The 125,930-nt window shown below is 32.1% G+C and overlaps 19 protein-coding genes across 25 annotated transcripts; 11 read left to right on the plus strand and 8 right to left on the minus strand.

Annotated features, from left to right (window-relative positions):
* Positions 1-1,131: 1,131 nt before the first annotated feature.
* Positions 1,132-5,890, plus strand: LOC122603061 (RNA polymerase sigma factor sigA-like). Its single transcript, XM_043775674.1, has 10 exons — positions 1,132-1,354; positions 2,312-3,104; positions 3,228-3,426; positions 3,542-3,634; positions 3,751-3,879; positions 3,995-4,048; positions 4,134-4,211; positions 4,289-4,351; positions 4,559-4,671; positions 5,550-5,890. The coding sequence occupies exons 2-10, from the start codon at positions 2,434-2,436 to the stop codon at positions 5,656-5,658; spliced, it is 1,509 nt and encodes a 502-aa protein (XP_043631609.1). The 5' UTR covers positions 1,132-1,354; positions 2,312-2,433; the 3' UTR covers positions 5,659-5,890.
* Positions 5,891-7,841: 1,951 nt separating this feature from the next.
* Positions 7,842-8,431, plus strand: LOC122602573. Its single transcript, XM_043775177.1, has 2 exons — positions 7,842-8,120; positions 8,189-8,431. Exons 1-2 carry the CDS (start codon positions 7,847-7,849, stop codon positions 8,365-8,367), a joined length of 453 nt encoding a protein of 150 aa, XP_043631112.1. The 5' UTR covers positions 7,842-7,846; the 3' UTR covers positions 8,368-8,431.
* A 7,077-nt stretch (positions 8,432-15,508) lies between these two features.
* LOC122604953 (polycomb group protein VERNALIZATION 2-like) lies at positions 15,509-23,637 on the plus strand. The gene is made up of 20 exons (XM_043777809.1): positions 15,509-15,676; positions 16,003-16,058; positions 17,385-17,496; positions 17,609-17,774; positions 17,867-17,923; positions 18,029-18,165; positions 20,242-20,310; positions 20,408-20,526; positions 20,902-20,966; positions 21,170-21,222; positions 21,301-21,354; positions 21,445-21,504; positions 21,605-21,648; positions 21,748-21,818; positions 21,941-22,097; positions 22,190-22,238; positions 22,388-22,471; positions 22,561-22,640; positions 22,735-22,824; positions 23,260-23,637. The coding sequence occupies exons 1-20, from the start codon at positions 15,509-15,511 to the stop codon at positions 23,414-23,416; spliced, it is 1,848 nt and encodes a 615-aa protein (XP_043633744.1). The 3' UTR covers positions 23,417-23,637.
* A 190-nt stretch (positions 23,638-23,827) lies between these two features.
* LOC122605159 (oleosin 1-like) lies at positions 23,828-24,599 on the minus strand. The gene has a single exon (XM_043778050.1). It carries the CDS (start codon positions 24,556-24,558, stop codon positions 23,986-23,988), a length of 573 nt encoding a protein of 190 aa, XP_043633985.1. The 5' UTR covers positions 24,559-24,599; the 3' UTR covers positions 23,828-23,985.
* Positions 24,600-35,661: 11,062 nt separating this feature from the next.
* Positions 35,662-36,766, minus strand: LOC122603721 (ethylene-responsive transcription factor 2-like). Its single transcript, XM_043776505.1, has one exon. The coding sequence runs from the start codon at positions 36,701-36,703 to the stop codon at positions 35,978-35,980; it is 726 nt and encodes a 241-aa protein (XP_043632440.1). The 5' UTR covers positions 36,704-36,766; the 3' UTR covers positions 35,662-35,977.
* Positions 36,767-47,679: 10,913 nt separating this feature from the next.
* On the plus strand, positions 47,680-48,848 carry LOC122603417 (ethylene-responsive transcription factor 5-like). Its single transcript, XM_043776110.1, has one exon. The coding sequence runs from the start codon at positions 47,797-47,799 to the stop codon at positions 48,565-48,567; it is 771 nt and encodes a 256-aa protein (XP_043632045.1). The 5' UTR covers positions 47,680-47,796; the 3' UTR covers positions 48,568-48,848.
* A 6,579-nt stretch (positions 48,849-55,427) lies between these two features.
* On the minus strand, positions 55,428-60,363 carry LOC122602569 (putative lipase ROG1). 3 transcript variants are annotated; one of them, XM_043775172.1, is made up of 9 exons: positions 60,017-60,363; positions 58,923-58,990; positions 58,694-58,764; positions 58,219-58,610; positions 57,767-57,822; positions 57,617-57,669; positions 57,427-57,538; positions 57,219-57,316; positions 55,428-55,698 (listed from the first exon to the last, which is right to left on the minus strand). In XM_043775172.1, the coding sequence occupies exons 1-9, from the start codon at positions 60,193-60,195 to the stop codon at positions 55,651-55,653; spliced, it is 1,077 nt and encodes a 358-aa protein (XP_043631107.1). In that variant the 5' UTR covers positions 60,196-60,363; the 3' UTR covers positions 55,428-55,650. The 3 variants fall into 3 exon arrangements, with proteins under 3 accessions (XP_043631107.1, XP_043631106.1, XP_043631105.1); XM_043775171.1 differs by lacking the exon at positions 55,428-55,698 and having other exon boundaries at positions 57,099-57,316; positions 57,451-57,538; XM_043775170.1 differs by lacking the exon at positions 55,428-55,698 and having other exon boundaries at positions 57,099-57,316.
* A 4,018-nt stretch (positions 60,364-64,381) lies between these two features.
* Positions 64,382-67,608, plus strand: LOC122605773 (ubiquinol-cytochrome-c reductase complex assembly factor 1-like). Of its 3 annotated transcripts, XM_043778729.1 has the most exons (10): positions 64,382-64,538; positions 64,645-64,837; positions 65,200-65,220; positions 65,295-65,314; positions 65,446-65,528; positions 65,612-65,778; positions 66,571-66,695; positions 66,800-66,860; positions 67,107-67,155; positions 67,425-67,608. In XM_043778729.1, exons 2-10 carry the CDS (start codon positions 64,646-64,648, stop codon positions 67,490-67,492), a joined length of 786 nt encoding a protein of 261 aa, XP_043634664.1. In that variant the 5' UTR covers positions 64,382-64,538; position 64,645; the 3' UTR covers positions 67,493-67,608. The 3 variants fall into 3 exon arrangements, with proteins under 3 accessions (XP_043634664.1, XP_043634661.1, XP_043634662.1); XM_043778726.1 differs by lacking the exon at positions 65,295-65,314 and having other exon boundaries at positions 65,315-65,528; XM_043778727.1 differs by lacking the exons at positions 65,295-65,314; positions 67,425-67,608 and adding an exon at positions 67,342-67,424 and having other exon boundaries at positions 65,315-65,528.
* An 81-nt stretch (positions 67,609-67,689) lies between these two features.
* On the plus strand, positions 67,690-69,389 carry LOC122605774 (acid phosphatase 1-like). The gene is made up of 3 exons (XM_043778730.1): positions 67,690-68,450; positions 68,697-68,906; positions 69,077-69,389. Exons 1-3 carry the CDS (start codon positions 68,029-68,031, stop codon positions 69,252-69,254), a joined length of 810 nt encoding a protein of 269 aa, XP_043634665.1. The 5' UTR covers positions 67,690-68,028; the 3' UTR covers positions 69,255-69,389.
* Positions 69,390-71,244: 1,855 nt separating this feature from the next.
* On the plus strand, positions 71,245-74,664 carry LOC122605381 (F-box protein At5g07610-like). Of its 2 annotated transcripts, none has more exons than XM_043778320.1 (3): positions 71,245-71,329; positions 72,298-73,652; positions 74,379-74,664. In XM_043778320.1, the coding sequence occupies exon 2, from the start codon at positions 72,307-72,309 to the stop codon at positions 73,633-73,635; it is 1,329 nt and encodes a 442-aa protein (XP_043634255.1). In that variant the 5' UTR covers positions 71,245-71,329; positions 72,298-72,306; the 3' UTR covers positions 73,636-73,652; positions 74,379-74,664. The 2 variants fall into 2 exon arrangements, with proteins under 2 accessions (XP_043634255.1, XP_043634256.1); XM_043778321.1 differs by lacking the exon at positions 71,245-71,329 and adding an exon at positions 71,364-71,449.
* Positions 74,665-76,467: 1,803 nt separating this feature from the next.
* LOC122604511 (F-box protein At5g07610-like) lies at positions 76,468-78,709 on the plus strand. The gene is made up of 2 exons (XM_043777397.1): positions 76,468-77,778; positions 78,073-78,709. Exons 1-2 carry the CDS (start codon positions 76,645-76,647, stop codon positions 78,079-78,081), a joined length of 1,143 nt encoding a protein of 380 aa, XP_043633332.1. The 5' UTR covers positions 76,468-76,644; the 3' UTR covers positions 78,082-78,709.
* A 942-nt stretch (positions 78,710-79,651) lies between these two features.
* LOC122604954 (F-box protein At5g07610-like) lies at positions 79,652-80,860 on the plus strand. The gene has a single exon (XM_043777810.1). It carries the CDS (start codon positions 79,652-79,654, stop codon positions 80,858-80,860), a length of 1,209 nt encoding a protein of 402 aa, XP_043633745.1.
* Positions 80,861-81,408: 548 nt separating this feature from the next.
* Positions 81,409-82,465, minus strand: LOC122606226 (pectinesterase-like). The gene is made up of 2 exons (XM_043779188.1): positions 82,400-82,465; positions 81,409-82,289 (listed from the first exon to the last, which is right to left on the minus strand). The coding sequence occupies exon 2, from the start codon at positions 82,255-82,257 to the stop codon at positions 81,592-81,594; it is 666 nt and encodes a 221-aa protein (XP_043635123.1). The 5' UTR covers positions 82,258-82,289; positions 82,400-82,465; the 3' UTR covers positions 81,409-81,591.
* Positions 82,466-82,772: 307 nt separating this feature from the next.
* Positions 82,773-83,516, minus strand: LOC122604955 (pectinesterase/pectinesterase inhibitor-like). The gene has a single exon (XM_043777811.1). The coding sequence runs from the start codon at positions 83,514-83,516 to the stop codon at positions 82,773-82,775; it is 744 nt and encodes a 247-aa protein (XP_043633746.1).
* Positions 83,517-88,110: 4,594 nt separating this feature from the next.
* Positions 88,111-91,575, plus strand: LOC122604045 (putative kinase-like protein TMKL1). The gene is made up of 2 exons (XM_043776939.1): positions 88,111-88,890; positions 90,687-91,575. The coding sequence occupies exons 1-2, from the start codon at positions 88,371-88,373 to the stop codon at positions 91,280-91,282; spliced, it is 1,116 nt and encodes a 371-aa protein (XP_043632874.1). The 5' UTR covers positions 88,111-88,370; the 3' UTR covers positions 91,283-91,575.
* A 4,066-nt stretch (positions 91,576-95,641) lies between these two features.
* LOC122605648 (F-box protein At5g07610-like) lies at positions 95,642-97,230 on the minus strand. Its single transcript, XM_043778604.1, has one exon. The coding sequence runs from the start codon at positions 97,016-97,018 to the stop codon at positions 95,723-95,725; it is 1,296 nt and encodes a 431-aa protein (XP_043634539.1). The 5' UTR covers positions 97,019-97,230; the 3' UTR covers positions 95,642-95,722.
* A 5,804-nt stretch (positions 97,231-103,034) lies between these two features.
* On the plus strand, positions 103,035-110,878 carry LOC122605148 (U-box domain-containing protein 35-like). 2 transcript variants are annotated; one of them, XM_043778031.1, is made up of 10 exons: positions 103,035-103,179; positions 107,353-107,558; positions 107,649-107,767; positions 107,853-107,974; positions 108,058-108,251; positions 108,490-108,812; positions 108,894-108,998; positions 109,089-109,517; positions 109,597-110,349; positions 110,519-110,878. In XM_043778031.1, exons 2-10 carry the CDS (start codon positions 107,360-107,362, stop codon positions 110,699-110,701), a joined length of 2,427 nt encoding a protein of 808 aa, XP_043633966.1. In that variant the 5' UTR covers positions 103,035-103,179; positions 107,353-107,359; the 3' UTR covers positions 110,702-110,878. The 2 variants fall into 2 exon arrangements, with proteins under 2 accessions (XP_043633966.1, XP_043633967.1); XM_043778032.1 differs by lacking the exon at positions 103,035-103,179 and adding an exon at positions 107,116-107,135.
* A 569-nt stretch (positions 110,879-111,447) lies between these two features.
* LOC122606101 (derlin-1-like) lies at positions 111,448-114,026 on the minus strand. Its single transcript, XM_043779065.1, has 7 exons — positions 113,897-114,026; positions 113,316-113,451; positions 112,872-112,945; positions 112,700-112,793; positions 112,471-112,599; positions 111,911-112,071; positions 111,448-111,772 (listed from the first exon to the last, which is right to left on the minus strand). Exons 1-7 carry the CDS (start codon positions 113,911-113,913, stop codon positions 111,547-111,549), a joined length of 837 nt encoding a protein of 278 aa, XP_043635000.1. The 5' UTR covers positions 113,914-114,026; the 3' UTR covers positions 111,448-111,546.
* Positions 114,027-114,211: 185 nt separating this feature from the next.
* Positions 114,212-119,322, minus strand: LOC122604957 (ceramide kinase-like). Its single transcript, XM_043777812.1, has 13 exons — positions 119,280-119,322; positions 119,021-119,106; positions 118,145-118,306; positions 117,870-118,037; positions 117,350-117,442; positions 117,164-117,256; positions 116,677-116,863; positions 116,514-116,598; positions 116,276-116,425; positions 115,657-115,758; positions 115,226-115,570; positions 114,648-114,714; positions 114,212-114,568 (listed from the first exon to the last, which is right to left on the minus strand). The coding sequence occupies exons 1-13, from the start codon at positions 119,320-119,322 to the stop codon at positions 114,431-114,433; spliced, it is 1,719 nt and encodes a 572-aa protein (XP_043633747.1). The 3' UTR covers positions 114,212-114,430.
* Between the last annotated feature and the right edge of the window lie 6,608 nt (positions 119,323-125,930).

The following is a 125,930-nucleotide window of genomic DNA, read 5'->3' on the forward strand; positions in this document are numbered from 1 at the left end:
TACATCAGATTTCTTAGTCAAAGTGTAGAAAGAGAAAGAGATTTGATTTATATTTTAAATTTGATCTGAAAATGGGAGAAAGAAAGAATATTAGGAGAAGAAAAAACATATCCCCATGCATCTCTGTCGCTTCTCTCTCTGCTTTTATTCAAAATTTAAATCCCCGCTCTCTCTTTCCTCCATGATATCTAACTTTATACACATAGTATAAACACCATGAAATACATAGCAATTTCATCATGCAGTGACATCAAAATCCTACGTGGACAAAGCCTCTAGTTGACACCACTTTTTTGTAACATCAGCCGAACTCCTCCTCTAGAGGAGGAGATAAGCAGATGTCATGGATTCGATCCTCCCATATAAAGATTGAAGGGTCTCTTTTAACATTTAGGTAAAAAATATAAACAACCTCTCTAATTCTATTTAGATAGAGGTGAGATCTGTCTACATCTTAATCTCCCTCATACACCATCGATATATTGAGGCTCAAAACAAAAAAAAAACGTCACTAAGCAGTTTCTTTTTTTCTTTAAATAGTCCAACTCATTTACATCTAATAAATTAATGATGTTGACACTCTAAAATTTGAAAGATGCATTTTTATCATCTTAAAATAAATATTTTAGTTTGTTTGGTGTTACAACCCAAAGATGAACAGGCCCGACCCGATGCGTTGATCAATATCGAATGATTTGTATGTGTATGCGGGTAGAAAAGAATTTATATACAAAATGAAGGTACAAAAAATTACCACACCCCTCCAACTCATCGAGTAAACGAATGAAATGTTTACTATTATTTTAAGTGAATAAATGTAGAAAAAAAGTAACATGGCCACCACACGTCCTTCCAAGTAGACGATCCCAACATATGGCTGAGACGAAGCACGGCAGGGAACATGTGACGTGTCACTTGTCGATAAGTCCACGTAAGCATTAGCAGATTGAATATATGATCCAAGAATCCACTTAAAAATCAACATCTCATTATCTTGCATATATTTTGTATATATGTGGGGCCCACCCCATCCCCAAGACCCCAACTACTTGTATCTTACATAACATCATATTTTATTTGGACATAAATTTATAAAACCATGTATGTCGTTTATAAATGTTGGTTTGTTTGTAATGTAACATAAGAAGCTTGTATGTAAAGTGAATATAATTATCTGTGTTTTTTTAAGAGCCTTTAACTTATATTTCTAATAAAGGGAGGTTGATGCATACAGATATACATACATACATACATATAAAGTCATCATCATCATAATAATAGTCCGTGACTGTGTTCAAGTTACCATTACCACACATTCATTTTTCACTCATGATACAGTAACCAGCAGCTAAAGGTAATGCAGATGAATTCCCTTTATAATTATATATATTTGCAAACTTTTGTAGTGCAAAAAGTGTCCAAATATGTTTGTTTCTGTCAATATTAGTCATGTTCTGTTTAGTTACATTACGGATTGAATCTGTATTCTATAATATACCAAGTGCACTGTTCATGGCATTGTGTTCATAGTTGAAATTTATTGTTTCTGGTTCATTTTGGCACATTATTTATGCTTTAGCAATAGTGACAGAATATATAGGTAACTTAAGGTTAATGTTGTTTCGGTCGTAATAACCTAGTGAATTACCAAGGTAAGGATAGTGAAGCTGCAGTTAGGTTAGGGTGGAAGAATAGATGCATGCTTACAAACTGTATTGTGATGATCAAATTTATGTCTAATTAGTACTGACGTTATTCTTGGATCATCAACTTTTATGGCGTTGTGCACGTGAGACGTTGATGCTAATGTCTTCCTTCTTTAGAGCTGCGGAGAAGTCCTAAAACCTGCAGAATTAGCGATCTATCCCTTCCATCCACCTTGAGTGAGAGGAGAGCTCAGAATTAACGATTCACCTTTTGGTTCTCTTATATATATATAGATATCTGAAGTGAGTTAGAGTAGATGTTAAGAACCCTCATTAGCTTTTGGCATATAGGTAATCGGTTGCTCGGGCTGTTACACTCAGTCCTTCACAGTTCAATTTAAGAGTTTGAACTGGTTAGATAACTGTTTTGTGGTTTCTTGTTAGACTGTTTGTATAATTGTATCGTAGCATTGCAAGTTATACCTCTTATGCAGCTTTTTAAGACTACTGTTTTGCTCTGCTGTTTATTTATGGTCTCTAATTTCTGAACTTTCTTCAAAACATTTATCATTGCAATACCTATCATTCATAAAGAATTGGTGAAAGGGCTTTTTTTTAGCTAGCACTTGTACTCATGTTTCTCTTATTTTCTGTGTAATTCCCAGAAATTTGAACTGATCTCCAAAATACTTGAAGACCTGTCCAGCAATTCTGTTTATGATTGCTGTAGAAAGATTTTCTCAAAGTATGTGGTACTATTTACTTTAAGTTGGCTAGATCGACATATATGATGGCTACAAATGCAGTTGTTGGATTAAGAACAGGGGAACGCTTATTGGGTTCAACAACCTATTACTCTGAAGTTAGTGAAAAGCTGTGCTGCAGTAGCAATCTAGGGTTCATTTTTGTCCCAAGTACAAATCTGGTTACTTCAAAGAAGTCAACCAACTATAGTCGTAGTCTTATAAACAGTCGAGATATTCATCCCACCAGAGCTCTAAAGGAACATGTAGATACTACTCTTGAACCTCCAAGTACAGACCAATGGGCTCAGAGGTTTGACTATCTGGATGAGGAAGTCTCAGAGCATGAGCTTCCAGTTGATGCTTTACTCTTATTACACAAGTCTTTGCTGGAAAAGCAGTGGACTCTTTCAACAGAAGAGACAATAACTATAGCTACTCCCGCAAAAAGAATCAGCAGAAAGGTACATGTCACTGGTTCTGGGATATCTGCTCGAAGGCGTAGAATAGATGCTCAGAATAAAATGTCGAATTCTATAAATCAAGATGGTCGAAATAAGCAGCTGAGACCCATAATCAGTCCAGAACTTCTTCAAAAATGTCAAAAAGGGTATCTTAAAGGTGTAAAAACTGAAGCTTTACTCACGCACTCAGAGGTGGTTGCTCTTTCGGAAAAGATCAAAACTGGTCTGCAAATTGAAGAAGAGAAGTCAAGGTAATGGACTTTCTTAGAGAAGTTATATGTTTGTTTATAATCCATCCACACTCCAAATATATGACTTGTTATCTCGTGAGCTGTATATTTAGTTAAAACATACAATGTTTGAATGATTATCAGACTGAAAGAAAGATTGGGAGTTGAACCTTCAGAGAAGCAACTTGCAGCTTCCCTAAAAATTTCACGAGTTGACTTGCAAACTAAACAGATGGAGTGCAGTTTGGCAAGAGAGAAGCTGGCAATGAGCAATGTTCGTCTGGTGATGTCTGTAGCACAAAAATATAAACACATGGGAGCCGATATGTCTGACCTAATTCAGGTAGCTAAATTCTTTGCTGATCTCAACTAAAGGATGCAATATTTACTCTATTAGCATCTATAGCAGATAGTTTCTTACTGTATTTCAATTGTAATGTAACCCTGTTCTCATGTAGGGAGGTCTAATTGGACTACTCAGAGGAATAGAGAAATATGATTCATCTAGGGGACACAAAATTTCTACTTATGTATATTGGTGGATTCGACAGGTGAGGATCTCAATACATCTCTTATATGATCAGATTTACTAGATGAACTTTCTTTGTAAGGCATATCCGAAAGATGAAACTGTATTTGTTTACTTTATATATTTTTTGTCATGCAGGGTGTAACAAGAACGTTCTTTGAAAATTCTAAAACGCTTAGATTGCCTACTCACTTACATGAAAGACTAGGTGCAATCAGAAATGCCAAGGCCAAACTGGAGCGCAAGGGAATAACCCCATCAATTGATGTAAGTTTAAACATCTCAATGACTTAAAATCATGCTCAATACTCATCCTGTATATTTGGGTGGATTCTCTTTTTGTTTTCTTACAAGTTGCCTTTTTTTCAATCTACTCCTATAGAAAATTGCCGAAAGCCTGAATATGTCTAAAAAGAAAGTAACAAATGCCACTGAGGTACTAAAAGTATTTGAGAAATTTGTATATGTATTAATACCTTTTTATATGCCATGTTCTTATACTTAAATTCCATTCCATGTAGGCAGTCTGTAAAGTCTTCTCACTTGACAAGGATGCTTTCCCTTCTTTAAATGGCCTTCCCGGAGAAACACTTCATAGTGTAAGTAATAGTTCAACGTAATGATGAGCCACTGCCACTTTATATGTTTCTAATACTCTCTTTATCAATTACTGCAGTACATTGCAGACGATTGCCCGGGAAACAACCCATGGTATGGTGTAGATGAAGCCGCTCTCAAGGTACTTTTCGATTTTCATGTTCATAGAACTCGTCATGTTGATTCTTATATTCTGGTTGAACAAAAAATGTTCTTCATTGAATACTTGTCGTTTAAATTTACAAGAAAGTCCCAATTAGTCAATTACAAGTGGATACATTCCTACCACAACCGATTGAAGAGATCAGGAGAGAATGCTACAATTCTTGACTTTCTTCTTGTTTTGCAGGATGAAGTGAGAAATCTTATTAAAATGACTCTGGGTGAACGGGAGAGAGAAATCATTTATCTTTACTACGGTCTTGACAATGAATATCTTACTTGGGAGGATATCAGTAGAAGGTACTCCTATAACATATCCACTACTACATATGGTGCTATTCAGTAATCTCCAGCTCCAGGCTTACTAAGCTTAGCAATGAATTTTTGTCATAGTAATTACCTATAGTTGATGCCTGAATCTGAAATTTTAGACTGGTAATGGACAACACTTGAGTCTGAAATTGCTAGCGATAGAAAATGGATTTCAGACTGGTAATGGACAACACTATAGTTGATGCCTGAAATTGAAATTGACAGTCATTACAAATTGGAAACTGCTTTTGTTCCATGGATCGTTGATTCACCGTGGTTGCTAAAGGTGACAAAATAAGCGGGTCATGTCGGGTTGGATAACAGGTCAAAACTTAAAGCTGGTTGAAATGGGTAAATTTTTAATGCAGGTTGGTATTGAGGGAATTTTTGCTGTTTTTTGGAAACTAATGGATGAATAATTCGTTAGAAAGGATTATAATCCTTTCTAGATTAAACGCAAAAATAATCTAGATTTTTGGGTTTATGAAATAAGATGCATTAAAAATATACCATGGATGACTCTCAAGTCTCAACCGCTTTGACCCATATACTATTAGCTTAGTTTTTTTAGTTGACTCGTTTCACCCGTTCACTTTTTGGCTAACTTTTTTTTAGTTGACCCGTTTGAGTAATTGAGTGGTAAAAACACGAAGCAAGAGAACCCATCTAAGTAGACAATAAATTCTGCCACCTCTAAGGGTCCGTGGTCACCCACTTTTTGCACTACGGAATTGTACCTACTGAAATGAAACTTGATAGTACTTTTTTTTTTTTTGCTAACTTCCAGTTCCAGCTCCAAATGCATTACTTGTGCACTGTATGTCTGTATCTCATATAATATAATATAATACCGGATACTATTTCAGGAAAGGGTTGTCAAGGGAACGAGTTAGGCAGGTTGGCCTTGTTGCACTGGAGAAACTAAAACATGCTGCAAGAAATACAAAACTAGCGGCAATGCTTGTGGACCACTGATTTTTGCTACACATTTATGACAGAAAAACAAAAAATACCATGTACATACAAATGACAGTTTTTTATTTTTCCATTGCTAATATTTCTGAGCCAATATGCATTCCTGACTTAAGAGTCCTGTTTTTTGCAACGAAAGAGTGGTGTATAGAAAGGTTTTGTACTGCAGGAACACCTATTATGTTGTTCACAGAAAGATAAACATGTGAATCTGTAAATTGTTTTTTTTTTTTAACATCGAGTTAGTAGTTAGTACCAAGGTTCAAATCTGTACCAAGTATGATTCACATGCTATGATATAATGATATAGCCTTGAATCCTTGATAACTGTCCCTCTAATAGATCCCACGCACAGATATGAAAGAAATCACATAACACCAGAGTTAAATAGATATGATGATGAAATTTAAGCACACATCCTTCAATATTTTATGTCCATACGGCTGGTCTATGATTAACATGGACTAATTCAAGTTTATTAGCACATAAAATATTCATTAAAAAAAAAATTCATATAACTTAACATTATTTAATACAAAATATAAAAGTTTATGTGATTTAATTAAAAAACATAAACAAAAAAAAAAAACTGAAATGAACCTCATAGTATAAACAAAACTAGTTAATGAAACCTGGGTTCAACCCGGGTTTTTAAAGTTAAATTTGTTCTAACCCGAACATTTTCCGTAAATATCGGGAAAAAAATTCGGATCAATATTAGAAAAAAAATTTGAAAAATTCAAAATTTTAATAAAAAAAAGGTTTAATGTTAATGTTGATGACTATTCACTTATTATTATATATATATATACACTAGGCATTTTCACCCGCGCGATGCGCGACTTTTGTATTGATTTTTTAAAACTTTCAACGTTGGCATCGATAACAAACAAAATTCGGTTTTGCTAGTGTGGTGTTGTTGCATTGTTTGGTTTTACGGAGACGTGAATAGATAATATTTATAAGAATTAGACCTAATTCTTGCTATGTACCACTGAAAAAATAGAACAATCGACTAAATAAGAAAATATAAATTATCTAACTTTTGACATGATCAAGAACTGAAAAACAAATTGATGGGCTTAAAATCGCTATGAACAACAAAAGAAGAAATCTTAAGAAAAAATAAAATTAAAATAGGTTAAATAAATCAAACTAAAAACAATAATGATCTTAGTTGGTGAGAGACTTGCAATTGTAAATGAAAATATAATGTCTTCTTTAACTCACCCGTAAGACCATGTGTTAATTATACTTGAACCAAAAGTTAAAGAAAATAAATGGAGTACGTAAAAATATAATTGCTATATAATCAAAATAAAAATAACAACGAACCTCTTTAACAAATTTAAAAAAGAATAAATAAAGTTGTAGGTTTTAAAAATGTGAATATTGCGTAATGATTTTGTGATAAGCATAAAATATTTAAAGATTTTATAAAGATTTATTAGAGATATATTTTTTAATAATATAAAATATTATATTGTAAAAATAATATGAAGATGACATATAGGATAAATCCTACGTGGCAATTTATTAGCTTAACTTTGGATTTGAAGAGTCCTTTAGAAGACTCGATTAACTACTGTTTTAATAGATATATATATATATTAAAAATTATTTATATGAGGATGAAAAAAAGGATGAAAGTTTGAGATATTTAAAGAAAGTAAACATTGAGTTTAGGATAAAAAAAAGAAATAAGAAAATAAAAATACAAATAATTATGATGTCATATTTTTTTTAGAAATTGTGCTAGCAAGGGATGAGAGCTTGTTATTTCATTTCTTTTCTAAAAATAGCTTTTAAAAACAATTTTGTTTTATTAATATAAGAGAAGATATGTATCATTATATATTTAGATTTATATTTATATCAACGGTTGATTATTCTTCACATAATCATCAACCTTTGTGCTATAAGAACGAAATAAAACATTAAAAAAAAAAAACACACGTTAGTTGTCTTAGACCCTCCTATATTAAAGATCTCCATGCAAAAGTCAAACCACTAAAAACATGTCTTGTTCTTGTTCTTACTAGTAACTAATTCCCCCCAAATCAAAGCCGAACTTTTTGATATTCCTCAATTATTCCGGTTCTTTCCCATTTTCCATCATCACTACAAATAAACAATTGAAATCAATAAACAAACGGCACAGCAAAAAAATACTACAAGCTAGGAAAATAAAATGTTTAGATCGGTAAGCACAAGCAGAGTTTCTGATGATACATACTACAGTATTTATAATCATTCTCCCACCTCTAAAGCGGTTTCCCCTGCATTAAGAGCATTGGCTTTAGAAGCTAATGAATTGCCTCAACATGAAACCTCGTCGTTTTCTTCGTCGACGACTCCCAAGAAAGATAAATTAGGACGTGCGAGATTCTCGGAGAAAGCTGTTCATCTTATTCCTATTGTTCTCCTTTTTTGTGTTCTTGTTCTCTGGGCTTTTTCGAATCCTGGTGAGCTTTTCTTTTTCTTTTTTTTTTTTTTGGTCATGCTTAAATTTGCTAATGTTTTTGATATGCAGAAATTAATATGACAATTAAGAAGGATTTCATGGCGACAAAAATAAAACGGAAAACGGTGGAACGAGATATTGATAGATATACTACAATTCAAATACAAAGGTCACAAGCAGATCACGATTTTGTTGAGACATCCTTACGCAAAGAAGGAAAAAGGCTCGGAACATCTATAGGAACCTAGCTAGCTAGTCTCAAAAGATTCTTTCTTCGCTTGTATATTATGATTTTGCTTTATCTATATCTTAAGGTGATTATCATTATCATTATTTTTTAATTATATGTGTAGCCAACGCTATATGTACGTATGATAAGCCTCTGGTGGCATTTTTCGATTTATTATCGTAATTTCCCAGTTGTTTTATTTTTATCACACCATAACTAGTGCCCTAGAAAATCTCGTTTATTACTTTCGAATAGACATAAAAAAGGTTGATAGATGATGGATAATATAAATAATGTAATTATGTATATGTAGTATACTCTTACAAAACGGTGGAACAAATTGTACGTACTATGAAAGTTTGGTTAACTTAAAGAGACGTATCAATTTTTTGATGGCTTCTAAAGTCATCTCCAACCACAATATCCTTGTCAAAATGCCAACACAAGCAAATTATGGTATCGATATATCATGGTTGTGACTTCAGTAGTAGGTTGAAATTTTGTCCTCAAACAAACTGAAAGTATATTGTGTAAGTAGGATCATAAGTTTTTTATTTTTATTTTTAAGCATATGTGTGCATGTATATTTTAATGAAGTGTTTTCTAATTTAATACTCGTATAAATGATGATATGGTATTGACAAATTGAGTTTCAACATGTTAGATTAAAGACATAATGAGTTCAGTATGTTAGTGACTTAGTTCAATATGCTGAAACAAATTACTGACGTGTGAGTGAGGTGGCCAATATGCTTGGACATTTTTGTAAATACCATTGGAGATGGCCTAAACTTTTGTTAAATTTGTAAACAGCTTGATCCTATACTTCTATAATACACTAAATGGATGTCCGCATGTTGTGGCGGCTAAACGGTGATGGTATTGGGGATTCATGGCTGCAATAGTAATGGACTGAGGTGATTGACGACGGTGGGTGGTTATGGTGAGATATGTGTGTGTTTAGTGTGGGTAGAGGAGAAGAAAATGGGAAATAAGGAGCATGTAGGGTTATAACTTATAAGGGTATTTTGGATTGAAAAAAAGTGTTAAATTAAGAACTCTCAGTTTATATTATATAGAAGTATAGATATAGAATTATAGATAAAACATTCTAAAAGGTTTTAGGGTATTTTTTAATGTTTTAAATTAAAATTTTAAAATTTTTAAAATATTTTTTATGAACTACATAATTTATCTCTGATTTCTTCAAATATTTATATTTTTTTCTTTTATAATATCAACTACCATACTTACAATAGCCTCATTCTTAATATGGACAAGATTCATGTAAAAACTTTTTTTTGCAAGAATAAAAGAACTTCTAAATGATTTATTAACAAAATTTTATTTGAAAATATTTTTTATAAGATATATAATAAAAGCATATATAAATATGTTCTTTAAAAAAAAAAAATTACATACTTTACAACCCAATCTTTCATCGGTCTCTTATTCTAACCCTTATACTTCATTTTTAATTTAAGTCTTCTAAATTTTATCTAATTTTATTATGGGTAGCTTAAACCCTAGTGGTCAGGGGTATCTTCTAAATCCATTATGTGGGCCTGGGGTGATTTTACCCAAGGTCTCAAGGTCGAGTCTTGGGGTTTTCATCTCAAAAGAATTTTCCATGAGGTCCATGAGGGGGTTGGAGGTCCAGAAAATCTCTGATTAAAATTGCCTCCAACACGTCTGAATCGAAACTCATTTAAAAAAAAAGTAAAACATGCAGTACTTATCTTAGGTAAAGCAGGGAGAGATTATGTAAAATTCAAGAAAAAGTTATGTAAAATTCAAAGAAAGATTATGTAAAATTTAGGGATTTCAGTATATTTATTAAATTCAAAAATTTAATTTGTAATTTTTTTCAAGTGGCAGGTAAAGTATGTACGGTTTTATTATTTGTAACCATCAACATCAACCTATTTCCGTTTGCAAACTATACTGCTATGATTGTAACTAGATTCGAGCTGAAGGTGAGATTGACATGATAACGATAACCTAAAATAATATTAAGAAAAATCTTACCGTGAATTTTTAGGCGTATTTAGCCTGACTAGTTAGTGCCCATGTGCTAGCTGCTCGGTAACGCTAAACCCAAAACCCGGAGTTATATTGGTGACACACACTTTTTAGGTCTATTATATTTTAAATTATTAGGTAATCATAATAATCTTGCTCTGCTTTAGATTTTACTTACAGTTTATATTTCTTTGTATAATTTATAGATTTTCTCATTTTATGGTTAGGTATATTATTTAAAGTGGCAAAGTTGAAGAGGATTTGAAGGCATTTGTTTTCGATTTCCAGTAAGTGGTTTTTCGGTTGATTATCAAGCCGTTATCTATGAATTCATGTTGAATCTGTTACATCATATGTAGTTAGTTAGTTTTAAGACTAGGTAAATACTCCCTTGGTTCCAAAATACATGTTGAAAAACACAAAGTTTTAGGAATCGCATAATCGTTGTAAAATGATAATGTCGTCCCACAGACTTCTAGAAATCAGGTCTGTTGTATGAAGGTAGAATGGTAAAGCTAGCATATTACTTTTGGAAGAGAAACATTGTTTCCGGGCCAACTAAAATAGAAGGTTGAACAACCTAACCAATATTATACTATCCAAGCTAATTCGAACACTAAATTGAAGCGCAGGTCTGCCAACTGCAAAATGAAGCTAATATGACCCATGATAGTTTAATTAATGCAAGACGTTGAACCATGTTTCTTTCTAGCATCTACTTTAATAGATCCCCTTGGCTTTTAGGCTTTTCTTGTTAATGCACCCACACGGTTCATCAACTCCCTAAACTTTAGCATCTTGATTATTTGACTTTTTGGAATATAACTATTCATCTCCATGTTAAAATTAAAACTTGATGTTCTTTCCTAAATGGACTCCACCCGACTTGGCATTTGCAGTTGTGCCTTTTACCACCGATTCGAATACACTGTTTTTTGGTTGCCTTGCATATGACTTGGTTTTATAAGGCGATAGGCATTCTGAAGTGAGAAGGGTCAAAACGCTAAGGCGCTAGGTGCACGCCTCACGTATCAAGATTCTTTTTTCACCAATAATTGTATCAATTCTTCATACCATGTGCATAAAAATAACTTCTACATAACAAAAATAAATAAGATGATTCACTTATATACTATACTACCAAAAGTTTTCACAAAAATGTAGTGACTATGGGTAGTAGTATCATTGGGCAAAAAGAGCTGCTCCACTATTCTCAAAACGGGTAAAAAAGAGTTCAGTTAACATGTTCTACTTTTAAAATTCATTAGCCTGACCTTTCTATCAATTAAGACATAAGGCGCTTCCCGAGTAACAAATGACGAGGCATCCAATGGCCAAACGGTAAACGCTAGGCACACCTAGGAACTGCCTTTTTTAACTAAGGCGTATGACTTAAATGGGGTTTTTCAGTCGTGACAACATATTGTACATCAGGTACGTTGATTGGTGATTTGGCAACAAGAATTGGATAATATTAGATTACAAGTTGTAAATTTATGTTATAGGATTTGGTATTAGTATTTGTACGTTTATGTTGTAAGAATTCACTAAATTTTGCAACACATTGTTAATGACTAGATTCGAATGGTGGCCAAATTTAGGATTTCCGGCTTTAAGATTATGTTGCTGCATGGGGAAAGGAGTGGGTTGCGGGTGGTCTTGCGTGTCAGAGAGCTGTGTCAGTTTGTGTACCCTGCTGATTTGAATTTTTAGGTCTAGATGAATTCATTCATATTTGAGACATATGGTGTAATGCCCACTACTATAATATTAATTATTTTGTAGGGGATTAAAATGTCTTTATTTAGTTTTGAGGTTTTCTTTGTAATTAAGTAGACTTAGGAGGTTAAGTTGAAACTTGTACGATTATAAATATAATGTGAAAGGTCTGAAACCCTTAAACCTAAAATCATACATTTGGGGATAAGTTTAGGGTTACGAGAATCAATTATCGATATGCCGAAGGCAGGGATTGTAAAGAACTACTTAAGGTAGATTTTGATTTTTTATTTTCTTATTGTTATACGATTTGATCTACCCCCTTCTATGTGTATATGAATTATTTCTCATTTGATTAGTTATTTGCTTGATTTAGTTTAGCATTGTGTAAATTTTCTTTCCCTCTTATGGCATTGATTTCTGATATGGTAGGTTTTATAAATCCTGGCACAAAATCTATTGTACGAAATATGTCTGTAAAATTAATCGCACGTCTGGTTCCACGATACATGAGCTTTATTATCAAACGGTTTTGTAATAAGTAAACGCGATCACTTTAGCTATCTTGTTTAAATCGTTGAGGTGCTTATTACGAATCTCTATGAAATGAGTTCTTCTAATTGGCCGGTATGTAATTGATCTTCCATATAAAACGATTTTAATCTGATCGAGTTCACTCTTGATATGTTGAAAACTTGAAATCATAATATTGTTTTTTATGTAACTGCTGTTTAGAATCAGTGTCCATATAATTCTTTAGGGATGGTGAAGACCTGGATTCTTAGAAGTATCTAGTGCGGGAATTTTTATCTTTGATCAGAAAGCTTGTGATTTATAATTTTCTAATAGACTTTAGCTGTTATAATAACATGTAATGTAACCTTTAGACATCCTTAAAACCTTTACCAAAAAAGGTAATGTGACCCAAATTTTATTACAAGGATGTCAAAGGCAGTGTTTTCACAATCATATCTAATGTTAGATGTGAAATGAAAACCGTCTTAAGAAAATCTATTCAGAATTTAGTATAAATCTGATGACTTACTTGATCTCTTGGAACTGTGAGAAGTTCAAACCTTCTATATTAATGCTCTGAGTATGATTTTAAGTATGTGGTGCTCCATATAATAATTGTATTAACTGTCTTTAGAATCCAACCTCTATGATTCTTTTGTTCTTCTTCCTACCCAATTATCACAAAGTTGTGATGTGGTTGCATGTGTTGTGAACATATGTATCTATTATTTACCGGGTGTAACAACCTTTTACCCCAAAAAAACCCATATGAATATATGTTATGATTTGGAAAACATAGACTCTCTATTGGAGGTGTCATTATGTGACACCATTTGTGATGGCATGATCAGTATATGGCGTCTTCTTTTGTACTCTAAAGCCTATTTTGATATGTAAGCTTTTTGGTCGACCTATGGCGATTTTGAAAGTTGTGTGGTGCCTACAACATCACACATTTGTTTGAATGTGATTTATGCTGGAATACGGATTAGTTTAGGGAAAAATTGTGTTACGTCTTATCACATATGTTTCTGTATAGTCTTATAGATTGATAGATAATATTGATAAGAAAAAGAGTTTGAGAATAACTTTGAAGTAGGACTACCGAGTCACCATTGTAGCAGGTACTCAGGTAGGGAGGTAGGGATGCGAACAGGTTGGGGACCTCCTTCCAAGCCCTCCATCCCCTTTTTGCCACTAGGGAACAGGTTACCATCCTCATCCCCATCGAAAAAATTCTCTGTATAACATCTTGAAATTGATACACTAAAAGATTGTAAATGAAACATTGATCTAAGTCAAACAAAAATAAAACAACTATCTCCGAAAAAATAGTAAGTTTAAGATAAATGTTTCCGGTAAATCTCAAACAATCACACACTTAGCTTTTTGCTACACAGCTTGTCGTGATGAGTCGAAGAATAGGTTTTTGGTATTAGGATATAGGATTTAGGTTGTAGATGAATAATTTTTTTATTTTATTAAAGATCTATGTTTAGTAGAAATCCAGATCGGGCCCTGGTCAGAGACTCGTGATATATTCATGCCCCATCCCTTGTGGTTTACAGTTGAGGGTTCTCTGTCCTTGCTTAACTTGGGCTTCAACGGCCACACTGGGTTTGGAAAAATTACAATGTTAGAGTAAGTACCTGATTGCAGGCAGCGAGGATCAATGTCAATGATCTACAACATATGGTGATGAATGGATGCTATCCTCATTTTACTCTTCATCTACATCTTTAAAATTGGACCAGGTCCATCTTAATTAAATGCTGGTCTGCAGGGGCCCAAATGACCCTGGAGAGGTGCAGGTAACACTGAGTTTGCAATTTAGCGTTGCCTAACAGAATGCCAGGCATACCTTTAGTTTCTCAGGAAGCCAAGTATGTTTTCTTACATCTAAGGCTATCTATGCGAACAAGTACTGTAGGTAGTCTATGGTGTCTAAAACGTGGAATCATTATTAGCTTGTGCTATTATTATATGGAGTAATTATTTATTGTTGTCCGTTTATTTTTGTGTCTGATACTCTGATGGCCACATTTTTGTATTCAAGATTGATTATTAGGCCTAAAAGATGTGCCTAAGGATGGGTCTGAAAATATGATTAAGACATGTGCCAGTATCAGAGGTTCATATGAAGAGAGAGAGAGAGAGAACTTTGTGTTAAACTTTGCGTGGATTAGGTCTATTTGTTGGATTATATATCAGGCTCTATGTATTACCACTCATTCTGATACCATGTGTATTTTTAATGTAGTTACCCAGAAAATTACATCAACATAGTTTCTTTCTCTTATTTCTTATTTTGATTTGAATTACTCTCACTTATATGACACGCATATATCAAATGGTGTAATGTCATTGGAAAATATATGGTATAACTCAAGTTTGGGGAACTCGTGACCCGGGATCGGGTCGGCAAGGGGAGTGGAAGGAATTTTTGAAACCTCAGACTCGGATCAGGGAAAAACGTCAAACTTAAACATAATTGTTTAGAAACGTGAACATAATACTTCAAAGTTCAAACTTAATTGCTTAGAAACATAAACATAAACCAATTTCGGATTTATTACATATTTTTAAAAAAAAAAAAAGTTTGACCAGAGTCGACCCGAGTCGGCAGAGTTTGACCAAAGCTGACATGATTTTTAGCTGTTGAACAAAGTTGACTCGATTTGTAGTCTGATCCAGGTGACTGGGACCCTCCAGCCCCCGATCCCAATTTATTGGCCGATCCCGCCGATTAATACAACACTGGACTATAACTTATTGTAAGAAAACGGCACGAGGTGTATGTTTTTACTAGCCATTGAAGTCCTTGTTCTGTATACATACATCATTAATTCATTATATTGCTTGTGGTGGTTCAGAGTTCTTTTTAGATATCGGTTGGTATATGGATGGACTCATGGAACAAGAATTCTGTTATTGCTTGCAGTTACTCCAGAGATTCAGAAGTTCATGTTCCTTTGTCCGAGGAAGAACAAGTGGAAGCCGATGAAAGCTTCTCTGTTTATGTCAGGCCCATTGAACTTTACGACATTCTTGTACACCGTGCTCGTCAAAATGTAAGCTATTTATGTTGTGTGTTCTTTATTATATCTATCTATCTATCTAATGATAATTAGTTATGCACTATGTTAGTTTTATGGACTTTTAATGCATCAAAATGATGTTTTTAAGTGTTCTCACCGTTCTTATTTTAATAGTGTTCTCACCGGAGTGTTACCCTATATATATATATATATATAGCTTAACTTTGATTGGTTCTTAGTTTATAGCCATATGCCCATATCGGCATTTATGAATAACAAACGTGAACATGCTGATCTTCATGATTGTAATATGGTATCTCTGTACTCAGTTCCTAAATAATGGTGTTATTTTCATGCAGACATCATTTCTACAAAGATGTTTGCACTACAAGTTTCTTGAGAAGCACAAAAGAAGGTAAGTGCATAATCTCACAGCCTTCTGCACTCATTAACTGATTATGTTAATTGTCGATATGTATTATGTCGTTTATTTCAATATACTTTTTGACACCTCAATGCATTTGAAACTTCAAATTGGCGTTTGCTTCAGGATGAAGTTTAGTATTCAAGCCTTCCTTAAGTAGCTTAAGTATACTCGGGGTTAAGAAGTAATTAGGTCTACTATTGCGTTTCCAGTTTGTACCTGAATGGAACGGTGGAGCCAATGTGAAAATTAGTCTGTATATTACCTTTTATGGTTGTGAAGTCGAATGAATACTGTTCTCCAAGGATTTGCCCCTTTTATACAGCTTATATTGACATCTGATCGTAAGTAGACTCGCATTAGTGCCTAGGCAAGGTGACAAGGGCTCATAGTTAGCATTGTCCTACGGTTTATTGATGGTGGTTGTCAGGACGGTTTCATAACCCATAATAGAGAAGATATAATTATGTGTTGTATGGAGGTGTTTGGAAAAAAAAAAGGGGTTTTAATGCAGTAACCCATAGTAAATCAGACTTTTATTAAAGCTTAAGTCATAGCTAACTAATAGTTATTTTATTTTATTTTATTTTAAGCTTATGAAAAATGTTTAATAACAATTATAAAAAAATAAAAATAAATAAGTGACAAATAGTTAATTTTGTTATTGAATAAGGTAATTAATAGATAAAGGTTAAAAGTAGTTAATTTATAGTTATTAACTCGGAATTGGCCCGTGCGATGCATGTATACTAGGTACTTATATGAAACATAGATATTCAAGTTAAAAATAAGTTAAATACATTTGTAATACACTAATTTACCTGATTACTACATGAAACTTAACTTTTAAAAATGTATAGATTGATATCATTCTCGTGCAATGCAGTTGTAAGAGAACAACATTTGACATGTTGGGTGTTTAACTTTTGCCTTACACAACTAAAATGATGGAGATTGACTACGAATCACATTGTTAAAATCAACTACCTTAGTGGTGTATGAAAAACCTTTGGTTGTGTACGGATTTCCACCCTTAACTTTATTTTGAACTGTAAATATTTAATGATTGTATATTCATTACATGTAATTTAACATTATATTATTACTTACTCTAATGAATACATGGACGACAACTTTTAAAGATATGTAGATGTAGATTGTTTTTACCTGTAAAACTAATTGTATTTGAGATTAATTATGTTGGATAGTAAGCAGGGGTAGATAGGTCCCACAGTTCTTAATTTTTAGGTGATTTTATATATCAGCATAGAAGCATAGATATGGCTGTAATTAGCCTGACACCTGTTTTGCTTCCAGGGTACGACTATCTATATCTGTAAGTAGACATAATGGGGATGGACTGCAAACTGAGAGTCTTTTCCCCTTCTACATATTATTGGCCAGACCAGTTCCTGGTCCAAATGTGGAGGTACTTCAATAAAACAATTTAGGTTAACTTTATTAGTCATTGTCTATTTTTTATATTTTATGTTCCACTTATTTTTCTAATGCATGTTTAAAAATTGTGGTCTGATTTTTAGACATCCCGTTCTAGCTGTTATCGATTTAATCAACCCTGGAAGATAACTGTTATTAATGGGGCTCAGACAGAGAGTTCAACTCAGGCAAAATTAATTCTGCCTGAGATTAGTACACTATCAACAGAAGTCAAATCGGGGTCTATTACAATGTTGTTGATGAGCTATGGTATGATATGTTTTCTAGTCTGATTTTAATTCAAATTGATACCTTGTTTCAAATTTTAATGTTTTAAGTTTTAACTATTGTTATCAATGCAGTTGATAACGCCAACCAAAAAGAGATTGATCTGACCAATTACGAGAAGCTATCTTATAGTAAGTTATTCATCATGTAATTGATTTCATGGGCATTTTCCCCCTTAACTTACAGTATATTTTTTTTATTTGTTTCTCATCTACTATTTGTACATACGCTGACAGCTCATGATGGTTATTGTCTACTCGGGAAGATTCCTCTAGATTTTCTACACTCTTCTTTGAATGAATATGGGACCATTAGCTTAGGAGAGAAAGTTCAGACGAGTTCATTGGTCACCATGCATTCTTGTTTCATGAAGGTATGCTTTCATGCATATTTGGTGAAAAGTGGGTAAAGGGAATACTACTAAGCCTGAGCCAGTGACCTTATTCTCGGTCTGCATGCTATCTGAAATTTTATCATACTGTAGTATGACCTCGGATCAACTTAATTCTTATTAGGTCGTAGTGGCATATTAGTAGTCTGGAACTCTACCCTGGGATAGAGATATGAATGTCTACATTCTGTCTCCCCATACCCCGCGGCCCATGGCAGGATTGAGTATTGTTGTTATTGTAATAGTATACTAGTATAGTAGTATGGCCAGTACCATTATATTTTGTTGAAGCATGTTCATAATATGGATAGTCATGTATATTTATGCTGGTTTGCAATAGGGATAATGACCTGTGGATGTAGTGAACTATGACAAAATGTCTATGTTATGTATTGATCTAATTGGGGGTCTATGTTATGTAACGAACTTACCAAAACTGTCTAAGTGATGCATGTTACCGGGTAATCTACAGGTAGCTGGTTACCATCCAGTTTTTAAACTTGGGATAATGACCTGTGAATGTAATGAACTATGACAAAATGTCTATGTTATGTATTGATCAAATCGGGGGTCTATGTTATGTAATGAACTTACCAAAACTGTCTAAGTGATGCATGTTATTTATTGTTTCCAACTCCTCCCGAGTATTTGAGAACTGGTATTTTCTTGTTTCCATTTAGTTATTTATTAATATCCCGAAAATAGAAATGATGAATTCTGAGGTCAAGGGGATTTGATCTTTTCAGCTTTAGGCTTGTAATGCGTTCTTCTAAGTTTGTTGTTTTGTTGCTTTAACTAAAATCTAGCAATTAGTTATTCTTTCTCATTTCAATTCTAAGTTATGCTTCAAGAAGCCATGTAAGAATACGTCCCTAGTCTCTCATTGTTTGTTTGTGTGAGTTGTATATATGTACCCTTAGATTTGTGTGTGTCAATGTGTATATGTTTGAGAATATATGTAATGATTGGTTTCAGCTTCTTGACCTTATAAGGGATCGTAATCTTCAAATACGATTTTAATTTTTGAGATCTTTGATTTTTTGGTATATGATTGTGTTAAGGTTGATTGGAAAAATGGGAGGGTAGGTGGCGGCCAGAAGATATGAAGGTGTTTACAGTTTTTATATAATTACAGAACTTATATACATATATGTTTCCATAAATTAATTTATTTATATATGTTAAATTAATTAATTAATTATTAAGATTAAAAAATAAAGGGAAAAAAATTGATGACCGCCTTTAGCCTGTAACATGCATCCCTTAGACAGTTTTGGTAAGTTCGTTACATAACATAGACCCCCGATTAGATCAATACATAACATAGATATTTTGTCATAGTTCACTACATCCACAAGTCATTATCCCTTAAAAAAATGGATGGTAACCGGCTACCTGTAGATTACCCGGTAACATGCATCACTTAGACAGTTTTGGTAAGTTCGTTACATAACATAGGCCCCCGATTAGATCAATACATAACATAGACATTTTGTCATAGTTCATTACATCCACAGGTCAATATCCCTTTGCAATACTACATGTCTAGTTGCACATCCGTGTTTGATTTATTCTTTTATTGTTTTGTTAATCAACCATTAATTAATAAAACTTACTACATGTACTTCATGAGGGTTTCAGAATCTTAAGCTCGTAACCTGAAAACAAACTACAATAGGTCGATAGCTGCTTAAAGATTTTTGGGTACATTCTATATTTCTATCAACAATACATGAATTAGAAAAATTATCATGGTGGAGGGTGTTAAAAGTTCTTGCTAGAATCTGACATTTCTCATTAAGAACTGTACATAAGATGAATTTCTAATGGTTATCTTGGAAGCAGAAACAAAGTTCATTTAAAATTTGACTCATTAATGAGAATTGTGGTTCTGACCTGCTTAGAGAAGAAAACTGGCCGTCTTTGTCCCACCAGAATTACTGATACAATCTTTACTATTTCAAAGGGCTTTAGAACTCGAGATTCCACTATAATTCCTTCTTACCCTTTACATTCATATTTTTCAAATTATTGATGGGTGGTCACCTGAATATGCAGTCGATTTATATTGTGGAAGACAAGGAGAAATATATATCATTTCATTTTTCACATAATTCTGAAGCGGTGGTATGTTTCCATAAGTTTATGCATTGCAGTACGAATCTTTTAAAATTTTAATGATTGTGTTCCTATTGGACATGATGTCATTTTATGGTTGGCAAAGAGTATATTGCAGCAAGTACCGGTTCTTATTAGCGCTGAACATTGCCTGCAAAATATATCACCTTATGACTTGTATTCTTACAAAAGTATCCCTCCTGGTTTGCTGTCTGATTTTATAAGGTAGCTGTCTGCAATTCTTTGTTCCTTGTTTTGAGATGAATTTGAAAAAGACATTTGAATCACATAATTTGATGTCTTAATGTGGGTTTTTTCATATGCTTTGGTGAAGTTCCAGACTGATGTTTGTTTATTCTGCTGATTTTGTACTCCACTGTATTCATTTTCTCGTCTGTTAATAGCCTCATGCATATGTTCTATTTGTTGTTTCTGAAATCTGTGTCCACCAAAATACCAACAAAATAGTATATGTGCTTTCCTCACTTCAAAAATCAAGATTCTAAATTGTATTGAATATTCTTCTGATTAGTGGCACACTTGCACCTGTTAGTAGCTTTTTCAAAATGACACTAAAAATTGGAATGCTTTTCTTGTCAGGCTAAGATCTGGGAATGTTATATTCTACTATAGATACTACAAAAACTTGATGCATAGGAGCGAAGGTACCTCTTGTTTCTTGATTCCAACTTTGCTATTATGGTAGTTTCATGACTTTTGTGGTCTACGTTGATAGGCGTTTTTTTCCCCTTTATCACTTTATGCACTATTTGCTGCCGGAGTTTACTAAACTTAGGCTCCCCTGTAATTAAATCTTAGGGTTTCCACTTTCTCCAATTGATTTTTTCCTGAAGTATCAATTTTACAGTCACAGAAGATTATTCATGTCCATTCTGCTTGATCAAAGGTGGAAACTATAAGGTACATATGCTTCTTTACTGGCTTTGTTGCATACTCATGGTGTATGATAATGATATGGTTTATCTTAATGTCTTCCAGGGTCTGACATGTCACTTAATTACGTCACATGATCTGTTCTCCTATGATTTCAGGGTATGTAAAGTTTTATAAATCTGCCATAATAATTGGTTTCTGCATTTAGCTAGAATAATTGTTCTAATAATGATATTTGTTGTTTTACAGGTGAATAAGGACTACCAAGTTGTGATTGTATCTGTTGAGAGCGATACATGGACTTCTGAGGTTGTGATATTGTCTCTACATTTCTAAAGTAGATTATGGGTATTTAAGAATACAATCATGTAATATAACACTCTTTTTTTCTTGAAAAAATGCTCGTCAGATTATTGGCAGTACAAGTCCCAGAATAGACACATTTTTCTTTTGGTAAGCCATGAGCAATAAGTTTTATTTCTGAATTATTTTTTTTCTTGTTCTTAAGACAAGTTACTGCAAACTTATATGGATAAAACTCATATCCTACAGCCACCATAGACCCTCGAAACACAGAAAGCCATCAAGGAAAAAGCTAAATGCAATTCTCTGTGACTTAAGAGGCAAGATGTTTTGTATGATTTTTTTTTCCCACTGTTATGTTAGTTTCTTCTAAAAATGTGAAATATTGGTTGTGTTTATATATATATATATATATATAATATATATATATATAATATTTCAGGTGTGTCTGAGCATGTAGAATGCGATACACAAAGTCCTAATGCACCATATGTGTCAAATGATGCTGTTACTACATTTTGTGGGCCAGAAACGGATACCCAATTAGTACCACCTGTAAAGACAAGAAACTTATCAGCCGAACGATCCTATCCTAGAAAGTATGTTCCTTGTTTCGTTTTTTGCTCTTCTATTGACCGCTGAAAATGATGTATGCTAACCAACTTACTAATTTCGCCTTCTGTTTTTGCAGCCAAGTGCTGTTGCGGAAGCATCACTTCTATCACTCTCATAGAGCTCAGGTCACCATTCTATCCTTAATTGTTTGTCACTGTTTATATTTCAAATTTCTTGTATGTTATCTGTAAACTGTGCATCATGTAGGACTGCATGTTTTGAATCTTACTGGCAAAGGGTCACTCACTTTTAGCACTTCTTTTTTTTGTTTCAGCCAATGGCATTGGAGCAAGTGCTTGCAGATGAAGACAGTGAAGATGAAGTTGATGATGATGTTACCGACCTTGAAGACCGAACGGTTTGTTCTGTTCCTACCATAGTTACTAATATCAACTTCCATATTGTAAATGAATGATCTTATGGTCCTATTCTTAAAATAAAATTCAGATGCTGGATGACTTTGTGGACATTGACCAGGATGAGAAACAACTAATGCATCTATGGAACTCATTTGCTAGAAAACAACGGTACATGTGTTATACATAATAAGAGTATGTAATATATGTGTAGATGTTTATATGCTTAAACTTTGAATTTATTTTTTTATGATGATGATATCAGATTGCTGGCCGATGCACATGTTTCTTGGGCGTGCAAGGCATTCTCAGACTTTCATGGAAAATACCTTGTTGAGACTCCACCATTGGGCTGGTACCTTCTCATCTCATTTTTGGCAATAACACCACCCTGTTGCTTTTTAATATAGAACTGCAACTCAGATGGGAGGCCTCACGTCCATGCCACCATTCATCTCAAGATCTTACCACATCATCTCCACGTCATTTATTCCTTCCTAAATTAACCTAAAACACACCCACGACCAGCAATACCATCATTTTCAAATAATTTATTACTGTTTATAGTACAATAAATTAAAAATTTTAGAACATTTAATTGGTTAAGAACAAACCTGACCCCACACTCCCCACGTTCTCCTCATTCTCTAGACGGGGCTCCAGAATTTCGCCTAGAACGTAGGCATGCCAATGGCATTCTCACGAGAACGTGAGTGAGAACGCCTCCGTTGGGAGGACTCGCATTATTTTGTTTTTGGTTTCTAAGAGCGTGGAACTTGTGAATTGACAGGTGTTGGAACTTCTTTTTGGTTAAGCTGTATAATCATAGTCTTCTGGATTCCAAGACAGTGGACAAGTGTCACTTGATATTAAATAAATATCACCCACAAAACAAAAGGGATCTTCAACAAATTGATCCTGATAAGACCAAAGTTGATGCAGTTTGAAGTTTTACAAGTCCTACTGTTGATGGCTTGGCAAGATGTCGAAACATATGGGCTGGTAGTGGCATTGGGTTTAGAGAGTTGCAATGTTCATTCATTCTCATGTGTAAGATTGAAGTTTAACAGTATGACCCTTGTTGAATGCTAGATTCCAAAGCGTGGATTAATGTACCACAAAATGTAGAGACATTTCAAAATATGAGTAGTTACTTTTTCAAAGAATATTCTCTTATCTTTCTTTACCCCTACACTTGTGAATTGAACAAATGATTGCTTGTTTGTTTGTCTAGATTTGAAGAAATAACATACCTTGGTGTCTATGTTCTTTCATCAAGAAAACAACACTCATGGTATGTGACGGTAATAAGTATAAATAAGAGGGAGGAGGATGTTTGTTTGTCATTATTCATTACATAAACTTACACATCAAAACACTCCTCATTATTACATCGAAAGAAACCAAAACATACAAACTCGGAAATTAAATACACACATTAGACTGACAAAAGCTTTAAAAACACATCTTCATAATGATCACATTATTCCATACATGCATTCATTACATATATCATCTAAGATGAATATGTTCCTCCTCCTGCTCCAGCATGAATCCCAACTCCGGCTCCTCCGGTGTGAAGGCCACCTCCGGTTCCATAGTGGCCGCCTCCTCCCATAGCGTGTTCACTTCGGTCCTTAAACTCCCGAGCTTTTGAACCCAACTTGTGTGTGGCCTGGTCCAACGAATTCGCCCCAGCTGGACGATCACCAGTCATGTACCTATACATCCATGTCAAAACCGTAACGGCCGCGACACCGAAACCACCTGATGCAAACATCCCAGTTGCCAAAGTAAACACAGTGATCAAAGCTGGAACTAGTACAGGGCTAAATATGACCAACAGTGGCGTAGCGATGGTTAGTGCGATCACTGTCCCTGCAAGAGTTAGTCCTGAGAGAATGAGTAGTGACCCGCCGGCTGTTGCTGCGGTGATCACTTTAGCTGCCTGATAAGCCCATGACTGCTGCTGATGCTGCTGGCCGTAGTACGAGCCACCCCAAAGGTGCTGGTCGTGTTGCTGATCACCACCACCACCCCAATATTGTTGTTGTTTTCCTCGACCTTCTTGGCGGTAAATGTCGGTCATTCTGAATTGTTGTTTTTATTTTTCTATGAAAATGTGAATGTGATTATGTTGTGTTGGAAAGAAAAAGAGATGATGAGTTTATATAGAGTCATGAGGTGATGACACGTGTTGGAAGGATGATGTCACGTGTACAAGAGTTTGATTGTCATTTGACGGTTGTTTTCTTGATGTTAGGACACGTTGGTTTTCATTGCCTTGTTAGCAGAACATACATATATTTGTATTTGTATTGTATTGTATTGTATATCTAGGCTACCTCCACCGTCAACAAAGTTGGGCTACATATATTGGGCTTCTTTAATACTGGATCAAAGTTTGCAATTGTTCAGTTGTTCGTCACGTTGCATTTTAATTTAAGCAGAATCTTCGGTAGAAAAAACGTAGATCGGTTGGGATATATTTGATCTTGAGTAGCAATTTTGCCAAACAATGTCATCAAAACAATGGTTAAGCTAACTACATATGGTACATATATAATCATTTATTAAATAATAATTAGTTACATGTTTCACTATCCAAGTAAGTTTTTAAGCATAACTTACGTAGTGCTTTTAAATCTATAGTGAACTATTATATTATATATTATACTTGTTTTCAAAGGATAGTACTATGAATCATTTGTGAAATAGAGATTTTAACTTTTAGGCAAACAATGTTTTGGAACTACTACATTGAATCATATAAGTTGAATGATACATAATTCTCTTCCTCATAAATGTTTATGAAAGGATAGATCTGGTTACTTCCTTTTTGCTCTTTAGCCTTTCTATATGATGTTGCTTGCAATTTGCTGGTAAGTGGTAACTAACCTTTAGATCTAGTTATTCTGACTGTTGCAGAATCATGAAACTTTCAAAGCTGATAACAAATAATGAGTTTGTATCATTAAGGTATGACTACTTAACTTTTTCTATCATGTGGTGAACAAAATGGCTACGTTTGTGTAATGTATGCTAAGTGTGTAGTGAACCTTTAGATGCAATAAAGAAAAGTAGGTATTGGAGGGAATGTAGGTATTATAACTATGATTAATATTGTGCAAAAAGGTTACAAAATGATGGATGGTGGAGGGTTTATATAGACATTACACTTACACTTAGCACCCTCATTAGTTTACAAAACGAGTCCTTGATTAATTACAGACTAACCCTCCATCCATAACAAGATTAAATATAAAGACAACATATTCGTTAAATATCAAAACTAGCACTAATCTACTTTAAAGCTAACGGTTTGCAACATGATATATTCCAGCCCATTTTGAATAGGTGGATTAGGATTTTGTTGATCGCTAACAGGTATGTCATAAATTAACATAGACCGTCAAATAGGTGGGAAGTTATATTGTCAAATAAAATTGAGTTATCATTTTTAACCAAACTTGACATGTCAATTATATATTACTTCGAGAATGGTGGTATTATTATAGGCTTTTGTTTTTGTTAGGATAAAGTGTTGGGGATATATATATTCAGTAAACAACGAACAAAATGGATATTAAATAATTATTAAAGACATGAAATACTTTTAAAAGTGATTAAGAAGTTTCTATATGTTTTTGTTTTTGTGTTTGAGCGTGTATAAGAACCAGACAGAATTCTTGGAAGAATTGGTAACTCTAGAATAAAGGGACGGAGTTTATTAACTGTTATACAGTTTTCTTAGGTTTTCCAAACTGCCATATTCAGCCCCTCCAAACTGCCATATTCAGCCCCTCAAGTACGAAAATAATTTTTTTGAGATGTTTTTGCCAATCTTGACCCCAGCCAGGGGCTCTGCCCATTGGACCCCGCTTTTGGGAGCGCTTCCCCCAAACCCCGGTCCTTTATAAGGCTTAAACTGTATTTCTTTAGATTGCAAAAGAACGTTCAACGATTTGATTTTGATGAAGTGTTTATCATACGTTCAAGTTGTGAGAAACAGACTGGAATTGGGTTTGGTTTCCATTAATTTGTCTCTTTATTGAACTTGAAAACTTTTCACATTTTTACATAAGTAAGAAGCAAAAACAAGTCTGCCAAAGCTTTAGACTGACATTGGCATCTAATCTAAGCGTTGTGTTTCAAGTCATGGACAGACCAGGCCCCCCTCCGACTGCAGCCGTATAATGCCCCCCTCCGATCCTTTTATCCATTGAATTCGTCCTTGATTGCCGTCCTCCCGTCACGAAATTGTACGCCCACTGATACATTCTGGTTGCCACAGCACTAAAGGCTCCAGCAGCCAAGCATAGTATCCCCAACATAAGTATTGCGATAATCATAGGCACTAGCAATGGGCTAATTATCAAAAGTATAGGAGCAGCCACAAACAATGCAACCACGGATTTAATTAACTTTTGACGGTCTTCCATTGCGGTATGACCCCCTCTGATTGTTTCTAAATTTAATAACTTTTCACTTATTTCCTCGCCACGCATCTCCTGATTTTTGAAACCGAACTTTTGAAAAACCCGGTCTAACAACTGGGCCCCCACAGGCCGTCCGCCACGGCTCACATACTTATACAACCATGCCAACACGCTCACACCCGCAACACCGAACATTCCAGAGCTCAAAAACCCAATCGCCAATAAAAAAATCGAAATCAACGCCGGCACCAATAGTGGACTAAATATGACAAATACTGGACCAGCCATAGCCAGAGTGATTACGGTCCCTGTGAACGTCAAAGCCGAAAGAAAAACAAGCAAGCCACCAGCTGCGGCTTTCAACAATTCGTGTTTAGCCCCTGATCCATGCCTATCCTGATCCCTCATTTCACGATATTTCGAACCAATTTTTCGTGTCGCCTTATCTAATGTGTCCGCCCCTATTGGATGCTCACCCTTGATGTACTTATTATATATCCATCTTAACGCCTTGCCATATACTCCCCCGATGACAGAATTGATAAACGATTCCTTAACTACATAAATTAACAAACTGGAAATCCCATCCAATGATTGCGTTGTATGATGTCCTTTAGTGACGTTTTTAGACAACCATTCCATCACTCTGGCCACCGTGACACCAACAACTCCGGAAGCCAAAAACACGGCGGCCGCCGCTAACACTGGACTAAATATCACAAGTAGCGGAATTACAATCATCAATGCAACTACACTTTTTGCAAACTTTTCGGTGGTTGCATGATATTCATCGGTGTCATTGATTTCTTGATCCATCGAACCCGTTTTTTGGTAGTCAAAATCGGTCATTTGGCTAATTGGTTGATATATAATATAATGTGATTGATGCTTGTTGGTTTATCTTGTTGGATAAAATCGTTATTCATTCATTATATTTGTGATGGTTTTCTAAGATAGGAGGAAAAACGGCGGCAACGTTATGGCACGTGGCAAAATAGTGACACTTGTCATATGATGGTGTCATATTTGTTTGACTGTTGGTCAATTAAAGCAAAGACACGTCGTTTTTCTGGTCTGCTTGTGTTTTAAAGTTTATTTAGGATAGGATCATAGGAAGGATATGAAGGGGCATTTTGGGCCTCGCCACCAAAATGAAAGATTGTTGATTGAATTGGGCAATATATCAAAATCCAAAGGAAAATTTGAATATATGGGCTTTTGATCTTGACCCAGATATGAAAAGATATGGCATGTTGAAGTACAATATGCCTCTACCAATGCTACCATCTCTTCTTTAGTGTCACACTATATATAAAACAATTCACCGGATTTTGGTTGTGTGTCTAAATTACTATAGCTAAAATCCAACATTTACTTTTGCTTTTAGTGTTAATTAATAAATCATAATTTTAATAAAAATATCTATAGCCGGATTTTATGTTTTTTACATATACAGCTTAACCGTTAATGGAATACGCAAAACATGAAATAATCCTTATTATGTATAAACAGAACGAGAATGATCAAGAGATTTAAGTTAAAAAGAATGACCTAGATCAACTAAAATACAAATCAAAAGAAAAATAATAATTTTATAAAAAAAAAGTAGCCATAAATCACTTTGGAAAAAAGATCTATGTGAAAAGTCTATCCTTGTTGACATGAAAGAAACATATAAATCCAAGAGGATAATTGAAATGATGTCACATACTCACATTACTAGTAAGACAAGAAATGTAATTGTTGACTAATGAACCTGTAAGTGATAATTAAATAAGAGGATAACTTGGATGATATTAACATTATTTTGGTTCTATGATGTTGTTCTCATAAACCATTAAAATCATGAGGGGTTTTTTGACATGTGTAGAAAATTATCTAAGTGAGTTTGTGAGAACAACATCATCTAAGATTTATGATGTTAACATCATGGAACATTTTCCTATTAAATAATTATATATAGGCTTGAAATTTCTAGAAGGATAGAGAGGGGTTCTTTTTTACTCAAATATGTTACATCACTTTCTTCCAATAAAAATCTTTCAACTCAAATTACGCAATTTCTATCCAAATCCATTAAAGGCAAAATATAAAAAGTCAAAGGTAATTGTAATAATTCAAAGATAAATTATCTATAATAAAAAAAGACTATTTCCTTTACATGAGACTATGGGAGTAAAGATAAACTAAGATAATCAAAGAAAAAGTATAGAATTTATATATTCATCAACAACTGAGCTAATTTAAATATCTTTAGATTTAAAAATTTTAAGATTTTTTTGCCATTCATTAATATTTATCTTTATTGTTGTTTGGATGACTCAATAGTCGAGACTAACTAAGTTTGACCATTAGATTTGCTTAATAGCTAAATTTGATCTAATTTTAATTACCTATGAAGTATGATTAGATTTAAGGGATCTAAATCCAACTATTAATGTTCTCATTATGGGTGATGATTCCCCCAAGTATTTCAACTTAACTAGCCAAATTGCGGAAATTATAGCCTTTGAATTAAAATCAAGAGTCAAAATTTAAAAACAACTTTAAATTTTGAGCTTAAAATTTTCATCCAAAGGTTGAGTTTTTTTTTTAACTTGACCCCTCAAATTAATTTTTAACAACTCGAAAGCAGAAAAGTAGGTGTAGTGGTGCACGTCTAATCAACTCTATTAACTTTCAAATATATGCATGTGATCAAAAATCAATCAAAGTATAGAAACTTTATGCTATCGAATGTCGAAATGTTTTATGGACTCATAAACAACCTGGCTGAATTGTACAATTCAACACACACACACAAATATATTTTAGAATAGAATGGATACACAATGCGTCTTATGAAATACTCATAGTAGTCATTGGAAATGCAAAATATCACAATTGTAAATCTTAAAGATGTCCAATACTCTCTAATAAGCAAGATATACAAATGGATAGTATATTCAATTCCTAGTTATCTGTCGATAACAAAATATCACAATTAAATTTTTAAGTAAATTTAAATTCAGAGACATATTTCTTTATACATACTAAACTTTAATTATAGAGAAAACTCATTTTTTAAAAAAACCTCTCATTTTCATTTTACAAGAATTTTACTCACATCAAGACTTGAAATCAAAAACGTAAGATTCAAGTTTGCATATATCAATCCATCCATCTATTAATGACTGATATAACGGTTAATTATTATTTACAAAATAAATCATGAAAGTTTGAAAAAGGAAAGTATGTCCCGTGTGAAATGTAATTCCAAATATTCTTGATATCATTCTAGAAATTGTGATGTTAATTTTTGGATACAAGTAAATTTCAAGTTTGTTAACTATAACAAGCATAGTGTATGTGGATTGCGGCGACGGTGGAGATCGAGGGAGGTGGTGGAGAAGGAGGGCGACAGCGGAGGTTGATGTAAGGTCGATGAAAGTGTTAGGGAGATTGGGGGAAAGGAGGTTATATAAAGGTTTATATTTAAATAGGAGTATTTTAGGAAGAAAAAAAATATTTACAAGGGGTATTATGAAAATACTAAAAAAAGTGTTTAATTTTTAAAAATAAAAAACCAATATGCTTTATAGAGATTTATAGATTTATAGATAACTAGATTATTTTCCCGCGTAATACACGAGATAAAAATATTAAGTTTCTCAAATAATATAATTAGTAGTTGTAGATACGACATGCTCAACTATGATAATGTTATTATTAAAAATATATTATAGATAGTAGATATCCATGATATATCTTTATATGATGATCGTATAAAGATAAATATACTAAAAACTGATGATATTATGTAACATCCTAAAAATTTTTAGGTCAATGAAAATTTACCTTTATTATAGTTTTGACATTTAAAATAGTTTTCTAGTATTTTATTTTTAGACATGAGGTTAATTTAGTTGAAACTTTAGCGGATAGCGGGTATAATACCCATTTGTTTTGGTGAATAACGTGGCAAGGAAGGGAAGTGCCAGGTAACCTTCTTCTTAGTAAAACACAATTCCATTCACTTCTTCCATTCCGTTCTTCAATCTTCTTTTCTTTCATCCCAATTAATTTCACTCATTCAATTAATCAAAGTTCAATTAAGTGAATAACAATCATAACAATAATAACCTTCTTGGAAAGAATTGAACTTGGGAGAATTGATTGTGTGGAGTGTTTGTGGAGCGACATCATCAAGGGAAAAAGGAAGAAGAATTTGTGATTTCTAATTCTTTCCTTCAAGGTATTGAATTCTTAACCTAATTTCATTCATTCTTAAGAATTAGGGTTCTTTCTATTAATTGAATTGGGGAACTTTTGGGCTTTCTTTAAAATAAGTTAATTGCTTCAATACAAGTTAGGGTTCTTGTAATTTAATCAAATTTAGGGTTTTTAGTTGGGTTGCATGAAGGTTTTGATTAATGTTAGTTATTAAATTGAGATGAGTTTGGTATAAAGATACTATACTAATTGATGTTAAAATCATGTTGAAAACAACCCCTAATATGTATATTAAGTTAAGATTATCAAATGGAAGTGTCATAAACTTGTTTGAGTTGATTTAAGAGTGTTTTTGTGCAAACTCGAAATTAGATCAGCAACTTTAATGGAAAATGTGTCATTTTATAATGCTTATAACTTTCAATCCGTAAATCCGTAGGAGTCATGTAACCTGTCGTTTGAAAGGTATGCAAGTCAAGTTTCATATGAAGTTGGTTTTAGGTCTTAGTCTAACTTTTAAGTAAGTTAAATATGTTAAAACTTACAGCTGGTCAAATCTGGTACAGTGAAAATCAGAATCTGTTTTTGACTTTGTAACATGTAAAAATCCTCTTTAAAAGATAAATCACTTGTTGATTCCTAAAAAGAAAATGTAGGTATATGTGTTAAGTTGAAGTGGCCATTGGAATGAGTCTAAAAGGTGGAGTAGAACTCGAGATGTGAAGTTTTGAAGTCAGTGTGGTCATTCTGAATTTTCAGCAAAAACGATATGTGCAGTTTTTAAAACGAGTATATCACACTTATACGGGTTAAATATTGTGTTGGTCACTGAAGATAAGATGTACCTAAGTGTGTTAAGTAGAAGTGGCCACTGGAATGAGGTCAAAATATGGTGTAGAACTCAAGTTACGCTCATTTGAAGTTAGTAAGGTCAAAACTGTTTTGTTAATGAAAACAGCAGAAGTGTTGGTTTTTAAAACGAGCAGAAGTCATATTTGAAGGACAATTCACATATTGTTCACTAAATATAAAATGTAGGTTTATGTGTCATATAAATTTGGCCACTGGAATCAAGTAAAAAGAATTATTAGAACTTGAGTTATGCTCGTTTGAAGGCAGCCTAGTCAAATATAAAAATGGGGATTTTGTTATAAAAGTGAGTTTGGTATTACGATAATGATATAAGAGATACATGTTATGTGAACCAACCCAAGATTAATATAAGATTGTAAACGATTGGTTGAGTGTTGAAAAGCTAGTGATTATGGTTAGACGGCCTAGTATGTGATTGATGATCCAATATGTGTTTGTGATTTGTTGTTAGGTTGAAGCATACATATTTTGTGTTCTTACGGTCATCTTGAGTTATAAGTTTGGTTGTCGCGGAGGAGGTGAGTTTTTTTGCATACTTTTATATATGCCTTGGGTCAATTACCATATGATGGTGGATTCCGTGTATGATAATTGATTTGACGTTGAGCCTAAGTAGTAGCCGTCTTTGATTACGGACCTAAGTAGTGGCCATAATCCATGTGGGACATAGCTCATGTGGAGCATTGATATTGTTTATTGAGATTGTAATCATTTGCTTATATGGATTCATGTAATGCGTTGGCACAAAGGTGAGTATTATAGATATGACACGGCGATGCCATAGTCTATATGCAATAGACCTTTGTGCATTGCCCTCCTTCGTATGTATAAACGTATGCAAGATTATTCACTAAGTTTTGCTTACTTTTTAGTTGTTTACCCTTTTTATAGGTTGTCCCGGATATGGAAACAAAGCCAAGTAATATACAGATTAAAGTTGAATTGTAAAGCTTGAAGCATATCATATTCGCAGTTAAATGGTATTGTAGCTAGAACTCGTAGTGGCCCTCGTGATCTTGGCTCGTGATATGTCATTTTGATTAAAGTTATTTTTATGTAAAGTGCTGGAGTCAAGAAGTTTTTTAGTTATTTATAATGGGTCATTATGTAATAGTAATGTAATGCTTATGATTAAATGTCTTTTGAAAACTCATTATTCGTAACAGGTTTATGATGTCGATTTTACGAAAAGGTCATGCCGAAATTTCTAATTTTTATACTTTTTCTTTTACAAAGAGTTTTGGTAAATGTATTTGTCGAGACTTATAGTTAAGTACATTCCTTATGAAAAAAAATTGTTATAAAATGGTTGAGTCGAGTTTGGTCCTTTCATATTATTATTTGAAGATGATTGATATCTTTACATCTTTACACCTTTATACAAATTCTTGCCCCCTCCCTTGATGAAGTTAAAAATAAATTTAGTTTGAAAATGATATAATTGTCCTTTATGAACCACCTACTTTGGAAAGAGTTATAAGGAATTATCCAATTTGTCTTAAATGAACTAATTTACACCCTAAACACTTATTTTACTAATTTGCATTCTAAACTTTTATCTCTGAAAATATTTTCACTATCATATTTACATTAATTACATCTACATCAACCTACACCACTCAACACCGCCACCACCACCAAATCGCCGTCATTGTCACATTACGCGGGTATCGTGCTAATTATATATGGTTCATTTGATATGTTTGTAATATCTTTGAATAATGACGATGTAAAATTAATATAGATAAGACATATTTATTTAGTGTAGTAATACATTTCTCAAAAAACATATATCTCCATATTTATACAAAATCAAATCAAAATACTAACTTAGTTATAAAATTATGTAATAATTATATACATATTTATGAAATACAATCTTACGATTTCTTTTTGTAAAACCTTTTGAAATGTATTAGGTGCGAAAAATAATATTAGGTGCATTATAGTTTAAAGAAATTTTAATGCATTAGTATAGTTTCTTTAATAAGGTTAAGTGCAACATAATGTATCCAACTAAGCACGAAAAATTATTGTATGCACGAATCAACCAGAACATCTATCATATGCACAAACTTACTAAATATGTTTTAATCATGTAACATCGTCTACGTGGCATCCCATATAAGCTACCACGTGCAAATTTTTAATTGGTCGACCATAATTATCTATATAATTTGAACATGTTTATTTATTTTTCGAATGGAAATATTGAATATGTTTATTAAGTTCGTGCATATAATATAGGTTCTGAAAACAACTAAATGATAAGTTTAACACTCACCTTGAGATTGATAAGGTAATATATTTTTTAATCTGAAAACAATAATATGTTCTTATTAGTAATGCTTAGCAGTAAAATTTTAATTTATAATCATATAATTTATAAAGGCTTGAAGTCGATGTGTGTATTGCATATATTTTTTTATATAACAAATGTTTGTTTATTAATCATGTATTTATATATTATTTTAACTTAATCTTTTGATATTCAAAGTTTCATGGTATTCGTGATACGTGAATGTTAATACAATTTATTCATATAGTCAGAAATTCATAAAAAAAAAACATAATGATCCAAAATATAATTTTAATTATTTCAAAACTAAAACATTTTTCTTTTAAATAATATATGATAATAGTTATAATAAATGTTGATAATAATAATAATAATAATAATAAAAATAATTTATATTTGTGTGGTATTTTCATACACAACGAAAAAATATTTGTAATAGATTATGATCCTGTAGATTGAAATATAAATGTTGATTTAGTACAATTTTAATGAGGGTGATGGTAAATATAATAATAGTAATTGTAAATATAGTAAATAACAATGTAAGGGCTATAATTCAATTTTGCTTTTGATCTAATAGTTGTTTTTTTAAAAAAGAATTTAAGGGGTTGTTTTATTATTATTGATAGATGTAATATCAACTTGCTGATTAATCTTTGTAATCATCCTCTTCGAAAATCTTTAAAGCTTAATATGTACGTAGATTCCACTATTGTCCATAGCTAGTCCAGAAAGATATATCATTTCTCTATCCAATAGTCCTCGTATAATATGGCAACGGCATATAGTCTTTTACTAAGGTTTTATTTTATTAATTAAAAGAAAATGTAACATCTAGTGTCAATGTATAATGGTCGTCTATAGTAATAGTGCAAAAGAAGAGACATTAGAAAGCCAAATCAATTATCTTTGATAGTTGAGTTGAACATGCAAGTCCACTTGTATCGTTTGAAGTTCACTTAAACCGAATTGATTTGGGGTATTAATAATTTTCAAACAACTTGCAAGTTGCAACTTACCAATATACTTTTGAGATGCATATCCATATTTATTAAAAAATATTAATCAATCTAACTTATATAACTTATATACTTAAAAATCAACCTCTAAAAATCAACCTAAAGCTTTAAAAATTTGACATATGAATTCTATTAATTCTCTTTCCTAATTTTGTCCCCTGATTTTTCCATGCATCATCATTTTACTATTAAGCATATCTTTAGATACACCAATTAGGTTGATTTATCATTATACATATTCATTATAATAACATTATTATTTATGGGGACCAAAAGAACAATAAAGAAACGTGTTTCCACTAAACCATATGAAAACATGTGATGAGATTAATTTAAGTTAAGCAAATAAATTAATAAATTTATCATTATTATTATAAGATATAAAAACCTCTATTCATTCATCCAAAGGTCACACATTACACATTGCTCTTAAACTATAACCTAAAGGAGAGGCCCAAGATTGCATAAAAGCAAATTTACAATTTAGCACTCCATATCTTGTACATCAAGATTAGTAGGACCAGGGCATTTTTGTCCATTTTACATTCAATCCAATATCCAAATCCAACACATCCGGGTCCAACCCGGTGCGTATCTTTTACGATTCTCATGGGTCCCACACATTTGCAATTTGGCAACACTAGCTTTATCAATCGGCTCAAACCTTTAATCAGTAACGGCTTCACTTTCATTTGACGATCGGCTTTGTACTTCAGGCTCCACTATCTCAGCCGCTGAAGCTTTTGTATATGTATTTCTTCTCTTAGATGATGATCCACTAACAGATGCCGATGAAGCCGAACTTGACGGCTCAGCTGACCTTCTTTTGGATGTCACTCTAACCGGCTCCGGCTCATTCAAACCAATTCTATGAGGAAAGTTCAACAAAGCCTTTGACCCACGCATTCTATAAGCAGCTATATCGTAAGCCGTTGCAGCTTCCTCGGCCGTCTCATAAGTCCCAAGCCATACCCTCGCGCCGCTTTTAGCCGGATCTCTTATCTCAGCCGCAAACTTACCCCATGGCCTTTGCCTTACACCCCTGTAATGTTTCCCTTTCGGTATCACCACCGTAGCCGAAGCCGAAGCCACTTCTTCTAACTTAGCCGGTGGAGACATGAAAGTAATCGGCTCAGTTTTCACTTCAGTCGGCTCGGCTTTAACTTCTTGAGCCGAGAAATTAAACGGAGTCCATCCAACACTAACGGCGTCACGTAAAATACCATATATAACCATATCTTCAGAATCGTCAACTTTTAACGGCAAGTCACCCCACTTTTCTGTTAAGCATGGAAAAAGACTGCTAAAGCTTGTGCTCCTGCAAAACACCGGAACTTCACCGGATTTTGTTGCCGGAAAAGGCTCCACGCCATATGAAGGTATTTGCATCATTTTTGTGAGATTGGTTTTGTAAAGTGACAAAGAATACAAAGAAATGAAAGAAAAAATATTGGAATAAAAGGAGTGGATGGGTAGAATATATATATGCATATGGGGATGCAAGTGGAGGAGTGAAAGTGTAACTTTGGAATAGTAGAGGGGGTAAGGGTGCAGTGAAAGTTCGTATCGACGTGGTGGGCAAGGTTGACAAGTTGTGATTAAAAAAACGAAAAACAAAGATTTTTAATAAATATCACGTGGTGAATGTACAAACTCTATTTAGGGTGACGTCATGGCTTGACGCATCATATTATCATTTATTGGAGATTTTTATATGGATAATAAATATTAAACAAAAAATATTCAAAATGAGATAAAATCTTAGTCATTAAATCGTTTATGTCATGGTCTTTAAATATCCAAAAATGAGATAAAATCTTACTAATTAAATTAAGGGAAATACTAAATGGGTTGTATTTAACGTGCATAAAAATACTTGTACTTTTCATATTAAAAGTTCACCCCTTGATTTTCATGGTAAATGTACAAATAATTTATGCAACTTAGAGTTGTATTTAGCAAACCCCTTAAATTAAATACAGTAATAATATAACTTCCTAAATGATGCGCAAGGATGGCAAAGTTTACTGTCATTTTATAGTTTAAAATGGTAACATATTGTTCTACCACAAAATGTATCAAATAGCGATTGCTCCTGGCTAGTATCACTAGACGAACACGTTATGACTGGTGAACTAATTGTTTTTATTTTTAATTTCCTAGACAATGATTTGTATCAATTCAAAGTTACGAGACTTTGTTTAATAACAGTCTTAACGGTTAGTCTTATCTGTCATTTATATATAAAATACGAGTAGTTGTGTTATGTATATATATAAAAAAAAAAAAAAAAGTTCAATGGTGATTTTTATACGAAAAAAAGACTATCTTAAGTCAACAAAAACCTTTAATGTTGTAATTATCATATATCTATAATATAACTAAAAAAGGAGGTTATGGGTAAATTTGGCACCCCTAATCTCTCGCTTTAAGCCTAATTCTCTATTCTAATTAATCCTTAATTTTTTTATACTTTTATAAATTTTTTAGGCCGACCTATATTTTACTTTTTTAAAAAAGCAAATCTTTTTATCCTTAAAACTCTTCCAAAAATTATCACTTATATACAACTTAGGTAAAAACACTCACAAATTCTTAACAAAAAAAGGTTCGACTACCTCACGAATTCTCATAAAAAAATTCGACTTGTTCATGCTTAATCATTATAATTTGATTCGTCTCTTTTAATTTATCATGGCTTCTTCTTTAACAACAAAAAAATAAGACCACATTAGTTAATCTTGAAGATCTTAACCCAACACATGTTAACCATCATCATCTACGATTATGTGTTGTGCATGTATGGACTATTTCGGATTGGAACAAGCTAAAGAAAATCAAAGCATTCGAGATGGTAATTTTTGATGAATTAATATGTATTTTTATAATTTGTTAAAAATTTCTACTATATCTGCATATTTGTTTTTGGGTTTTTTTCTAAACATGTTAGCATATTTGTTTTTGGGTCTCTTTTCTTTCTTTCAACACACATATAAATATATAACTTAAGAAAAAGGGCTAAGAATTTGTATTTGATTACAACTTCAGGAGATCGAAATATCCAACTACTTTTCTTAACCTCTTTCATCATCTGACATTTTTTCTTCTTTCTTTCTTCAAACTTCAAATTTTTATTTGACTAATTATTGCGAATTAATAAACAAAACTAATGAATTTGCTAATAAAAAAAAAGTTGCAAAAAAAATTTAACTGGAATCGATATTGATATGGAGTTAATCTTCATATGTTTCGTTCTTTAACTTGTACTTTATCTATTTGATTTTTATTTAGTTTTTATTTAACATACCTCGATTATTTCTAAAAGCTTTCATTTATCTATTTTGAGACTACCCGTCCAATAGACGGATCTGGAGACTATTATATATATATATATATAACTAAAAAACAACTTGTATTGTTTTCCTTAAGTTACACTATATTCTCTTCACATGTTAATTGTATGTATATTTAAATAGTCAATCGATATTAAATATCATAAGATAACTGAGTATACAATAATGAAGTCTTACATGTATTTTAAATTACGAGATGTAGATCATGAGTCGTCACGCCCATAACTTAGGGAAAAACAGAGAATGACTCTCACCATTTATTTAACCTTCCTTATCTTAAAATGAAACACTTAAATATATAAAGTAGATTAACTTAATTAAACAAAGATGTCAAATTATTAATAGAAGAAACCAACTTTAATACATATGTTAAAGTCTATAAATAACCTTCTATAAAAGTCTAAAAATCCTATAAAAGTTCTTTTAATAATCATAAAATTTTGACATGTGTAAATCATTTATTATCTTTTTTATTTTGATTTTTTTATATCACGTGATTTTGTGATTAAAAAAACTTTAAGACAATTTTGTTAAAAAAATTAATCATTTCTTTTTATTCAGAAACCAATATGAGTAAGATAAGAAAAATGATTAATCTTTCTAAGTAAATAACTTAAAATCCTTTTAAACATAATATGATGACATATTGAAAAAATCAAGAACAAGATTAAGAAAAATAATCATTAAATATCATAAATACTATATGTCTTCTTCTTATAATTCTAAGTGGTTTTCTTAAAGTTAATTTTTTAAAAAGATTTATTGTTTTCTGTAAAATAATCCAGGATGCTTTGTAACTTTAGCAGCCTTTTGATTGATCTGTCGTGTAGTTGATTAGTGTATAGATAAATGTTCACTTATTTCAAGATAAAGATTTGGTAACATTAAATAATTAGATATTATCAACTTTGTTGCAGAATTATTAAGTAACTCTTTGTCCTTTTCAAAACTGAAAAAAACCTAATTACAACAATAAGGTTAACTATAAGGAAATTAGCTGGAAACACCCTAAACTTTACGTTGATTAAACAAAAAAATCAATCTTTAAATATGTGACCAAATTGTATTTCTCTTTGTCGTTATCTTAATATATGTTTGTCAACAAAAAGCATTATTTCATTCTTTAATTTCAACGACGTTGCTACTACAACGTTGTATATGTTCCTTTTATATTTAACTCGAATAGCACGTTACCCGTTTAATACAGTGGTGGTTATGGCGGCGACGATTTAGTGGTTGGGACGACTGTTGGTAGTAGATGCGGCATCGAGTGGTGTAGATAATTGATGTAAATGTAACTAATTTAAATGGTTAATGGAGATATTTTAAAAGAAAAAATGATTGATAGTATAATTAATCATTAATGTAAAGAGGATAGTATAGATAAAAATAATTTAAGAGGTGTTAAGTGAAATATTATATATTTTTCAACACTTCCAAAACTAAAATGATATTCTTTTTATAATATAATATAGATACGTACATGCATCAAACTTGTGTTTGACATGAGAATTTATTTAATTTATCATTATGCTCTGATATCTAAATAACAGATTCCCGTATATACGCAGTTAACTCATTTGATAAAAGTTATTTTTCTAGTTCTAAATCTGAGATATATCTCCACCACAAACATATTAAGAATTATTTAAATATAATGTAAGTGTAATAAAATAGCAAATCTTTTGCCTCATTTATATTGTTTTCGTTAAATATGGTCTAGACTTTGTTTTTTTTCCTTGTATTAGTAAATAAACTAGATTATTAGCCACGTAATATGTGGGAAACATATATAATTAATGTCATGTTAAAATTTTATAATATTATAAGTTGAAAATATTTAACCAAGTAAGAATTAAACTATTAAAAAACATGAAGTTATATTAGTGGTAGTTTAGATATCAGTTAATACTGAGCAAACACTTGAAATGTCTCGCTAAATAAGGTTTTCGTTTTTTTAGATGTCTTTCATTCATCCAAATATGTGTGCAATGTCATTATACTTGTGTTTTAACGTTTTGCTCAAATAATTTAGTTTTACACTAAAATTACTAAGCAATTTAATTATCAATCTATATATCGCATGTTGTGTTAATCTAATTTTAAAATTATGCATAATATCATTGCAAATTTCATACAGTTATTTTTCAGATATATAATTGTGATAACTTACTATAGAATCCATATTTGTTTTTTAGTTCTTTATTAAAAAGGTCAATTTGACATTCGGTCCGGTTTTCAAAACATTGATTTATAAAAATGTTATATGATAAAAATCATATGCAAAAATCCTTATAACCAAGTTTTATTCGTTATAAGATAAAAATCTTATACAAAAATATAATTTAATAAAAATGTATTACTTTAAAAAAAAATTATTGTAACAACATTCAAAATTAATTTTAAAGATAAAAGATGATGTAAAAATATAAAAATATTAGTTTTCATAATTATGTCATTAAAAACATTAATTATTAATGTAATAAAAATTTAAACTTATTAAAATAAAATTAAATCTAAAAAAATTAAATAAGGTATATAATATCATCATTTGATCTAATGCCTCTAATTGAAAGTTTAACTTCATTTAAGGATCCATACTTCTCAAATTTTAAATTAAAGTTTATCTTTTATATTTATTTAGAGATAGTTTTTTCAAATTAAATCTAATACCCGAATTTGAACATGAGATCTCTAGAGATCACCTCCCATCTTCGATCCCTTTAAACCATTACACCAAAAACTCATTATTAGACACTAATTTCTCATTGTATCGTAAGGTATGCTATCTTTGATTTCGATCATCATTTTCTCAGTGGGGTTGACAAAGTTTAACAAAAGGATATATGCAATCATGATCAATATAGGCAGTAGTCGTACACTTTACGAAGTTTAATATATCTTGCAAAGTTTGTTCATAATGCTGAGATCCAATATATATGATTGTCGTGCTTTTTTTTTATGTACATATAGCAAGTAAGTTTAACATATATAATATACGGGGATTGTTATATTGCGTTGTGGGATTCAAATTTCGTGTTAATACGGTTTGGTTATGACAGTGTATTTACGTCAAATTTATAACCGCCTAGCTAATTAAAAACCCTTCTATCATGGATATGGTTGTTCAAAATTGTCATATCAGATATATACTTATTTAAGCGTAATACCATATTAGTTTTCGTCTATACGTTGCATTGTTTTATTATTGCCATTACTTTTTGTTATTGATATTGTGTCACTACATACATTTGTTTGAAAAAAAAATACATCCCTAATCTCTTATGAGTTATGAACTTATGATGGAAATTGTCATCTATTAAAATCTTATCAAAGATGAAATAGTCTATAATCCCTTGTAAAATAATCTGACCTCTTTATTTTAAGAAATTCAACATTTTTTGTCTTTTTTAATATTCTCAAACTACCCCTAAATAACTCTAACAAATATATTTAAAATGGTTAATTTTTGCACATTATTATTTTTCGCATCTAATCCTCGATTTATATTTAGAATGATAACCATGACATGTCTTATCGCCGAATCTAATGAAAGTAATGTAAACAACTTATATTACTGTTACGACATCTCATACATTATAAACCATTTTGGCTGTAATACGCGGACATCGTTCTAGTGTGAAAGAATAATGAGAAGATGAAAGTCTAGGCTGATATGCTATATAATCAAGTCATCAAGATACATGCATTGTAAATAAGTCCTTTTAGGAAACTGAAACTCGAAACCGTTGTGAATACAATATTCACTTTGTATACACTAGAGGACAAAAATCAATTACAAATTTCCACATTTTAGAATGCTTTTGAACTACGAAATTTGACGGTTGAATATATATAAGGTTTTTTATAATATAACTAAAAAAAACATGTTGGGGTTTATTTGACACCCTAATCTTCTTCGTTGAATATAATTTTTTATCTTAATTAATTCTCTATTTTTTATATTTTTTAAAAAATTTATAGGTTAACCTATATTATATTAAAAAATACAAAATAAATCTTTTATTCTTAAAATTTTCCAAAAGGTTATTAAATATATACACCTAATAAATAAACCATCACGAGGTTCGATTACTTCACGAGTTCTCAACAACAACAAAAACTGTTCAACTTACTCAACAAACAAACAAAAGAATTTTTATCTATATTTTGTTCATGTTTAATCGTTATTATTTGACATTGAATTTGTATGTTATTATTAATATTCATCTCTTTTAATTTCGTTATAGGAAAAAACTCTCACGAATTCTCAAAAAAAAAAGGTTCCACTACCTCATGAGTTCTCAACAACAAAAAAAAAAAATCGACTTACTCAACAAACAAAAAGAGTTTGTTTTTATATATTTTGTTATGTTTAATCACTATTATTTGACATTGAATTCTTATGTTATTATTATTATTATTTATCTCTTTTAATTTACTTTGTTATTCATTATAGGTTTTTTTATGAATTCTTCTTCAACTATAAAAAATAGGACCACGTTAGTTCATCTTGAAGATCTTAGTCCAACACATGTTAACGATCATCTTCGACTCTGTGTTATGCATGTATGGACTGTTTCGGATTGGAACAACCCGAAGATAATCAAAACATTCGAGATGGTCTTTGTTGATGAATTGATATATATTTTTATAATTTTCTAAAAGTTTATACTATATTTGCATATTTGTTTTGGGTTTTTTTTTTTCTAAACATCCTGCATATTTGTTTTTATATTTATTTTCTTTTGTTGGACACACATATAAATATATAACTTAAGAAAAAAGGGTAAGAATTTATATTTGGTTACAACTTTAGGAGTTCTAAAGATCCGCTTTTCTTCACCTCTTTTATCATCTAACATTTTTCCTTACTTCTTTTTGAAAATGCAAAATTTTTTATTTAACCAAATATTACATATTAAGAAACAAAAGTAACTAGTTTACCAGTAAAAAAGATGTTGAAAAAAAAGGGTTAACTGTAATCGATATTGATATGGAGTTAACCTTCATATGTTTCGTTTTTCCCCTATTAATTGCTTTATTATTTATCAGTTTTTTTCTTTTCTAGAACATCCTAAAAATATCCCTTCTTTATACCCCTATTTTTCCATATATTCTAATATTTTATAATTTCTTATTTTATTTACATAAAAATAAATTTTATGAAAATAACAATACAACATAATACACTTTTGAATACCGTTTATCTTTAATCCTTATAAAGAGTATTTTATTAAGACATTAAACATTTTTTTTGTTTCAAAAATGTCACTTTCAGTATATTCATGATTCTCAAAATGTCCTCCCCACACTACAATACTATTTAGTGTATGTATAAATATTATATTGGTTTGTTTCTGCTTTATTATATTAGTTCAATATATTTGATGTTACTATATTACTATTATTTTTGCTTTATTATAGTAGTTCACTATTTTTAAGAAAAAAAAAATAATGGTTGGGATCGTTGTTTTGATTTTCACATTAACCTTACCGTTAAAAATTTAAATCTTAGCTCGAGCTCAATTACTCGTACAAAATGAATACTTGCTTCGAAACATTTTACAGTCGGATTTCTGCCTGATTGCGGTGGGGAAATAAACTAAAGAAAAGGGAAGAGTCAAATGTCAAAGTTTGAACATGAAAAGTTGACTTGGTCTAGTTTTGACCAGATGCAATGGATCAGTCTAGATCACCAAACGAACTACTCGTATAAATTTCTAATACTCCCCGCATTTAATGTATCACTTCTATTTTGACGTTTCTTACGTACGTAAATTTATATCACGGATATGTAAATATCTAGTACACTAGTAAATATAAGATTAAAATTATCTAAACTAGCTTTGTAATGTTAATTATGATTATGGTGATGGTAACATGTCCTGTATGCTTGTCCCAATTAAAAATGCATACAGCAATGATGTACACCGGAAAATCTAGTTCTTCATCTTAACTATTTTAATGGAAGACCGAATCATGTTCGGAATCTCTAGCTTACTTCAGATTGATTTATACAATTTCGGATGAAATGGGTGCCTTTAATTTTAATTCGTGGAAGTTAATTAATATCTATCTAATTTGTAATTTAATTGTAGTCACATTTTGGACTGTTAACTTTGTAAAATAAGTATTTGTTTTCTTACGAAGAGTTAAAATAACACACGAACATTTTGTCCAAATCACATTCTATATGTCGACAACAATATTGCATATATACTATATAGCTAGGGACATGCCAAAGACACTTCATGAAAATCATAACATGATATCGAGCTAGCTAGCATACGTGATGGACCAATATTATTACTTTCTATTTACATGTAAACAATCATACGTAGCGATCTATCTAACGTACCAAGAAGAGTATATGAGGGCTGAAAAGGACAAGTCACATAGGGAGCTAGGCAACAAATAAAGTTTAGTAGTCAACATGAAACAAACTAATGAGTGATGATCACGTGACCTGATCGAACCACCACTTAATGGCCGAGCTTTCTTGACTATTCTCTAGTCATCAATCAAATTTTAATATAATACGAGTACTACGTAATTGTTTTCTATATTTCAATTGTAATTTTAGTTTTTTTTTTTATATAAAAATTATTATATATGTATGATCTAATTGTTAGCTGTGTATTTTCAATAACCACATCTCATAGGTCATAAGTGATAGATGATGTATTATACGAAATTGATAATTTAACTATTAGTAAATAAATGTAGCTATTTAGCCGTTATAAATCTCTTTCATAAACTGGTCATGATTCATTTGTAATAACCGTCGCCATAAACTTTAATTATACGTACGTAGTATGGTTAAGATCTCCAAGTTATAAGATATAAGGGTTTTGCTAAACAAAGCCCTATGGGCATTTATTAAGATGCATTAATTAGTTGTACACTTATCATAAAATTTAGGGGGCCGACATTTAATATGTAAATGTACAACATTTTTATGCACGTTAAGTGAAGTTCCAAGGGCTTATTTTCCAACATATAATTAAGGCTTTATATAAAGCAACATGGTTGAATCAGTGGTAAACACTCTTGCCTCTGGAGACAGAGGTCATGTGTTCGATCCTCATCCCGTGCAAAGGTTGGAGGGTCTTTTCTACCATTTAGGTAGAAACTGGAAGCAGTCTCTCTACTTAGGTAAAGGTAAGGTATGCCTACATCTTAACCTCCCCCATACCGTCGAGGTATTGGGGCTCAAAACCCGCAGAAAGCGGCACTGAGCAGTTACTTACTTACTCTAATTAAGGCTTTATATAATATGTTTTTTTTTTGAAAGGCTTTATATAATATGTTAAGTAAAACAAATTAATTACATGTTGATGTAGAAAATGATGGCTTGTTCCCAAAGCTTCCAGGACCTACACAGTGCTCACTTGTGGTATGGTTCTACAATAATTTGAGAACATACGATAAATTAGACAAGAAATTAGTGATCGAGACTCGATAAGAAGATGTTTAAAATGTATTGAGGTGCACCAATCCAAAATTTAGTGACGTGAAATGATATAAAATACCAATTATTTAATTAAGGCCATGAAAATGATGTGATGATCATTCCATGATCGAAAGTATAGTAGTATTAGTATAGGTTCAAACAATGTTTGAAAAAGAAAGGGGCGGGGGCGTATGGAAGGAACGATGAAGGTAGAAAAAGTGACATAAAATGGAAAAAGTAGACAATATATAAAGCCGTAATCCCTTTTAACGGGACGCCCCACGAATGCTTTTTATTGTATCCCCAACTATATTCTTGTTACAGATTTAGTCCTAAACTTTTCTTCTTATCCATAACAAAACTATTTTTGTTTGTTTGCGACGAATTCACAAATGAGCAGATGGATGGTTACCAAAACGAAGATGACCCGACATGGGTGGACTTCAGGACTTCTAAACGAACCTCTTAATTTAAGGTATATTACTATCAATTTACATAATGTGATAATTAATAAGATAGTTCATATATAAATTAATGTGGTAAAAGTATTAACGTGATAAGGTCGGCTTTGGAGGGGTGCAAGAGGTGCATTTGGGCTAGGCCCATTCCCTCCAAGGGCCCATAATTAATTTCTAAAAGCTTATTGCAAGTTTCATTCATAAAATCAGTGTGTAAGAATACCACCCAGCTAAAAGAATAGCAAAAAGAAAAAGGGAAAATGAGAAAAGGAGTAAGTAAAAGTAACTATGATGTCAGAGTCTCAGTGGTGGTTAGGGTTTCAATAACAATGGGGTAAAGCATGAAGGACTAAAAGAGAGAACTATGAATTGAGATAAGATTTATTTGAAAGAAATATACGGCGTGTGATTGTTGAGATATAGAGTATCGGTTAAATAATATAGCTTTTCTATTTTCTACTTTAACGTTGATTCTTTGTTTTAGATAACTAAGCAATTTACACCAATAGTATAGGTCCTCATTATGGTTACATAATAGATTTTTTTAGGTACCAACACTTATATTAAGAACATTTAATAAACTTGAGCTTTAAATGATTTTCGTCAACCTACTATCTTAGAGACCCATTCTTTATTCTTGGGCCGGGGCCCGAATTTTTTCACATTTTCGGAGACGACACTAACTAATTAGTGACTAGAAACTTAGAATTAGTTATCCATATAGAACCTCGAGATCGATAATAGTGATACACATAGACATATAGTACGTCATTACTAAAAAGAATATGATCATTGATACGTACGTTCATTGATCATGCCAGTGTAAAAAGAATATGACTGGAAATAGTAAAGATTCAGGGACCATATATGTAAGAAAAAAATATTGAGTTTTTACAAGTAAAATAAAGAACACCCCAATCAATGTTTGAAGATTTTGGTCATGGTCACAAACTTACCGATGCTTCCTCTCTCGCTCGTGGAACCACCCGTCCTTCCATACGATAAATAAAAGTCTGTACGTCTCTATCTATTATGATTTCTTTACTATTAAAATTCTTATCCATTTTTTACATTATATATATACGACTTCCCACACTCCTTATTTCCACTCAAACTACTAACAATTCCATTCCAATTCCTTTTATTCTAGTTCTACTCCTACATATATTTTTCGAAGACTACACACACAATTACTTGAGTTCAAAATCAATAATTATAATGGCGTCATCACCTAATGAATCATCACTAGACCTTATCCGACAACACCTTCTCATAGATGATCTTTCTTTCCTTCAAACATATTCAGATATTTCTATTTCACCTAATAATAATTATAATTCGTCTCCTTGTTCTTCTTCATCCTACGTGTCTTCTGACGAAATCTTTGAATTTAATGTCATGCCACACAAACAAACCAGTTTCAACGAGCGTAAGCCCTCGTTGAACATATCGATTCCGTTTCCGCCGCAAGTAGTGGAAACACCAGTAGTGGCGGAAACGGTATCTACTAGTGTAGATGATAAAAGACGTTATAGAGGAGTGAGGCAACGTCCGTGGGGTAAGTTTGCCGCGGAAATTAGGGACCCGAATAAAAAAGGTACAAGAGTTTGGTTAGGGACTTTTGATACCGCGATTGATGCCGCGAAAGCGTATGATAGGGCCGCGTTTAGGCTACGCGGAAGTAAAGCTATATTAAATTTCCCATTAGAAGTCAGTAATTTAAATAAGGCGAAAGAAATGCCTATGGTGGTAAAAAGTAATAACACAAAGAAACGGATCGCGAAAAATGATGACGTGGAGGAGAGTGTAAAAAATTTTAAAGAAATGAAAACAGAAACGGAGGTTGTGGAAAACGGAGTTGGGCCTTTAACGCCGTCAAGTTGGAAGGCTGTTTGGGATTTTGGTGACGGTGAAGGTAACGGAAAAGGTATATTCGAGGTGCCACCGTTATCTCCTTATGGGTTTTCGACTGGATGTATGGTTATTTGAAGAGGATTTAACGGCGTTTACTTAATATGGTAAACGTTAATGGGAATGGATAAACGATAGTTATGTTAACGTTTTGTATTATCTACACCCCATTTCTTTTTTGAGAAACGAGAAAAAAAAAAAAAGAAATAAGGTGGTGAGGTGTTTAATGTATATACTAGGAAGTGAGGAGTAGTGTGCACGTATTTGCTTCATTTGTTTTTTTAATATTATATATATCTCTTTGTTATTATCGTGAATTTAATAAATGAGGTTGAATAAAAATATATTCATTTTTAAAAGTTTTTTGCTTTGATATTGTTTCGAGATTATCGTGTTATGACCTCAAAATAAGATGTTATTATGTAAAATAGAAACTTATAAAACAAGATTTTATCATGAAATCTTTTACTATATTAAAACATAGTTGCTATAATAATTTATCGATAAATAATAGTTCTTTGATTTCTTAATGTTAACTTTTGTTTTTAACATTAACTTTAATTTACACTTTTTTTTTTGTTTTTCATAACAAATTTATATTTTTTACCCAATAATTTAAATATAATAAATAAATAATAATAACTAATATATATCCCATAGAGTTATAACTAATAATACTTATCCAATAAAATAGTAACTAATATATATCCAATAATATGTTATATCATATATATTTATAATTAATTAATTAACAATAAATTAAATTTAATGTAAAAATATCAAGATTTTAATAGTAATTATATAATAGAGACAGTTGACTTATGACTTATTAACTAATTATATCGCTCGATTTTATCAAATTGATTCTCGATGATGTCACCATTTAGTTTTTACATAATTTTATTTAATTAATAAAAAATAAATAACTAAAATAATTATTTTTACAATGTTATTAAAATTGGTTTCTATCTACAAAGTCCGACTTTCATACAAGAACAATTGTACATCGAAATATCTCGAGTTAAGTCGAGAGGGGGCTTTAAGGTGTTAATATGTGACAAAGATGAGAAGACAAAAGATATTACAACAAATTTCGTCTGTAAAAAATTCTTTCAACTGATGAAGCAGGGTATATGCTTCCAATGTTTTTTTATTACATAAGTTTTTTTCTATTAACTTAACATTCTTGGCATTTGAATTAAACACATAATATCTATATATATCTTCAACTTTGAACTTATAAGCTTTTATGAGTTACATCTATTAATATTAATATTAATAATGTAGTAAGTCTCGTATTCAGTGTTAGACACGAGTCTAAAAGCTGGTTGCTAAGTCTCGTGTCCAGTGTTAGACACGAGTCTAAAAGCTGGTTGCTAATTCTATAGAGCATGGTGCATCGAAATATCATAATAATGGTTAACACTTTTGTTTATAAAAATAGTGGTTAAGGGTCATGTCTTGTAAAGTCAAAAATTATTTTGTAAAGTCAAAAATTATTTTTTATTGTAGTTTCAAATTGGATGAGGTTTTCCTATCTTTTTGAATTTCGTTAGAAACTTTATGTTACGATTTGATAGCGAGAAGTCTAGTATACGTTATTTTAACTGGGTGCGTCCTAGATTACTAGAGAGCTCACTCGAAGTAATAATTCCTACTCCCACAATGTAGCATCTTTCTATCTTAAGTTCTGATAAAATCATCTACATCTCAATTTACCCATACACTTACATGATATTACTTAACTTTACTGAATTATACGTGATATTGAGACTACAAAAAAGTATCAGTTCAAATGAGAGTATCTAATCCTTTGATTCTTAAACGGATTCTGGCTATAAATTAAGAAAACAAAACATATAGGCTTCGTTTGGTTGTAGAAATGTTTTATGGTTTTTCATTTTTAATTTTCTAGAAAATGAGAAGGGTTTTTATTTTCTAAAAAACAAATAAAAATTTAAAAACGTGTTTTTAGAAAATTAGAAAATATGTTAGGGATGTGACAGGTTGGGAGGGGGGAAATGAAAAATGAAAATGGAAAACAGAAAACAAAAAACAAGGAAAAGATGTTTTCAAGTTTTCAATTGAAAAGTATAAAACATTTTTTTCTATTTTCTTATAAAATATTCTTAGAAAACTATGATTAAAACGTGTTTTCCATTTTTAAAACAAAAATGGAAAACAAGTCTTGTTTTCCACAACCAAACACACCCATAATCCATTGTATCCGTGTGTTAATGTATGTTAGTAATAACGACAATTCACTACAACAAATATATCATTTTCTCACACTTGTTTTTCATACCTTTAAAAAGTGTGAAAAATTTTCATTTAATCACATTTAAAAGTGTGTAGAAAATAACTTACATTTCAAAGTGTGAAGAAGTTTAAAAAATCACAATATTTACACACTTATATATGTTGAAAAGAAAAGTTCACACTTTCAAATGTGTAAAAATATATCAATTGTTTATACTTAAGCATGTGAAAGTTAATTTGTAACATTTATTTTTTTCCACACATGGAGGGTGTGAAGAAACCGTGTGTTATAAATTGACTTTCACACTTTTAAGTGTTAACATTTTGTTTACACATTTATAAGTGTGAAAAAATTATAACTTTTGAAATTTATTCACACTTTTAAATGTAACTTTTTCCTACACACATTTGTTTGAACCTAAAACGACAGGCCTAGTGACAATACGGGTTTGACCACGACAACCATCGTATCTCCTGAATATATAGTGCAAACCTAACAAGCTCTTAACGAGCCTAAGGTGACAATGGCTGTGGGTATATGTTTTCCATAGAAGGATATGGAGCAAGTGAGAATGGTCACTTGGCTTGTGTTATTACGTTGTATGATTGCTATGATATCATGTAATTAGACATTTATGTCTTTTGTAATATACATGCATCTGAAAGGAATATGAGTTTGACACTTGCTACATGTATGTGTTTGAAGTCAAGAGTCTCTCCACTAGATAATGTAGTGAACATGTAATTCACCATTATATATGAAAGAGGGAGAATGTGGCACTGAATGCCATACATATGTAGGTGTAGTGTGAATATATATGTCTTGTACTATGTATCATATCAAGTGGGGAATCTCCATTGTAGGTAAATAAAAGGGGTTTTACCCATATATGGTGAAAAGTGAGGTAAATCCTTTGTTACCCAAGAGATTCTCCTGGTAGAAACGTTGTCCACCTTTATTTATAAATAAAATGGATAAGTGGATATTGTCTTACAATAATTGTCACTCATTTGAAGCTATATAGTATATAAAATTTGGACCAAGGAATTGTTTGCCATGCATCTAGGTCTTGTTAACATATATGTAACCATATGCGTTTTTTATATGTGATTAAATTAATAACTTTTTTTTTTAATATTTTTTATAACCGAATGTGAACAAATAAATATTTATTTGTAGTGATTTCGTAATATAATACATTATAATATAACTATAATAATAACCATCAATGGTTACATATGGTCTTATGTCATGGTAGAATCGTCTAATTGAATCTAATTAGTTTATATTATATTTTTAAGAAATTTAAAAGTTCAATGAATGACATTGGTTAATATAATTAAAGTGTCAATAGTATGATAACTGTGTTTTTTTTTAAATGTATGTATTATTTGTGAACATCATGGTATACATTATTTATTGGGTCCGCGTTAGTGAACTGTCCGGATCGACCCCAATTTAAAACCCTTGATGTTAATTGATATAATCACAATATAATATGAATCTAATAGCTTCTTCTATTTAGTGAACATCTTGCGGATGTTTTAAAAAAAAATAAAATAATACCGACCATTTTACTGCCCATAGGGAATGTGACACATGTTTTTAATTACTATACTAAAAACGGTAAGCCAACGGGATATATTCGATCACATTAGATAAAGAAAATGATAAATCCCTTTAAAGATTAGCCTAATTTTTTTTTATAAAAAAACTATAAGAAAGTGACATGTGATATTCACTAATTTTCTTTTCTAACCTTGTCCTCTAATTTTTTTCACATGTCTATCATTTAATAGTTATTAGGCTATTTTATTAAGATGATTAATTATTCCTCAGAAGATTATACATTTGATCACATTATTGTTGTAAAAGATGATTACACTATGATATGATATGATATGTTATCATATCCTTAAAAGATCTTTAAAACACAATTTCACCAATAGTAATGTACGAAGCCACTATGATATAACTGGATAAAATAAAAATAAAATTAAAAATAAAATTAAATGGGTAAATATATATTTTTTCGAAAGGTGTGGATCATTCACTCGCAACAGGGGATCTAGCTTACGTTGTCTTAACCGGGTCCGCGCTAGATAGCCCCTCACCTTCAATACCTAATAGGAGGAGAAAATCTCAACTAAATCGCCCGAAGGCACGATATTTAATTGAGATAAAACTCTGCCCCATCTGGAGGACTCAAACCTGCTTCACTGGAGGACTTTATTGTGAAATTCCTTCAAATGTGCTTCCCAGGTCTCGAGTTCGAAACTTCCAACATGTAAAGTTGGTGCTCAACCACTGAGTTATAATGGGAAGTACATGGATAAATATTTAATCATACAATGGTTAGTGGGTTAAATATAACTTAATTTGGGGCCACTTATATTTTTGTCACGAAATTAGGTCCTTTTCAGTATGTCATGGAAATTAAGTCCATCCAATAGTTTGCTACATGTCAATGAATTCTACAAGCAAATGGAGCCCATTATTTTTGTATTGGTATTAATAATATATTGTCAAGAATTTAGACAGACACAAGTTGTGCACGACTTACATATACTTTGTGACCCTATATGTCCCGAGTCTAAATTTCAACTCCTCGTGCAGAAGAAAACTTGTACAATATAATTTTCTTGTGATAATGGCACATCAGAGAGGTAGCTTTCAAGGCTAATACTTTCATTAGCTGGTGCTTGACATCCTTCGACTATTCTAATTTTTTATATAAATTTAATCCTCGAACTCAAATTCAAAAAAAAAGAAAAGAGATCATACTACTATAATTAATTACACTCACAGTCAAACAATCAACTATGAAATTATATCATAAAACGATATATGATAAATAAATAAAAACAAATATTAAAATTTTGATAAGTCTCGGTTATCATAATCGACCATTTTTCAAAGGAAATTACTATTAATACCACAAAAGTTAATACATATATCATAATTATGTTATACTGGATTGTACAGTATGCATTAAAAGATGTTTTTGTGGCAAAGTAATCAAAAACATTGGTACAAATTATCACTCCCTTTTTCAAAACTTATTAGTCGTTGTTTGTTACTCGCCAATTAAATGGTTTAAGTGTAAAAAGTTACTTCATTTAGTGAAACAAAAACATGTCGGCATTTTGCTATTGCATAAACTATTCCCACGTAAGCTAAATGTTATAGAACCTATCATTTGAAATCCCACTTGTTGCTAAAAAAGACAAAAAAAGATAATGCATATTCATGAACCCAATGGGGAAATAGTTATAAAGATGACGCCTACTGCGTCGGCAATGAACTAAGTTGTTCTGGCATAAGAACAACAAAACACACATCTTAAATGAATTGCAAAACAAAACACACATCTTAAATGAATTGCAAAGAGTAATATGAGGGACCATTCGGGCACATAGTTGTGTCTCGTTTAATTCGTGTGAGCATATGTATGAAGACATAAACCTAATTTTCATAAGCTTAAAATATGTCTAATAAACTTAATTTTGATCCATGGATGATTTTACTCCTCTTCTTACCTTAACTCCACATTGTACATGGATTTTACTTGTTTCTTTCCTTAGTTCCACTTCCGGCGACATGCTCTTAATCTGATTAATTATCCTTATTCCAAAGTATTACAATTCGGATTCTTACTTAAGGTACATAATTCTTTTAGCGCTACTACACATGTAACTTTATCTTTTCCCGACATTGGGTATTTGGGTCATGATTTGGGTTCTGTTTTTAGTTCTCGGCCATTTCATAAATAATATAAGAAATATATTTTTTTAGCTTATATAACAAAGTGTGACTTAACGGTTGGACATGAAGCCCGAAAGGGGGGTACAAGGCAAGTTGGGGGAAGGGGTAGGGGGCCAGTGGATAGTGGAGTGGTTTAATCGACTAGTTGCAACTTATTGCAAAAACTTGCCAATGGATATGATTTTGAAAGGTGGATATGACCACAAGCCAGGCAGCCAGCTGCATATCTTGGGCATCTGAGGCGATTTTTTGGATGTTATTGTGCATTCTCGCATTAGACCAAAGACCAAATACTAATCAGCTTCTATACAAAATATACAATTACAATTACTTTTGCTGATGAACATTAACGGTAAGGTTTTGTAAAAGGTTTTCTAATATATATTTTTTTAAACATTATGTCTAACACTTAAAACTCATAACCTTTTGGAGTTTTGGCTGATGTACAAATCGAATAGTGCTAAACTCGATACATGTTTTTAACCTATTATATTATATTGTATACTCGTATAACATTGAAGAAAGGAAAAACATTTGGTGATACTAAAATATCATTAAAACGTCATGAAAGCATCAACATCTCTGATTCCCTTTGGGCGATCTACTTTGAAGACCTACATTGTGGCCTAAAAGCTCTAGTGTTTATCCAATAATTATAGATTGATTATTTTGAAAGGATTTTGTGAACAAGTGGCCGGGATCAATTAAATATAATAAGGCATTGAAGCGTGCTTCCAACTTGCATCTATTTTGTAAATTTTTACACAAACATTAATATTTTGATTCTACAACTATCTACTTATGACTTATCTCCTCTAATAGATAGATTCGTTAGATAATACAAGTAGTTCGACTATATATTAATGTACATTGTGCATAGGTCTTCTTTGCGAATCTGTAACACATTGGAATGTGGAAAATTTGTTGAAATTCATAGATTAATACTAGTATAGTTTATAACATTAGACATTTCGGGTAGATCGTAGATATTGCAACAAGACTGATCACTGCTTATGTCGGGTACGCTTTTTTTTTTTTTTGACATATTTTAACTTCAGTTGGAGGATTTATCTTATTATTCCTTTGCTTTCTTCATCAAGTATATGACAAATATTCGATATGTGATGACCGGTACTTCAAATGCAAAAATGATCAATCATATGTTGAATAACATCTACACCAACCTGCATCCGAGCCAATAAACTATTTGACTAGCTAGAAAACTAGAAGATTTTGTTCAGTAGCCATGTGTAGATATTAGACATTATTATTCTTGCTTAGAGTTCAAATAGTAAAAGAAAATATCATCTAAGCTAGAGGCGGCAGGTTGGGTAATACACTGAACACTTGAACCATATTGTTTTTTGCATGGGTCAAATTAGGGGTGTTAGAAAATAACCAAACCCAGATAACCTGACCCAACCCGAATGAGTTTGGGTGAAACGGGTTGGGTTAACTATTTGGTTTGTGAGTCGTTATTTGGGTTAACCCGAATAACCCAAAGCCTAATCAGTTTAGGTTGCGGGTAAAGATTTTATAATTTGGGTCAACCCGAATAACCCAAATACGATATATGCTTATATATATACACATTAATATAGCACATTAATAACTCATTAAATTTGTTTAAAGTATATATTATTTGAATATTAAATTTTCATTTATAAACAAAATCAGAAACGTGCAATGACAATGGATGTTTAAAAATACACTTATAATAAAAAACGATAAAAATATGTATATAAGAAGAGTTTTTAATATCAGTAGTTTTTATATTTTTATATAGTTTATAATTTATTTGTTTTGTTTATGACTTTTGTTCTAATAATACTATCATCTTTTCATGCAATAATTCAAAAAAAGGTGTTGATATTAGTACCATCGAATTTAATAAAGTTACCACACAGTACAATATTTATAGTTGACTGTACAAACACATATTGCATAAATATGGTAGATCAATAAAGTTTTATGGTACTATTATCAATTCTCTTCAAAATACGCACACTTTTGGATATAAAGAACTTAATCTATATAAGTATCACTTTTATTTAAGTTTTTGAAATTGGAATTATATTGCTGCAATGTTGCGTAACTAATGCACGAAAATCCAATCACATTTTATTTTGGGTTACCCAAATCCCGATCCAAAAAACCTGAACCCAAACAACCCAAACCCGAAGAACCCAAATCTTATTTGGCTTGGGTTGCGGGTTAATTTATAATTTTTCGAACCCCGAATAACCCGAAACCCAATTAACCCGACCCATCAACACCCCTAGGTCAAATGGCTGTTTTGTTCCACCCACACACACATTTTATCACAACTGATAATATCATTCTCTTTTATTATATATCACAACTGCAAAAAAAAAACTGTATGATATCAACTCTAATCTAAATCTTACAATAAACGATTTAGGAGATTTTATACACTATAATACTATATACTTAACATGACTTTAGGTGACTTTATATACGTTTTTCTTTCAGCCATATGCCTTTATTCAGCCGGTTAAAATATTTCCCACATATCAACGACTCATCTATAAGTAAATGGGTAAAAACTGCCACCTTTAGTTTGTAAGATGAAAGGTTAGTTTTAAAAATGAGAATGGGCTAATTACAGAGCTTGGTTGAATGTAGTCCATGTGTTGAGCATGTATGTAAAAATGTGTTTATACATGGTTGAGATAGTAAAAACCTGAATAACACCATGAGCAGCAATCCTCAGTATACTATCGTGAAAACTGACGTCTACTTTTTCCCATGGTACACGAGAAAGGCCAGTCACCAGTTCTTCTGCACCCATATGAAAGAGGCATTAAGGAAGAACAAATTCCAGAAAAAGACTGGTATCTTATCAGAAAAAGAAAAAAAAAATAATATAACTAGTTATTAAAATCATGGACCTTCCAAGTCATTAACAAAATCACCATTGGTCAAAACTTGTTGGACATCATATGCCTTGCAGCGTTCTTCATATACAATATGAGGATATCTCTCATTTCTGGAGTTCTGCCACTGCAGACAAACGGTGTTTTGAGTAAAAATAGTTACCAGATATAGTAGAACCATCAAAGTCCAAGGTAAGGAATGTACCTTTGGCAGCTCTGTGTTACGCCTAATTGATGATGTTCTCCAGCCTACTATATCTGATATTATATTATTAGGGAAAAACAAGAAAAGGTAATCCTTTACTCGATGGAATACTAACTGTTTAATGGAATATATATGGAACATATAGGATACGGTCGCAGCAAGCATTAGAATATGCCACCCTCCGATGAAATGAATGAAGTGCTGACCTGTACAGCTTGGAAATGTCAACAAAGAGGACATAAGAATACTTGAGGTCATTTAAAAACTTACCCAAAAGCGAAACAAGTCAAACTCATTTTAAGTTACCCAAAGACTATTATTAATGCTTGCAGCATCCTACAATGTTTAATTAATTACTTCATATGATCATGGCAATAGAACTTTTAAATATTTCGTTTGGGAAATGGTAAAAATAAAAGTGTTTGTGGGTCGACCCAAACCCAACCCAGCCCCTTTTAGTTCGTTATAACCCATCCTAAGCAAATAACCCATATCTATCCGAATCTGTACGACCTGTCACTTCACAGTCAAACACTGCATCCAAGCCACCCACCTTCACACCTCTAGATAAATCACTGATTCACACATCACACTAAACTTACATGAACTGACAATCACCGGAATCTTCCAACATGCGTTTAAGCAGGGGAGGCTTTCCTCCATCATCATCCGTAAGAAAAAGATGGCGACCAGTTCTTCCAAATATCCAATGAATTACAAGAACAGCAGCCTTTTCAAATGCGGATACACCAAATAGAATTGGGACTTGTTTGTTTCCCCTTGAACCAAGATGAGGTGTCGCAACGGTAATAAAGTTAATTGGAACCAAACCACCAATTGTGGCCGTCGATTCTTCATAGTCTATATCATCAGATTTTTCCTCAGGAGGCCTATACAATCTTCCAATTGCATATCTAGCCACTAAACCTCCCACAGAATGTGCAACAAAAGAAATCTTACGAAGACTTGGCTTTTGCTTTATAACTTCAGTGACCTGAGGTCAAACCAAAAGTGCATGGATGATGGATTCCCATTTGAACATATACACGGTAATCATGAAAAGAGAAAAACATCAACCTCGTGTGACAATCGCTCACCCATTACATCTACACCATCTAATGTTTGTGTAGCTGCATTTCGTTCACTTCCTAAATTGGATAAGAAACCAATCAGAATATACAACTAACTTAAATCAAGATGTGAACTTGCATGAGTACAGCAACTTAGAGAAGCCAAAACAAGAGTAGTTGTAAAACTGCGTGTCATTAAGGCAGTGTTAAATAATAAGCTAATAAAGAATCCTTACGGTGAACAAATACTTCATCTGGAAATGTTTTGACAAATTGCTCAGAAGCAAACTTCCAATCTGTAGAACTATAAAAACAAACAAATAATTGTTGATCAGGCGGGCTATAGGAGCACAAATGAAATTATAAAAGGAAACATCGGGACGTAAACTATTACTCCGTATAAGGATAGTACTTCTGATGGAATACTCCACTCGGTGAATCTCTATATTTGCAATGTACATCTTTGCTGATCTCTACTAAATCTTTTCAGCATTTAATCATTTCAAACTTCTATGTTTGAATGGTATGATAGTTCATGTAATATTATTCCACAAAACTAGTTTGGATTCATAAAACTGTTCATATTACAAGTTTCTACTCATTATCGCCGATCTTTCAAGCAGATTTTATCATTTAGTTACTTTGAATGACATCATCTTAAATTGAGTAATCTATAATACTCAAAATACAAAGAAATATGTAAATTTATCATTCAGAAGTTGTTCCTTTTCCTGCCAAATCTATAGATTTTTCTCTGTTTTTAATAGAGTTAGAATGCATTTGTCTAATAATGGCAGGCTGAACTGATCTGCATCTGTTGTGGTCATACAAGGTGCAGAAATCAATGGCTGGATATTCCCATGTATGGTCTAACACTTCACAAAACTAACTATTCCACCCTTATAATGCATGAGTATCACGAATACTGCTTTATATCACTTTGGGGTTATTCAGAGGAGATTTCAATAGAGCGAGTAATTTGTGTTTGTGTATCAAATATGGAGGTTATGGGTATGTGATGCTGCACAAAAACCATTTCTAAAAGTTTGTTTTTTTGAACTGCAGCCCAAACACCATTTCTAGCAGGTACAAATGATTACAGCAGATACAAACAAGAGGATCACAATCACAAGTCATCATGACTTGCTAATAACTTGCTGATTAACAACAAAGGACCCATTAAGCAATTTCTCTAGAACAAAAAACCACTTCCAGCTTTCTATATTTCTCACTATGAATTGACAATTTTAGAAGAAGGCATTAAAATTTATGAAAACATAAAAACTGAACATCATAGAATAGAATATTAGAATGTAATCGAGGGACTGACCTCCCTAGTATACCGTTAACCATGACAACAAGATGATCGACAGACGATTGATCATTACCACTACTACTACAACTGAATACATTTACTCCTCTTCCTCCGGCTGCTGTCTTCGATAAGCAAACATTGTCATCATTTTCCATTTCGCTGTTCGACACCTCCTCTCCAGCCTCCCACAACATATACGCAACTATAAATTCATATATAAAAAAAATAAGACAAAACTAAATACAGAGAGAAATAGACTTCCAAGTTAAGGTAAAATTAACATAGGTATTGAGTGCACGAATTAACAAAAGAATTAAACAAGTAGCACTTGTAATATGTCAGCGTCACTTATTTTAAGTGTGTGAATGTGAGTTTCACGCTGCATATGTTAATTTGTTTCATATTTATAGGAGGACACGCATAGAGTACACACCAGCTTTTACACGCTGACCATGATGTAGTCATGTAACATATGTTTTGAACAAAGTATACTTGACCTTTTATGTTGTTTCAACAACAACAACAAGACTCAATCCTTGCGCTGGGTATAGGGGAGGTAAGCTGTAGACAGTCTTACCTCTACACAAAGGTAGAGAGACTGCTTCTATAGGGACCTCCAGCCACAAAGGAGTGCAAGACGGAAAATGAGAAATGTTTAGAAAATCATACCTGTCTGCCGAGAATTTAAAAAGAAGAAATACCTGTCTGCTGAGTCCGGCTACTATGCGGGTCGAACCTTTTATGTTGTTTCATATCCACGTTATACCAAGTATATTTATTTATTTTTTAGACTAAATAAGATGTAAAGTTATTTTAATTGTTGAAAAAGAAAAGTGTTTAAAACTAATAATAATAATAATAATAATACTGAGTAAGTGATCAGTATACGAAAGACACAAATTTTCAAGTTTAACGACTTTTAAATAAGTGTGTATTAGAAAATTCACGTTATTAACATGTTGCTAGAAAGTCACTTTAACTGAGATATTAATGTTTACTACTATATATTATCCACATCAAATCGATCATACGGATTAAATGATAGATAAAACACTTTTAAAGTCATATATTTAACGCGAACTCGTTTAGAGCATTTTAAAAGTTGTATACCTTCCATTGATTAAAAAACTGAAATAAAGAAAGAACACCCAATATTTACAAATTGATCATAAAGATTACTTTTGTGTACTAAAAACGTACTAGCTTATCAACCCATGTTAACTTATAAACGCTTTACAAATATATCGAATTTTATCCGGATAGTTTTAAAATATGTTATTATGTTAAAATGTATAATAATAACGTTAATATATTAAAAAGTTGTGATAAGTTGTTATGTAAATGACAAAACTAAACGGAAACTAAACTTGTGTTGCTGTGAAGTCGTGGACACATGGTTGAAACACATACGGGTGGTAAAAAAAGGAGAGTAAAACACATCCTAAAAGACACCATAGTTTTTGCCTTATTATAATGAAAAATTAAGGTGATTAAAATGTTACATATATAATAGTGTGAGCATTTAATAAAAATTTATATTAATGAGATATACTTAACAAAGAAAGGATATTTGAAATTTTAAATCAATATAAAATATGATGATGTCATAACTAATTAAAAGGTGCATGGGAGTACATAATTTTTAAAAATCTTATGTTATCACAATTATTTTTTATTTATATACTTAATAGATTTCTGTTAGTTGCGAATATATAACCTATCATTTGGGAGTTTGTAAATGCTTGAGAAAGTGATCACTTGAAATGAATAACAAGATATATTACAATTTTCATACAAAATAGTATAAAGCTAAACGAAACACAACTATTTAAAATTTTTTTTATTTCCTTCTACAATATAAACCTACAAATCTTTCTACGCATACATATTACTCATCTAAATGAGTTTGCATTAGTGGGTCTTACCGTCTTACTGTCTTAGTAAATATATTAGATGAATAACATGTGTGTATTGTAATGAGATGACATATATGCTGATTTGAGAGGATATAACCAAACTAAAGAAAAGAACATTTAGAAACCCCCAACTGCCCAAGTTGAATTAGTGGATAAGAGTGAAGACCAATATATTGCATTTTGTCATGTCGGAACTTGGCAGCAGCCCAAAAAGAAATGGACAATTAGCCATTATAATTGATGCCATGATGGTTATCCTTTAAACCCATTTTGGAATATTTGCTTATCGTTTTAACTTTGAAGTTTGTTGATGGAATTTTGCTAATATATACTCGTATCTTACAGACACACGCATACATATGGGATTATTACACCCAATTGGAGCGAAAACTACTCACATATTAATATTTACGAGAGGGAGTATCCGTACATTGCGGCGGTAAGTTGGTGGGGATGATAAGTCATAAGGTGTGATAGGTCATAGGAGGTGATATGTCATCATAAAATGTAATAACCAAATGCCTTAACCATACGGGCTCTGCCCTAGGATTTAAAAATTTCTCGAATATATAACAAATGACATCTCCAATGAAAGAGCATAAAATTTTAAAAACCCTCATATAATTTCCATAATTTATCGATGTACGGTTTATAAAATAAAAGATTTTGAATGAATTAGAGGAATAAAATGATTTATGAAGGATAGAAAAAAAATGAGTGGTTGGGATTTGAGGAGAAAAAAATGGGTAGTTGAGATGTATATAGGTGTATTGTATATGATGCATTCTTGAAAAGTTAAAAGTTGAAAAAATTTAAAGGGAACAAATGATTTATAATGTAATAGAGATAATGTTTAAATAAATGATTAGATCTATATGTGTGTGACAGGTTTTTTTATACGGTCCTATATTTGCTTCCCTCTTTATCAAAAGATAATTTGGTATGCTAATATGTTAATTGTATATGTGATTGTAAATGTTTATTGATTTTAAATTTATTTATTTTTAGTTCTGATTCCATTCATAACATACAGATAAAGCACGGTTTATTCAATTATTATATATTACATATGACTATAGCTTAAACTTGTTTTTTTTACATGTTAAAATCATGAAATTATTAAATCCCTTGATAAGCAAATGTGATGTACGCATATGGCCACAACCCAAAGACATTGATTTTTGGTCATGATTCATGAAAGTTTGTAAATCATTTGGTGTCGTTCATAATTTAGAATAAAAATAAAATAATTTATTATATATAAATAAAATTTAACCAAAAAAACTTTCATCAACTAATAAACTAAAAATTCTATTGGTTAACTAAAACTATCTAACATATCATTAATAAAATTAAAAGAAATCGCTTCTTAATTAAAGGGTTCTTTTTTAACAAAAAATAAAATAAAATGATTAAACCTTCTCATCTAATCTAAATAATTTTTTTTTAATGAAAAGTGAATTTCGCAAAATTTCGTGTTGCGATTTGACAGCGGGATTTATAGAATACTTATACAAACTTAAGTATAGCTTACTTTTAAAGTTTTTATTTTTAGCAATTAACTTTACGTTTTTAACTTTAATTATCAAATCTTTTTTTCTTCTTCTTATTTTAAGGCTTTTAACTTTTACCATCAAATTCTTGGTTTTGGGTATCTATTTTTGTAGTTTCTATCCCTTATAGTATACTTTTAGTTTTCAAACTTTTAGTTAATGTTGTATTTATATATGTTTGCATGACGCAACATCGATCTCGGGCAACGCCCGGGATAAAAAACTATGTATAACAAAATTTATAACAATAGAGTTATTTTATCTATATATTTTAAATCTTTTTTTTTTCTCATCCGTAAAAACATTATATATATGTATAATATATTATTTAACGATTAAAATCTTTTTTTTCCATTTTAAAGATTAAAGTAGTAGATATACTGTATATAAAATAGTAGATTATCTATATCTATATCTATCCATATCTATACTATCTCATAAAGCATTTTGCCTTTTTTGTAAAATTTCAAAAGATGATTTGAACTACCTAAATTACCCTTCTTCTTTATTCATTAATTTAAACATCTTTGTCTAATATACCTATAATATCCTTAAATCTTAACCACTCTTTTTTATTTCTCTATTCAAATCTCAACCACTCATTTTTTTTTTATCTCCTCCATAAATTATTTTATTCCTCTAATTTATTCAAAATCTTTTATCTCAAAAACTGTATATCGATAAGTTATAAAAATTGTATGGTTGTTATTAAAATTTCATGCTATTTTATTAGAGATGTCATTCGATATATTTTCGACGAATTTTTAAATTCGAGTAAGGGACTTATCACCCTAACCGTATAACATGTTATAGTTTTTCTTTATCTTACATGTTACAGTTAAAAGGTTAAATTAGGTGACTCAAGCTAAAATTAAACAGTAAACAAACTAAATGTTAGACTATGAGTTCTAAACAAATCAGTTTTAACGGACAAGCTATAAGAACGGGAAACGAATCCAAAGGTCTGCTCTTGTAATTGATTGCAGTAAAAATGAATTGGATTTTGAAGTTGAAACCTTTGGATTAAAGAAAGAAGGTTCTGATTCTCGTGGGTCAAATAAAGAAGTGGTTAGTAATCTGATAAACCCTAAATCCCCCCTTTTTTATGTTTCGAATTCACGTTACATCTGGATAATAAAAATGTTCCGAATCTTTCTGTTTCGAATTTTATTAGGATGATGATTCCTGGATGGCGCAGAATCCTAGCTCAGAATATACGCAGGGCAAGGACTCTCACTTACCATAATAAAAATATTAATAATCGTGTATATGTATTCTCGTGTCCAGATATTACTAGACCGGTTGCCTCTGTTGAGGTCCCAATTAATCCAGATTCTACCATTTACACTTATGCAGCTAAATCAGAGGTACGGTAGCTACTTTTACATGTGCTTGGTTATAATGTATCAAACTATATCATCAAATATATTTGTATGATGTATCTAACTGTAAATGAGTCCGATATCGTAAGACCTTCATATATTGTTGTTGTATATATCCGGATATACGAGGCATTAAGTTGTCACGTCATCGGTTTACAAGTTTTATTTGGTCGGTTACATAAAGTCGGAATATCTGAGAGTTAGATACTTGCGATATATCACTGTCTATAATTTGATACATTTCCAAGCACTTAATTACTGGCATAGTTACAAGTTCTTATTCATTTCCGCTTTCCAAATCCGAAATCTGAAGTACATGTTTTTTTTTTCTTATGTTGTGTAAGTAGGGGCAAGACTTGGAGCAACTGGTAGCACCTTACTTTATGTTGAATAATTTCGGTTTTTTGAATAACCAACAAGATTTTGTATGATTTTTGATTAGGGTGAAGTGTTTTTTCGCAGGTAAGTTTGAATAAGATGTTTCGTACTAAGGCGACTTCGTTAGCCTTGCCACCAGGATCCCCTCATAGGGTTTACGAGCCTAGTTACAAGGGTATCTGTCGGTTTATCCTCACACTGATGCTCTTTTATAGTGAACAAAGCACGTCTATCCGAGCAGCAAATGTTATTTATCTCCGTGTTGTTTCTCAAGTTGATAAACCGTCAGTTTATGATGGTTAGAGGTTTTGTTTATTTTATTTTGATAATACTCAGTCTGTTACTTTAATGTTCTTATTTGACTACGTGGGATTAATGCAGTTTTGAGGTTGGAGAAAACGTTCAGAACAACATTTTCTATGCTTGTAGTACATATGTGGCTATGTTTGCAACGCTTGAAAGCGGAAGGAAAAGAAGGTGTTGAATTGGGACAGTATGTATATGAGATATACAATCATGATTTAGAAATGAGGGTTTCTAAAGCCGGGGTTAGTAAGTTCGATCTAGTGTTTAACAGTAATTAGAAGCTATCACAATGTTCAACCTATTGTAGTTAGGGATGAGCTTAATGTGCCGAAACACGATACCCGGTTGAGACCTGACCGAGCCCGGTCCAGAGGCCATCGGTGCAGTTCTCAGTCCATAAGTTTATTACATATTCCCGTTCATTCTGGGCCGACCGAAAATACGCTGTTTTACTGGTAAAAATCGGAAAGGAACAATGTTTGCTGAAAGAAGATAGGTTGGAAATCTGGAAACAGTAGGCTTGATGTCAATACTGAGAAAATAATGAACGGGTTCAATGTGTTGAGATAAGTAAACGTAAAACTGGAAAGTTATTTGTTTCTGGCGAAGAAATTGGCAAAGGGGGTAACGGTTCAATTTTGCTGGAGGGAATTTGTGATACTCGATCTGTTGCTGCGACCGCTTCTATTAGCCATTTGTCATGGATTCCTGTAGCCGCCCAACAGAAGCCCGTCTGGCCCACTATCATTCCGGTTCTTGGGTTCCTTTTCTCTGTTTTTCGGGTCTTTGGCTTTGACCAGTCCGGTCCAGTCCGGATTTTGACCCGCCTCATCCCTATTATGTATTGTAGTTGTGGAAACTTTTTAGTTTTTGACAAGGAAGTTCTGAATCCAATCAACTATTACAAAATTTAGGATTTTGGCTTTTTTTTAAAAAAAAAATAAAATAAAAATGTCTAGCTTGTATAAAGAGTTTGATTATGGTATTAACATCCTTCGCGAAATAAGTAATATTTTACTCTCGCTGAAGTGCAGGTTAATTTGCTGTTGTCTAAATGGATGAGGGAGTTGGAAAAAGTATTTTATGGGAATATTGTTGCTTATGATACTGCCATGCTTCCAGAAGCTAAACCAGATGAGTTGCAAAATACAATATGGAAGTAATACATTTACTCATGTTTATAACTAACATCTGCTTCTGCACAATAGTACATCATTGTAGGCTACAATCTTATTTCTTAACTACCGTTTGCTTATGCTTTAGGAATGTATTTTCTGATGATGGTTCACCAACATTTGATGCTGCTGCTTTACCAGCTGTCCTGGCAAGTTTTCACCTCTGCTGTAATATTACTCGTTGTCCATAGATGAGGATCCTTTTTTTGTAACTGAATAAACCATGTTTTTCCAATCCTGTTAGTATTTATAGTCCAATTTTTACATAAACTTTGGAAGGTGTAAACTCTTGCCTCTTTAGAGATCGTTTTAAGGTCAAGACTATAAGATTGACCCAATGTATATGTTGTAAAATAGTTTAACAAATAATTGACATCTTTTGTGAAAATTTTCAGGCATTCACAAGATATGTCCGACGAGAATGCACTTGCTTGTCATTAACAGGTTCGTTACTTGTTTAATAACTACTGGTTCAACTAAAAGATGTAGAAATTGTTAATAGCCTTCTACCAGGCTTCATGACTAGCTTTACACTTCATGCCTACAAATAGAGTTAGATGAAACTAAGTGCTTAAAGTTCCCTTGGACAATCACTTACTAGACAATGTATATTTTTCCTATAACATTTAGGTGCAGTGCATGCCATCTTCTTACAAGTTTAGACATTCACAACATATGCGAGTTGAAAGTGACAATGTGATTTTGATATGCAGATAAAGAATCGATGATGTCTGGCAACTTCATTTTCACCCCTATCGAGAACCTGGACAATCCTAGATAGATTGTATTCATTGATTTTATAGTCGTATGTTATTTCATATGGTTTAGTTATTATTGTTTAGGAAATTTACCATTTTCTCTAATTTTTGATTACCAGAGCAATTCTTTTATTAGTAATTATGCCTCAAATGCCTGAAACTTATTTAAGGCAACATCAATATAATTAGACCATATAATAAGGATGTGGAAAGCACACAACCAAATAATATTGATAACTAACGAAGCAGAGAGTACAACAGCTCAATGCATTGATTTTGGTTATATCCATTATGATGGCCAAGTTAGGCAAATAAAGCACCGGTCATAGTTTATCATCGCAAAACTATTTAGATTCAGCTTCATTTCCATTTAACACATTCCATCTCCTCACATCGCCAACCGGCTAACCAGACCGGAGCTTCTCTCGGACTGCTCAGCCGATGGCGGTATAGGAGCTAACTTCTGCCATTGTTCCAAGATTCTTGGAATCAAGGAAAGATCAAAACGATAACTTAGAGCGCCGTGATCTCTTGGTTTTGTCGTTTTGATCTTACAATCATGGATTTCCTTGGATCCACCATGTTCTTGTGTATTTTTTCCATAGCTTTCGGTCAAGAAAGCATGGACATGAACGTGGACCGTGACCCTGATCTCCTTCCAAGACCTTTGATCATTGAATTCCCAGAATCCCGACTCAGGAATATGACTGATGACCTTGGCATACATTGTATGAGTTGGAGGGTTGCTGTAGAAGCAAACAATTTGGGTCCATGGAAAACGATTCCAAATGAATGTGCAGAATATGTGAAGGATTATATGTTGGGTCGACCTTATAACACTGATCTTGAAATGGTTTCGAAAGAGGCTATACATTATGCCAGGAGCCTGGAATTGAAAGGAGATGGATTGGATGCTTGGGTTTTCGACATTGATGAAACCTTGATCTCGAATCTTCCGTATTACTCAGACCATGGTTTCGGGTATTATTTCATTAAATTGTTATCTTATGGTTTTCTGATACAAGAATTCTGAATTTGCCATCATTGATATTTGATTTAGAAATATGTTGGTAAAAAACTTTCTATGATTTTAGTGCAAACAACCAATTTGGCTAAATATTTCCTCCTTTTTCCAAAAGAAGACCGATGATTGTGAATGTTGTAGACTTCTTTTAATCTTGTATGTTTTCTGGTTAAAATGAAATGTACTTTATTGGGGGTGTGTAGATTGGAAGCTTTCAATAATGCCCAATTCGACAAATGGATTCTTGACGGAGTGGCACCAGTGCTCAAGCCCAGTTTGAAGCTGTATGAGGAGGTACTAAGGCTTGGCTTCAAGATAATCTTGTTGACAGGACGCGATGAAGATAAAAGGAACGTGACAGTCACAAATTTAAACAATGCTGGATATCAGAAATGGGATAAACTCGTTTTACGGTAGGTAATTTCAGTCCAGTCTTACATCTACCATATAACAATATAGTTTAGTTAATTTTCACTTTGGGTTGTTCCTTTTTATTTAATAGTAGATACATAGCCTGCAATTCTTATACGTTATATCTCTTACGTAGCCTAAAATTTGTCATACATCATCTCTTATTGTGCAGAGGTAAAAATGACATAGAAAAGTCAGCAAGTGCGTTTAAGTCGGAAAAAAGGAAAGAGATGATGGATGAAGGATTCCGAATTCTTGGAAATTATGGTGATCAATGGAGTGATTTAGTGGGTACTTCACTGGCAAGCAAATCGTTTAAGCTTTCGAACCCAATGTATCATATACCTTAATTTGTTGTACATTAGTTCACTCGCAACAATTTGTTTATAAACCCGGCCATAGTGTATGTGTAATTTTGTTTTTATCTTTTGTAAAATATTCTCCCCTTTTTTTTTTAATTAAAGTTCAAACGATCATTGCCTTGACTTTTATTAATTTTTCAATTTTTTAAATAATTACACCACCCTTTTTACATGAGTTACTTTTACTTTAATAATCATATCGTTATCCATCTCCACTGTCGTTGCATTACCTATGTACTCTTCTTCTATGTCTGAAGAAAATTTATGCATATCATCATATATTTTAAACATATGCTCAATGAAACAAAAATCTTAAGTAAAATAAATGTATAATGGTTGTTATTAACTTCGGGAAAAAAAAAACTACCATAGTGTCCATATAATACGTCCAGCTAAATATTTTTATAAGTTAAATTCGATGACTTTAATCTAGAATAATAATTACATATTGATTATGTCGAATTATTTTAGCATTGAATTAAATATACATTTTTTTTCCTAACAGTCAATTTTATTCAAAAATTACTAGCAAGAAGCTAGAAGGATACAAGGACTCAAGTAGAAGTAATGAGAATATTACAAGGAAACTATAGTTACAAGGTAAAATTGTTCCAATGTGTCCATTCGATGAGCGGTGGTTTCATACGATAGGATATCCATAAGAAGTTGGTTGATATGACTTCCTTGAAAGTGTAACGGAATGATGGGATTTTGCTGGAGAAAATGTAACCGTTCCGGATTTTTCAAATAGTCCAGCAACATGATAAGATGATTAGGTTGATAAGGGAACTTATTTTGTTTTTGATAATAGGTGCTTCGTGGAATTCAAAGAGTTCACGCAGTTCGGATGGTTTTGTGAGTGTGAGTGGGAACTTATTAAGTTTTTTTGAGGCCTAGTTCATTACCATATAAATTAGAGTAAAAGAGAAAAAAAAAGTAACTCGATTTTTATTATAAACTACTAGTAATAAAAAAGATATGGATATTGATACCAAAACCAATAAGGGCGTTACTATAATGCAAATTATATATCGTAGTTAGTCCAAAATCCAAACATTAAGTCGAATATACAAAATATTGAGGTCTCGAAAATTTGGGGGCCTAAAACGACCGCCTAATTCCATAATACTGTTGAGCCACCTCTGGTCCAAAACATGTCCGCAAAGCTGCTTTCAGGAAGAGATGTCGGAATGATTCATTGAATGTGTTGCATATGGGGCATGTACTAGTGACTTGTGGAATGTTACATTGAAATAAGAGGTATGAATTTTTTTTCCTTTCATCCTTTGAATTTTAATGATTTTACTTTACCTTTTAGTTATCGAATAAATAAAAATTTACTATTTTTTAAAAAATTAAAAATCAATAAATATCCATTTCTTAGAATTTAACAATTTTAATTTATGTTTTATGCATTGAAATTCAACTTATATTAATGGTTTATTTATAAAGTATATTTTATGTCGGGAAAATCAAATGACTGTAACTAAGTTAGGTGAAATTGTGTTGAAAATGAAAGGGCTAATTTTGTAAATATCAAAATATATAAAAGATAAAATAGTAATTTCATTGTCTCTAATTGCATTTATTTATATACAGTTAATTGCATCTATTATATCCTCTTTTATGTATTCTCTTTCTTAATACCTTAAAGTAAAATTTTTATATGAGAGTGTCGATCTTAATAAAATCAGCATTATCCAAAGATATATGAAAATTTAACTCACGGGTGAAAAGAGAGGGATGGAAATTCCCTCAAATACAAGTTAGAAGAATTATGTTTTTTGTATTATAATGAAGGGCCAAAATTAAAAGATAATTATTAAATCTTGGTTTAATACAAATGTCAAAAATTTACTAACTTGGCTGGTTAGGATAGGGAATCCAATCTAAAAAGAGGGACTCGGTTATTAACAATTTAACATAAATAGACATGATGTAATATATGGCGAATCAGTTTACCTTTTTATTTGGTCAATAATCCTTTCAAAATAAATTCAACCTCGCGCCCCACCCCCCACCATCAAGTTGAAGAGAGAACTGACTGGCTTACCTATTCTAAGGTGTGATGATTTTACAAGTTTTTGTACTGTATATTGTTACCCTATTTTATTTAGCGTATATTATTATTATCAGATTAGATACGTTCTACGACCCAAATCGGTTGAGTTTTCACTTAGTTGGTACGTGTTTGGCTTGGTTATGTTTAGGTTGTTTCTAGTCATGGCTTCTTGTTGGTTTTTGGCTTTGTAAGTGTCTGTAACTTTTACAATCTTGCTGCTAACATCAAATATGACATCCGTTTCGTTTATTAGATATGCATGCTCCTAAAAAGCCCTTAATTTTTTCTATTTTTTTCTTATATATATTTTTTGGAAATTCTTTTAAAAATCCCTTACCAATACGTGCTTATTAGTTATCATAGTGTTCATAAAAATATAATACTAACTAGATGTCATGTCATGATTGGGTTAAAAACTTAAAATCAACGCCGGGTTTTTAAATATTACAGTTTGGCATTATTAGTAGTAAGTGAAATATTAATTTTTTTGTATGACAATTGATTTTACTCTGCTCTTTCCTTGTTTGGATCTTTACCTTTGGGGTAGAGACAAGGCTGTCTATATCTCACCTCCCTCATACCTCGCTTATGCAGGGATTGGGTAGTGTTGTTGTTGTATTGATTTTACTAGTAGTTGTGTGTGGTATCTTTTGTTTTGTTCTTTTTTTTTACGGTGTGAATTACTCGTGATAAATCCCTAACTTAAACCCCTCAAATGGGCGAAAATTAAATACCTGTAGCCGGTAGCACTCGAACTTGAGACCTCTTGTGAGGAAACAAGCCACTAGACCATTTGAATATTAGATGATGGTTAGGTAGTTTTTGTTAATTGAAAACTTTTAATTAATGCTGGTTTTGTAGAATTATGATCACGGACGGATATATGTTGTGTGTATTTAATGTTCATATACATTTGTTGAGTTTCTAATTCTAATATTATTGTCAATATATAATGGTTTTCTTTTCCAGAGCGAAAACATGATGGCTGAATCTGAAAACATGAAACGGGTCAAAGTAGTAAATGAAAGCTCTCCTGCTGTCATTGTAGAAGAGACAATTCCCGCTGGAAATGAATCTTTCTCATTTTACCCTCAGGCAGAAAAAGTTGCTTCCAACCAAGACCTTCTGATGGAAATCCTCTTTCGCTTACCAGTGAGATCATTACTTCGGTTTAAGATTGTTTCCAAAGACTGGTACTCTATCGTTGTAAGTCCTGGCTTCAGAAGCAAACTTCTCAGCCGACCTAAACGTGAACCCCCTTCAGGTCTGTTCGTCCCGCTGCTTCGGAAAAAAATACCACACCTTGAATGTGACTTTGTCCCGTTTGACATTGAAAATCCAGGAAAAGCCCCTTTCAGAACCCCCAACTTCGATCCAGATGTTAAGAGAATTGATATTGAGCATTCTTCTAATGGCTTACTGTTGTGTTCTAGTAAGACCAGGGATTTGACTAACAGGTATGGGTTTACCCACAAATATTACATGTACAATCCAACGACCAATCAATCCATTACGCTTCCTAAACTTGAAAATTATGATAACTCTAAGCGTTTAGGTATGACCATAGCTTTTGATCCTTCAAAATCACCTCACTATAAAGTCGTATATGTTTGTGGCCTTGGAACGGATCGTCGTGCTGGTGTGACTGGTTACCAGATAGAAACATATTCCTCAGAAACTCGCACTTGCAAGGTATCATATGAATTAGCTCTTGATGAAGAGATTGATATATATTTTGGTGCTGGTGTTTATTGGAACAATGCCATTCATTGGATTCACCATACGGGGTTTGTGCTGTATTTCAATTTGGAAAAAGAGGTTGTTGATCATGTACTCACTCCTGGTGCACATCAGCGCGTGGATCCTGAAAGCTATACAAGTTATATGTACGAGTCTTGTGATCACCTCCTTGTCGCTCAAATCCGTAATGCCCTGAATACAGAATTTAATATTTTCGAATCAAAGAGAGATTATTCATCATGGATTGTGAAATACCGTGTTGATATTGATGGGTTGCGCCGACCATACCCTGAAATCATCTTTGATCATAACAATCCTCGTACATTTTGTTTTACTTTGCTATCTATTGTGCTGGGTGAAAAAGACAATGATGATGATTCATTCTTGGTACTAGAAATAGGGGATGAATTAAAAAAAGCTGTTAGATTCAACTTGTCATCTAAGACTTCTCACAAGCTCCTTGATTTTACTGCTTTTCCCCATTCTATCCGCTCTATTGACTTCGACGGGATATACGTTCACAACCCAAATACTTTCCAGTTTACAGAGTCTCTCTACAATGTTTGAAGCATCTATGGCTCTGGGTACGTTGATTAATGACCTTCAGCTCCTTGCTGCTAGTTAATTAGTTGCATAGTTTATGTGTTTGGGTTACTTTCCAGCACCTTCTCTTAGGGCTATAATCTTGTTAAAGCTTAAACTTTCTAGTAATTTTGCAAAAAAATATAATTTTAATTGGAAATGATGTGATGTGGTTTGATTAGTAGAATTGAACATATAAGAGTGAATGACTATGTGGGTTATCAAATATAGTTGCGATTGCATTCCCTAAAATAGCATGCTATGCACTATATATTCTGTACCAACATGTATGTGAGTCTTGCTCATCAAGCCAATTATACTTGCATCCTCTTCACTATCAGAAATCACCTCTGTCATATGTATGGTTATCTATATTGCCTATATTATATCCTCTTAATTGTACATACGTCCATTGCACTTACAATTAAATGTCATAAACTAAGGGGATCGAGTATCAGTGACCCGATTTGTGATCCCCCGCTTATCCTTCCATTCAACTTCTGCTTACTGCTTGTTTACTTACCTTTAAAGTAATTAATGGACTAACTTACAAGAAAGTTTAGATCACTAGTGGCACTTAGACGTGGTATAGGTAATCCACTAGCATAGGCTTGATTGTTATATGTGCACATATGTGAAATTGCATAAATTGTTGTGGAACCGCCTATATAGTCTGAGCTGAGTACTTGTTAAGCTTGTTACTTACTTTTTAGTTATCATTTTGATAGGTGTTGCGAGGTAGAATTGGCTAGAATCAAAGTGAAGGCGTAATGGTGGAATGATTTGTGCCATTTTTGTTGGTGTTGGTGCAAGTGCTTATTAGACTTTTGCTATGATACCACGTTCGATAATGATCACGTTGGATGTTGTGAAATAGTTAAATGTGTAGTTGTGTCAAAATGGATTTTATGGTAGCAGTGGCATATGTATTGTGAATGATTCTGCAAACCTTGGATGTATGAAATGGTCGTTTGCATGCTAAAACAGGTGGTTTGAAAACTGCCAAAAGAACAAGTCAGGTTCTAATCTTCTTGTGCTATGCAATGTGCTGCATTAGCGAGGCTATGCGCCACATTATCTTGTCTTATGAATTAATACGCTGCATAGGATACTGAGTTGAACTCAGAGTGTCTGTGGTCTTGGTCGGTCGTTTTAGTATTTTGTGGCCTTTTTGTAAAGTTCAAATACGCTGCAGTATCGTATGTCCAAATGTGTAAAAAGATTAATTTTTTGGAGAATTGCTGACCTGTTAATATAACCAAATAACATCTTTTTTTTTATTAATGAATTTCGTTGGAAACTTCGTATCACGATTCGACAGCGAGAGGTCTACCATACGTTGTTTTAACCGTGTCCGCGTTAGAGAGCTCTCTCGAAGTAGAAATGTCTATTTCAAATACTCAATGAGGGAAAACCCTTCTACTAATCCGTCCGAATACACGACGATTAATAGGGGTAAACTCTGCTCTCAGATATCTGGGTATATCTAAGCCAAGCCCTCATAAAAAGACTTACTAATTCTTATGTCATTCTCAAGGCTTGAACAAAGACTTCTTGCAAGGGATGGTCTTATAACCACTAAGTTAAAGTGCAAGGAGGACAACCAAATGACATCTATTTTATTTATTGAAAGCCTAAACATTCCGTTTATTTACAATCAATTGATCTCTTTATAATTTTAATACAGTATATTAGAAACTTGAAACATTAGAGTAGATGCACCATTGTTATTTCACGAACGAGGGAAATACATTTACAGAGTGCTGCTAGTAATTTCTTATAAAAAAGGTTTTCATTGTATGTTTATTCGAAATAAACGTGCATATTATATCTGTGAGGGTGCAACACCTATTCTTATGAGGTGCATATATTTTATGCTTTCAATCTTCATACACCATTTTGCATCTCTCGAGCCCCGAAGAAAAACCCCCTCTCCTTTGAATTCCATATCTCTTTTGACTCTACATATGTGGGCACCTGATATCTATGAGGGTTCACTCACCCCGGTTACAGCATTCATTTCTATTGTGCCTAAAATCTCTATTTTTGCTAATACTTTGCGTCTTTTTATTTATAGTTGTGTTTGAAAAATGTCTTAAAATTTAAAAATGTTAACTACATTTCAATTTTCATTTTCAGTTTATCATTTTAATTAAAATTAACACATACCAATTAGTTAAAAATAATATTAATTAAAACAAAGTTTGATAATTTACTATAAATAAAAAAAATCCGAATAAAAAACTTGATAGTACATGTTATAGCTCTTTCTTACATAAAAAATCATGAACGTCGGACACTGGGCGTCGCCACATTCAACCTTCTAATTATTAAAAATTGTGTTGCGTCGGAAAACATCAGCGGTGACAATCACTTTCCCTAATACTGTTGATTCATTTAAGTTCGTTTTCCGTCTGAAACGACCTCCTCCACTCGACAAATTTAGTTTTTCTTTCCCGTAGTTTTTTAATTTGTTAATCCACTCAAAAATCATCCGAAATATCCAATTTTTTGATTGCAATGCAGGAACCAGGATGATTATAAAAAAGTCTATCTGAATTTTTTAGTTTGAGTATGGTTTGTCAGACATGTGTACCACAGATCATTATAATTTATTGTGGACATTTTTTTTTTGACGAACTTCTTACTTTTAAACTTAAAAATGAAACGTATGATTTTTCGAAGATATCCTATCATGTACTTATGTATTAATTTTTTTTAATTTTATTTTACCTAAATGGTCAAACACCAACCAAAATTAGATATACACACCTTTAAGTAATTTTTCTTTAAAAAAACCATTTTTATAAACGCCAACCAAAAACAGTGGTGTGGCTGAATTATACAACGGAAAACACCTTACCAAACTATGAAAATACCAACGTACACCAATCAATAAGCTAGGGCAAACACCCTTTGCTATTCAACATAATCAACTAGAAAGGGGATATCTGAAAGTTTGGGGAGATCGACCGACTGGTCGGCGAATCGGCGATGGTCAAGAAATCGGCAACTTGGTCTCCGGCGGAGAAAGTTGGTTCCATGGACGACCTGACGACGGAGATCCTTGTGAGATTACCGGTAAGATCACTGCTTCGTTTTAAGTCTGTTTCCAAACACTGGTACTCTCTTATTTCAAGCCCTTGCTTCAAACCCCCTAACCCTGACTTCCCTTCGGGTCTGTTCATCCCGTTCCATGTCGGTAGATCATATCTAGGTTACGAATTCATCCCTTTCGATATCGATAATCCGGTTAAAAAACCCCCTTTCGTTTCCCTTGATTTTAATCTAGATGGTTTGATGATTGAGCACTCTTGTAATGGTTTAATGTTGTGTTCTACGTATTATGATAAGCTTTATAAGTATTATATATACAATCCAACCGTTAACCGATTCGCCGCCCTTCCTACACCTGAAACAAATGACGATAATTATTTATCACATCAATGTCATATGAGCTTAGCTTTTGATCCTTCGAAATCACCTCACTACCTAGTCATATATGTCAACTGTGAGAAAATTCCATTTGTTCGTAAAAGTAATTACAAGATACAAATTTATTCCTCACAAACTCGTAGCTGCGACCGTTCATTTACGTTCGTACTTGATGAAGACATCGCTATGTATTTCGGGCCTGGTGTTTATTGGAACGAGGCCTTTCATTGGATTCACAAGAAAGGATTTATTTTGTATTTTAATTTGGATCAACAGATAGTTCATCAGATGCACACCCCTTTAGGTCTTATTGGTGGTAATTGGGATGAAGAAAGCTATTCAAATTACTTGTTTGAATCCCGAGGTCACTTGCTTGCGATTGAAATCCTTCGACCTCATACTTCTAAGTTCAAGATTCATGAGTTGATGAGAGATTATTCCGGTTGGTCCTTGAGGTACAATGTTGATCTTGATGGGGTTTGTGGACCCTTCCCTGAGATCATGAATCCTGAATCCGCTGATACCTTTGAGTTTGCTATACTAGCTCTTGTTTTGAGCGATAAACAAGATGGCTCGTTTTTGGTACTGGAAATACCTGGGAAAGTTTTGAGATTCAATTTGGTTTCAAAGACTTTCTACAAGCTCCATGGTTTTTCTTCTCGCCGTAAAATTCCCTACCCTAACTGCAATAAGGTATTTTGTCTATGGCCTTATAGTGTTTTTCCATTTGTTGAGTCTCTCTGCAGCTTGTGATATTTCGATTGTTAGGTATGTTTGGTAATGTTTGTGATCTCTGCTCTTCAGTTCATCCTTACTATTTGCATAGTCCAGTTTGTTACTACATCAACTTATGAGAATTGTACTTTTTTTTATTGGTAACCAAGGTCAATATTATGTGACGCGTTGAGCTAGATTAGCTTCTAATGTGAATTTTCCATATATATATGTAATGAATTGTGAGTTTGTGACATTATGTGTGTTTGGCAGCAATTTTAAATTACTCATGTTATGAAGAATTGAAGCAAGAAGCAAAAGATACTTCCCTCTTCCAGGAATTTAGACAAAAATGATCATTTCTAACATCTGATTCTTGTCACAAAAAAAAGGAGAATATATTGAAAACGTGTGTTTGCGTGTGTGTGCGCGCGTTGATATCATAGTCCGCCTTCATATAAACCAGAAGGTATATGAAGATTACCGTCCTGAATACATAACATACATCGACTGATGGTCTCACTTTGAGTATCTACAAGGAGAGTAGGAACTAGGATGAAGGTGATAGTGCAACTCGCAGACCAGGGGAATTGGGTAGCTATATATGTCAAATGTTGGCAGTCTCAAATGGTTGAGAGCTAGTTTTAACAGCTCTTTTACACTGCGGAGGGTTTAAAGGTTGTGGACCTAAATGTACTTGGGGATATCTGATGGCGGAAGTTTGAAATTCAGAATTATGGAATCCAGAATTTTTGGTCCACACATTAACACTAATAGTCAGGACAATTGTTTTTTTTCACACCATTACTTTGGTCGATTGGCAATCATATTTGGGCAAATATGTGGAAATAGATTTGTTGCTTTGATCTATGGCTCTTGCTCTTCATACAACCAAAAACGTTTGATTTCACTGTTGGATTTTTGTTCTACTCAACATCCTTTTTGGTTTGATTTTTTTTTATTAACTTTTGATTTGTTCTTGACATGTTTTTGTGTCGACACATTTGATAATGTGTACCAGTTAATCAAAATACTTGGACTTCCATACTGTAAGGATTTCAACTTGTGGTATATATGAGACAGAGCTGAAAGTTTGGCAAAGCCACAAGCTTTATCGAGCTTGTGTATTTACATAGTTTTGCCATCTGTGTATGGTATGTTAACATGATTATCATACTACAGATCAATATGAGCAGGACCGAAAGATATTGAATATCAATAACTGAGACTGAAAGTATCCACTAATTAATAAAGCTCGAGCTTAAAGATCCAAGCAAGGTGTAGTGTAGTTCGAGCATCAAATATGGTAGTGGATTGGTTGACTCAATTACACCCGGACTACATTCCTACATACAAAAGAAAAGTTTTCATACATGAAAATAACTTAAGATAATTTATAAAAAAAAACATAATAAAAAATCTTGATAGATTCATTTTATAAACAGATTTCATCCCATTTTTTAAGATAATTGAAAAAACATGAAAGTGTGATCTTACTCTTAATAAAGATAGAATATAAAACCTTACAAAATACTTTGTTGCTCGATACAACTAACCTGTCTATTAAATGGGTTAGATTTGAGTTTAAAATTTTGACATAGATGATTCAATTGAATGGGTTTGAGTTGAGATATATAAACCTGCCAACATATCAACCCACAACCCATCAACCCAAACCTACTTAAAGTATGTAAATGCAAAAGTTACAACTTAGACAAACGACAGTTGACTTTGACTTTGTGTATAAGCATGTTGAACGAATCATCCTTCTGTACAAAATAATACTACATTATATCATTCCCTCCCATGTCAACGTCAGGGAAGATCGACGGTGGTCAATCAATCGTCAACTATGTCTTCTGCAGAGAAAGTTGCTTCGTGCGACGGCCTTACGTCAGAGATCCTTTTACGATTACCGGTAAGATCATTGCTTCATTTCAAGTCTGTTTCCAAACACTGGTATTCTCTCATTTCAAGCTCTAGTTTCAAACTCCCTAACCTTGACCCCCCTTCGGGTCTGTTCGTCGCAGATTATATCAATAAACCAAACCCAGAATATGATTTTATCCCATTCGATATTGAAAGTCCAGTCAAACCACCTTTGAGAGCTCTTCATTTTGATCCAACTGTTAAGTGTTTGATGATCGAGCACTCCTGTAATGGTTTAATGTTGTGTTCTGCCTATACTGATGAGTATTTTCGACATAACAATAAATATGTGATGAATTACAAGTATTATATATACAATCCAACTATTAACAAATTCAATACTCTTCCTAGACTTGAAAACTATGCAAATAATGGATCGGTTCGATATGGTATGACCTTACATTTTGACCCGACACAATCATCTCACTACAAAGTCATATATGTTTGTGGCTACGAGACGAATCCTCTTACTGGTAACACTCGTTACCAGATTGAAATTTATTCCTCACAAACTCGCACTTGCAAGACTTCCTGTGAATTTGAACTTGATGAAGATATTTATATCGATTTTAGGGCTGGTGTTTTTTGGAACAATGCCCTTCACTGGATTCAGAAATCGGGATTTATATTTTGTTTCAACTTGGATCAAGAGATTGTTCATCAGATACAAACCCCTATAGGTCCTATTGGCGGTTGGGTTGAGGAAGAAAACTATTCAAATTACTTATTTGAATCCCGAGATCACTTGCTTGTGATTGAAATCCAGCGACCTCATACTTCTAAGTTCAAGATTCATGACTTGAAGAAAGATTATTCAGAATGGTTTGTGAAATACAATGTTGATCTTGGGGGAATTTCTGGATCATTCCCTGAAATTATGAATCCTGAATCCGCTGATACCTTTGAGTTTGCTATACTAGCTCTTGTTTTGGGCGATAAAGAAGACGAGTCATTCTTGGTACTCGAAATACATGGGAAAGCTTTAAGATTCAATTTGTTGTCAAAGACTTTCCACAAGCTCCATGATTTAACTTCTTCTCGCCCCAAATCTCACTCTTCTAACCGCAATGAGGTTTTTCGTCAATGGCCTTGTGTTTTTCAGTTCGTGGAATCTCTCGGCAATGGCCTTTGAGATGTATCTAATACTGTATGTTTTGGTGGTATTTTGTGATATGTAGTATTGAGTTCATATCACTTCTTGCATAGTTCACTTTCTTACAACCCGGCATATAAGATTTCGTGTGGCAGGGTTAGCTATATTGGTTTCTAGCACGAATCTGCCATATGTTGATATATGCGATGACATTTGACGCCCTGCCGGTTTACTGTTTTCTAAGTTATACATTAGTTCTCTTACACATTACAATTTCTTTATCAAATGTAAAAACTCAATTAGTACATATTAAATAAGTTAAAGCTTTTCATTATTTAGGCAGCATTGCATTTGATACTGCAACTCCATCTCAGACCAGGGGAATTTGTTAGCAATGTAAAACGTTGGCAGTCTCAAAGGAAGGACTGCTTATATTAACACAAAAGCTATATATATAAATTTGTAATGGGTTTGAGTTTAACAGTATCATTCAAAACATATATAATGTAAGAATATTAATGAAAATCATTATACAAAGATATACTAATGTAGAAATATTGAATATAATTCATTCATGTCATACCAAAAGCACTAATTTGTTTTATTCAGAATTCTGTAAATAAATAATCAAGTTCCAAAAAATCAAACGTAATCTAGCTAGCGTATCCATACCGTATTATCTATTCAAACAATTATTTCCTTCAATCTACCAATCTAGCTCCAAAATCATTTCTTTAGTTCAATCTAAATCAGTGTATCCATCTCATAAATCAACGACCTTTAAATAGTCCAAGGTAGAAGGGTTCTCTTAACCATTGGTTTGCTGTAAGGAAAGGTCCGGCAGTAAAATTCATAGCCTCGTTCCTATCAGTAATCACCTTGACACCCTTCCCCTTAGCCCTCTTATCAGTATTCGCACCCGGGCCAACATTTGCATACTCAGCATAAAAACAAGTGTCCAATGATGCAAAGTCGTTACCCCATGGTAACCACCCATCCGGTTGAATAAAATCATCGATGTTGGATTCCATCACAACCGTCCTTGAATACTTCTTCCACGGACGTCCTAAATAGCTCTTTACTAGAGACCTAAAAGGATATAGCTTCTCATTTGCTACAATGTCGCAGTGTTGGATAACAAATCCAGTGGCTTGTCTGGGTCCTTTTCTTCCATGGGCTGTGATTGTCGTCGCGTGACCAGCTTCCGGAAGTTTTGATATGATCTTGCAGTCTTGGATGATGGTTGCACTGAACCCAAATATGAAGTCAACGGTGCCTGAAATGGTGCAGTTGGTGTAGAACTGGCGTTGGCTATGGGCGTATAGTGTGTCTTGGTAACCTGTTATTTGGACGTCATAGAATGTTGATCTGTCGGATTTTGATACGAGAGCCACTGCTTGATTTGCATCTAGTCCTGCAGAATTTTGAAAGCCCATTGACTTTGCTATAAATCCATCTCCTATTACAGCTACAGAAGTCATGAAATTTAGTTAGAACTCAGACTGAGATTTAAAAAAAAAACGCAATTAGTTATTTCAAAACACAATTATTGTAATGATATAGTTTTTGTAACCATACGTAATACATTTAGATTTTGGATTATGATGGAATTTGCAGGTTGTTGAAGTGAGGAAGATGAATCAATTTATGTTGTTAAACAAAAAAAAAAAAAGATGAATCAATTTATGACTTTTCCTTTTTAATACTATTTTATCTTTTTATTGTTGTTGTTCCCGAAAATTTACATGCTAAGATCAGCCCCTCAACTTTTATATTTGTTAATGTGAATCTTAGCTATTTAATTAGGTACTGTTAGAACCGAAAAAACTACACAATACATATATTTTGTTTTTAAATAAGACTGTTCTTGCTAGTGATACTAAATTATAGACATATAGTTTCTATCAATGGAATATCAAAACTTACAAAAAGATGCACTCTTCCAAGTCTGTCAGCCAGTTTTGTTACTTCTATTGCCAGTGACAACGGTCATGGCAGAACCATCACCATACATAAATACATTCATATGGTTTTTGGTCACGATTACATGCTCATCATATATCCCTTGTTTTACATAAACAACATATCTCCCTTTGTTTCCTTTTGGATATGCCGCCAAAGCATCGGTTATGGTTTTAAACTGCCCACTTCCATCCTTGGCCACCACTGCATTTGGTGTTAGACCTGCATTGCCACCTGCCAACAATCTCTGGTCAGCCACTGACATCCACACGGGATATCTACTTTCATCGGTGCCAAGAAGGCGCCTTCCAGTACCTTTCACAATTGGGATATTAAATATTTGGGACATATTTGGCATGTCAGCTATAATAGCAATTGCATTGAAGACATGTTGAGTTGCATTTAAGAGAATTTTTGACATAGATTCCCTTAATTTCAATCGGTCATTAAACCCGTCCAAACATGTTTCTTGATAGGCCACAACCGCGCTTAGCCAGTTCATGAGGTCGAGTTCTTCCTCACGAATGATTTGTGGATCATGCTTTTCCACTAGATTTAATGAAGCATGGAGATCATCAAGGGCATACCCCAAAAGCTCATTGCAAACATCTAGAGCTTGATCATTAGCATCAACATTATTGGCTATTAACAATGGTCCAACATTGGTAATGACATTGGTAACAACATGAATGACACCATAAATTGTGGTATTTAGGACGTCTTTCGAGGACATTGTGTGCTTATATGCTAAAGATTTCATGGTGGTGAGACATGCTTGTTTGTAATCAGTTATGTTACATATGGAGTGAATGGTGTGTGAATGGTTAACAACACTGGTTTTAGGCTTGTGCATGCATGTGGCAAGTAAGACAATAATGACAAGTATGAGCAACATAAGAGTTACAGTAAGCCATAACTTTTTCTTGTTATGATTGGTAGTAGTATTCATGGTTGATTGAGGTTTTCTTATTTGATTTACAATTTGACATAGATTAATTTAATTTATATAGGTAAGAACTTACAAAATCTATAAAGGAAATAATGAAAAGATAAACACAAATTTTCATCATAAATCATATATATAATTTATCATATATTAACCATATATATAAATGAGAAGACGAACATAAATATTCATCCTATATCAACCATATATAAATTTGTTTTTTTTATCAACATTCAAAGATTTGTATTAACAAGAATGTTGTGATAGTACGTAATATACGGGGCATGTAGAATGTTGGAGTCGAATATGGCGTGTATATTTAGAATTATGTATAGTCGCTGTGCATGTTGGTTATGTGTATAGAGATATGTAATAATGAGTTTTTATCTCATAACAATGGAATGAAATATTAGATAGGTATTTGTATATTTAATTCTATATCTATAATAATTTATTTATAAAAAGTATGAATTTATATATGGTTGATATGAAGATTAAAACTTATCTTAAATCAAGGTTGATATTTAGGTATGTATCATTTCTTAGTAATATATTCATTATGAATATCCTTTCACGTTATTACAAGAATTATATAATATATTTAACAAAAATAATAATATTAATTAAAATAGAAAAAGGAAAAGAAAACTATACGAGTTAAAACCAAGGTTTTCAATTTTCTTAAGACTTTTAAAAGGACAAATCTTGTTTACGGAATTTAACATTTGGAAGTTTTACGAACACCAAGCTTTCAAATGCTCTTAAGATTTAGTTTACTAAAACATAAATCTCTATGATATTTAGCTTATTTTTCAATGCTCTTAAGCTTATTTTCTGGTTGAGTTCGGTAAATTATCGTAGATCCAAAAATTAAAATTTTATAAATTAAGCTTTTTTTTAACAGTAAATTCTTCAATTTTCGTTTGCTTAAGTTTTATGTTATTTAAAATATGTAGGTTATTTTCTTAGAAAGAATTTGAAAAATGATAGAGGAGACATATTAATTTTAGGGGCCAAAGTATCTTGTTTTAGTGGCTCCATTTATCACAATAAGCTAATCAAGTAATACTTTCAGTTTTTCCTTCTGGGCCAATAATGGACCATTTACGGGTTTTTTTTTTTTTTTTTTAAAGGTGAACTTTTCATGAGAACTTCGGGTTTAACATATGTTGTCTTAACTGAGTCCGCGCTAGATAACTCTTTCGAAGTAAAAATATCTATTTTAAATGCCCGATGTGAAAAAACCCCTACTAATCTGCCCGAAGGCACGACGATCAATAGGGGTAAACTCTGCCCCCTCAGACTTGAATCTGGGTATACCCAAGTCAAGCCTTCATAGAAGGACTTCCTATATACTTTCCAAGCCTTGAACCCAAGACTTCCTACTAATAAGACAAATGCTCAACCACTTGAGCTAACTAGACAGTACAATAGACCATTTACGTAGTTTCTTAATTTCTTATATACCATAGCATAGCATTTCATATTATGTACTCATATTATTTACGTCATAATCTTTTTTAGAAAATTGGTAAAGAGAAGCACCAATGTTAAGATAAGTGTTGTAAAGATAGATTAAATTACATCTTTCTTTTAAAATGTAGACTAAATTATGTCCACCTGAACTTTAAATGGTTCTTTGGTTTTTGGTATTTATTTTTTTATTGGTTATTTTTTTCCAATCATTTTATTTATACTTTTATATATTAATGGTATCAAATATAATATTTTAATGTTAATACATCTTGGATAAATTTGTTTCGTGTCCGTCGCAAAGCAAGAACAAGATCTACATTTTATTTTTTTTTATAAAAAATAAAAAGGTAAAATCTACCTCATTTGCTACATACTACAACTAATAATTAAAACCTCTATTAAATTATGTATGTGATAGGAGTTAAATAGTTATGTATGTAAAATTAATGTTTAAATTATTACTTATCATGTTTATCATCCTATGGGTATGTTTGATGTACAAGTTTTAAGAATTTATGAGAATGAGTTTATGTTTTAGTAAACTAAATCTTATAAAGATTTATTTGATGCAAACAAATCTTAAGAGCATTTGAAAAAATAAGCTTTTAAGCCAAAAGGTCTTTAAATTGCTTTTGAAACGAGATGAAACTTTCTATAAAAGATAAATAAATTACATAACTACAATTTAAATTCCGCGATAGTTTGCAAAACCTAGATTCCCATAGTCCATGGCTCACTTGGAAAACGTATTTAACATTTAAATTTTAGATTTTAAAAATAATATTTACATAATAATGATCACTTCTATAAATTTCTTATAAAGGCTAGTAAAATCCAAATGGAATAATAAATGTATCTTTATTATTATATGAAACAAACTATTTTTTTCCCTTCAATTCAGACTTTAAATGATCATATTATCATTTTATTTATTCACTAGATTAAACCCGCACGTTGTGCGGGACTGACTGAGAATGTAAATAAAATAATAACTGATAATTACATTATTATTCATAATTTATGATAATATAAAAAATAGTTAATTTACAACTGATACAAATAATAAAATTATAATTTATAAATATATATATATAGTAGATGGTACCCGCGCAATGCGGCGGTGATGGTTACGGTGGTCTGGTGGTGTCGACAACAAGTGGTGATGGCGCGACTATTAGTGGTGGTGGTGGTGGCGGTGTCAAGTGGTGTAGGTTGATATAAATGTAATTGATATAGAGGTAATTGATCTAAATGGGTAGTGTGATATTTTAAAAGATAACGGACCAATGGTGTAAGTTAATTCTTTAAGGGTATAATAGTCATTTTGCATCTCTCATTTTTCTAACTTTTCAACAAAAGTGTATAATCTTTATGTAGTAGTATAGATATATACTTATCAAATATGTTAAAACGTGACTTTATAAATCATAAAATTCTTTTTCTATGATATATATATATTAAATATAATATAAAAAACAATCTCTCTTAAAACAATGATTATTATTTTTTTATTTTTTTTAGAATAACACAATGATAATTATCATTGAATTAATAAAAAAAACGCGGTCTAAAGAATATATAAACATCTTTGCGCTCATATATTATTAAAATACAAAATCTTAGTTATATGAAGATAAGTTACAAACATAAATTTAAATATCAAAAATATATGTGTGAAATTGATAAAGTAAATATCTAGTTTAACATTGATAATATAATCGGGTAGTAAAATATTATATGTAATTATCAATATAATCTAGTCTTATATTATATTAAACTATATTATATTCCACGCATAAGGTAATTAATACAAAGGAAGATAGAAAGAGATAAGTTACAAAGATCGATAATATATTATCAATATCTTTTAATTAGTTTTAAAATTCAATGAATATCTACCGTAGTTTGCAAAATATAAACAAATATTAAGTTAGATCAAGTAGTTTGTGCATAATATTAAAAGTTAGAGGTCATGAGTTCTAATCTTGTATTTGGCTTTTTTATTTGCTATTTAAGATTAATTAAAAAAAAATGTCTACGTAGGCAAATGAAGTGCCACATGAGCATTAAAAAATATATATCTAATTGTCAATATATCTAAGAAAAACTTTATTAGAAAATGACACCTAGGAAAAAGCCTAGTTGGCACAAAAAGATAAGTGTTACATATGAAAAAACATATTCTCTCTTAGTTATATAGAGATTAATATAAACATTTTCATTTAATATATCTATAATACCCTCAAAAAATAATTTACAACATCTATATTTTAACGCTTAAAAAATTTTACTAACCTCTTTTATATTAATTAATTTTACATTTATCATCACATCGCTCCCGCCGCCACCACTGCCGACATCGCCACCTCCTCACCCCATCCCACCACCTCTGCCGCATTATTCGTGCATATGTCTAGCACAAACAATAACTACGGCTCTAAGCTTTAGCCACAAAATAATATTACCAGCTCAAATTTAGTGTTACATCATGGTTCGACTTTTCGTGATAAGTGTAGTTCCTATTTCTCAAAAACATAAATACTTAATTTTTCACATTATGCTTATTTAATGCTAAATACATCACTTAAAGTTACACTTAAAAGTAAAAAAAATTATATGTTACATATTAAAATTTTTATTTGAATATTATGTTAAATGTATAACTATTTAATAGACAAAAAGTGAAGACTCTGTTTAACAAACCTCTTAAATAATTATCATGCAATATAGACATAATTTAGTCAAAAATTAGATTATAGTTCTCAAATTTGCATTTTTATAACAATAATACTCCGTATATGTATTCAGTATTTCAGTTTCGATATCATGCATAAATAATCTCAATTCCAAAAAAAATACTCGTAGTGCATAGTCCAGAACATTGGCCCCACATTTCTTTCTCTTCTCTGTCTGCTCTTGAAATCTTTTTTCTTTCATTCATTCCAAACAATCTTAATGCCCCCTTGCTCTTTCTGTCTTCTTCTTTTCCTAACTACATCACACCAAACAATTTTTTACTTTTTTTCCCCCACATTTTTCAGCCCAACCCAGATCTCCATTCATCACCAAAATAAGTTCAACTTGTATCTTTAAACCTGACCCAGATCCTATTTTTTTCATCTTGACCCATAAAAATCCTTACTTTCTTCACTACTACAAGCCCAAATGGAGAAAAAACAAATGCTTATATTGATTGTCACATTATCTTCTTGTTTTGTTATATTTGTTATCATTCTTTTCTTTGTCTGTATTTGTATGTGTAAAAGAAGAAATAAAGATTCTATAAAGAATAATAATAATAATAGCAAATCATGGGATAAAGAAGCAAACCATGAAAGTGGTGTTGAAGAAATGGATATGAAAGGAGAGTTTATTAAGTTTCAAGGTGGTGAAGATCTTACTTGTTTTGACATATTAGATGCTCCTGGTGAAGTCATAGGGAAATCAAGTTTTGGGACTTTGTATAGAGCAAATTTGCTGAGTGATTCTGTTTTGTTGCTGAGATTCTTGAGACCAGCTTGTACTATTGGCAAGTTACAAGATGTGATGCATGTGGTACAGCTTTTGGGGTCAATTAGACATCCTAATTTGGTACCTCTTTGTGGTTTTTATTCTGGGCCTAGAGGTGAGAAGCTTCTTGTTCATCCTTTTTACAGGAGAGGAAATTTGGCTCAGTTTATTAGAGGTAACTTTTGTTTTTATTCACAGCATTACAAACTTCATTGCTTTTACTTTTTTGTTTTCTTGGTTGGCATGGTTAAAAAGTTTTAAGTAAAGATTTTATTTATTCTCTTTTTAATAAAATAATGTAATAATGACCATTTTTGGGCAATGATAATCTGTTGATGGGTGTGATTAAATGAATATTTGATTTTTAATTTTGGGTTTGCTTTAATGATTTTCAATCAATAATGCTCTTTTGGGCCATGATAATCTATAATAATAGAAAAGGATCTGCCAATCCAAGGAGGCAAAGAGTATGGTTATTTTGAATTATTAGGATAATAAACTGTGAATAGCTCATCTTGGTAGTTCATGACTTCATGTGTATGTGAGATTTATGTCAGTAAGTACCTTTCTAGCAGTTAATGCATGAAAAATGCAGCAACAAATTGTACTGTACAAATAATTAACGCAATTCATGTATAAACCAGATCCTAAAGCAAAGTACTTGAGAATTTAGCATTTGTTTGTTTTGTTGTACATATTTTCATCGTTTTAAAATGTTTTACAAATCGTTTATAGACTTTTTGATGGAAAGTTCACTCGTGTTTGTTCATTAAGTGAAATGAATGAATATGAATAAACATGAATATTGCTTCCGTTCGATTATGTTGGTTAAGTTTCGATGATAGTTCATGAACGTTTTACAACCCTACATATTGTTGCTAATAAAGTTTAGTTTTATGCTTTGGTAAGCATTCAATCTTTATTGTCTTCTTTTGTACCTGTTTTTCTCCGTTTTTGTTTTTAATTAATCTTTAGATTCATATGTTTAATTTCATCAAGTGTTTCTTTGAATATGGCATATTCTTTTGTGTTAAAGCTAAACAAGATCTTGTTATATCTTCAGGATTAAGACTTCATGGTGTTATGTTATTCAGTTTATAGAATAGGGACACTGTTTTCTCTTTTATCAAAATTTCCTATAATAAAAATGACTTACTTGACCTTAAAAAGTCAAATTTTGTCTCTAGGAAGATCCATACATACATAAGTTGCAATGATACAATTATTATTATGTCATGGCTCATATGAACTTGTAAACTACTGGTATCAATTATTGTTACTACATACCAAATTTCTTGATATAGAAAATTGGAATTGTGCTAGATTTGAGGGAGTTCTTGATTGGAAATAACATGCATGTGGGTGATGGTCTTGCAAGGTCATTTTAGTCATCAAATTATATGTTTGTCTTTACCATATTATCTTATATTAAATCTCCTTCACATGCTACACATTTGTATGGTACTCTACTTCCACTCCATCATATTGGTACCAAACATTTAAGAGTCAAATCATTTAACTTTTTTTCTTTTAACATCAACTAATATCTTTCCTGTTTTGTGGAGTGGAGGTTAACTGTACGTACACCAAATTTAATTTATTTGCATACCTGAATATCATCATGATGCATGTTGACGTATCCATCGAAAAGTTTAGAGTATATATAAACCTCGTTTGCAAAACCCTAGTTTAGGTTTGGATACACTTTTTGAAAGTTAATAGTATCATGATATTAAGTTGTTAGGCTTCGATATAATCAAAATGTAATATAACATGTTCTGAAGATGGTTTTTGGAATGTCTAAATAACACTTATTAATAACAGTTTTGTTGCAATTTGTAATTGAGTATTAAACTCATTATTATCTTTAAACAAATGATTATTGTGCGATAATTACAAATCCAAACACCCTCTTAGATGTTGCACACATAAGATTTGGTAGCTTATGTTACTTTCATTTTTATTGAGCAGATGAGAACGGTGACTCTCACATATGGGAAGTCATTTACAAAATCTCAGCTGGAATCGTTAGAGGATTAGAATTTCTCCATACAGGGCTTCAAAGACCGATTATCCATGGAAATCTCAAATCTAAGAACATACTTTTGGGAAGGAACCATCAACCGTCTATTTCTGATTTTGGCCTACATCTACTTTTGAATTCAACAGCGGCACAAGAAATGCTTGAAGATGCTGCTGTCGAGGGTTACAAAGCGCCTGAATTGACTAAACTGAAAGAGTCAAATACCGGAAGTGATATCTACAATCTTGGGGTGATTTTACTTGAACTAATAACAGGTAAGGAACCGATTAATGGGAAAGCAAACCCTGATCAAGATTTCTATTTGCCAACATCAATAAGGAATGCAATCATGGATAAACGGATGTCAGATTTATATCATCCTGATGTTCTTGAAGTTGGCATTGGTGGATCAAGTTCTGTTAATGAAGACATTGTTATCAAATATGTGCAGCTTGCATTGGCTTGTTGCTCTCCTTTGCCTTCTCTTAGACCCGATATAAAGCAGATCTGCAAGAGGCTGGATGAAATCGGACCAAAATCTTGAAGATTAAGTTTGACTTTTAAAAGTGAAATTTTGACAGGTTGAGGTAGAAATGGTCAAAATGTGTAAAATTTTGGCCACAATGGGATGAAGGCTCTCTGCTATGCCAATGTGCCGTGAAAGTTGTACTCAGATGAAGTAAAGGGTAGTACTTTGCTAAATCTCATAGGTCTCATCTGAGGCATTGCTGATTTAGTATCAACCCCATATCTATATTCAAAAGGGTGTTATTGATATGGGTCAAACAATTTTCTTGAATTGTCAAAGTCAGAGCCTTTATTGGTGGTTGACCCATGTATTAACTATTAAGTGGTATTGCTGTTCTTTGATCACCATGAAAAGCAAAACATCAAAATTATGGAGAATATTCAAAGGAGTGAATAATAGTTTAAACAGATTCAATACAACTGTTAGATATGACAAATGGAGTATTTCATTTGTATCTTTTTTCATACATCAGACACACTCACGCAAAGGGCAATTCCAGTTCATTTTGTTTAATATTTAGCTGTCAAAGATGGTTGAGAAGTTAAATGGGCCAAAGTGTCTACTACTGTAGTCTGTAGATGATGGAGAATATAATTAATAAAACAAGCTAGATTTGCTAATAATTATTATTTGCATGTGAAATATGAGTTATTGGTCAAGCTAGTTGGTGGCTATTTGTCATCGTCATCGACACTTAATGTTGATAACATATTTTTTAGTATCAAAAAGTAAGAATGTATTGTGACAAGCAAATGAACTTTATACTTAATCAAAATAATAATAATAATAAAAAATTGTACTTATTCATTTTATTGGGGACATGTATTGCTAACTTGTTACTTTTCCACTTACACACACGTTTGTTCCACTTAAAAAGGCAGTTGATTTTATTGAAGGATTGAAGATAAGGTGAATGATATATCTACATTAATTTTTTTGTCATCTATAACAAACGTATATATTATATTGTACAATGTATAACTATATAAAGCGTGTATTGTTGTAGATGGCAAAAACTTGTTGTAGATTTATCATTCCCCGAAAGATTAGATCTTAAGTCTTAAACAGTAATATATACAACATAATTTATCCATCTACAACAAGGGTTTAGTATCTGGGGATGTAAGTAACTTTTATATTTTTTCTATTGTGTGAATGTAACTTTCATTTGGTTCATTGTATGTAATCAACCCGCCAAATTGAACGATTAATGTAAAAGTGTATATGTGTCACACCATATGAGCTGCCACGTAGAAGTTTTTGATTGGTCAACCTTAAAATTTTACATTAATCGTTCAAATTTAGCGGGTTAGTTGCATACAATGAACCAAATGAAAGTTACATTCACACAATAGAAAAAATGTAAAAGTTATTTACACTTTCAGATACTTAACCCCTACAACAAACGTACAAATTGTAATGCACAGACTACAACTAAATGATGCATATATTGTTGTAGATATCTAATTTTTGTTGTAGTAATATCATTTCCCATAGTTTTTTAGAATCATAATGTAACGTGAGAATGATGGATATTTTTTTTTTAATTTGATCTATGTATAGTGAAAATAATGGTGACTGTATAGAAGGGTGGTGGTTGAGGAAAACCCAGACAAGAAAAGAAGCATGGTAAGATTAAAATCGACAAAAATACCCTCGAGTGATTTGCATATGAGGGAGGTTAACAGACGGATTTTAAAGTCGTTAGTCAAAAAGATGAGTTTTGGACAAAAATATAAACGCCATCAGAAAGATGCCCAATGCTATTTTCGATAGGGAGGGATAACTTATGCAAAAATAGGAAAGTATGAGGACGAATTCTGTAAATAACTTCCAATGTGTCAAAACATGGATAAATGATTGCTCAGATAATTGCCTAACAATTGATCTTACTATCTGAGTATTATATGACTTTGTTTATTGTGTCTAAATCCACGTTGAAAACATGTCAGTGATGAATGATTGCTTCCATCGGTCATGGGCGCGCTCAGTCCAGCTGCCATTGGTCTCGAAGTCCAAATGATGAAAAAGGATAATGTTTACATCACGATTTAACGTTAACTTTATGAAAAATGACTAAATACTTCAAACAAAATAACCTAAAAATTCTCCTAACACTCTAAAAAAAGTAATATGTGGTATCCACTAATTCTTGCCCCCTGATTTTTTCACATGTCATCATCCAATAGTTAAAAGGATTTTTAAGCTATTTTGTTAGGAGGATTAATCATTCCTTAACTTTATACATGACCTATATTTATATAGTTTTAGGCCCTAGTATTACTAAGGGTAAGGTTGCCTGGTGTCCGGAATTTTTAAAACATTTAATGTATTTACAAGAGGTCTTAAAACTTTTCTAAATAGTTATAAAAAGGTTAAAAACAGTCATAGAAATACCACTGTTAAGCCGCATATATTTAAGTTACAAACTTAATCTTTTCGAATAACATGAAAAAGCGACACCTCCCGTGTTTATCTCTCTACAATGTATATGGTTGTGTCATTTATCGCTTCATATGTATAAAAAACTATAAAGAGTAAATTTTTTGTTGTGCAAATCAGAGTTTTTTTCTAGATAGGTATAATGGGAAAACTTATTTACCAAATTGGTATGGTTTTGAAAATATTTACCATTTTAGTATTAAAAAGGATAATGTTTACATCATGATTTAACGTATACTTTAAACATGACCTATATCTATATAGTTTTAGGCAATAGTATTACTAAGGGTAAGGTTGTCTGGTGTCCGGAATTTTTAAAACATTTAATGTATTTACAAGAGGTCTTAAAACTTTTCTAAATAGTTATGAAAAAGGTTAAAAACGGTCACAGAAATACCACAGTTAAACCGCATATATTTTAGTTAAAAACTTAAATCTTTTCGAATAACATGAAAAAGCGACACCTCTCATGTTATCTCTCTACAATGTATATGGTTGTGTTATTTATCGCTTCATATCTATAAATGTTATGTGTTATAAAGAGAAAATTTTTTGTTGTGTAAATCACCTCCGTCGGGTAATTGATCAACCTCACCAGCCATTTTCATTTAAGTGTTGGATCCAAAGCATTTTTTTCACCAGACAATGTCTTGCCCAAAACTATTTTGTTTACATATAAATATTTGACATGTCAGATATAATAATGAAATCTCTATTATTTCATAGCCCATTCTTTATAATGAAACTAGCATTTTATCCGCACAATTCGGCGGTGTGGTGTTGTAATTGTTTCATTAAAGATATTATAGATATTTTTAGTGGAGATTTATAAATTAATAAATAAAAGAGAAAATTCATTAAGAGTAGAATGATCATTTCGCATAGGGACATTTTTATGAGAGAAAGTATTGAAAAGTGTTAGGAGAGAAAGTGTGATAATTTTTATAAAGGAGTAGAGATAACACAATAGGTTTTATACAATTATACATGTATATCAAAAAATAAACTTTGGAGATTCTGGCTTGTTACAACCAATCTCTTGTTATTAGTTTAGTTACTCGACCAATTTTCAGATAAATATTTTGACATTGATACATCTAAAATGTAAGATGAGGGTCAATGTCAATTGCATGCTGCACGCTTCAAATAGCAGAAATATATATAGACTTATAGAGGACATGACCAAACATCTAGCTAAAGGTCAGAGGCTCATCTTCCTATGCAAATCGTTTATAATGTCAAATGTTATATGCGTAAAGCTGCACTTCGCAATTCAAAATTAGCTGTGTGTCATAGACCCAATACACGGAGCAATTGAGATAGGAAGGAGATAGATCTTCATTTACTAGCAGTAACAAAATATTAAAAATATTACATAAAACCTGCAAGTTTGTGTCCGTGGGACATTTTGCGAATTCTCCCTATAAGTAGAAGATCGTTTCGGGATTTTAGTACATATTATAGGGTTCCATACTTCAATGTCACTATAGTGTAACTTCAGGAGATACACAAGAATAGACTTTATGGCCCTGTGAAACACATAATATAATTATACACTGAGAAATAAAAAATGTAAATTTATTGTGGATGTCTAAATATTGTTGTAGATTTATCACTATATCTACTTCCGCATCCTTTTTCCAGAATACACCATTTTGACTATAAAAATAGGAGCCCTTCTCTATTTGGTCTTAAAATGAAAGCACTGCACAGGGTGTTATCATGTTAGCTTCAATAGTATGTCAGATGGAGTCAACTACTAATGTATTGGAGCATTTTGACTATAAAAATAGGCCATCAACTACTAATACACCATTTTGACTATAAAAATAGGCCCCAGCTGAAAAGACCATTATAACTCCAAGAAAAGATTGGAGCATCAACTATCCATATCAAACACAAGTTTCGCTAGCTAAATACTAGTTTAGAAAGGGCAAAGCAAAGACGACAAGTATATGTTTAACAAACAACAAACCTATGAAAACAATGGATTTTATTCTTCCTACATTTCCATTAGACATAAGTAAGCGACTCGACAAAGAGAAAAGCACCGGGCCACCTGCCTAGTTTCGAAAAGCCATCATCTCCAACAGACAACCTAGACGGTCGACACAATTTAAGTTCACAAAGCTGCTGATAAGTCTTCAACATTATATTGTATCTGATAGCCTTCCCGGGTATTTCCAACACTATAAACGAGTCCTCTTCTCTTTTCCCCAAAACAAGACAATGTATTACAAACGATTGTCGTGGCCTTAAAACGCCATAAACGGAGCGTGTTGCATCAGTCATTTCTGGGAATTTACTAGTCATTTGGTTAAGATCAACATGGTATTTCACAGTCCACCCTGAATAGTCCCTATCCATTTCATAAACATCAAACTGCATACTTGATTGAGGAACATTTGTATCAATAAACAACAAACAATCACGAGATTCAACTAAAGGATAACAATGGCGCTTAACATTCCAGCCATTATTATAACTAACAGGTATACTAATTTCATCAAGGCTGCCTTCATTATCATCAATCTTTAGATACAAAACAAACCCTTTCTTGTTAATCCAATGAACCGCGTTATTCCAATAAACCCCACCAGTAAACTCTGTATCAATATGACTAGAAAACGGCTTTTCAAACCTCCTCCAACTCTTGCTCTCCGACGAGTAAATCCCTATATCATACAAGTGTTCACTCCACGAAAACCCAATAACACATATGACCATATAATAAGGCGATTTCAACGGATCAAAAGCTAACGTCAAACCACGAGGTCTACGTTCGGCCCCTTTCCCTTCAAATTTGGGAAGGGAAATATATTTATTAATAGTTGGATTATAAACATAATACATTGCATAATACACGATCTGTTTGGAATCATTACAAAAATATTCATGCAATCTATGACACAACATTAAACCTTTACACGAATGCAAAACCATCGAACCCTCTTCAAAATTCAAGGTTTTAAAAGGAGGTTTAAAATCGAGGCTTTCGCAATCTAAGGAAACGAAATCATACTCCTTATTAACATTACCATGAATTCTTTGAAGAAACAGCCCGGAAGGCGGGTTATCCTTAAGGCTTCGTAACAAAGAGAAACGATGATCCGAAATCGCGGCACGCCACTGTTTGGATACACATTTTGATCGGAGTAAAGATCGGATGGGTAACCTTAACAGGATTTCCATCAAAACATCGCCGTGAGATGCTAAATCTGTTGATGATGACGTCATTTCCTGTTTTTCATTATTCTCACTTTCGTTTTGATGTTTGGATAGTAGATATCGCTTCATATTGGTTTTCATAGCACATATGTATATCTATATCTATCTCTGATTGCCGATGGATCGCGATGACTGTTTCAATTAGCGGCGATGATGATTGTAATACGTGAATCGATGGTTATCAGTCTCTCTGAATTGGGAATTGTTGGATTTTGTGTGAAAATTATTGACTGAAAAAAAGCCCTATTTTTTTTTCTAGGGAAGTAGTCATCGAACATAACACGAAATAGAAATCTGACTTTGTTTTACGGAGTATGTCTTATAGCATCTTCTTGTTTTTCTTTTTCAATATATATATTCAATAAATTGTTTATGCATCATATTATACCATCTAAATTTAAATAGTTTGATTTGATTATTTGAATTTTTTTTAAGATAACTTTATTTGTATTATATAGTACTGAGGAAATATATTCGCGCGTTGTGCAGTGAGGATGGGGTAATAGATCATAGGGTGTGATAGATCATAGAAGGTGCTAGGTCATAGAGTGTGATAGTCAAATTCCTTAGCAGTACGAACTTCGTCCTCGGATTTAGAAATTCGTCAAAAGTATATATCGAATGACATCTCTAATGAAATAGAATGAAATTTTAAGAATACCCATATAATTTTTATAATTTATCGATGTATGGTTTTTGAAATAAAAGATTTTGAATGAATTAGATGAATAAAATGATTTATGGAGAAATAGAAAAATGAGTGGTTAAGATTTCAGAAGAGAGAGAAAAATGAGTGGTTAATTTTCTTCTAATGATATTATGAATAAGTGATAGAGGTGTTTTGGGATTTGCAACAACTCAAAGTTAAAAAAAAATAGAAGAAACAAATACTTTATAATGTAATAGAGATTTGATATAAAATATATGAATGAATCAAGTCTGAAATATAATTTGATTATTTACATTTAATATAGTTTTTATATTAAAATAAATATTGAGAACTAAGAAACTTAAAGTTGTCAAATTAAGAGTATGGAATCTTAATCTTAATTTTAATGTTATTTTAATTTTAATTTTAATATATACTAAAAGACAATTGATCAAATTTCAATTGACCAATCATAACCATCAATTTATTTAAATTATCAAATTAAACATGTGACTTAATTAATTTAATTTATTAAAATTACGTTATTATATTTAAAACTAAAATTCTAATTAAATATTTATGTTATCTAAAGCTAAAATTAGATGCGGATAAAAAAAACTCTAGATTAATACAACTATAACTAATTAAATATACAACTATTTAGAAAAATACTAGATTTTAGACCCGTATAATATACGGGTATATATAGAATTTCTACATTTAAACAAAAGTTAAATAAGTTTATAACAAAAGTCATGAAATAAAATATATGAAGTAATATATATTCAGTTAGTTTTTAAAGATCCATTTACAAATGTATTTAGTAAAAGATAAAGATTATTCTATTAGATATGTATTACTAATTATTCTTTATATTATATCAAAATTATTCTTTAATAAGTGATGAAAAACAAAAAAAAAAAAGTAAATTAAATTAAATTAAAGACAAAATTGAAAGCAAAAGCTGATTTGAGAGAATCGAAAGCTGTGATTATTCTATAAATACTTAAATATTTGAATAAAGATTATTAGTATTTTTAAATTATAATAAGGCTAATAATGACATCATCAATGTTAAATTTTGAGAATTGAAGATTAATGAGTGGTCAATAAAATGGTTAAGTCAATTGTCACTTAGTATATATAAAGATAAATAAAAGATAAAAAAGACTTTTTCTACAAATAATACGGATATAAATACTAAAATATCTGGATAAAGATTATTAAGATTTTTAAATTAGAGTTTTGTTAAACAAAGCCAAAAGAGCTTTAAAAAAAATAAACTTTTAAGTTGAAGACTACAAAGTGCAGGAATAATATTTAAAGTGCAAATTAATGATGTAAAACAAAAAAAAAATATAAATTAGTTAGAGTTTTTCTAAGTATATATATATATATATATATAATATATATATATATATTATATATATATATAAATATTAAAGAGTAGTTATCTTAAGATTCTTAAGCCATCCATCTTAATTTAAACTCTCCTTAAACAATGCCACATAGGATTTATCCTATATGTCATTTTCATAAAATTTTTGAAAATATTTTATTTATTTATTATATATATAATAAAAAAAACTAAAATAAAATTAATCTATATTATATTGTACAAATTTTAGATCCTCTAATCCAATAAGGCAATATATATATATATAATACATATATTTGTGGTTTGGCATGAGATTTGTGATAGATATTAAAATTATTTATTTTAGGTAAAAATTTGTTTTATTAACCAAAAATGAAAATCCTGTAATTAACTGTATATTTTTACCGATAACTACTTTGGATTGCATATGTATATTTTACATTAGAGTTAGATATTTTATTTACCAAATTTTTAATTTTATTAGAATAAGTATTGGTTTGTTTTTAGTTTATTGTGTATGTAATTGGTTACGTTTTTTTTTGGTGCTTCATAATCATTTATTAAGCTCGATGTGTGATATTTACCATTTTGACAAACATACAATAAGACATATTGTTTAAAAGTATGTTATAATCGCCTCATGGTTGCTAAATATTTTATCTAAAAATATGTTGTAATCGTTCTTTATAATCTATGTAGCTGAGTCCAAATTCAATGCATGTTGTTTAATGTTTTTGTTAACCGGTTTTGTTGGTGACTATGATATGAAAATACAAGGGCCAACGAATGATATGGTTGTATAAATTAACACAAAACACTTTCACTGATTATCAATATCCACAGCTAGATTATTTTTCTTATATATATATTCCATTAACGATATTTTAATTAGTCACACATCGTGCGGGTAAAATACCTAGTAATATATATATATATATATATATATATATATATATAATAACTTTTTGTTAGAGAAAAAATACGGCTACTATAGTTAATTCTTTGATTACATATTGTTGATTTTAATAAAAAGAAAAAGTTAATATTTACATTGTGCTTAAAAGTAATTACATTAACAATCCGTGCGTAAAAATAGTCCCATGAAGTTTGCATATTTGTTAAAGTTACTATAGCTAGGTTTAAGGTAAAATAAAATAAGTATTAAAGTAAAACAAATAAAACAATAAGTTTCTCTTCACTGAAGATCACTGTGCATCATGAAAATCATCGTGTATCAATTGTTTCGTGAATATTCGTGCATCAATTTAATCATGATCTAAGGGTCAAGATCTTGTCTTATTTGTTTTACTTTAATACTTGTTTTACAATACCCAACCCCACTATAACTATTAATCCTTTAAAATAAAAGTTTGGATGTGCTTAGCATCTTTAAATAACGGATAAGGAAAGTCATAATATTATTTATAGGTTAATAACTATTTTTATTTTATATTTATGACATCATTAAAATTTAAATGATCAAATTAAGGCTTTTGATTGGTCAATAAACTATTAGGTTTGTTGTCTTTTAGTATATATAAAGATATCTATTTTAAAAAACCCATTCTATAAAAATACGACTATTTATATATTTATATATATATACATATACATATATATATATTTATTATTATTATTATATACCATATATATTATATACTCCATCTATAATTAATTAAATCAATATGTCTAAATTAATTTATATTTTTTGGTTTTTATCACCAATTTATACTTTAACACAATTAAAAAATAATTAATTTACTTTTTAGTTTTTCATCACCAAAATATGTCAAAACAGATATGCCTACCTGTTTGGAGTTTCGGTGCATCATAGCCTACCACTGCTTATGTGGTGCACCATTGTGTGGCGAGGAAAGCTAACAATATGTAAATTATAATAAATAAAAAAAAAATCGACTTTGTAGCACAACACCAATGTATCCCCACCATTTGGGCATTTAGCTAGTAGCTTACTAATTTGAAACATCAATTTCAAAACTAAATTGAAACCATTTAACTGAAATAATGATGTTATTTTCCACCTAAGTTTAAGTCAAGTTCATTCTAATTCTTTCATGTTAACAGTCATTTTATTAAACTCGTTCTCGTGATATCATTCAAAAAAAAAGTAAGTAAGTAAGTAACTGCTTAGGGTCGCCTTCTGCGGGTTTTGAGCCCCAATACCTCAACGGTGTATGGGGGAGGTTAAGATGTAGGCAGACCTTACCTCTACCTAAGTAGAGAGACCGCTTCCAGTTTCTACCTAATTCAAAATAAAAAGAATTTATCAAACACTAACTCTAATCATAATCATTGATTATAATCTTTAATTCAATTCTTTAACATAATCATTTTTTTTCAATCACCAATTTCATAAGTTCGTTTGTCTTTTTTAACGTCTATAGATGGTTTTTTGCTGATGTGACGCTGATTATGACTAGTACCCCTGTGGATGAGTCTACGCATAAGACAACTTCTTATTGGGTTGTGGCTCTTTCAAAATAACGAGCTTATAGTATTAAACTACTTTACCACAATAACCGAGTGGGAAACATGCAACGCAAAATGAAGATTAGGATAGATTTTAACTTGATTTGTTTTAAATTAGAGTTAATTACAGAAATCGTCCTTGTCGTGGACCTCTACTTGCAGCTTTCGTCCTTAAGTTTAATAAATTACAGTTTTAGTCCAAAAAACTTTGCCTCATCAACACTTTTGGTCCTGGGTGGTAACGTCTGTTTAAAACCCTATCACGTGACAGCCACATGATGGGCATTTTCGTCATTTCCCTTCTTCCAGTTATTACACTTTTAGTCCAAAAAAAACTTATTTACCTTTTTTTTCCTCCAAATTCATCATCAACAACAACCATCCACCATCATCATCCACCACCATTACCTGATAGTAATATTAAATTATTCTTTTTCATTTTTCTTCTTAAGAATTCTTGGTAAAGGAGACAATGGGTTTTAACCCTAAATTGTTTATAGTATAATTTCATTCATATATAACTTGTAAATCAGATTATGTACACAGATATATATACAAAAATCACAAAAACCGAAGATACAAATATAAATTGGACATGTATCGACCATGATCAGTGAAAGAATCTTGGGTATGAGTCTCGATATCATGTTCTCATTTCTGTTTCACCTCAGATCTTGACTTCTTTGTTCAGATCTGCAAGTCAACGCCGGTCAACAGCCGAGTCTTCTTATTCTTCTTCGTAAGAACAAACAAGTTTGTAACCCAGATGACTTTGGTTGACCCGAACGTTCTTCCTTTCTTCTTATGACTTCTGTTATATATCTCCATTTTTGTTTTATACTCTTGCCCATGTATGTGTGTGAATTGATGTATATGTGTGTATTGCAGTGTGTATGTACATAGGCGTGTGTGTGCGCTGTATGAAATCAATGTATGTATTTCTTCTTTTTCAATTTTTGTTTTTGCTATCTTGTTTCATCTGTTCATAGCTGAACATCTGGAAGATATAGATATAGATGATGATGACTATTTAATTTGTATTTTTAATAGATAGATGGGACAATGATTTTTGATAATGGAAATAAATTAATAAAAAAAAAAGTTTATAATTAGTTACACTTTTAGTCATGTTGTAAAACAAAGACGACACTTTTGGTCATTGTGACATTAAAAGACAAAAATACCTATCATGTGATTGGCATGTGATGACATATTAGACTGATGTTACCACCCAGGACCAAAAGTGTTGATGGGGCAAAGTTTTTTGGACTAAAACTGTAATTTATTAAACTTAGGGACGAAAGCTGCAAGTGGAGGTCCAAATTTTTGTAATTAACTCTTTAGATTAATTTGATTTTTATGTCATTTCATGTTGGCTGTGAGACTAATCAAACTGATAAGTTGGCTTATCCATTTACTCTAAATTTTTATTTTTGGTGGCGTTAGTTTTTTAAAGGCAATTAATTATGCAAGTCTTGTACACTTTGGTCCCTCCAAGACTCCAAGAGTTTAAATACAATAAATCTTCGAAGAAGATATATACCTAACAATTCGACAAATCCGTCATACCAAATTAATCGTTGACTCAGCTATCTTTTCTCACTTTCATGTGACGTTCTTCAATTCTCCAATCTTCAATATCTCTCAACTGTCACTACACAAAATCCAGGTTTCTAGCTAGATATCAAGCCATCGAGAATATTGATCAAAGTATCGTGCAATAAGGTAATTCTTATATCTTTCGTTCGTTTGTTGTTCCGGGGCTTACTTGTAAAGAACATGCATGATGATCGATATGATCGATAGATAAGTTGCGCATTAGTTTTTAATTGTTCTCTTGCATATGTTGCATCAAAGCCTATTGGAGCTTTCCTAATTAAACTAGATGTCAGGTTAATTAATTGTAGATAACTTAATTGGTGGTTTTAATCAAAGAAGATAAAAATTAAAATGCAGATATAGCTTGGTGTGGTTCACAACTTCATCAAATTGTAAAAAAAAAAGGTGCTCAAGATTTCAATTCAGAGTCTCTCCTAGTCTGATTGATAAATTTAGAAGCCTTAAAAAGATCGCAAAGTAGATAAAACTTTCATTTGTAGTTTAATAGTATTAGTTTAGAGTCTTTCTTTCATATACAACTATATGAACGCTTTTTGCATGAAAGGATATCAAACGATTATGAAGACTTGCTGTTCAATAAAATAAATTAAATAAATGATTATGAAGACTAACTTAAATGATTAAGCCTTTGAACAAAGATTATTAGTTATACGGAGTAACTAATAATCCATGAAATATGTTCCTGCATGGGGTTAAATTAAATAAATTCTAGTTTAATTAGATGAACAGATGGAGTTGGAAAATTTTGAAAGATGCAAGATATTAGAATTGCATTCCAGCATTCATCATATATCTTTTCACTTAAGGTGAAAACACTCCACAATTTCGAAAGGATACGTCATTGTTCCTATTAATTTAAATTATGCGGGTCCTTCCAAATAGGGTGTTTGGAATTGAGTTTGTAAATATTTTACGTTGCATTTTGAAAATATATATATGTTCTAATTAACTTACTTTTTCAAATTGTCTGTATTAATTATTTTTTCTTTTTTGTCAAAATTTTTAATAATTAGATAATTACTTCAAAACGTAATTCTAAACACCCTTACAAAACTAGATTTGATCTTGTAACATAATAAGAGCCTACCCAATGGTCATGACCCATCCCCCAAAGACTAGTCCATGTCAGCGCTATCAGCAAAAAACACTCCAATGACTAATCCCCCAAAAATGCACCCAATGCACTCATCCCTCAAGGACTAGTCTTGGACCCACCAATTATTTAATTCTACCCCCAAACATAATACTTTTAACCTTCTAAATAATAATAATAATAATAATAATAATAATAATAATAATAATAATAATAATAATAATAATAATACAAAGTATATTTATTTAGAGAATAAAAAGAAGGTTATTTATTTTAGGGTTATTTTTAAATAAACATAAAAGTTAAAGGTAGAAACTAAAAAATTGAAAAAAGACAAAAGTTGGGAAAAAAAAACAAACGCACCTACCTGGCTACCCATCTTCTTCGAGTATTACCGGCCGCCGGAAAAAATGGCTCATGTGATGTTTTTTTTTTCTCTTTATAGAGATGCCACACACACATATATGTATTTATAGACATATATATATATATATATATATATATAGGAAAGAAAAATGAAAAAAAAGAAAAGAAAAAAGAAACGCGAATTAACTCGTCCCTGGAGGAACGAAACCATCGGACGACTGAAGCGAACGAGCCAGGAACGAGTCCCACCCAATGGTGTGGACTCTTCTGAGGCAGGCGGACGAGCTCGGGAATGAGCCCATTGGGCACCCTCTAACAGACCCGTCATGAAACTTGAGAAAATATGTGTAAAATTAGTTAAAAACCAATTCTGACATGAGTAGTCTCAAAACATTAATCACAGGGAATACCCTAACGTGGATAACCGGAGCTTGACTATCCTTCGTTGCCACCGAAGTTATGGCAATGTGTGTCCGTCTTTGCATACCTTTAGACTTTAGTCAAGGAGAACACTTACCAACAATTAGTTATGCTCTTAATTTTTTCTGTCGAGTACTATTTTTTACTTTAATTGATTTTGGTACAAATTTTCATTTCACCTTTATCATCATCGAATCACACAAATACTTTAAACAAAAAATGAATAGAAAACTGTTACATATTCAAAGTGAATGGAAAACCATATGTTAATATTTTAAATAAATGATTGAGTTTCACGTTTTTTTATATATTAAAAAGTAATATGTAAAAACTTTTTAACCCAAAGATATAAAAAAACCCCACATATTTACTTCATAATTTAAAGTCTTAGTTAACTGCACATATTTACTTGACAATATATATTTATGAGGGCTTGGTCTGGGTATATCCAGGTTCAAGTCTGAGGGGGCAGAGTTTACTCCAATTTAAATATCGTTTTGGACGGTTCAATTAGGGATTTTCCCCCACATGGTCATAGTGCTGCAGTTTTGAGGTATCCTAGCGCATGCCCAATTAAGACAACGTATGTCTATACTCTTAGGTCGCGTTTGGTTCGCAGATTCTGATGAAATTTGATGGAATTGGAATTAAATTCCATTCCTTAGTGCGTTTGGTTGCTCAATGATGAAGGAATATCATTCTGTTGGAATGTCAACATTCCCTCATTTGATGGAATCTCCATTCCATGAGGATGAGGAAAGGAATCTCATTCCGTCTCTCCCTTAAATCTTAAAAAAAAATAAAAAACATTTTATCAAATTTCATTCCATCAGATTCCAATTCCTTCAATAAATTCCATTCCAACCAAAATATTCCGTGAACCAAACGCCTTAGAAATTCGTTTTCCAAAAAAAAAAAACTGCACCACAAAGCTACTATAAATACCCAAGAAAGTGATATTATTTCCACTTGTGAGGTAAGACGACTTTTGACAAGGTCAAAAGTCTCCAGGTGGCAGCTGAGAGTTTTACTGGCGAAAATATTCGGTTAAGTCAAACTTAGTTTAGCATAAATAATTGATGAAATTGGTCCCCCACTTTTTCTTAACCAACCTATTTTCCAAAAGTCCCACATGGCCACACTAAATCGAATATTCCATTAACAATTTTTCCTTTTTGTGATGTAATACTATTATACAGTCGTTTGATACCGATATTTTTGTATATGATGAATAAATATTTGTATATAGAAATCATCATTCTTTCACTAAAAATCCAAACCTTTGTTTAAAAGTTAATTTTCGAGGTTCATTGTCTATTACTGTCTCACGTATAGAAGGTGTTGGTACTAAAGCATATGGTAGGAAATCAAAACAGGATCACGCCTTTTACCAAGTACCGTGCCGAACCACATAATTTTCCGTTAGTTTCATTTACTTTGCGGTGTGTGTCGACTTATTGCTTCCCACTGAAGTTTCGTCAAAAAAATATACGAGTAACTTTTTTTAATAAATAACGTCCCATGATTTCTATAACTATACGGATTATACCTAATAGCGGTCAACATAAATTAAGAAAATGATGAATTCTACCTTTTCTTAAACAACATGATTTGAGGTTTGTTTGTAATATAAATTAGATGCATATGGATGTAAGGTGTTTGGAAAGTCACATACCAAAAAAGGACAAGTAGACCTTGCTTTGTCACATGTTGTCAATTTGAATGAATTAAATAATTCTTGTGAAACAAATTGAATCATCAATTAAAATATTACATTTATTACAAATAATAGTAGATAATATAATTAGTATATTTAATTATTCATCTTCTCATTGTCGTTGAACAATAAAAACACTATGGCATTGTTTGAACCAACTAAGTAACATTGTTCATATCACATTCAAATTAATTAATTAATACATTAAATCAATTTAGAGATATGCACGCACGGCACAGTGTATTATTTATGACTTTGACATCCAACTATTTATCTTTCTCTAGGTAAGTTTGTTACAATCTTTATCTTTATACGAAACTAAAGCAACTATTCTAGGGAGATAAAAAATAACATTAACGATACAGGTATTCTAGAGAGAGACCAAAACCTGCGAATTGTTTTTTTTTTTTGGTTTGTCAAGTACAAGAGATACTTCAATCTGCTCTCAATGCTTTTGATATTTTGGTATGTTTTGATTCATATTACTGGGTTATTTTTTAAGAAAGTCAAGTTCTTTTACAGAATTACATACACTTGCTCTGTTTCTAGCTTTTTAATATTTTTTATTTTCTATGTTCTCTAGCTTTTATTTCAAGAAACATCAGCTTTGTGGTTTATAGTTTGGGATTGAGTATTGTTGACATTGACATAGTGACATGACTAATCTTGGGTAATTTTGCAGAAAAAAAATGGAGGAAGATGATGGAATGATTAAAGGGGTAGATAAGTTAGCAACACCATCATATTTGGTAGTTGCTTTAGCTGTTAGTGGAAGTAGAAAAACCAAGTATGTTGTTAAATGGGCATTGGATAAATTTGCTCCTGAGGGTATTCTTCTCTTCAAATTGTACTTCATTCGCCCGAAAATTACCAGAATCCCAACACCAAGTGCGTTTCTTTTTCGAGATTCGTTTTTTCCAAGTATTTTGTAATCTATATTCTATTAAAAATTCTGCTTTTTGTTTGTTATTGTGGTAGTGGGAACTGTTCCTGTCTCTCAAGTGAGAGAGGATGTAGTGATTGCGTATAAGAAGGAAGTCGAATGGCAAACGTACGAAAAGCTGACGCCTTTCAAGAACATGTGTGCTAGGAGAAAGGTTTGAGCTTTATATTGTTTCTTGATTATATCGACGAAATCTAATGAAACGGTATTAAGATGAAGCTGTTTGTTTTTGTGTGTAGGTGGAGGTGGAAATTGTGCAAATTGAATCGGATGATGTAGTAGCTACAATAAAACAGGAAATTGTTAAAAACAATATCAAGAAACTTGTGATTGGAGCTTCATCTAATGGCTTGTTCTCTAGGTACAGAATTCGTGCTAAACGTTTTGTTTTCACTACATCGGGTGTTGTGTGATATGTTATTTTGATGGTATTTGGTAATTTAGGGGACGGAATTTGTCATCAAGAATCTCAGAAAGCATTCCTAGCTTTTGTACAGTTTATGCTATATCTAAAGGGAAACTATCTTCGCTCCGAGCTTCTGATTCTGAGACTATTGGATCCTCTAAAGATGGGAGTAACAGTAGTGATTCAAGTTCTATCACCAACTCTTCAAGTTTTGATCCCAGTTTCCAAACAGGTAATGTTTGACTTTTGAGGTCATAGTTGCTAATTTAGTACCTTCTTTATTCATTAGGATTATTTGACTTTTTCGTGAAAAATTCAAGCATGATTGGAGATTGTGAAGAGTCAGAAAGGATGTTTTTGGTGCTAAATATAAACTAATATTCATATCGAATTTAATGTCAAGAAGTTACAGGTTGACCTCAAAAGTCAAATCCAGTTGTTTGATATTGTCAGAATTTTTGTGTTAACAGAGTGGACAGACCAAGGTTTGGGTACCTCATACTCCCTATTCTCTTCAAATTCACTACCGGTGCAACGTTTTGAGGCACTTTCATCCATAAACCGGGTTCTTCACAAAAAAACAAGTTCCTTAGAAAGTCCGAGAAATAAGCTTCTTGATAGCTTCCAGGGAGATGAAACAACACTTTCTTATGGCAGTAATAGTAATGCTGATTATTTTCGCGCAAATAGTATGGTATCAAGCGATAGAAGTTTTTTGACTGAAAACCATTCTTGGACATCTGATCAAGATACTATATCCTATGCGCCTTCAGAAATTTCTTCAGAAATCCAGGTATCTTTCTATCCTTTTGTCACAATTATATGTGTTTTCATGTTCTTCTAACATATATGATTTGGCAACCTGTCCTCCCAGGATAATGATATCAACTTTGAGCTAGAAAAGTTGAGAGTTGAGCTTAGGCACGTTCGTGGGATGTATGCAATTGCACAAACCGAGACATTTGATGCATCTAGAAGGGTACTTCAGTTTCTTTTCCAAGCCAACCTTTAAATATAGCCACTATTACTACTAAGTCATGCAAAACTAACACATATTACTTTATGTCAGCTAAATGACCTTCAAAAACAGAAACTAGAGGAATCAATCAGACTCAAGGAGTTAAAGGTTAAAGAGGAGGAATCTAAAGCATTAGCTAAACAAGAGAAGCAGCAGCATGAGGCTGCTGAAAGACAAGCCGAATACGTGAAAGATTGTCTCCGAAGAGAAACTGCTGTAAGGAAAGATGCAGAAGAGAAGGCGTTACAAGAATCTATAGAGAAGGAAAAGCTTCAGCAAGCCGTAACAGGTACATCAATGAAGTACCAGACTTTCACATGGGAAGAGATCGTGGCTGCTTGTTCTTCGTTTTCTGAAGATCGTAAGATAGGAACAGGTGGGAATGGAAGTGTATATAAAGCAAGCTTTCATCATACGGTTGCTGCTGCGAAAGTTCTTCACTCTCAGGAAGCTCACAGAACCAAGCAATTTCAACAAGAGGTATGTACTGCAATCTACAGAATTATTTTGATTTTTGTGTTTGAGTCTCTAATTTTCAAATCAAGTTTTGATTTTGCAGCTTGAAGTTCTAAGCAGAATACGGCATCCTCATTTGCTTATTCTGATTGGTGCGTGTGTAGATCATGGCTGCTTAGTATATGAGTACATGGAATATGGGAGCTTGGAAGAGAGATTATTTCGCAAAAACAACACACCACCAATCCCATGGTTTGCTCGATTTCGTATTGCATGGGAAGTAGCATCAGCTCTAGTCTTCCTTCATAATGCCAAACCCAAATCAATTGTTCATCGTGACCTAAAACCTGCAAATATATTGCTTGATCATAATCTCGTGAGCAAGATTGGCGATGTTGGCGTTTCAACTATGCTTAATTCAGACCCTTCTTCTCCATCCACCATTTACAAAGACACCAGTCCAGCTGGAACCCTTTGTTACATCGATCCAGAATATCAACGAACAGGATTAGTTTCTCCAAAATCCGATGTTTATGCTCTTGGTATTGTGATTTTGCAGTTACTGACTGCAAGACCAGCAATTGCACTAACCCATGTGGTGGAAACCGCTTTTGAGGATACTAAGTTAGCCATGGTGCTGGATCGAGAAGCAGGCGAATGGCCAGTGGATGAAACTAAGGAGTTAGCTATGTTGGGCTTGAGTTGTGCTGAACTTCGACGAAAAGATAGGCCGGATTTGAAAGATAGGGTTCTTCCTGTATTGGAGAAACTGAAAGCAGTCGCGGATGAAGCTCAAAGAACCACATCTATGACTCGGAAGACCCCTCCTAATCATTTCATATGCCCAATACTCGAGGTATGTTCATAAGTGTCAAAGATCAGGTAATGGGTCAAAATGGAAAGTCTGTAAAACTGGTTGGAACAAGACGGCTTGGGATGAACTCGCTCTGGTAGCACTTTTTTGCTCTTATAACTATTTATTTATATTAATAACTGATGTGTGAATTGATGATGTTTTCATACAGCATGTAATGATCGATCCTTGTGTTGCTGCTGATGGCTACACTTATGATCGTAGGGCGATAGAGAAATGGTTTGAGGAGAATGACAGTTCCCCAATGACAAATTTACCATTGACAAGTAAGAGCTTAACACCAAATTACACACTTTTCTCTGCAATAATGGAGTGGAAACTAAGAGCGCAGTGATTTGAGTAAGACTTTTGGATCCAACCAGGTTTTTCTTAGGATTGTTTAATGTACATTTTTTTTTCCGGTTTAGATGCTATTAGGGTCTACATGAACCTTTGATCTGAAAAGTTAATAGAGTATAAATTAATGTACATGTTTATACCTTGGAAACATGTTATTGCATTCATTTTCAAATTTTCACCGGGTAGGACATGTTGGGTCAAACTATCGAAGACTAAACAGGTTACATTGTAAAGATCATAACATGGAAAAAAAATACCAGTCAAAATGGGTAAGGTGAAGTTACCCAAAAAAAATTTGTCCACCAATTTAAAGCTTTTTATAGTATTTAATAACAATCAATTTAGAAAGAAATTCTATTGGAGGTTGTATTTCACTAACGAGATACTTTAGATGCTTTTTGAGCAGTCCAGAACAAATATGTTTCATATATGTATGTCACCCATAAACACAAAATATGATCCAAATTGACTCGCTTATAATGTAAAAATGGATCAAGTTGCCACCTCTAAATATTCGGACAGATGGCAGTTATAGAACATATGTACCCACCTACGAAAATACGAGACGGGCTGTGATCCTTGAATGTTATTTATCTGGTTTGGCACCCAAACCTCTGACAGTCTAAGATCTGCATTTCCAAGTTCTAAACTGGCCCAGCCTGCCAGAACGTTTTTATATTTGCATGATGCACCAGAATATCATGCAAGAATTTATGCAACAAGCCAACAAGCACGAGAGAATATAAAAGAATAAGTGTACATATATGTAACATATCCAAGATCAATAACATGCATTTTGTTTTTAAAATAGTTCGTAATCAATATTAAAAACCTCACGCGCTACTGTCCATCCAGACGACGGCTCCTGCCACTAAAGGCTCCACCATTTGGTGGCTTTGGTGTGTTTGTTTGCCCGTCACTAGTATTCCTCTGTTCCCTAGTTGAAGCACTCATGGTTCCCCCGACGCGACGGCTTCTCCCTTGGAAAGCAACTCCTCTTGACGTGTCCCTCCGAATCGGACTGTTCATTTGGTATCCCCTGCCCCAGTATGCCACAAGTTTGTGACTAGAAAACAAGAGTCAAGGACAGCAAAATATAAACTTGACACACCGTGTGGCCGTATACAAAAACAAGAGTCAAGGCTGCGATTAGTCATTTTATTACTGGATGCAAAAACAAGCAAACAAAAATCTGCAAGGATACACCCAAATAGGAGTTTTGCAAAAGTTGCTGCCACCAGCAAGAGGGTAAAGAACTGTCATGAAGTAATACAAATGGCCAACTCCAATCCCTAGTAAACTTGGCATCAATTGATTTCCAAGCACCAAATCGATAGCAAGCATAGCCCAAGGCAAATAGAACCCCTGCACTCCCATTAAACAAAAAATGATCACTGTATTAAATAATCACCTGTACTAAATGTGTCGTCGGAGATACCTATCAAAATTTCCCTTTTTTTGGACTTGTAATTATCAAAGAGTCAGCCAAATGTTTGGCAAGTTCTAATAATATATGAAACTAATCTATAATAGAAAAGGACATGCTTTTGAGAAAATTAAGTTCTTATGAAAGACGGTACAAGTCTCACATGATATTAGACTATATTCTACCCTTTAATAAATCATTTTTGCGGTTAAAAGCAATCATCTGTAAACGTTGAAACTGATTATCATGCCTAAGTTGTAATTATGAGTTTCAAAAAGCAAAATCCAAGCGCCACTCAATACTTCATTGAAGCTTCAGTAGTATAAGATTTAAGATACCTTCAACTCTACAAGACCTTGAATGTTAATACGAGTGTTTGGGAGCTCACGACTCCAGACATAAACAATCATGAAAACCAACGAAGCTCCCATGTATGGGAACCATAAAAAAGGAATGGCAGCAACAACCTAGAAAGACATTAAAAGCACCACTAGCGACATCAGTATTATACCATAGACCAACTAAAATATATAAAGCTATAAATATATGGGTTCTTAGCGAGTATACCAGTAATGAGAGTGCTCCAAAGAAGAACATCCATACATAATCTGCAGTCCTTTTGTCGAATGGGCCCCGTTCTAACTGAACACCATATTTTAAACTAAAACACCCAATAACATCCTTCTGATAATCAGTCTTAGATAACAGGACAAAAGATATGAGATCAGGAAAGACTTACATGATGAATAACCGAAATGCAAATGTGAATGAGAACGATCCGATGAAAAAGAAACTCGTTATAAGCCTCCAAATCTGCATTATGTAAAATTGGAAACTTTGAAGGATGTTGCACACATGCAACATACATAAATAGTAGAGATGGCAAAACAGAACGCATTGAATAGCAGGTACTTTTGTGTTACGGGTTGAAACAACCAGAGCAGGTCGGGCTGACCAGAAACACCTTTTGCCTTTTCTTCTTAAATTATTTATATGAATAATTATCTACTTTTCTATAATCCATTTAGCAGTTCGTAGGCATTATAAATACACCATTTGTTCTCTTATCTTTTGAAATAGTTTTCTTGGCTTTACGGGCATTTGACCACTTAATACAAACCGAATGGGCTCGTTCGTAGCTAAAAGAGTCAAAATAGACACTCTACAGATCAGTGGTCTTTACCTGAAAGTGCTTAAACACGTCTTCATAATATAAAGCTAAGATGCCAGGGTTGTAAAGCTGAAGATGACGGCCCAAAGACGTCAAAAAACAGATGCTTGCGTAAGTCTTGGCAACAGGCGGTATGGAGTTATAATATCTGGTTTATATTTAGCCAATCTCAAGGGAGTTAGACATGACAATATTTGTGACTATAGGAGTCATTATTCAATACCTCTGGCACATACCACATACAAAAAAGTAGGAATGTTTAGAAAAGCCAACAAACAAGGTGTTATGAATACATTTCGGTTGCTTTTAACATGTACACTACAACATATACAGAAAAATAGAATAAGCCTATATGGATGAATGGTGATCATAATATATTCTCATATAGTTATAGATATATCAATCTTTGCTCACTAATAATAATTAAATTCCAAGACACCCAGTCAAACAAGAATCCTTTTTTGCTTGAATTATGAGTCAGTCTGTGTGGCTATCTAAAGTTTACTAGATGTTACTAGTATAATTTTATGCATAACCTGAAATCTTAATACATAAAAATAAAATTTTTTGAAAAATAAAAGAAGAGAACTTACTGCATGGGGGTAGCCATTGTTCAGAATTGTAATTGGTATTTGTGATCATGAAATCAAGGGCATGGACTTTATATATCTCACAAAAAAGTAAAGAGTTAAAATTAACTAACTATTACTCGTAATATTAAAATTAACTAACTATTACTCGTAATATAAAGATTAAGAAATGGAGATTCCAATGAAGACTTTTGGAATCATCACAGGATACCCCACAGAAGAAGTTACGGTTTCTTCACGGTAGTCATTGTCTTAGTGGAGCATAAGAAGGTGGAAGACTCTCACTTTGGGGTCAACCCAGACAGTAACAAAAGAAAATTTCCATAAAGAACTTAAACAAATTTTATAAACTCTTGTTATGATCGCCACAAAAATGAATAATATATTCTACAAAGTAGTATTAAAAAAAGGGTCTACTACAGGGTATGACGTTTGTTCCTGTATTTACATTAATAAACAATTTACAAACATATACATAGAAACTCAGAAGTTGAAAGAGAAAGGTTTTGAGACAGCAGGGATATAATTTGTCGATTCCTATGTTTCGGGGCCAGAAGCGAACAAACTAATAAGGCCACGAAAGACTTGTGCTGAAAGTTTCTGCGCTTGAAGAATCTCACCATCCACATTCCACACGCTTTCCTCTCCAGAAGAAGTGAATGTGAAAGTTGTTGTCTATGGAAAGATATAGAATGTCATCAGAAAAAGTAATTTATGGTTTTCAATCAGAAAGTGTTAATAGAAAAACTCGTACTTTATGGTGTTCAACAAAGTCGAAATTCAGAGGGGTTCCACCCTTTCTTGCTAACTGCATGAGATGCCTACAAATATCAAAATAATGATAGCTAATCAAATTTAAAAGCGACAATTTCGATAAAGAGGTCAATTTGCTTATAAATAGATTAAATGGGTAAGATGCAAACACTTTAAATGAAAAAGCCACTGGTCAAATGGGCTGAAACTTCCCCAAATTGTATTCAAAAGCATATACAAACGCAACCTACTTAATAGCTAAATCCTTGTATTAAACAAATTTCTTGTGAGATCATAGTTTCTATTTTATAATCATATCTAAAACTTTAATTTTGTCCAAAGTTCAAAAAACTAGAGTTTGCATGTCAATCCCCGGCTGTTCCCGACCCAGTTTTACCCAAACCGAAGTTGATTTGTTACCCAACCTGCCCTTTACCACCGATACAAGTGTGGAACCAACTGGTAATCTGGCTTCAGACCCAGTTTGAGCTCATCTGTTCACTCTTTCTGGGTCCATTTATTCAGTTGAGTTTAAAATATGAACTATGCATCAAACAGAATACAGACGTATGTTTTTACCATAGATAAAATGCACGCGGGCAATCTTTGATCAAAACAAGATGTAGGAAACCATCTGAAAGGTGTGCATGAGCAACCAAGCCATCAGGTGCTTTTTCATTACGACAAGAGATTACAGCAGCCCCAATGCTAAGAAATTGTCCTTTAACTCTTACCCAATTTGATTCTCGATGCGGGTCAGATTTATCTATTGATGTATTGTTACAAACATCACATTTGGTCCGACAAGTCAGTCTTTCCGGCTCCTTAGATAATCCCCAAAAAGCCTTAATCCTTCTTGCATTGGCACCCACGTTCGTTTTGTTTGAATCAGCTTTTATATATGCTACTTTCGCTTTGTATGACCTTATAAATGAACACAGCTAAGTCGAATTAAATAAAGTATAGCTATTGAATTAGATTTACAAATATGTAGCCAAGTGACTCAATACCTGTGCCTGAGGAATACTTTTGTTCCTGCATAATCATATCGTTTTGGCCCCATCCACCGATATTTTTCACTCTCTGTAATGACATCTCCATAGAATCCATAACTGGAATGATCAAAGAAACAAAGAAAAAAATAAATACATTTTCTTTCCCATTTCTCTTTTCTTTTAACTAGAGGTGGCATAATGGTCGAGTTGGGTGACAGGTTGAAATGAGTTTAATTATAGTGCAGATGAAAAGGGGTTGGGTTAACTGGTATAACCCACGGGAGAAAATAATAATCCAATTTCTGAATATAAAAAACCTGTTACATGTGATTTCATAACTTTCTAAACAGAATATGACTCAGGGAGCTATAAGAATTGAAAATACACTTTGGATAACTTTCAACCCATTTAACCTGTTTTCCTTTCAGCTAAAATATTTTAATATGTCCCATTTGACACGTTTGTGATAAAATCATAACCAAAATCAACCCATTCAGAAGTAAATGGGTGGATATTGCCACCTTTATTCTGAACCTACACTTTCTTTTCTGTTCAAACATAAAAGAGACTTCAAATTTCACAAACAGGATGGATGGTTTCCATTTTCTAGAAAGAAAGACAAATAAGAGCCTACCCAGCGAACGAAGCTGCATATCGTACATGAGGCTTGTTTTTTGATATGTGTGATGTTTCCCATCTCACGACTTGAGCTATATCAAGGCATACCCTTTTACCCAAGATAATTTGCAATGTAGATGTCATAGGATCCCGGACCCCAGTTGTACTGTGGAAAATCAAAGTGAAAGGGTATTCATATAAAAACTCAATGTGACAATAAGAGATATGTGGAAAAGAATGATGCAAGAAATTACCACATTACAACAGCATCAGTGGAACCAGAAGGAATAAGCCCAAATCGAAATCGATTATTTGGAAAAGACATTTCAAAATCTTGATCTGTTTAAGCAAGATGGAGCTAGTTGTTAAACAATTAATTGAATTAGAAAAAGGAGGAGTCTGTAGAAAGGTGCTTACTGAGATTTATGGCTTGTGATTCATCAAGTCGTGACCTTTTGAGTAGTGGAGCCTCATCATCAGTAGAAACTAAAGGCTCCACAGTTTCAACAGTTTCATCATCATCTGGAGGGGAAGGTGGATATGGAGCTCTATGTCTTGACAAGAGAGTCCCATTAAGAATTTCATTAAAAAACCCATCACCACCCTGAATCACATCAAATCAAAGAGCAAAACTAATCAAAGGGGTGAACATATGTGGCTTCATAAGAATATAAACATATAGATATAAGCTACTACATGTGGACCTACATGGCTACATGGGAACCTGGATATGCACATACTGTAAAACAATAGCGAAAAAGGGGTTGTTCTTGCAGCATTTTATGACACACTTTTTGTTCTATTCATGCATGGCCTAGTTTTCGTTTTTCCTTTTTTTTTTTCTTTTCTTTTTTGATGTTTCTTGTGTGTGCAAGGGATGCCAACTTATGAGTATGATACTTACAACAGCTACAATTCCATCATATGATCTAAGCTCTTGATTTGTCATTAAAGCCATGGCCTCAAAAGCATGCCCGGCCTTTTCGGTAACAGTAACCTGTAAAAAACAATTTATTGAAAGCTAATTTAATTTACATTTTGGTTCAGACACTTGATGATCTCAAAACAACTATTCTAATAAGAGATGAACCTTTGTTTTCACTTTGGCTTGCGAGAAGATTGGAGCTACACTTTCCCATGTTCGACTGCCGTTTCCTTTTCCACTCCTTGGATTAACATAAACCTAGTAAAGATAAACAAAACAAAAGGCCAAACAAATTTTTAAGAGCTAATGTACAGCAAGATGTCATATTTTAGACAGTACGAGAACAATTAGAGGGATATTTGCATGTGAATTTTGATGCGGGTACATGATACTAAATCATCAAAGATAGACAATCAGTTCTGATAAAAATGTAACGAACTATAGAAAACAGAGTTTGGATGTGCTTCAGCCGTTGGAAGTTGTAAAATGACCAAATTTCTCATAATTACATGTTCAAGCTTTTAGCCACTTTGATTAATTATAGTGATAACAGGTAACGTGACCAAAAATATGTAAGCGAAAGTAGAAATCGCTCAAAGTATGACAGCAGGTATGAAACTAACTATCTAAAGAAGATTATGCACCCATATATTATCATAAGATAGATTTTTTTATCCACACATACCAGAAGTTTCTTAGGTCGGTCGGTTTCCATGCTTAGATAAGTGTTCATACTGTTTACCCACATTTGACACGTCTGCTTATCCACATGACCAAATGTATAAACCACTGGGGCCCAAATAGAAGGCTGAGATTTTGACCTTTCAACCCCATGCACCGTGAAACGATACATCTACAAGCAATATATGAAGAAAAGTAAAACTAATCACTTACCTAAGAAACTATAAATGATAATCCAGAAACTACCGCACACATAACAGAAGGCGTGAACTTTCTAACCTCAGACGCATGACCCAATAGGCATCCGGGATTTGTGAGAAAAGTTTTATGTACTAATCCCCAATCGATAAACTCAACTGCATAAACATCTGAAATCTTGATTGATGTATCAAGTTTGGATACAATTTGTATTCCCAAACAAGTTGAACTATCCACGTCGTTCTTTAACATAAAAAAGAACATCAAAACATGATATGGTTGCTGAATTGGAATGAAAGAACAAGAAACCAAAACAGTATATGCAGAAATCTACTTCTAACTGTTTTAGTTGTAAATACAAAGGTAAGGTCACAGTTTTGCCCTAGTGGTCAGGTGACCTTCTTTGGATAAATGTAAATCATGGGGTGGGCAGAGAAAGGGTTCGGAAATGGCCATGGGGAAACCCCGGTTAGGCCACGCACATCCGAGTCAAGGACTCGCCCTATACAGATAACCTAAACAGAGAAACCTCCTCGTTCTATAGTCACATTAACTAATAAGATCTTTATCGCATTGTAAACATTAGGAAATGTACTCAATAGTTATGGGAAAGTGGCAATGTTCTTGATCCCAATGTTACTCGGTACTCACTACTAAATTCACTGATAAATACTTGTAGCTAAAAACCAATAATTACACACATTGACAATAATAACAGCTGATTGAATTACTCGACCGTTTACATATTCTCACGTTTAATTTCATGTTCTTTTTTTTACTTAATAAACAAAAATAACCGTATGCATTCAGTTAATTAATATATTCGTTACTAACAACTAACATGTGTCGTATAAAAGAAAAATCTAAAACACACAAAAGTAAAGTTATTTATATGTTTGTGGATGAGAGTATGTAAAGAAATAAATGTAAAAAAAGAAGTAACCTGGAAAAACTAACATTAGAAAGGGAATCAATAGATTTCCAAGATAATAAGCCATTGCTATTATTATTATTATTATTATTATTATTATTATTATTATTATTATTATTATTATTATTATTATTATTATTATTATTATATTATTATTATTATTATTATTATTATTATTATGTTGATTATTATGTTGATTATTAAAATTAAAAAGGCTAACTGAAACCTCTCCAACATTATCCAAGAATAAATTGCACCTCAATTTTAAACAAGATGATTCTTCACCTTCAATATTTTCTTCTTCTTCGTAATCTCCATTTCTTTCCATTACACCCACAATATAATAATTTTTATGAGGACTAATTATAATAATAATGATTGTTATTACTTTGTTAGGAGGAATTGATATATTAATAATAAGTTTTGACGCGGATGATGATTTACAGGGGTGCTGGACTGCTGGTGTTTGGTGTGGTGTTTCTTTTATTTTATAATTTTATCCAGTATTTATATTTATAATTTTATGTAACATCCATGAATTTTGACCCATTGACTTTAAGTGTCATGTTATGAATTATAGTAGTTAAATGACTAATTGTATACTCAATGAGCCGGTTGACGGTGTGCTAGATGTAATGTCGTGGGTTTTGAACTAATTAGTTATGTTGACGGGTCAACCAATGGATCAAAGTCTTGACCCATGACCCACCTTAGTCAACCCAACCCCCACCCACCTTATCCTTTCCTTCCCTTATTCTTCTTATCTCTCTCTCTTCTTTACTCCCAAGAACACACTCTCCTTTCACTCTTTCTCTCTAATTTAATTCATAGTTCATGGAAATTCAAGCTTAGTTAATGCAAGAATAATAAATCTTATCACCATTTTAACTTCATATCAAAACTTGGGTTCCAAAGTGTAAGAAATGACCTCATTTGAATCAAAATTCGGGTTTGAGGATTTGTGAAGCTTTTGGTAAGTAAATTCTACTCTATGACCTTCACTTCATGTTAGTAAACGTATCTATAGTTGTGCCAAAACATTTTCGGGTCACAAATCGGGCCAAAAGTCGGATTTGGGTTTGTCTAGGGTTAGTAATGGGTTAACCGAATTTGAACTTGAGTTTGGTGTTTTGAAGAAAGATTTTAAAGTGGGTTTGGGTTATTCATGTGTAAACATGCTTAATTATGCTTCATATTGAGTTTTGATGCTTCACAAATCGATTTTGGGTGTCAAAAATGAGTTATGGGTTAGTTTTGGTGTGTTTAGGTCGAAATGGGTTGCTGATGCTGAACTGGGTGAGCTGCTGCGCAGCTTCACAATTCTGTTTTTCAGCTGCTGCGCAGCTTCACGAGTCTGTTTTTCAGCTGCGGCGCAGCGATAAGTTGCGGCGCAGTTGGGGGCTTCAATCACTTAACTTTTTCCTAGCTTTAGTTCTAACATCCTAGGATCGTCCCGACCTTTCCGGAATGTACTCTTATGACCTTATTGGTGCCCTACACATGACAAACGAGTCGTTTAAAGTTGGGTGTCCTCTTTGGAACCTAATTCAAGACATTAACATAAACTAAATAAACATATAACTTATGTTTGAGAATGAGGCGACCTTGGGGCGACTTCATTTTGGTTACAAACTATTACATGACCTCCCTAACGACCATGTTGGGTCCCGAAAGTCTTTCAAAGCCATAAACTAAAGCTAAAACCTAGTTAGAGAGTCGTCTTTGGTGAATAATGCATGTCTTGTATACATTACTAGGTTGTGGACGCGTGGAGCACTATAATCACCTATAATCTCATCTTAATTCGATATTAGCCTCTTTTGCCAATCAAGGTGAGTTCGTATCTCCCTACTCTATTGAGATTCGGGCTGAAAAGTGTACATTGTGTGTTTATTTGTTTGAATTAATTGTTTGTTGATTGAATGATGATTGATGGATGAATCATTGAAATGTTTTGTGTATGTTGGTATTGAGAAAGGTTATATTTAGATTAGATGTACATACATGGAAGTCGACTTCGCGTTCAAAAGGTTTGAGATGTGGAGGGTTAGCCGCTGGTACACCCTGTATACAAACATCGAGGACTCTTTGAAAGCAAGCCCTCTCAAGTATATGTATGTATAGTTTCATCATATTGTTGGTTATTGGATGTTGGATTGATGGATTGTTGGGCTTGTATTGTGTTGGTTGCTTGAGATGATTTGGTTGTCTGTTGAGACAAATGTGTTCATCCAGGTATAGACGTATACACTGGTGTTGGTCATCCGGGTCTATAGACGTATATTCGCCGACGTTTTTGAGATGCCACAATGGTCATGGTGATGACCTGTGAGTATCGTTGCATAGATGGCATAATGGCCCTACATATTATATGTATTTTGGTTTGGCTTGCATATCATTCACATCATGGCATTGACATTGCATTGATTGTTCTTATACGTTTGTTATATAGTGATGCATTGGTTGGATGACGTGTAAGACTACTTGTATGTGATAATTGTTCTTGTTTTTATGATGTGGTTATGGTCGGTGGTTCATCTTGGGCCACCACTACGAACTCACCAACCTCGTGTTGACTTGTAGAACACTTTTCAGGTAATCAGGTGGTTCAAGGATGTGATGCATGATCTGGTGTAGCTTTTGGTTTCGGGCATGGACTTTATGGATCAAGGATTCATTCGCCCACTTTTGGATTAATGCTTAGGATCGATAGCCATCTCTAGAATTCTCTTTTGTAAACATTGATGGTCAATTGTTCCTTGTGCATTGTTTGAATATTTGACTTGTTGTGGATTCACCGAATTCATTAATGTCATTTAGTTGCCTACGATAATCCCTCCTTGTGCTATATGATTTCCGTAATATTTCGAGCCCTAGCTCGGGGTGTTACATTTTATCCAGTATTTATATTTATAATTTTATATTGGGTTAAACAAAAATTAAATAGTTGTACACATTTAGGGGTAAACAAATCTATAGGGGAGCTTTTGATATGGAAACTAACTTTTTTTTATGTATGTTAAGTAAAGCCTAAAGGCTTTTTTTAGCATTTTCCTTTTAAATTTATATTTAAATACTAGGTGAAACTCGTGCGTTGCACCGGTCTATTATGTAATCTATGTAATTCGCCGTAAATGACATGCAATAACAATGATGTTATAACGAAAAGTAAATAGCTTTATATAATAAAATAGATGCTCAAATGGATTAAAGAATAAAAATGATACAAACATTATTTATAGGCTTTTTATAAATGATAAATTTCTATGACTCATGTGGTGATATAGGTCGATTATAGACAATTCAAACCGTAAACTGTTGTTGTTGATATGATAAATTTTATTTTATTAAATGACTAATTACTACAATTAATTGATGATGAATCGTTACATTATAATAGACTATATATATATATATACCATAAGAGTACAAAATGACTCAAAAATCAAACTACCTCATTTACACAAACCATAATATTAAGTAACCTCTAACTTTAAACGTCAATCATAAGAATAGTATCAGAACAACAACGTATATATCCTTCCACAATAAAATACATTAATCTTTATCTCTATTGATGAAAACATAATTCAAAGCATCATGATCGTTGGAATAAAAATGAGATAGCCACATGACCATTTCGAGATAAATTTATGTAATTAAAAAGAGATATATGTATTGATAAAACTATATTGAACAAATATATGAAAATAACCAAATAAAGAAGTCCATAACTCAATATGTACAACACAATGATTCTTTTTTCTTTAGTATCAAATGAAATTTAGTATTAGGAAGTAAAATCAATGTGGATGTAACATAATACTAAGTTCCATTTTTAAGGTCGTCTTAATAGTAAACACTTTTATCATACATAAAGTAAGTCAAATACTTGGACATTCGTCTCACTAAATATAAAGTAATACATTTTGACAAATGTTAACAGGTAAACCTATTTTTAGAACCAAACGATGGTGGGTTACGCCAAACACCTTAATAATATTCATAAAATCTTGAGTGTACAACTCTTTGTAAAATCGGATCCATGTTCATCTTCACATATTAAATCCGAACTCAAATAAAGTTTCTCTTTGTCATCAAATTTTGACATGACATTTTTACTAAATATTAAAATTTGGAATACTATCTAATCTTTATTAAGACGAAGATAAAAGAAAACCTGACATATTAACCTATTTTATTTAATTAGAAAACACTAACATTGAAATTATGAAAATCAATATTAAAAATACATATAGTTAAAGGATAATAATTTGACATGACAAAAGGAAATGATAGAATTGATGAAATACTCTTGAAAGTAGGAATCAATCTCTATAGTAAATAAAAGATATTTGTTATGAAATAAATGATTTATAGATTTATCATCCTCACATTCTTTCTTAAAGTTTAGTTTTTTTTTTTTTTCATTTATTTATAATGTCATAAACACTTTCTTTATTAGTTAATTATTTTTTCAATTTTTTTTTGTTATTTATGAAGTATTTTTTTGAATATATATATATTTTAAAGTCTAATAAGTTATATACACTATTTAAATTTTCATTATCTAAATAATTTTATCATAACAAATTTTAGATGGTTTAATAAGCTAGTTTATTTATTTGAAACATAAGGTGTACTATTCCGAGGTTATGAATAATATATTTATGTTTGTTGTTTACGCACACTAAGTATATTTGATACAAAAACTTGAAGGTGGTTATTTTGTTTATCAAAAGGAAAAAATGTTTTAGTTAAATATCAGATAGATATTAGAAAATAAGCTCAGTCAATTTCGTCGCAACTTCAGTGGCGAAAATACGTTATAACAAAAGTTTTATTAATATATCCGGGTTGAACCGATGTTAATTAGCTAGTATTATTTTGGAGTATAGTTATTTTAATGAAAATATAATTTGATAATTTGAGCGACAAATATTTTTTTTTAAATGATAATAATTTGTTAAGATTAAAATTTGGTACTAAATGAGTTCCCGGCAAAAAAGATTAGTTCTCGGTCAATTGAGATGATGACAAATTTATGAGTTTCTAAAAAAACTAAAATAATACCAAGAAACATTTAAGGATTTGACAAAATTTTGATTTTATTAAATTATCTCCAAAATTTATACATGCAAATTAAAAATAGTAAGGTTTTTATCTGCAAACTTGGGGGACAAGTTTATAATTAGAAGGTATATTATCACGTTTTAATTCAATCATTAAAATTTAGGTAATTCATCTTAATTGGTTTTAAAAGAAAAATCAGGATTTCAAAAGACGTATTAGATTAAGATCAAACCACCAAATCTTATGATTTCATTATGAATGTGAGGATGAAATGAATATTATTATTAGATTCTAAAATGATCATAATGATTATCAATTTTATCAATTTTAAAAACGATGATAAAGATTATCAGTTTTATCATTAAATGGAAATCAATAACTACATATTATTTCTAATTTATTTTGAATAACATAAAACAAAATATGTTTGATTGTAAAAGAATATTGAAAAAACAAACATATTAGTTAAACATCATATGGATTAAATGTGTATTTACACATCACAACATCAAATATATTTTAATATACTAAAAGGTAATTTCTCTAATAACTTATTGACCAATTACATATCTCAATTTCTTATAGTTGATTTTTATTTTCAATTTTGACTTTAATTTTTGTTTTCAATTTTTATTTTCCATCACATATTCACACTTTTTATCCAATAATTTCAATATAATAAATAAAGAAATACGGAGTAACTAATATATATCTATTAGAATAATAATGATATATATTCAGTAGAATAATAATTAATATGTATCTTAATAATACATTGTATCATATAAATATAAAACTAATTAACTAAAAATAAATAACATTTAATGTAAATATATTAAGATTTTAAAGATATTTGTACAATTATTGTTTTTTTAAGCTGTTTTAACTAAAGAAACAAAACACGTAAAAATATAATTTTAATAGAAAACAAATATAACATTTTCATATTCGAATTGAAATTTTTATGATATGTTTTAACTAAAAATCTAATATTGATATAGTAACTCCCAATGCCGTCTTTCACGGGTTTTGGGTCCCAATACCGTCTTCGACGGTGTAGACAACCTTACCCCTATCAAAGGTAGAGAGGCTGCTTCCAGATTCTACCATAGGTAGAAAAGATGAATAACGTCATAATTCCAGTGTAATAATAATAAACTAACATCGAGGTTTTGTAATTTATGTATGATGGTTTGGAAAAAACATATCGACATATCCAATAGCAAAAGCAACTAAATTAACATGATTTGCAATTTAACAAAGTGAATAATTAATGCTCCATAATATGTTTTTATTTCCTTTTTTACATCCGCCTACATTAAATTAATGTATATTAGGATAGTAAAATGGTCATCAAATTAATGGTGGTTGAATGGTTTAGCACACTTCCCTAAATATAAATACTTAAAGTCTACATATAAATACTTACGTGGATATTGACATGTCTCTCGAATGAATCTGGTGATGTAAGAAAATGCTGACGTGACAGGCTAATAGGGCGCCACGCGAACACTTTTCGATAGCCTTTTATATATATATAGATATAGATTTGTCATCTACTCATTTATAAAATATTTAAGTTCTACGAAGATTAAAAAAAAAAAAAGATCTGTATATATTTTTTAATTATTATATAATTGTGTGGATAAATAATTTATGTATAGATTAAGTCAATATATAAAGATGTTTTTTGTTTATTAAGTTAGAGAGTAAACACCTTTTATAAATTAAGTGTTTTTCGTTGTTTTTCGTTAAGTCCATTAAATCATAAACAAAGAGATCTAACACCTGTATTATATATTTAATGGAAATGGAAACTTGATTATTCATTTTTGGGCATTTTAATGATAATGTAGTTTTTTT

The sequence above is a fragment of the Erigeron canadensis genome, chromosome 6 (genome assembly GCF_010389155.1).
Source record: "Erigeron canadensis isolate Cc75 chromosome 6, C_canadensis_v1, whole genome shotgun sequence".
In the NCBI taxonomy this organism is placed as follows: domain Eukaryota; kingdom Viridiplantae; phylum Streptophyta; class Magnoliopsida; order Asterales; family Asteraceae; genus Erigeron; species Erigeron canadensis.

Coding starts and splice junctions, on each gene's coding strand:
- LOC122606101 (XM_043779065.1), bottom strand. Junction 112,946..113,315: donor ACGTGTTTAAGCACTTTCAG/GTAAAGACCACT, acceptor TACATAATGCAG/ATTTGGAGGCTTATAACGAG. Junction 112,794..112,871: donor GCATTTCGGTTATTCATCAT/GTAAGTCTTTCC, acceptor TGGGTGTTTTAG/TTTAAAATATGGTGTTCAGT.
- LOC122603061 (XM_043775674.1), top strand. CDS start 2,434: ATGATGGCTACAAATGCAGTTGTTGGATTAAGAACAGGGGAACGCTTA. Junction 3,105..3,227: donor ATTGAAGAAGAGAAGTCAAG/GTAATGGACTTT, acceptor AATGATTATCAG/ACTGAAAGAAAGATTGGGAG. Junction 4,212..4,288: donor CCGGAGAAACACTTCATAGT/GTAAGTAATAGT, acceptor CAATTACTGCAG/TACATTGCAGACGATTGCCC.
- LOC122603721 (XM_043776505.1), bottom strand. CDS start 36,703: ATGATGCAAATACCTTCATATGGCGTGGAGCCTTTTCCGGCAACAAAA.
- LOC122602573 (XM_043775177.1), top strand. CDS start 7,847: ATGTTTAGATCGGTAAGCACAAGCAGAGTTTCTGATGATACATACTAC. Junction 8,121..8,188: donor CTGGGCTTTTTCGAATCCTG/GTGAGCTTTTCT, acceptor TTTGATATGCAG/AAATTAATATGACAATTAAG.
- LOC122604953 (XM_043777809.1), top strand. CDS start 15,509: ATGGACTCATGGAACAAGAATTCTGTTATTGCTTGCAGTTACTCCAGA. Junction 21,505..21,604: donor GCGATACATGGACTTCTGAG/GTTGTGATATTG, acceptor AATGCTCGTCAG/ATTATTGGCAGTACAAGTCC. Junction 22,098..22,189: donor GAACGATCCTATCCTAGAAA/GTATGTTCCTTG, acceptor CTGTTTTTGCAG/CCAAGTGCTGTTGCGGAAGC.
- LOC122602569 (XM_043775170.1), bottom strand. CDS start 60,195: ATGTTGTGGGAGGCTGGAGAGGAGGTGTCGAACAGCGAAATGGAAAAT. Junction 58,611..58,693: donor GTGAGCGATTGTCACACGAG/GTTGATGTTTTT, acceptor GTTTGACCTCAG/GTCACTGAAGTTATAAAGCA. Junction 57,317..57,426: donor TTTTGTTAATGACTTGGAAG/GTCCATGATTTT, acceptor ATATGGGTGCAG/AAGAACTGGTGACTGGCCTT.
- LOC122605159 (XM_043778050.1), bottom strand. CDS start 24,558: ATGACCGACATTTACCGCCAAGAAGGTCGAGGAAAACAACAACAATAT.
- LOC122605773 (XM_043778726.1), top strand. CDS start 64,646: ATGATGATTCCTGGATGGCGCAGAATCCTAGCTCAGAATATACGCAGG. Junction 64,838..65,199: donor CTTATGCAGCTAAATCAGAG/GTACGGTAGCTA, acceptor TTGTGTAAGTAG/GGGCAAGACTTGGAGCAACT. Junction 65,779..66,570: donor TGAGGGTTTCTAAAGCCGGG/GTTAGTAAGTTC, acceptor GCTGAAGTGCAG/GTTAATTTGCTGTTGTCTAA.
- LOC122604045 (XM_043776939.1), top strand. CDS start 88,371: ATGGAGAAAAAACAAATGCTTATATTGATTGTCACATTATCTTCTTGT. Junction 88,891..90,686: donor TTTGGCTCAGTTTATTAGAG/GTAACTTTTGTT, acceptor TTTATTGAGCAG/ATGAGAACGGTGACTCTCAC.
- LOC122605148 (XM_043778031.1), top strand. CDS start 107,360: ATGGAGGAAGATGATGGAATGATTAAAGGGGTAGATAAGTTAGCAACA. Junction 107,975..108,057: donor TCTAATGGCTTGTTCTCTAG/GTACAGAATTCG, acceptor TTGGTAATTTAG/GGGACGGAATTTGTCATCAA. Junction 108,252..108,489: donor TGATCCCAGTTTCCAAACAG/GTAATGTTTGAC, acceptor TTGTGTTAACAG/AGTGGACAGACCAAGGTTTG.
- LOC122603417 (XM_043776110.1), top strand. CDS start 47,797: ATGGCGTCATCACCTAATGAATCATCACTAGACCTTATCCGACAACAC.
- LOC122605774 (XM_043778730.1), top strand. CDS start 68,029: ATGGATTTCCTTGGATCCACCATGTTCTTGTGTATTTTTTCCATAGCT. Junction 68,451..68,696: donor TACTCAGACCATGGTTTCGG/GTATTATTTCAT, acceptor GGGGGTGTGTAG/ATTGGAAGCTTTCAATAATG. Junction 68,907..69,076: donor TGGGATAAACTCGTTTTACG/GTAGGTAATTTC, acceptor CTTATTGTGCAG/AGGTAAAAATGACATAGAAA.
- LOC122604957 (XM_043777812.1), bottom strand. CDS start 119,322: ATGGAAAGAAATGGAGATTACGAAGAAGAAGAAAATATTGAAG. Junction 118,038..118,144: donor TATTGGGTCATGCGTCTGAG/GTTAGAAAGTTC, acceptor TATTGCTTGTAG/ATGTATCGTTTCACGGTGCA. Junction 116,864..117,163: donor ATGATGGAATTGTAGCTGTT/GTAAGTATCATA, acceptor GATGTGATTCAG/GGTGGTGATGGGTTTTTTAA.
- LOC122606226 (XM_043779188.1), bottom strand. CDS start 82,257: ATGGGCTTTCAAAATTCTGCAGGACTAGATGCAAATCAAGCAGTGGCT.
- LOC122605648 (XM_043778604.1), bottom strand. CDS start 97,018: ATGAAAACCAATATGAAGCGATATCTACTATCCAAACATCAAAACGAA.
- LOC122604511 (XM_043777397.1), top strand. CDS start 76,645: ATGGTCAAGAAATCGGCAACTTGGTCTCCGGCGGAGAAAGTTGGTTCC.
- LOC122604954 (XM_043777810.1), top strand. CDS start 79,652: ATGTCTTCTGCAGAGAAAGTTGCTTCGTGCGACGGCCTTACGTCAGAG.
- LOC122604955 (XM_043777811.1), bottom strand. CDS start 83,516: ATGTCCTCGAAAGACGTCCTAAATACCACAATTTATGGTGTCATTCAT.
- LOC122605381 (XM_043778320.1), top strand. CDS start 72,307: ATGATGGCTGAATCTGAAAACATGAAACGGGTCAAAGTAGTAAATGAA.